Below are 105,033 nucleotides of genomic sequence, written 5' to 3'. Positions count from 1 at the left end.
AGAACCTGGCTTTCCTGGTCCATATGAAGTTATATTGGTAAAGTGAAGAGTTTAGGAGGTATTTTATTTAACAGTTTAATTTATAACATTTATTTAATTTATAAAATTTATTTAATTTAAGCTGTTAATTTATAACAGTTAATTTATAACATTAAAATATTTGAGTATGTTTCCCATTTGTAGTCTTGCCCCAGCCCCCACAAAATAAAAGGGGCAGATTGGAGGATTTAACTTTGTTCCCTTCAGGTCTCCTCCCCTGCCCACTGATCCCTCATTCTCATCCCCTAGTTTCAGTTTTTACAACACTTGTCTACACCTGCTACTCAGAGTTGAGCCATGTAGAAAGTTTTGATGACTCTTTCTCTCCTGTACAACTTTTGATTTTTCCTGAAATTAATACTTACCTTGCTTTTTCATTTGTTTACTTTTCTATCTATTTATTACAAAATCTACCTCAAAATCTTCCTCTAGTTGCCTGAATCTCAACTCAGAATATCTAGACAAAGCAGATACTCTATCAACTTCATCTTCTTCAAGAGATCTCTGCTGGAGCCTTCTGACCTGCTCCAATCTGAGTGTTTATCCCTGACCCTTGCTGCACACCTGGCAACCTGGCCCTTCCTCTCTCATCTTCCTGGCAGTCTTTGACCTCTCCTTCGTTGGATCTTTTATTTGCCATGTTCCATGTCTTTTTTTGTCGTTTAATTTATTCCCTCTTTTTGGAGACCATCTTCCAGAAGCTTCTTGAGAAAAGGAGAGGTAAATTGTTTTGAAACTTGCATGTTTGAAATTGCCATTATCCTACTCCAACACTTGATTGATTGCTTGGTTGGGTATTGAATTTCTTCAGAATTATGAAGGCATTATGACATTACCTTCTAGCTTTCATTGTTGTGAGAAGTCTGAAGCCTTTTAAGTCCTTATCCTTTGTAAGTGACTTTTTCCCCATCTCCAAACCTCTCCCTGTCTCCAGTGTTCTAAGATGGTGGTGATATGTCTTGGTGAGAGGCTCTTTGTTGTGCTGGTTACTCAGTGCCCCCTCACTTCCGGGAAATAATCTTGAATCATCCCATTGGTGAATTTTTCCCTTTCATTTTCCCCGTTCTTTCTTTTTGGGGACTCCTGAAATCCAGATGATGGATCTGATGGACTGCTCCTACCAATTTCTTGTTTTTCTCTCCTGCTTTCCACTGTTATTATTTTGTTTCCTGGGAGAGTTCCTCAGTCTTATCTTCCCATTCTTCTACTGAGTTTTTCAATATTGTAAAGATTTTTATTACTCTCACGTTACTGTTATTCTCTGAGTATTCCTTTCTAATAGCATCTTTTTTTGTTTCAGTGTCTCAATGGTTTATCTTATCTCTGAAGCTACTAATGGTAGTTTTGTTTCAATTTTCTTCTTTCTGTGTAATCTCTGTGTGCTCCAAATTTCTTTTTCTGTCGTTTTGGTCTCTCTCGTGTTAGAATCTTTTCTTGGAGGTCTTATAATCCTTGGTTGTTTGCTCACATTAAAGGATGGGTTACCAAAAAGCCCATTGTAAGTATCTGTGCTCTGTGAGCTCAGGTATATGGGTGGAGCTTGGCGGCCAAGAGCTTCACCTCAGGGAGCCTCTGATGCTAACATCTTTAGGTTTTCCTTTTGGGGTGGTCAGCCATCTGGCGCAACTGATTCTGTTTGCCATCCGCTGGCCCACTGCTGCCTTAGGATTCATCCTTCTCTAGTCTCAGTCAGTAACCACTCATCCATATGCTTTCCAACTTCCTAAAGTATTTTGCTCCTGTCTCCTCTCCTGTTTCCCTGTCTTTGTGGATTTATGGCTTAAAATATCCCTTTGCTATAGTTTGAGTGTATTTTTAGTAGAGCAAAATTAGATACATGTGTTCAGTCTACCATTTTTACCCAGAAACTTTAAATATATTTTATCTGTTTCTAAAACAGTGGTTTAAAAATATATGTACTCAAGGGGCGCCTGGCTGTGGCTTAGTCAGTGGAGTGTGTGACTCTTGATCTCAGGGTCATGAGTTCGAGTGACACATTGGATGTAGAGGTTACTTTTAAAAATTAATTTAAAATATGTGCACTCAGGGGCGCCTGGGTAGCTCAGTGGGTTAAGCCTCTGCCTTCGGCTCAGGTCATGATCTTGGGGTCCTGGGATCGAGACCCGCATCAGCTCTCTGCTCAGCGGGGAGCCTGCTTCCCCCTCTCTCTCTTACTTGTGATCTCTCTCTCTCTCTGTCAAATAAATAAATAAAATCTTTAAAAAGAAATATGTGCACTCAGATGTCCTACATATCAAATTTTTCAGTTTGTTAAAATAGCCTTGTTGACAGTGAATAATCTTATAACACTGAGATATCATGAAACTGAACTTATATTAATGTATTCTAGTAAGATATTGCTTTCATCTGTCTTAGATAGTGAAGTTCTACAAAAGATTTTGCTTGGAAAAGGAGGTTGCCTGCTTTTTAAAAAAAGGTCTACAGACCTCTTTTCTGGGCTGGTAATCATCTAAGTGTGGCTCTTTTTTTTTTTGTTTCCCCCTTTTCTTTTCAGAGAAGGGGGAGGGGAGGAGGGAGAGGGAGAGAATCTTTTCTTTTTTTTTTTTTTTTTAAGATTATGTTTATTTGTCAGAGAGAGGGAGAGCAAGAGTGAGCACAAGTAGGGAGAGCTGTATGCAGAGGGAGAAGTAGGCTTCCCCACTGAGTGGGAGCCTGATGTGGGACTTGATCCCAGGACCCTGAGATCATGACCTGAGCAGAAGGCAGACACTTAACTGGCTAAGCCACCCTGGCACCCTGGATTATATCCCCTTTATTAAGTGACACCTTTATCATTATAGAACGTCCCTCCTTTTTTATCTTTTCTAATATTTCCTATTCTAAAATCTGGTATTAATATAGCCACTCCAGATTTCTTTTTGATTAGTATTAGCATGGTTTATCTCTTTCTGTCCTTTTACGTTTAACTTATGTGTGTCTTTTTATTTATTTAAAGTGTGTTTCTTATAGACAGCCCATAATTGAGGCTTGGGTTTTTCTTTTTTGAGCCTTACAATCTCTATCTTTTAAGTAGCTTTCTTAGGTCATAATCTAATTATCAGTATGATTGGGTTCAAAAGAAAGAAGGAAGGAAGGAAGGGGAGGAAGGAGAGGAAAAAAGGAAAAGACCCTGGATTGGGAATCAGAAAACCAGGGTGAAGACTTGAACCTGTACTTCCCAGCTCTGTAACTTTAGGTAAATCTCGTAACTTCTCTGAGTCTTCGCTGGCTCATTCATGTTTTTAAGGATGAATAAGTTATTTGTAAACTACAAGATGCTCTGAAATCTTAAGTGATTCAAGGATTATCCAGTACCAGATGTATGGATGGAGAAGTATCTGTAAATAGGATATGAGTGCCTTAAGGACAGAACTGGGTCTCACTTATTTCTGTATTTCTAGCACCTAGACCCAGGCTTGGCATGTAGAATGTTCCCAGTAAGTGTTCATTGAGTGAAAGAGTTAATAAAAGAGCTAACTTTGCGTATACGAATGAATGATAGTTTATGAAAGATGGGTGTCAGGTGATAAGTTATTAAGTGACCATGACACTGCTGAGAACTGAACTTTACAATATTTGATTATAATATTTGATTCCTTATCTGTTAAGTGGGAATACTTTTAAGTAGCATGGAAGAATAATTTGCAACTATACGTATTTGTTCTTACATATGCATTCATTCAGCAAGTGTTTATTAAGTGCCTAGTGTGTGCCAGGCTTGGTTCTAGGTCCCAGGCATACAACAGTGTCCATTTTAGGCATTTCTTTCTAAAAGCCATCTTTATAGTGATAATCTTCAGTAAGGAAAAGTGCTGATAGAGCCTTGATCCTAGGTGCAAATGCAAACATAATACCTTTAGTTATTGATTGGCTCTAGTTTTTAAAAGCTTTTCTTTGGGCAAAGAACTTTTTTGAGTTGCTTTTTCTTATTTTTAGCCAGTAACATTTAGTTTGGTAGCAGAACATTTAAGTACTTAAGGAAAAAAAGAATAGGCTGACACAGGATGCCAGGGTGGCTCAGTGGGTTAAGTGTCTACCTTCCACTCAGGTCATGATCCCAGGGTCCTGGGATTGAGCCCCATATCAGACTCCTTGCTCAGCGGGGTCCTGGTTCTCCCTCTGCCTGCTGCTCCCCCTGCTTGTGCTGTCTCTCTGACAAATAAATAAAATCTTAAAAAAAAAAAAAACCTACAATAGGTCGACTTAATATATATTAGGTAATGGATAAAAAGCTAGATAACCAAGCAGATAGTTGACAAGGAGCCTTTCTTCTAATCAAACTGATGATGTCACTGGAGAAAGGTCAGTTGGAACCTGATGTCTGGCAGTTATAGGGAGCTGTGTCTAGGCAGAGGGTACTCAGGAACCACCCTGGCACCCTTAACCCCAAAGCAGTTAGCATCCCATGTCCAGGCCTGGGTACCAGAGACACAGGACATCTTTGCAACTACCAGGGTGTGATCCGAAATGGAGAAAGACAGGCCCCCACAGTTGATGACCCCTGCTTCAGTGAAAGCCATCATCTCAAGGATTGAGGCTGCCCAGCTAACACGGGCTCAGGAGGTAATATTTGAAATGAAGGAATCACCCTTCTATTGGGATCTGATGTGGAGAGTGGGAACTGACCACAGATTGGGGCAAGAATCCAGCTCTGGGCCTTCAGGGGTCCTGGGATCCTCAGTAAGCTGGGTTTGCAGACAGATTAATCCAAAATATCCATCTCCTAGACTTGGCCTCTGTTGGGCAAACTGAAATCAAACAACCCCCATGAGGCAGGGCACAGGAAGGGAACAGCCTATAAGGAAGACCCAGGATGACGCTGAGACACATAGTGATAAGTCTTAGCAGGGCAAGAGGAGGGGCCCAGACTTTCTGATTCGGGCCTCTTGGCCACCTGTCAGCATCCTTCACAGTAAGCCCTAGAAGCTTACAGAGAAATGGCCAAAGGCTGAACTCACCCTGCATATGAGTCTCTAGTGCATTTTTTTTTTAAATGGGACCCTCTGATCCTAAGGGTTTCTTAGAGCCTCAATTTTTCAGTCTGTTGCTTCAGGATGCTTACGAGATGTCCAGAAGTCCCTAGAAAATTTTAAAATTCTGAAGAAATGCACACACTGCATTTGTAGTATTCTCTTCCTTCCTAACCTGGTCTTAATCATCACAGGGACATTAAGAAGAGCTAACACGGGGTCCCTGGGTGGCTCAATGGGTTAAAGCCTCTGCCTTTGGCTCAGGTCATGATCCCAGGGTCCTGGGATCAAGCCCCGCATCGGGCTCTCTGCTCGGCGGGGAGCCTGCTTCCTCCTCTCTCTGCCTGCCTCTCTGCCTACTTGTGATCTCTGTCTGTCAAATAAATAAATAAAATTTAAAAAAAAAGGAAGAGCTAACACTTATTTTATGTGGCAAGCACTGTCCTAAGTGCTTTACAAATATTAATTCATTTAATCTTTACAAAAACTTGGTGACATCAATACCCTAACAATCCCCATTTTACAAGTAAGGACACTGAGGCCCCAAGAGGTGAACTGACTTGTCTGAGATCACCCCTTCCAGGCCATGGTGTCTGGCACTGGAGTTCACACCCCTAAATCTGCTGCCTCCCATGTAGGATATTTCTTCCCAGCTCTCCGACATCTTGGACAATGTCAACTGTGTCATCAACCGCTTCCAGGAAGAACTAGGATATGATTTAAAAGAAAAGGCAAAATGTGACTGGACAGAGCGAAAGGGCAAGAACAGATTCATCTTGCTGGAGAAAATTGCCTCCTTCTCCGAAGACGCTAAGACCAAAGAGAAGCACTTGTACGAAATTCTCCGCTGGCTGGGTGACTGGGGTGAGTTTGCGGAACGGGTGTCCAGGGGCAGGCTGCTTCCCTGCTGGACACTGGTCCCACCCTCACTCCCATCTCCTCCTTACCCCACCCTAGGTGGGCTCTGGTTGGGCAGCAGGCACAGCGCCTCTCCACTGAGACCTTCCCCTGCTCCCATCACAGCGATCACATCTATGCCCCAGATGGACAAATGTGTGACTGTCCAGAACATAGTAGATTGTGACATTAGCTGCATGGGTGATGAAGCTATGTCACAGGTCTGTGGTGACATCTCTCTCTTTTTTTTAATTAACACATAATGTATTATTTGCTTCAGGGGTACAGGTCTGTGAATCATCAGTCTTTCACAATTCACAGCACTCACCATGGCACATACCCTTCCCAATTTCCATCACCAGCCACCCTATCCCTCCCCCCTGTCCCCTGCAACCCTCAGTTTGTTTCATGAGATTAAGAGTCTCTTATGGTTTGTCTCCCTCCCTGGTTCCATCTTGTTTCATTTTTTCCCTTCCTATCCCCCATGTCTCCCTGCCCTGCCTCTCAAATTCCTCATATCAGAGAGATCATATGATAACTGTCTTTCTCTGATTGACTTATTTCAGTCAGCGTAATACTTCTAGTTCCATCCACCTTGTTGCAAATGGCAAGATTTCAGTTTTTTGATGGCTACATGTATTCCATTGTGTGTGTGTGTGTGTGTGTGTGTATACACACACATATATATATGCCACATTTTCTTTATCCATTCATCTGTTGATGGACATCTAGGCTCTTTCCATAGTTTGGCTGTTGTGGACATTATTGCTATAAACATTCAGGTGCACATGCACCTTCGGATCAGTATGTTTGTATCTTTAGGGTAAATACCCAGTAGTGCGATTGCTGGGTCGTAGGGTAGCTCTATCTTCAACTCTTTGTGGAACCTCCATGCTGTTTTCCAGAGTGGCTGCACCAGCTTGCATTCTCCCCAACAGTGTAGGAGGGTTCCCCTTTCTCTGCATCCTTGCCAACATCTGTTGTTTCCTGACTGGTTAATTTTAGCCATCCTGACTGGTGTGAGGTGGTATCTCACTGTGGTTTTGATTTGCATTTCCCTGATGCCAAGTGATGGGGAGCACTTTTTCATGTGTCTGTTGGCCATGTGGATGTCTTCTTTGCAGAAATGTCTGTTCATGACATCTCATTTTTTTACCAAGTTTGAAACTAAATTCAAGCCCATGCTCTTTTATTTTTTTATTTGTATTTTTCCCAGATGTATTGAGACGTAATTGATAAATAACATTGTGTAATTTAGAGTGTACACTGCCGTGATTTGATAGATATATATCTAGATATATGTTGTGTGGTGCTTGTCACAATCAGGTTAGTTAACACATTCATCGTCTCACAAGATACCCTTTTTTTTCTGCTGAGAACATTTAAGATCTATTCTCTTAGTAAATTACAAGCATACAATATGACATTGTTAGCATAGTCACCACACTGTATATTAGACCCCCCAGAACTTTTTTATGACTGAAACTTTGTACCTTTGGCCAACACCTCCCCATTGCCCCCACCCCCACCCAGACCCTGGTAACCACCATCTACTATCAGTTTCTGTGAGTTCAGCTTTTTAGATTCCACATGGAAGTGAGATAACACAGTGTTTGTCTCTCTCTGTCCAACTTATTGGCCTAATACCCTCAAATTCCATCCACGTTGTGACAAATGGCAGGATTTCCCTTGTTATGATGGAATAATATTTCATTGCATGAAGGGGACACCTGGCTGGCTCAGTTGGAGGAGCATAGGACTCTTGACCTCAGGGTCATGAGTTCAAGCCCCACATTAGGGGTAGAGATTACTTAAATAAACTAAAAAAAAATAAATATTTCATTGTGTATACCACATTTTCTTTAACCATTCATCAATCAGCTGACACTTAGCTTAGTTTTATGTCTCGGCTTTTGTGGATAATGCTTCAGTGAACCTGGGCATACAGATATCTCTTGGAGGTAGTGCTTCCATTCCCTTTGGACATATACCCAGAAGTGGGATTGCAGGATCATATGATAATTGTATTTTTTTTAAGATTTTATTTATTTATTTGAGAGATAGAGAGAATGAGAGCCAGCAAGCATAAGAGGGGGAAGGCGAGAGGGAGAAGCAGACTCCCTGCTGAGCTGGGAGCCCAATGCAGGACTTGATCCTGGGACTGGCTGAAGCCAGTCACTCAACCAACTGAGCTATGAGGTCCCTGTTTTAATTTTTAGATTAAATACTGTTTTCTAAAATGGTGGTACCAACTTACATTCCCACCAGCAGTGCAAAAGCGTCCCCTTTTTCCACATCCTCACCAACACTTGTTATCTCCAGTCTTTTTCATGACAGCAGTCCTATCAGGTATGAGGTAATATCTCCTTGTGGTTTTAATTTGTGCTTCCCTGACAATGAGTAGTGTAGAGCCCCTTTTCATGTACCTGTTAGCCATTTGTGGGTCTTCAGAAAAATGTCTATTCAGATCTTTTGCCTTTTTTTCTTTCATATATGTATTTAATCATAGGGTTGCGAGGAATCATAAATACAATCTGGCTCTACATTGTTAATATGATAAGTAACAAAAGAAGTATGTCCAGATTGGTGTCATTTTAAAGTTGTCATCTCTAATGTTAGTGTGCCCTCAATATCTCTCAGGATACTTATTTTAATAATTGTCTGGTGCTGTTGGCCTCCTGCCCTCCCTCCCTTCAGGGCCACGGACCATTGTCACTTTCACTAAAACTCCTTTTCGACTTCAGGAGTCACCATACCCTTGTGTTTAAAATTACTGGCTGTGGGGAAGATGTGAGTCTGTCTCCACCATTTAGGAGATGTATGAACTTAGGCAAGCCATTTGATTTTTCTGCACGGCTGGTTCCTCATCTCTGGAGTAGTTGGTCCCGCCCCAGCCAGGTCCACACTGACACATGGCTTGGACACATTTATCAGCACAACGGGGGACACACATTTGCCTGCTTTCCTCAACACCAGGACAACTCCGAGAGTAACCACCAGTAGGTAGTTTTCTCCCCAAGTCAAGGGGCTATCTGGTAACGGATTCTGTGCCGTTTACACTTAAACCAGTTCAGAACGTGTTGGAGCTAGTGCAGAAAATTTGATCAAAGGGATGTGGGTATGACTCTTGTGTAGCCACAGAATGGCTACGGTTGGGCAGTTAAGTTGTTATCACTTTTCAAGGGGCCACTTTCTGGAAGCTGGGTGCTCGCATCATGAAAGGAAAGCTTTCTGAGAACAGGCCAGACTCCTTTGGTCTTTTTTTTTTTTTTTTTAAGATTTTATTTATTTATTTATTTATTTGTCAGAGAGAGAGAGACAGAGACAGAGAGCGAGCGCACAAGCAGGTAGAGTGGCAGACAAGAGTGGCAGGCAGAGGCAGAGAGAGAAGCAGGCTCCCTGCGGAGCAAGGAGTCTGAGCCGGGACTCGGTCCCAGGACACTGAAGATCATGACCTGAGCCGAAGGCAGTGGCCCAACTGACTGAGCCACCCCGGGGTCCCCCTCCTTTGGTCTTTATCATGGCTTTTGTGTGGCCTTTGCCCCAGTTTTTTGAATTGGATTATTTGTTTTGTTGGCTATTGAGTTGTATGAGCTCCTTCTTTTGGATATTGTCCCCTTATCAGATAAACCTGTTTGCAAATACTTCCTCCCATTCTGTAGATTGCCTTTATCATTTTTTTTCAAGATTTTACTTATTTATTTGACAGACAGAGATCACAAGTAGGCAGAAAGGCAGGCGGGGGAAGCAGGCGCCCTGCCGAGCAGAGAGCCTGACGAGGGGCTCAATCCTAGGACCCCGGGGTCATGACCTGAGCTGAAGGCAGAAGCTTTAACCCACTGAGCCACCCAGGCACCCCATCATTTTGTTTTGTTGATGGTTCCTTTTTACTGTGCAGAAACTTTTTAGTTTGATGTAGTCCTCCTTGTTAATGTTTGCTTCTGTTGCCTCTGCTTTTGGTGTCATAGCTACAAAATCATTGCCAGGACCAATGTCAAGAAGCTTTTTCCCTATGTTTTCTTCTAAGAGTTTTACGGTTTCCAGTCTTACATTTAAGTCTTTCATCCACTCCAAGTTAATTTTTGTGAATGGTGTAAGATAGGGGTCCAATTTACATGAATGTCCAGATTTACCAACATCACTCATTGAAGAGCCATCCTTTACCCACTGTGTATTCTTGGCTTGCTTGTCAAATATTAGTTGCCCATGAATGCAAGGGTTTATTTCTGGGTTCTTGATTCTATTCCACTTGTCCCTGTATTTCTTTTTATGCCAATATCATATTGTCTTGATTACTATAGCTTTGTAGCACAGTTTGAAATCAGATAGTACAACACCCCCAGCTTTGTTCTTTTTCTCAAGATCACTCTGGCTATTTGGGGCCTTCTGTGGTTCTCTGTGAATTTTAGGATTATTTTTTCTGTTTCTGTGAAAAATGCTGTTGGCATTTTGTTAGAGATTTCACTGAATCTGTAGACGGCTCTAAGATGGTTGTATGGATATTTTAAACCATATTGTCTTCCAGTCCATGAATATGGAGTACCTTTCCATTTGTATGTGTCTTCTTCAATTTCTTCATTCAACATCTTACAGTTTATAGTGTGGAGATCCTTTACCTCCCCCGTTAAATTTATTCCTAAGTATATTATTATTTTTGATGTTGTTGTAAAGGGGATTATTTTTTTTCTTTTTCAGATAGTTTATTGTTAGCATATAGAAATGCAGCTGATTTTTAAAGAGACCTTTACTGTTATTTATTTTGAGAGAGAGAGAATGCACACGTGTGTATGCAGTCGGGGAGAGGAGCAGAGGGAGGGGGAAGAGAGAATCCCCAGCAGGCTCCACGCCATGTGGAGCCTGATGGTGGCCTCTGTCCCACAACCCTGAGATCATGACCTGAGCCAAAATCAAGAGTCGGATGCTTAACTGACTAAGCCACCCAGGTGCCCCAAAATGCAACAGACTTTTTGTATGTTGATTTTGTATCCTGCAACTTTATTGAATTTGTTTATTAGTTCTAACCGTTTTTTTTTGTTTTTTTTTTGGTGGAACACACCAGGTAGTGTATAGAGGAACCCACAGGTGATATTCAAAGTACTTAATGACCCTTACTTCATGGGCGCTGGGCCAAACAGCACCGATGCCAGCTGTAAACAATTGGTATAGTCACTTGAATGTGGACCATCTAGACGCAGCCCTAGAGCTAGGTGCTACCTGCATTAAGATCAGAGTTATGCCTTCAGAAGACCTTCTTCTGCCATGAGGTTGGGCAGATGCTGCAATGTTGGCGTAAGATGGTATAGGGATGGGCCCCATGCCCTTCACACTGCCCTGCCCCCAAGGAGTTCTCAGTTCTGTGGTCCTTCAGCTCCCCCCAAGATCTAAGCAGAGTTGTTCACTCCAATTAATTCATTTAATTGTCCAGATACCAGACTAGGCAAAGGGGATATAGAGCAAAACAAAACAGACACATCCCCGGGCTTATAGTTAAACAACAACACGTTTAATGTTTATTGCATATTTTCTACACAGCAGGCTTCATGTTAATCACTTCACATGTATTATCTCATTTAATTTCATCCAGCCCTTTCACAGGCATGTATGCTGAGGCTCGGAGAAATCAGTAACTTACCCAACATCACACAGCTAGTAAGAGGTGAATCCAATCCAACCTCAAAGCCTGCTGGTGTAACCCCCATGCTGTGGGACTCCTTAGGGCTCCCTAGAGGACAGATTGCACTCAGCCTGTACTCCCCACTCCCTTTACAGGTGACAGTCTCACCTATGAGCTCAGGAACAGGAAGGGTAAGGAGGAAGAGAAAGCTCTGGATGAATGGATTGAGGTGATGGAGAAGGTGTTACCTCTGTCCCTCATTGCCACCAATGGAGGCATCGAGTCTCTCATTTCCCTCTGCTCTACTCTCATTGAAAGACAAAAGAAAGGGACACAAAGTAGGTTGCAGGCGTGGGGGGTGGGGAGGTTGGGTGGGGTGGATGCCATCTCAGAGGAAGAAGTCTCATACTGGGGTCTATGGGAGTCTTTCTGACTCTTCTCCATTAACAAAAGCCTTATCTGAGATGGAGGGGCAGTAGTGAGGGGTTGGGCTGTTGAACCCAAGTTGAGCACTGAGCAGATCTGAGCTGTGGAGGGAGGAGTAATGTGAAGACAGGTCCCTGTTGGTGCTTCCTGGGGCTGTAGCCTCATGCAGATCCTGGGAGATCAAGGCTAACAAGCCAGAAAGGCTGGATGGAGTATGTAGCTGGATCCCAAAGAACATCCCTTCCTTACTCCAAATCCAGCTGCAGAGCCAAGAAGTCTGGTGAGACTCAGCCAGAGGCCCTTCCAGAACCTTCTCAACTGTGGCTGCTCCAGAAATGGTCAATCAACAACACGGCTCAACCTTGAAATTCTACTTGTATCAGCCCTAGAAGGGACCTGAGATTATTTACTCCTCCTACATTTTGTTTTCCTTTTTAAAGATTATTTATTTATTTATTTGACAGAGACACAGCGAGGGAGGGAGCACGAGCAGGGAGAGTGGGAGAGGGAGAAGCAGGCTTCCCGCAGAGCAGGAAGCCTGATGTGGAGCTCAATCCCAAGACCCTGGAATCATGACCTGAGCCTAAGGCAGATCCTTAACAATTAAGCCACCTAGGTGCCCCTCCTCCTACATTTTGTAGATGACAATATTAAAGCTCAGAGAAGAGAAAGAACCATAAAACAAAACAAAACAAAACAAAACTGTGGCAAAACCAGACCCCACACTTGGGTTTTCTGGCTTCTTAATCTTACTCAAGACCATAGGCTTCACAGTCAGTTGGACTTGAGTTTGAATCCCATATGCCAATTTCGGGCTGTGTGACTTTGAACAGGTTGTTTCATCTTTGTGAACCTCATTCTTGTCATACACAAAGTGAGGAGTGCACCGCCCACATGCCAGGCTCCACTGGGTCTGAGGCATCTGGCACCATGCTCAGGGCTTAATAAGCAGTAGGTCATGTTAGGGTTTTGTCATTGATTCTCATGGCCAGGATCCTTATCAAGCAAGATTGATAGTTGGGGGAGGAAGGAAGCAGGGAAGGATGCGCAAGAAGGAGACAGTCTCTCCTACAATCCTTAGCACATTATGTCTTGAAATAGAGTTATTTTTATATGCATTTCTCTGCTGGATTATAAAGTCCTGGAGGGCAAAGGCTGTGTCCTACTCATTTCTTCTTAGGGATTACTTACTGAGCACTTACTAGGGACCCAGTTCTATGCTTGCCACTAAACATGCATGATTTAGTGAAGTCCTATGAGTAGATGCTGTGATGATCCCCATTTTTCAGAAACAGAGGCACTGAGAGGTTAGGAAACTTGCCTAAAGCAAATAGTAAGGATGGGATTCAAGCCCAAGTTATCTGATTCTAGAATTCAACCTCTGAACCATTAGGCCATATGGCCTCTCTGACAATATTAGCTAAGTGCTAGCTTGACTTCAGTGACACTTAATTTCCATGTACCTTTAGCCTGTCATCCAAAGTTAGCTAGTGTTTTTTCTGTCAGTGATGTTTGTCGAATGGACAAGTGAATGGATGCTCCAAGATAATCACTCTAGCAGCCCTACGTACATAGATCAAGGGAATACTGCTGGGACCATAACCCAGCCCTGAGGAGCTGAAGTCTATGAATGGGTTTGAAGAGTGCACAGCCTGTATTTATGTGCATTTTCCTGAGAAGGTCCCCTGCTTTCATCAAAGTATCAAAAGAGTTCATGACCCCCCAAATGGAAGAAGACATTAGTCGTTTAAAAACCCAATGTGTGAACAGTGGCGGAATCATGTGATAAATTCTCTACACAGTCTAATGGTAACTGGGAAAGGGAAACAAAGCTTCTCAGGTGATCTGGAATCTAAGTCCCAGGTAGGCTTCCAGAGTTTGGGTAGTTGACAGTAGGGAGCCAAACATGGATACTGAGGCTGGGAAGTAGCACGATTAGAAAAGTAACTTTACTCCAGGGAAATATGTGGGATCAGAAATACATTGAATTAGATAGTTTCGGGCCCCATGGGCCCTGCAGGTGCCTTGGAGCTGGCAGATCCCAGTGGGCAAGCTCTGGGCAAGCTTTGAGCCTGGCAGAGACCTCTCCTGACAATATCTCCCCTGGTCTCACATGTTGCTTCAGCACCTTATTCTTGCCAAAGGCCTAAGAGGGTTGGATGGGGAATTTGGCCAAGCAGGGTGTAGAGAATCCGTATAATCCGTGGCACCCACGGAAGTTTATTGCTTTTGTTCTCTCCACCTCTCCTAGTATCCAAACACACCTTCTGGCAGGGCTGGTGGGAACAAAGCCCCCCCAGATCTGCATCCTATCCTCAGCCGCTGAGCCCAGAGCAGATGCTCCAGGACAAGCATACTACGTGCACGAAGGTCTCTGAGGTGACGTCCATGCTGCAGGAGCTCCTGGACTCCACCATGTTCAACCAGGGGGAGATCAGAGCCATCAGGTACATGTCTGCTGTGGTGGAGAACCTCAACGAGGCCTTGACCCTCCAGCACAAAGAGAACAGTAACCTAGAGACCAAATACAGGAATCTGGAAATAGAGATGACCAAAGAACTCAGCAGCCAGAGGCTCTACTTCCAGAATTCCCTCCAAGTTCTACAGAGCAAGAGGGATGCCCTACTAAAGCAGGTGGAAATTCTAGGGGGAAAATACCATGACCTTCTCCTGATAAAGCATGCCTTAGAGTTCCAGCTGAAGAAGGCTCAGTCTGCTAGAGATCAAGCAGAAAAACCAGCCAAGATCTTGATCGACTCCCTGGGCCCCACTGAGAAAGAGACCCTCCCAAAGAAAGAAAGAGTCATGGAGAAAACCCAGCAGGAGAGATTGCTTTTGTCACTGCCCCCGGGTTTCATGACTGAAGGCTGGGACAGTGGTACTAGGCCTTCAACGTCTCAGGCACTTTCCACCATGACCACACATGCAAGGATTGCTGATGTGTACAGCAGCAAGGACACTGAGTGTCTCCAGCCCATGTTGCTATCCCCAGTAGACCACAAGTTTCCTAAGAAATGGGAAGGACCGGCAGCAGAGAGCCCAGGCCACCAAGTCAAAGACCGGAAGGATTTCCAGAAAGCAGCCCAAGAGAAGGAAGGACTCCAAATTAAGTCCCGTGTTAGAATGCAGTTGTCCCCAGAGAGCTCTAAGAAGGTGGCCTTGGAGAGCAAGGTGGAGCACTGGGAGGAAGAACTCAGCTGGGAGAGGCAGAGGCAGCAGTGGCTGGAGGAGGAGGCGATGTGGCTGCAGCGGCAGAAGAAATGGGCCCTGCTGGAGCAGGAGCATCAGGAGAAACTGCAGCAGTGGGAGATGGAGGAGGTGGCGAGGGAGCAGCAGCAGAGGTTGGGCCAGCAGGAGAAGGAGCAAGGGGGCCCACGGAGAGACCTGGAGCGGTCGGGGGAGGATGTGGACAGGGTGATCTTCACAACTACCAGGCGGTGGAAAGACCTGGAGAAGACATCCCTGGCACCTCCCCCAAGCCGGGCCCAGTCTGCTCACCAAGGCAGGAAGCCACGCCAGCCCAGGTCCCCTATTACCCAGCAGCCTGCCCCCAGACACCAGAGGAACCTGCGTTCCGCCAAGTCTACCCAGAAACCATGGGCCTCCCAGGTTCCCATGAAGCCCAAGAAATCGGCCTCCTGCCCTGTCACAGGGACATCCATCCAAAAGGTGTCCCAGCCTCCGTTGCATATCTCCCCAGCAGCTCTTAAGGGCAAAGTATACCACATGGATGCAGAGGCCCAGAGGAAGAACCTGCAGCTCCTGAGCAAGGAGGCTGAGCCAGGGCTGCCGCACTCACTGCGCAGCAAGGCGCTGGAGCTCACCACCACCACCATGGAGCTCGGCACACTCCGGCTGCAGTGCCTGTGCCACAGGTACATCCTCTACAGGCGCTTCCGGAGCCTCCGGTAGGTACCCCTGGTGCCCGAGCCCCCCGCCGCGTGTGGGCAGAGCCAACACCTAAATAGAGAGGAGGAGCACAGGGCGAATGGGGATGGAGAGGTCCCCCCAGACAAGGTCCCCTGAGGAAGGGGACTGGCAAAGGGTGTCTGGCCTTGGGACCTTGGTGGGTCAGGAACTTGCTTTTCCTCAAAGCCCTCTCCCTTATTTCTTCCTCTCTTCCCTTCACCCTGTCCCTAATGCACCTTCTATGCTCCCTGGCCTGCCTTACTCTCTCTCCCTGTTTCCAGCCAGGCCCCACGGTGCCTCACCTGCCACCACCTTGCACTTCTCTGCCTCCTGCTTTCCTTGGTTTTCAACAGTCTCTGTTGCTCTCCTTGCTGTCAGCATCTACAACACAGAGCCCTCTCTGCTTAACAGACTTGGGGGAGCAGGAAGCCCTTTCACCCACGAAGTCACTTCCCTCATCTTCCAGACAGGAAGTGACTGACCACATACAAGTCATGCGGGAAACTGGGACTGCCTACAAGGCCCAGAACCTCTACATCTTCCTGGATAACATCGACCACCTGCAGAACCTCTGGCTGCAGGCCTGGGAAGACAAGCAGAAGGACCTGGAGGAGAAGCGCCGAGAGTGTCTGAGCAGCATGGCGACAATGTTCCCCAAGGTGGGCCTCCCCTGCCAGAGGTCAGCGCCATCAGGATTGACAGGGCCAGGAAGTGAGCCAGTGGGGCTCTGGAGTAGAACTGGGGAGCGGGCAGCTGAAAGGAACTAAGAGGGCAGGTGAAAGCCTCTGAGGAAAGAGGAGGCGAAGGCTGGAAGCACCTGAGTGGGAGGAAGGGCAACTTTCCAGTTTCCATATATGGGGGAGGCTGGGAGAGAGAGAGGCCCTCAGAATGAGCTGTAGAAGAAGGACTCTTGGGGAGAGGGGAGGCAGCCGGACCCTGCAGTCCCAGCTTTGTGCCCAAGTTCTCCCTCCCTCATGGGTCCCTCTGCCTTGCTCCTATGGGTTCTAGTTGCTCTTCTGGCTTGGTCACAGCTGTCTTTGGCACCCACATGCCGGGGGCTCACTCTGCTGATCTCTGGGGACAGCTCCCTTGGCTTCCAGATGCCAGGTCTCTTCCCATCACTTCCTGCCCAAGGTTCCTGACACATAAAATCACTGAGACCCTGGTTGAAAATGTCTTTACTCAGTCCCTTCACTCTGAATGGACAGTTTGTCTGGAGACAGAAGTCTAGGTTAGAATTATTTTCCTTCTCAATTTTAACAGCTCTGCTCATAGCCTTCTGGGTTTTGGTGTTGCCGTTGACAGTACAAAGTCTTTTTGAGGCCTGACCTGTGGGTTTGACCCATTCGTACTCTCTGGGGGCCAGCTTCGGTTTCCCCCGCTAGTGGGCTCAGAGAAGCAGCAAGTGTTGACATGGTCCACAGGGGGCTAGCTGACAGTTTGTGGGGGGATTGGGAAATCACAGCATTGTCTCAGAACCCACAGGGAATCCTCCTTAGGGTTGAGCCAAGAGGGCGATTCGAGTTTGGGGGAAGCTGTGTGCTGAGGCACGCAGCGTAAGTGCCAACATTGGGCAGTTGGAGGAGCCTTGGCCTTGGGGCTGTCCTCTCAACTCAGTTTCCTACCACTTTCCCCTAGCCCTGATCATCTGCTGTAGGTAGCTTGACTTGCTACATTGGTTTTGAGGCTGAGAAGGAAGGGGACAGGGAGGGTTCCCTCACTCCTCACTCAATGCCAAGGCAGGGGCTGAAGAAAAAGATACCCAGAGCATTCTAGGCACAACTCAGCCTCACGACCTGAGCCCTCCGTGCTGTCTCGAGTGCCTGTTGCCCTGGCTTCCTTTAGTTTTTTCCTTGCTCTTTCACCCGCTGTCCACCTTCTCCACAACAAAGGAGAAAACAGGAGCTAACCTAGCAAATAAGAATTCAAGGAGTTTGGGGATGCCGGGGTGGCTCAGTTGTTAAGCATCTGCCTTTGGGTCCAGTCATGATCCCAGGGTCCTGGGATCGAGTCCCACATTGGGTTCCCTGCTCAATGGGGAGTCTGCCTCTGCCTCTCCCACTCCCACTGCTTGTGTTCCCTCTCTGGCTGTGTCTCCTCTCTCTGTCAAATAAATAAATAAAATCTTTTTTAAAAAAATTCAAGGAATTTGGGGCGCCTGGGTGGCTCAGTTGGTTAAGCAGCTGCCTTCGGCTCAGGTCATGATCCCAGCGTCCTGGGATCGAGTCCCACATCGGGCTCCTTGCTCGGTGGGGAGCCTGCTTCTCCCTCTGCCTCTGCCTGCCACTCTGTCTGCCTGTGCTCACTCTCTCTCTCTCTCTCTCTCTCTGACAAATAAATAAATAAAATCTTAAAAAAAAATTTCAAGGAATTTTTAGGAAATTTAATACTCGGGGGTCCCAGGGGTCTCTGATTGGAGGGATTCCCTGGGGCTTACCTTCTCTTCTCAGCCCTGAGTCAGGCTGTGCTCTCGAGAGGGGATGAATTCCTGTCTCTGTGACGCCTCTCCGCTGCTTCCTCTAGCTCCAGCTGGAGTGGAACATCCATCTGCACACTCCCGTGATCACCAACCCAAAGTCCAGGAAAAACAAGCCACCCTCATCCTTTCTCCGGCGCATCCACTCCTGCGGCCCCTTCAGCAGGCAGTCCCCAGAGCACTTCACACCCAAGCACTGGGAATGTGTGCCCCTGCGCCGGGCCTGGTAGGTGACGGGCAGCCCTAGGGATGGGTGGGGGTACTGGGAACAAGACTGGGGATGACCAGACTGGGGAGACTGGCAGCTTGGTGAGGACATAGGCCAAGCTCACCTCACGAGTTGCAAGATGCCTGTCTTCTCAGCCACCCTGCTCGACTCTGGCCATTGGCTCGCAAGTGCGTGCGTGTGGGGGGGGAGGGTTGGGGAGGTGATGACGACGACGTGGGCTTCAGAAGCCAGCCGGGCCAAGTAGGTTTCAAATTGCAACTGAGCATTTTTGGTCCAGCACCTGCTATTGATCTGTCCGTATAAACAAGCCTGATCCTTCCCACCATGTAACCTCCACGCTCAGAAAGAGATACCATGAGGGGCACCTGGGTGACTCAGTGGGTTATGCCTCTGCCTTCGGCTTAGGTCATGTCTCAGGGTCCTGGGATCGAGCCTGCATTGGGCTCTCTGCTCGACAGGGAGCCTGCTTCCCCCTCTCTCTCTGCCTGCCTCTCTGCCTACTTGTGATCTCTCTCTCTCTGTCAAATAAATAAATAAAATCTTTAAAAAAAAGAGAGAGAGATACCATGAGCTTCTGGGGGGTCAAGAACACACACATCCTCCCCTGTGTGGGGCATCCCTGGGACATGTACCTAGAAGAACAGAGGCCATCCTAGCGGCCCTCCAGCTGCCCCTCAGCCAGAGAAGCCCCAGGGAGATGAGGCTTAGGGTCAAGGGGAAGCGAGGTGACAGGACATTGGTGACAACTATTTGAGAGAGCAAGAAAACAAGACCCAATGTTTTGGGCCTTACGGATTTGGGGAGCTTATTGTTTCTTGATCTCCCTCTGTGTATCTAACTTTTTTGTCTCTTTTCTATGCTTTTGACCTCCATACCCCAGCCAGCAGGAGAACCAGATGGAGGCCATCTGGAGAACTGATGTGGCCTCCTCCAGTCGCCCAATAGAAAAGAGGACTCCCCCCAGCCTGCCCTGGGACCAGCTTGGAGGGTGCCCTGACATTCCCCGGCTGTTGACCTTGGATGTGCCTTCCTCCTATCGAAGAAGCTTACACTCCCTCAAGACCTGGTAAGGTGTAAGCCTAGACAGTTAATCTGGATTTGGGGAGACCTTCCCACCAAGGCCAGGGGCCAGAGTGCACACCGTCTCAGTCCAACAACCCAAGAGATCACTTTCCTGACTTTCATAACGACCTCATTTATCATACCAGATCAGACAGAGATGCTCAGCTGCCTCACCAGCCATCAGCTTGGGTCGCCACACCACCATTCTAGTTCTCTCACAGGACTTCACGTAGTGTCTCAGAAGATCACTATGCAAGTCTTAACTGCCCACTTGTTGCCTGAGCTGCCACTTGTTGCCTGAGTTGGCTTAGGAGGTGAATTCTGCCCTAGGCTGGGGGATTGTTCTCACTGAGAGAACCAGGTGCAGGAATGGAGAGATGAGGGAGACCAAGAATCCTGTGATGAACCTGACACTCGGGCCTGGGCCTGTCTTTGGCGTTCTCATTTCCTTACTGCCTTCGAGACTTGTTCCCAGGAAGAACTGCTGAGGGGAAGGGACAGGACTCAGTGGGCCGACAGGAGGCTTTTCCAGTTAGGAAGCTTCCACACTCCTTTGGCTCTCCAGGCTTGAAGATGTCACTGTTGAAGACTCAAGGCTCTTTCAAGGAGCCTTTTTAGACGTTTGGAGACAATCCCAGCTCCCCTTGTGGCCCTGGCCCTGCCCCAGTTATAGATCTTTGACAGGGAAAGGGCACTGAGGCCTGCTAGTCTAGATCTAACCAGAACCAAGGCTATAGGATGCTGCTACTGCCCTGCCCTCCAGACAGGGACTTAGGGAAGAGAGGATGACATGATAACATCAAACAAGGCTGGCCCTTGGCTCTGCAGCAGGCCCAAGGGTCCCAGATGGTACACAGACACCTGGCTTCCAGTTCCCGGAGAGTGGCTAAGAGATATGTGTGTGCCTGTATATGTGTATGTTGTCAACTGAGTTGGAAAGAGCAAATGGAATTAATTGAACATAACCAAAACAACACTGTGGCAGAACTCAGGAAACCGGAGGTCAGCTGGGGCCCCGCTCTGCTAAGATTTGGCTAAACTTCCCCAAGGCCCCCCATAGTAGAGTCTCTTCTCCCCGAGCTCCTCCTCTCTCTGCGTCCCTGCCAGGGCCTGGGCTTGGCTTGGCATCTGCTTGAATCTCAGGCCTTTGTTCTTCCCCCACACATAAATATGTGTGAATATCAAGAACACACACTCCAATTGACCCTTGAAAATTTGCAGCGGGGGGTAATGGGGAAAAGGGCTTCTCGGTGAATAGCACCAAACGGCAGCCTCCTTTCTTCCCCCCTCTCTGGTGTAACATGCAGAACTCACTCCTTCCTGTCTCCTGCAGAGCTGTTCCACCCACACCCAGGCCTCCACTGGGATCTCAGCTTCGGGCTTACGCACTTATCAAAATATTGTTCCCGGCAAAGACAGCTTCCCCTTTCCAGGGGAATTTAAGTGAATACAATTTTCTTCCCCCCCTTTCTTAACTCAATACAACTCTGTTCAGTGCATCATACTATCAGGTGTAGAGGCAAAGCCCCGCTTCTCCTGTCTTCTTGCTCCGCATCCCAGGTGGGTGTCCCCTCCCTGCATGTCAGGCTGGTCCGGAATGGTTCAGTGCGGGAGCTCCCCACGTTGTCTTGGGACCCCGTTATTGTGGCGTGGGAATCGGCCACTCTCCGATGAAAGTTCTCTGCCGCTTGCCCAGGCTACTGCTGCCTGGGGGCGTGGCGGGGGTTGGTTGTGCTGCTTTCTTTGCAAGGGCTCCTTGCGTGGAGACACACTCCGCTTTCACTCCTACTAGAGGGTACCTTCTCTCTGGCCGCCTGCCCCTGGCTCACCGAGGATCCTTAGATCCAGCTGCGGTGTGGTTCCAGGTCACTCACTTCTTAGTGTTCCTGTCACCCTCAGCAGCTCCCCAGGCCCAGGTCACAGCACCATCTAGTCTCCTAAGTAGGGACAGGCTGTACACTGCCCTCCTCATTCTCCTGTCTGCGGTGGACAGCCTGTCTCATCTACAGGCCCCCGGGGTGTCCCCTTAGAACACGGGGAAGGGCTCTTCATCGTCCCTCCATGGGTTAGGCTACTAGAAAGGCCCTGTCCCTCAAAAACCAGCAGACCCCCTCCACCAAGAGTTGGCTCTGCCTTGTCTTGTAAACCTCTCCCCTGGGCTTCCTGTCTGACAGGTGAGATCACTGAGTGCCCGCACACACCAAACACTGTCTGCTGTGGCAGAAGAATCTCAAGGCTGATTCTAAGTGCTCTGCCCTCCTCAGCTCGCGGACTATTCCTGCGCCGCCCAAGCTCAGTGGTTCACGTGCTTGGCCAAGGTGCAGTGAGCACAGACTCACACAGACCTCCACCCTACTGCAGACAGACGAGAGGGCTTGTAACTGTTTCTAGGGAAGGAGATGAGCAAGCAGGGAGTGGCGAGGAAGGAATGCTGATGGAGAGGAAGAAGCAGGGAAGGATGAAGGGAGGGAAGAGGAAGTACCCTGTGATGTGAGACAAGAGGTAGAGCCCATAGGATGTGGCACAAGTGTTACGGTGAGCAGTTCCACATCGGGATCCAGGCTGGGCGATGCCCTGGCCTGTCTCCCAGAGGCCACGAGGGAAGCTCTTGGGTGGGCTGGATGGGCTGGGTGGCCTCCTCTCAGCTGCTCTCCAACCCATAATTGAATTGACTTTTTCAGTGCCTTGGTGGCTGACAGAAAGGAACACCAGGAAGCCCCAGATGAGTCAGCTGAGCTCGCTTATAAGAAGTCCAATGAGTCCTTTCCTGGAACTCTAAAAAGCCAGAAGGATCGAGACGATCTCAGTCCCCACTCTGTCCCTTAGTCAGTGATTCTCAAACTTCAGGGTGACTAAACATCACATGGAAACTTGTTTCAAAGGCAGGTTCCCAGCTGGTGTTTTTACACAAACATCCTGGGTATCGCTAAGTAGTCCTAGAACTTCGAGAAACACTATTTTCCTCCTTCGGTCCCCAAACTGTACATTTTTAATAAAATAGCGGTGTGTTTATTTTTAAAGATTTCTGTGTTGTTGTTGAAAACCCACCCCTCTCCAACTCATTTCCCCAGCCAGCTCCATGATCACCCAGCTCCTGACCTGGAGATGCCCATCAGGGAGGGTGCTTTCCCCAAGAGGTGTCTCTACCCTTTGGGAGCCAACAGGCTGAGACAGCCGTGATTAGTGCCTGGCAGACACCTGTAACTTTTCACTGAATCACAGTCCTGGACAGATAAGTAACTGTTGTGCTGATAATTAGCAGGAAAGCTCAGAAGATAAGAACAAAAGGTGATATCAAGTACCAGTCAAGGCCAAGTGTCATTGGGTGGGAGGCAGAGGTGTGTAGGTCTCTGAGGAGTGAGGGCATGAGGGAAGACAGGGGGACACAAAAGTTCCAGATCTAGATGGTGTGGGCCAAGGTAGCCATCTCTTGTAATTGTCTTCGATGCAGTTACAACACTACCTTTGTGAGTTCATTCAGCCAACCAGCACCGATGCCCGCCCCGCTCTCCCTGGCACACAGCTGTCTGCCCTATTTTGAACTTGGTCTTCACCCTCGCCCTCTTCTCCACTGGCCCGGCTGCACCTTTCCTGACATTGGTCAGGAAATGACCTTGTCCTCAGAGGACCCGTAATCCAGTGATTCTGTTTATCAGGAACCGTGCTATCCAGGCTTCCACTCAAGGTCGAGACTCTGGAAGGAAGAAAAGGATATGGGATGTGAACAGCTGGCCTTTTGATGATGTCAGAGTAGAAAATGACTTCTGAGCAATGGCTTAGCACACAGCAAGGATGGAAAGGAAGGTGAGAGGCGTTCCTGATGCAGGTCTCACACAGGACAGCTCGGGTGACCCCTCCGCTCCTGGCCTTTCAGGTCCCAGGCTTATTCTTTCTTTGGACGCCTTGCCCCAGTGGTATCCCACACAATAAAATGCCCTCCCGCTAAATGTACTGCTTTATATAATTTGAAAGGATTTATATAACTTTTCTTTGGAAATAACTGGCTAGGAGTTTTTTTAACATGTCGTTGGCTGTGACTCCTCAACGATCTTCATGCATAGGGATGAAATCTAACAAGTTTTGTAAATGTAACAAGGATATTTTAATACTAAATTTGACAGTGTAATGAAACTGATGGTATTATGTTTTGTCAACAATTGCATATTAATATTTTTACAGACTTTTTGAAGCCAATGACATTTTAAGGGTTTCGTACATTTTTATAGGCTCTTGGCACTGGGCTTAAGGTGACTAGTGGCTACACCTGGTCTGGTGATGGTGAACTTGGACTTTCTGGACATCCTCTAGCAAGCACTCTGGCAAGCAAGCAGAGTGTCTGCCAGATTCTTCTGCTTTGTCGATGGTTCCATCTCCTTGAAGGCAAAGAAGCTGTGGATTGTCCAACCTGGGAAGCCAAGAAGTTTGGACACCAAGGAGAGATATCTCTCTGTCTCAGTCTCTCATGATATGTGAGGTATATGGTGTTTTTCTAGTTATGAGGTTTTTGATATGATACATGAGCTTCATTTTTTTTTTCAGAGCAAACTTGATGTACGTGGTCAAATAAGATATCACCTCCACCCCCCCAAAAAACTCCAGGAAGCCTGAGGCATGGAAAGGAATACTTCTTGGCGTATTTCTTCGAGCCAGATTTAGGGATTGGCCATAGATCTGTTTGTGTGGCCCGTTGCCTTCGGGGCCTCCAAGATGACAAGCCAATACTAATGTGGAGAAGGGGACATGAGGAAAGGGTCTGCTTTAAGCCCTAAGCACGACCTGCAAGGAGGCACTGGTAAAGTGGAGAGGAGAAAAACCTTTTGAAGACAACCCAGCCAAGAGCCAGGGAGCGGAAAGCCGTGCCGGGTCTTTTCTTCCAAGGACTGGGGAGACCATCTTGGAAAGTCAGAAAAAGGATGAACATGACTCCATGATTGGAAGAGTTAGCTTCTAAAAAAATAAAAATAAAAAATAAATACAAAAGAGCATGGCTAACATGTAACTATCAATTGGGGACTTTGAAATAGCTATATTTACTATAAACAGTCCAGTGTAAACGATGGACAACATGCATAACAGGTGGGGAATTTGAGCAAAGAGTAGGAAATTATAAACAAATGGAAAAATGGAAATGCTAGAAGCGAAAACCTTAATAGGAGAAATGAAGAATTCCTTCAACAGAGTTCTCCAATGGGACAAAAGCAGAGGGAAAAAAATCTGTGAACAGAGCTAGATCAACAGGAATGAACCAGACTGTCTCCTAAAAAGTAGAAGCAAACAAACAATTGAGCAAACCCAAAACTAAGTACCAAGACGTATGGTACAATGACAACTGGTCTAACCCGTATGTAATGGAAGTCCCAGAAGAAGAGGGGAGACAGAATGGGGCAGAAGAAATACTTGAAGAGATGATCACTCAGAATCCCAAATTAACGAAAGACAACAAACCACAGATCCAAGAAGCCCAGAGAACCCCAAACAGGATAAATGGAAAGAAAAACATAACAGCATATCACAGTCAAACCGTTGAAACCAAAGATTAGGGAACATCTTGAAAATAGCCAAAAAAAAAAAAAAAAGAAAAGAAAAAGTAGCCAGAAAGATGCGGCACCTGGAAGCTTCAGTCGGTTGAGTTTCTGACTCTTCATTTTGGTTCAGGTCGTGATCTCGGAGTCATGAGACATCCAATCCGTTGTCTGGCTCTGTGCTCAGTGGAAAGTCCGCTTATGATTCTCTCCCTCTGCCCCCCTACCCCACTTGGATATTCTCTAGGAAGGGAGGGGGGGGTAGGAAGGAAGGAAAAAGAAAGAAGCCAGAAAGTAAAACAAATTACATAGAAAAACAAGAAACAATCTTATTAGCAACTCAACCAGATGAGGCCCGGCTGTATCCCTGCTTATAGGTCCACAAGACACCCCAGGAGCATTGCAGGACGTTTCCTCATTTGGAGACTGATAGTAGCTTGGACAGGTTTCTGTTACCTGCAAAACACAGTGGGCTGCCAGCGGGTGGCCTCCTGAAGGCACCAGCCCTCTAGTCCCCAGCCTGTTGCCCGTCACTCGCCACCCCATGCCACACCCAGACCCTCCCTTCTTTCCATACACCCCGCCTTGAGCCGGCTGTGGCCATGTCACCCCTCAAAGACTGTTGATTGGCTGTGAACTGGAAAGAGGCAGAGCAGGTGGAGGCCAGACATACTAGTTACTGGCCTCACTGCCCTCAAGGGAGGCCCTGGGATCTGACTGTCGCTCCAAATCCTTTCCTCAAACATGGCCAGCTTGGAACAACCAAAGCCGAGTCCGCTGGGACCCCCGTCAGGGCTCTGCGGAAGGCATGGTCATCATCACTGGTGGCCGTGTCTGTGCCAGTAATTCAAGGTCGCCATGGGATCAGGGAGAATCAGGTTTCCTCCCCCACCCCGCAACCCCTGTTCCCAGCGTCCTTGTGTTGGCTTCTGGGGCCTCACTTCCAGAAGAGAGGTCCTTTCCTAGAGAAGCCACAAGGAGGCGCCAAAGAGCTTGCTTCAGGCCTCAGCTGGCCTGGAGTTAGAGGGGCTGGATTTACAATATGGCAACTGCCCAAAGACACAAGTCAGGCCGGTGGGCTTCCCCTGAGAAGGTGCTTGGCTGAGTGCAGAGAGCAAGCGTGGCAAAGGTAGGGGAAAGAGACAAAGGATTCCTGACTCACCTTGCACATCTCGATCCTGCAGACAATTCCTGGCAAAGCCGGAGTCCTCTCCCGCAGTGGGAAAGGAGCACCCCTGCAGGGTCCTGAGCTCCGTAGTTCCGAGAGCTTTCCTTGCAAATGATTCTTCAGGCAACTGTTTGTTAGGAACTCTGCCAAGAGGCCCTTCGCATACACTTCCTCAAGCCTGCGACGTGTCCGCTTTCATTCATTCAACAGATAACCTATTGGCCACTTACTACTAGGCACGGTTCTAGGCAAGAAAGATACAGCTCTGAAGAAAATAGATTTTTTTAAGTGCTTTCATGGAGTCTACATTCCTTTGGGGGGAAACAGACAAGAAATGAAAAATGAATACAATACACTGGATATTAGAGGGTAAAAGATACCATGGAGAAACATGCGTTTCAAGAGGGTACGGCACCAGAATAAAGGGGTTACCATTTAAAATAGGTCACATCAGGCCTCACTGAGGTGACAGTGGAGTAGTCTTGAGGAGGTGAGCTGCGAGCCATGTAAGGGTAAGGACAGCATGCTGGGCAAGGGAACAGCCAAGGTGGTAGCATGCCGCTGAACTCAGGCTCCGGCAAGTCTCCGGTGTGGCTGGTACCAGGTGAGGGAAGGGGATAGAAGGAGTGATGAGGGAGAGGTGATGGGGAGAGATCAGCGCCCTGCAGGCCATGGGAAGGACTTCTCTTTCACCCTGAAGGAATAGCAGCCATGTTTATTTTGAATGAAATGGGAACCACTGCAGAATTGGGAGCAAATGAGTGACATGATCTGAGCCACACTTCAAGGGCATCACTCTGGTACACCTGAAACTCATATAACATTGTGCATCCACTATACTTCAGTTCAAAAAAAAAAAAAAAGCAGACGGGGCGGGGGAGGGGGGACAAAAGCATCGCTCTGGTTACGGGGACAAGAACAGTGATGGAGGCTGGGAGGGGGAAGCAGGGAGACTAGTCGGAAGCTATTACAATTCCCATCCCATTCCGGAAAGCTTAGTAAGGGAGCTCAAGTGCCCTCCCCCCAGGAAGCTCCTCCTAATCCTCCCTAAGACCCCCTTTATTTGGGCAGTTGCCTTCACAGAGCTTGCTCTCCCAGCACAGAGGGCTGTGCACACAGAAACCACGTCCCACCCTCCCCGAGGAATAAGGGATCCCATTCCTCTATAGTTGCTCGGCCTTCTCCTACCTCAGAGGCTTCTTCTGGGCTGTGGTTCTGCCCAGAAAGCCACATCTTCGTGTTAAATGCTTTACCACTATAACGGCCCTAATCCGGTGTGTTGGCCACACTTCACAGTCCCTCAGTAGCGCCGTGTTTCCAAGACACATTTGTCACTGCCCTGCTAAGGCAGGCTCTCAGAACTGGCAGGAAACACATACAAAACATTGTTTGCTAAAGCCATTGGCCTCTCTGGAGCCTTCTGGGAGCAAATTAAATGAGTAATTATTTATTGAGTCCTTAAACACATATCGAGCAGCTACTGCGGGGCTGTGCTCTACACTAGGCAGTGAGAGTATCAAAGTGAATAAAATAAGCTTCCGAGGATCTTACTAAGAACACAGGGTGCAGACCATTTGCAAAGCACTGGCATGCTCAAATAAATAGGATTAAGTCCTTGTACTGCACCAAGGACTTGCCGTCCACTCATCCGTCTGTCACTCATTCAGCAATCACCAAGGGTACTGCCCTGAGTCCCGATGTGTGATGATGACCTGGAGACAAAATCCCTCTTCACACTCCAGAGTGGAGACAGAGGAGTAAATAGCGAGGAACTGGCATATACAACAAACACAATTCAGGTCAAGTGATCCAGTAGTACAGGTGCAGAGTAAAATGGACAACAGGGGAAGGAGATGTTCTTTGCAGTGAAGGTCTGGAAAGGCCTTCAGGGCTAAGAGGGATTTCAACAGAACGTTGAAGGATAGGCAGAACTACCACGGGGGGGCGGGAGTGGGGGAACCAGGGAGAACCCGAGGGAACAGAATACTGTAAGCTTCCTTAGACCGTGTTTATGGGCCCGAAAGTGGTCCCTGGGGCTGTGGTTCACTGGGTAAAAGCCAGGTGTTACAGGAGCTAAGCTAGCCTGGGATTGAGATTGGATGGGCTTGATGATTCTCAAGGCAAGGAGTGGTAGTTCCAGATCTGTGCTTCTGAGAGGCAGCCGCGGCAATGTGGAGACATTACACAGTGGCTGCAGGGAAACCCAATTAGGGGAGCAGCTACAAAGTTTTCAACCCAAGTGGTATAAAAACCAGCTTTGATTGGATTTACCCATTTGTACCCTTAATTATTCACAGACATATCTATTATGTGCAAGACCTTGTATTGATTGAAGATAGGGATGGAGCAGACAGAGAGGAAACAAAGAAAAATAAAACCCAGTTTATGTCAAGGATATTATAATGAAGTCAGAGACACCATGAAAATGCTTCCACATTCTTCCCTTGACTTCTGTCCTGTGATATTTGGTTTCTGTCCCATGTTCTCTATACTCCTGTGGCTCCTCTAGAAGCTCATTGTCTTCTGCTGCCATAGCTGTGGGTTGCTCCAATACCTGGACTCTCTCCTTTCCTCATGCCATAGGATGTCCCCAAATGACGTCATCTTCCCTATGGCTTTGAACATCAGCTATATGATCAGGATTCCCAAATTTATCCATAATTCCAGTCTCTCTCCTGAGTCCTAGAGCTGTGTATCCAAACACCCACCTGAATGTGTCAACTGGTTGCCCACTAGCACCTCTAGCTCAAATCATCCAAATAAAACTCATCTTTCCTTCCCACTCAGACCAACTTCTCCACTGGTACTCCCTATTTCAAAGTATAACCACTACTCTCCATCTACCACCAAAGCTGAAGACAGGCCTATCATCAGGGGCTCATCTCCTGCACCTCTACACCCAGTCCATCCCCAAGTTCTATCCAGTCTATGTTTTATATGTCTTGTCTTTGGTGACCACCCTAGTTTAGAACACTGGCTGACCTCCCTGTCTGTAGTTTTACTCTTACAATCTATGTTCCATACTAGGCCAGAGAGATCTTTCTCAAATCCAGAATCTAATACCCCTGCATAGAAATTCTTTAATGGCTTTTCATGAGTTTAATCATGGCCTACAAAGATGTTTGTGACAGCTCTTCAGCCTGGTTCTATGATACACCATTGTATGGATGGGCCATAACTTTGTTGTTGTTGTTGAAGATTTTATTTATTTGACAGCACAAGTGGGTAGGCAGAGGGAGAGTGGTAGGCAGAGGGAGAGGGAGAAGCAGGTCCCCCCCACACACACCAAGCAGAGAGCCCCACCTGGGGCTTGATCCCAGGACTCTGGGATCATGACCTGAGCCAAAGGCAGATGCTTAACCCGCTGAGCCACCCAGGTGCCTCAAGGCCATCCTTATTTAACTAGTCTTCTAGTGATAGATGTTTGAGTTGTTTGTAAACTTTCGCTACTCTAAACAATGCTATAGTTGATAACTTTGTACATACTTCATCTTGTATGTGTGCAAATATAGTGGATCAGAAATTATATGCATTTTTAATTTTGACAAGTATCAACAATTTACAGTTACACCTAAGAGGGCCTATTTCCCCACAACCATGCTAGAGATGTATAATCAGATGTTCGGATTCTTTGCCAGTCTGTAGCTTAAAAATGATATCTAAATGTAGTTTCAATTTTCTTGTGAGGTTGACTATTTTTTCATATGTCTTAGAGCCATTTATCTTTCCTTTTATGTTAACCATCTGATTTTCTTATTGGATTTTTGTTCTTTTCATGTCGATTTTCAGAAATTTTGTATATATTAAGCAAATTATTCCCTTTGTCTATGATAGGATTTGCAGATACTTCCCCTGCATACCATTTATCTTTGTTTATGGTGGTTTTTGCTCTGCAGAAATTATGGATTTTCATGTTGACAGAATTTGTCTTTTTTCTTATGCTTTGGGAAATTTTGTGCTATTCTGACAAATGCTTTCTCCACTATATTATACATCTATGGTTGTATTCTTTTCCATTTACTTAAACGCAATTGATTCATATGGATTTATTTTAGTGTAAAAACCAAGGCAGAGATACATTATTTTGGTTTAGACAGTTACATAATTGTTTCAATACCACTTATTGTATAATCCATTTTTCCCTGCCGATAGACAATGCCATCTTTATCAGATACTAACATTTTAAATGTCTTGAGTCTATTTCTGGATTCTCTGGTTCTCTGGATCAAATTGCCTACATATGTGCTGGTGTCCCGTGGATTTTACTATTTTATTTATTGTAGCTTTTAATGGTTTTATATCTGATAGAACTATTTCTCTCACTAACCTTCTTTTTCAGAATGTTCGTGGCTACTCATGATGCAGAAATTTCCTTGTGAACTTTATATTCAGATTATGTAGTCTGTTGGTATTTTTATTAGATTGTGTTAAATTTATAGATTAATTTATGGAGAGTTGACATCTTTATGGTAGTGAGTCTTTCCACCTCAAAATAGAATATGCTTTTCCATTTATTCAAGCCTTCTTTGGTGTTCTTTGTTAGCATTTTAATATTGGGGAAGGATCTAGCACCTTTATTAAGATTACTCTTGGTTAGTTTACTTTGTTGCTGCTATTGTAAAGGATATATTTTATTCCCCTATATTTTCTAATTGGCTGTTGTTCACTGGCTTTTTGTATATTAACTTGTACCTACTTTGCTAAAATGTCTTATTTGTATCAGTTTTGCAGTTGATGTCCTTAGATTTTCCAGGTAGGCTATCATTTCATAAATAAATAATGATATTTTTACCTCTTTTCCAGTTTTTTTTTTTTTACCTCATTCCTTTTTCTTCTGTAATTAAGTTGGCTAGTACTTCCAAAGCAATATTAAATAAAAATCATCACAGGGGCTATCCTTGTGGCATATCTAACTTTAATGGGAATAATTTAGGTTTTCTCATTAAGTGTGACTCTGGCTTTTGGACTGTGATGGGTAAACCCTGTCATGTTCGAGAAGTTGGGTGTTTCACAGTGTGTCTGTGGTTCTCTGCCCTGGGAACTGCTGTTTCAGGAGGCTCCAGTATGTGTGTAAGGCTTTTTATGGGCAGATGGTTTCTCTTCCCTTGGGGGAAAAAAAAGTGTACAGATATCAAGTATATGTTGACTTATTGTGAATCCAAAGGTAACTTTTTGCTGGTCAACAGCTTTATTAACCTTGACTTCCTAAGACTGTATAGTTGAGCCAACAGCAGATCCTCTGGTCCTCTGAGTGCTCAAGAGGTAGTGGATTCAGAGGAGAGGGAAACTGGACCTTCTCTTGTGGACAGAATGGGGACAGGCTATGCTATCACAATTTGGGTCCTATACTGATGACCTGGCAGGCGACACTAAGACCTAAGCGCTAAGAACAGTACCAACCACTAACATTTTCACACATTTGCTATATGCTGCTTGTTTAAATAGTAATTTACTCCTCAGAACCCTCCTATGAAGTGGGGACTATCATTGCCCCACAGATGATTAAACTGAGACAAAGAGATGTAACTTGCTCAAGGTCACAAGCCAGTAGATGATAAAACTACCAGGTTTTAATGAAATTTCAAATGAAGTTTAAATTAGACAGTTTGACTCCAGAGCCTATGTTCTTAGCCACCACATTCTAATCCCCAGGGGGAGCAAGCAGCCTGGGGCCCTGAGTGGCTGAACAAAGATCCAGGGGAAATTAGGAAATCTCCGCAGTGCATTCAATCAACTTTTATCTCTTCTGTTCTGCCTTGGGTGAATCCCTTCCTCCACCTGTGCCACCCTCTGGCTTCCACTTGATGGGTTGCCCCAAATTGTTGGGGGGTGGGGAGCCATCTGATTAGAGAGACAACACACTCCTTGTAAAGGTCAAAAAGTTAATGATTTCTTTGGAGTCTTCTAGCACAATAGATAACATCTAGGGAGTGACTGGGTGGGATGTCATGAACACTTTCCAAGACCACTGACTCATCAAGACCCCTAGTTCCAGGGCATAAGCAACTTATGGAAGACACCTGAACACTTGGCTTTGTTTCTGGATGCAGGAATACCAGACCACCATCCCTAATAAAAACCCCAAGCCCCAAGTAAGGAGAAGATTCACTCTTTGCTGACTCTCCTGGATGCTATATCCATATCTACACTATATATCTTTAATAAACCGCTCTCACTTCCTCTCAGCTGTGTTTGATTCCTATCCTGCGCAAAGCCAAGGATCCTCTTGGCTGGTCCTGCAAGAGGAGATCCTGTGGGTCTTCAGGCCCAGCCATTGGCTTCAAGGGGTCTTGGGTCAGGAGAGAGTGGGCCAATGAGATAGGGCCAGATTCTGGATTCTGAATGTTAAGACCTAGGTCTTATCCTTGGAAGGGAAGGGAGGGAGAATCCCCTTCCCTCATATCCCATATCCCCTCCATCAGCAAGTCCTTGTGGTTCTAGCTCCAAAAAAATAATCAAAGCCACTATTTCTGTCAATCTCCCCTGCCCCCACAACCCAGCTAACCACCTGGACCTACCTCTCACCTGGATTGCGACAAGGTAGTCTCTTATCTGATGTCTCTACTTCCTCTTTTACAATCCTTCCCCACAAACAGCAGAGGGATCATCTTAAAAATTAAATCATATTACAGCAAGGATGCCTTCACTTGTAATCCTTTAAGATCTTTCTAAAACATTAGGAAGAAAGGCCCAAATTCACAGCATGAACTACAAGGGCTAATATGATCTGGCCCTGATGACCTCCGTTCTCATCTCCTTCCCTCTTTTTCTTGATCATCCTTCTCCAGCCGTACTGGGCTCCTTCCTGTTCCTCAAACTCACCAAAGTCATTTCTGCTTTGCAGCTATTCTGTCCGCCCTTACTAGTTCATCATAATCAAGCTCTTTGCATGACTGACTGCCTATCAATTGTTAAATCTCAGCTCAACTGTCCTCTCCTTAGAAATTTCCATGGTAACTCTCATCTGGGATAGATACCATATGATATCTTGAAGTCTCCTATAGTTACACACCTCTTATCAGAAAACAGTCTTTCAGGGCAGACAAAATAGGTTATTACTCATTAAGCAAGATCACAGGCCAGTAAATGAGGTGGGTACTTTTGAAGCAGAGAGCTATCATACACTGTCAGAGCCAGAAGGGCTAGCCTCCCCTCTCACACTAGCATCCACTGGCAATGTCCCCGGGACATGTGGTTGACACCTACATTGAAAGCACCACTAACTCCTGGACAGCTTTGGAATTGGGATTTTCCCTATTCTGAGCTGAGATACGATTCCCTGGAGGTACTACACTTTTGTGCCCTTCCAAGGAAAGGTAAAACAAACAGGAACCCTCTTGAGAGGTCTGTTTGGTTTCTCATCCCCAAACTTTTCCTGTAGGCTTGTCCTCCCACCCCAAGCTTCCCTCCAGGGCAATCTCCTCTGCACTTCTTTCTTATCCACCAGCGTCCACAACTGCCTCCAGTAGTCCTGGTGGGATCTGGCTGACACCGGCCTTCCTCAGGGCCTCTACCCTCTAGGAACCAGGCCCACCACCCTCCATCCGTCCCTGAGACATCAACCTCCCCGACTTGGGTACGCCAAACCTCTTGGCTGGAGCGAGTTCCACATCGTCTCTCCCTTTGTGTTATGCCTAGCACAGAGCCCCACACAGAGTAGTTTCTCTAAAATCGCTAGGGGCAGCAAACAATGCACAATCGCTCCCAAACTAACAGATTCTCACATCCTGTGGGAATTCAGAAGCCGAAATGGAGTTCCCGGCCCAGCCCTACCCCAGACCCGCCCCTCGCCTATCCCGCCCCAAGTCTCGGCTTTCCCTTTAATCACTCTCTCCAAGCGAGTGATCTTTCTTGGACCCGGAATCCCTAACGCTTCCTCCTACGTTATCCCAACTGGGAAAACCTTTAATTTCCGTTATTAGCAACTGTGACCCAGTGCCCGCTGTGACCACGCCCCCTTCGTCACATTCCCGGAGAGAACCGGAAGGGATCGCGCAGCCCCTAGTTCGCAGACCCGGAAGTAGATGTGCCTCACGGAAGCCGGGTTTGGCCCTGCGGCTGCTGCCGTCGCCGCGGAGAAATTGTTGGAGCTGGCAGCCTAGGAATGGTGAGACCTCGCGGTTCGCTTCCGAGGGTTCTGAGCAGAGTTTGGGCGAAATGGAGTTTTCCAGAGTGCCCCGGGGGAAGACCCCCCCATAATGTTTGGGGCCCCGCCCCAGTAGCGCCCCGAAAATCTGCGCATGCGTGGGCCGGACCGGACTAGAATCTGGTCCGAGATGTTACGCATGCGCAAAGGTGGCAAGCTGAAGGTGGGGTGAGACTTGGCCTGGGAGTTACTCCCCCTCCCTCGCCACCAGCCCGTGGGGCTTAATCCAGGGCTGCGAAAGCATCGGGGTGCACTCGGTGCTTTGCTTTTGAGTTGCAGGGCTGACTTCACCTCTCTCATCCTGAGCTCCAAAAACAGACCTGCACTAATCCCCCACCTTGGGTGTGCACTTGGGGGAGAACGGGGGTTGGGAGAAAATAGGGGGTGGAGACCTAGCCTCAGTCAGCCCTTGGAATCAGTTCCTTCACCTGCTCGCCAGGTGTCAAGATTTCCAGCCGTATTCTATAGAGCGGAGCGACGCGACTAGCGCACCTGGGGGCAGGGCGGGAAAACTGTGTGGAGTGCCGCCCTGGTCTGAAGGGGCGGGGCCCGCAAGCGCCACGGCCTAGAGAGTCCCCAGTACGAGAGTTCTCCCGGGGTTAGGAGCAGGCGCCCCAGGGCGGTTGATAACTTGTTCAGTTCCCAAACCGCGTTTTTTAGCTTCCACGCGGTACCACCCAGTAAATCTTCAGCCAAAGCTGCGGGGGAGGGGACGAAAAGAGCGAGATGGACTAATCCAAGTTCTATCTCCGTTTCCCTGCTTTGGCTTGGGAGGGCAAGTGGTTCCTGCTGAACTGAGTGGGCAGCGACGATAAGAAGTGAACCAGTAATCCCTTGTTTCGTGTTGGTTTATAGTCGAGGCCCTTTACCTAGCAACTCAGTAGAATCATAGAGGTCCATGGACCCACTAACATGCTAGGTGTACATTTTTTTTGAAGGGCATAGCTTTTATATTCTCAGAGATGCTGGTGACCTTTAGAAAGCTGTTGGTTTATCAGCATCATACTGGTGAAATAGAGCCTTGTGTCTCTTCTTGTGTCTTCCCTAGCTTGTGGGATCCTGGGGGAGCCTTTCCAGTATAAGGAGGTGAGGCTGGCCCGTTGGAAACCTGTGCCTCAGGGAGCCTCATTTCTCCTTTGCAGAATCTCCTCTCAGCCTTAAGCTCACCTGGTCAGAATCCTTGGATGAGCCTGTGGGACCCTTCCTCCTAGCCCTGTGGTTTGGAACCAGTGGCTTTGGGACTGTAAGAGGATGGACAAAGGTAGTATGAGGCCAGGCCAGCTCCCCAAACGCTCAGGCGCCAAGCATCTGCTGATTCCACCCCGTGCCTGGCACGTATGTCTTTTCGTCCTGGCTGGGCATTGCCACCTCCCCCTGGGCCAGCACCACCCACGTACCTCTCGGCAGAGGCCGCAGTTGACTGACTTGCTGTTGAGCTGCCGCTCTTTGGCCTGGCTGCATTTTGATGGCAGAGGGAGCAGTTATGCCCAGAGCCCGGTGTGTCGGCATCACCAGTCTGACCTGAGCACCATGTGCTGCACGACATGACACGTGGCAGCGGGAGAACTGCCCAGCGAGGAAGGTCTGGGCCAGGTCTGAGCCCAGATGGGATCTGGATGGCCAAGGAACTCCCACCAGAAAACTTCAAATGTCAAGAAAGCAGGGGGAGGGGTCAGGAGGGCTGGTAGAGGGTCGGGGGAAGAGGGGCAGAGGAGGGGTCCCATGTTCGGAGGCTAAGGGCTCTGCTAGGCACTTAGGAGACCTGAGTTCACTGCTTCTTGTTTTCTAGATTCTCAGGGGCTGCTAGATTCATCTCTGATGGCATCAGGCACTGCCAGCCGCTCAGAGGATGAGGAGTCACTGGCAGGGCAGAAGCGGGCTTCCTCTCAGGCCTTGGGCACCATCCCGAAACGGAGAAGCTCCTCCAGGTAGTAAGGGTTCAGAGGGCCAGGGTCTGGGCAAGGGCATTAGGTGCTGTGCGCCTGCACCTCTGTTGGGAATGGTTGCTTGAGCCCCTCTGGGGCCTGGGTATTGGCAGAGCTTTGTGCTTTTCCTGCCAAGTCCCTCTCCGTGGGATGTGGGCAAGGGAGGGAGATCTTTAGGTCTTTGACGTGAAATCTGTGGTGTGATACCCTGTCATCTCAGCAGCGAGGAATAGAGCAGTTCCGTGCCCCGTCCAGGGCGCTAGAGCTGTTCGCACCCAGCCGGGACCCGCGCCGTTTCAGGGGCTGGGTGTGTGTGAGTGGGTACGAGGGGAAGGGACAAGGGGTGCTCAGAGGAGAACCCTCCACAGGTTCATCAAGAGGAAGAAGTTTGATGATGAGCTGGTGGAGAGCAGCTTGGCCAAGTCCTCTACCCGGGCAAAGGGGGCCAGTGGTGTGGAACCAGGCCGCTGTTCAGGGAGTGAGCCTTCCTCCAGCGAGAAGAAGAAGGTGAGAGATTGTGAGATGCGGGGGCAGGAGCGGGATTTTGTGTTTCCCTATCACCTTTGCCAGTGGGCAGGAGCCCTGCAGAGGAGACTTGGGAGAAAATCTGGTGGCCCCAGCCCCAACCTCAGCTGCCTCCCTTCTGGGAGCCCTCACTTCTCCCTACTCCCCATTTCTTCCCGCCCCCGCCCCCCCTCCACACACACACACACACACACACACACACACACAGAGTCAGTGCGTCCTGTATCACATTCTGTGTGGGAGGCATAGAGCATGCATCTATTCTGGGAGCAGACAGCCTGTTCCCAGCATCGCTGGGTGTAAAAATAACCCCCAGGTGGCATCGCTCTGGCCCTAGACACCGTACCAGGCAGAGTGGGTTCCTGGTATGCTCCCCGGCCACCCTCCACTCTGGGGTTGAGGGCGCCACCAGCAAAGAGAAGACCCCGTAAGGTCAAGGACCATGTGGAAGTACTTCCGGCATGGAGGGAGCTAGAAGGCTGAGCTCCTGCCTGTGGTGCTTATGGTCGGATGGGACTGAGGCTGCCAGGCACAGTACAGGAAGCTCAAGGCCTTAAGCCTGAGCTGCCCCGATGCTGGCTTTGAGCTCCTTCTCTTCCTGTTTCCTGCCCAGGTGTCCAAGGCCCCTAGCACTCCTGTGCCGCCCAGCCCAGCCCCAGCCCCCGGGCTCACCAAGCGTGTGAAGAAGAGCAAACAGCCACTTCAGGTGACCAAGGATTTGGGCCGCTGGAAGCCTGCGGACGATCTCCTGCTCATTAACGCCGTGCTGCAGGTAGTGCTTCCCACCGTGGGTTGCATGGTCCCCTTCTTCCCCCAGCCTACAGTCCCCAGGCCCCACACTAGCCCAGCAGCACCCTGGGGGTGGCAAGTGAAGGGTTCTTGCCAGCTCTCAGGCTGAGGCCAACCCATCTGGGGTATTGCAGACCAATGACCTGACATCGGTCCACCTGGGCGTGAAGTTCAGCTGCCGCTTCACCCTTCGGGAGGTCCAGGAGCGCTGGTACGCCCTGCTCTACGATCCTGTCATCTCCAAGTGAGTGGGGCTGGCTCCAGCAGCAGGGAGGTACAGAGAGCACCAGAATTTGGCTCTTGGAACAGACAGAATTGTACAAGGGCCCAAGGGAGGGGTCTGGGAGGCAGGGCTCATGGGACCTTGCATCCTCTGGGATGATACTGAAACCAGCCAGGCTTGGGAGGGAAGCTTCTTCCTGCTGCTGACCCTACTGGTCCTGGCTTGACGCTAGCAGCAAGGGGATCTGGAAGCTGAAGAAGCAGCATGGTAGAAAACACCAGAGTGAACGCGAGGAGCCCTGGTTCCCCCACTGTGTGCATTGTGGTTTGGGGCAGGTCACTTCCCAACCTTTCCACACTGACCTCCCATAATTTTTTCTTCCCTAAAAGGGAACTGGAACAAAAGAACACGAAGGCCCCTAAAAGTCTAAGTTCCAAGTAAACCCTGGTGCCCATGCAGTGCGCACTCTTCCTCCTCACCCACTTCGCTTATTGTCATCAGAGTTGGTCGGGTCCTTAGCACCCATCTTCTGCTCCACTGTCCTTGGCACCCCTTAAGCTGTAGCCTGGGCCCTGATAGGCCAGGAAGTGGACGGGGCTCAGTTTTGGGAAGAGGATGTGCTGGGCAGTGGGTGGCAGCTTTGGCCATGTAAAGAGGAAGGTCTTGGGGCAGGAGCAGCCGCTGGTCTCGGGGTGTCCCTCATCTGGCCTCTGGGGGCTGTGCCTTTGAGTCTCTTCAAGGGGTAAACACTGGAAACTCAGTTGACTGAGTAGCCTGTGTTATGCTCTCAGCAAACCCATGAAGCCACAGATGCTGTGCTAAGCCTTGGGCTCTTTCTGTTGAGGGCCTGGCCTCTAGTTCTGGATATCAAAGGTCTCCAGGAACCCCAGATTGCTTGACACCCTCCCTTCACCCTGCCCTCTTTCTCACCCCCGCACTCCCTAGGCTGGCCTGCCAAGCCATGAGACAGCTGCACCCAGAAGCCATTGCTGCCATCCAGAGCAAGGCCTTGTTTAGCAAGGCTGAGGAACAGCTGCTGAGCAAAGTGGGATCGGTGAGGCTGGAGGGGTAGGGTGGAGGCCTGACCACGGGGGAAACTACTGATATGGGAGGCCCCATTGCCTGGGAACATTCCCTGCTGGTGCTCGTGTACCTGCGGCGGCTTTTGTGGATGGGGTCTCAGGAAGAGAGTCAAGTCAAGTCAAGACTGGCTCCCTCTTCTGGCTCTGGGTGGGGACCGGGGGTGTGGTTGGCAGAGACAAGAATGAGAAAACCCAGGTGCTGAGAACAGGCTCTTACCCTCCAGACCAGTCAGCCCACCTTGGAGACGTTCCAGGACCTGCTGCACAGACACCCTGATGCCTTCTACCTGGCCCGTACGGCCAAGGCTCTGCAGGCCCACTGGCAGCTCATGAAGCAGTATTACCTGCTGGAGGACCAGACAGGTAACTGGCTCCGGGAGCTGACAGGGTGGGTGAGTGAGCCGGCCTGGACACGGCTGCCCCCAGGTGCCCAGGAACAGATCCCTTAGTGGCCGCTGGTGTCTTGCACCTCTCTCTGCAGCAAAACCATTGCCTTCCAGAAGGAAGGAAAGTGGTTAGAATGATATTCAGGAGCATGGTAAGGGTAGCCTTCCCTGGAATCCTGAATGGGATTCCAAGTGGCAGAGTTGTATCCCACTTCTTGTTTTGTCGTTTTTGACATAGTTTACATTACATAAATAATATATTTTTCATGAGTGACATTGAAACATGAGTAAAATGTGAAAGTTCCCTTCTTTGCTTACCCTGCCTCATTTTCCTCCCTAGAGATGCTATTGTCCTAGAGATGGTACTTTTTCTAAGTCTTTCTGCCTCTTCCCTCTGTGCACATTCCTTCTCGTTCCCTGTCGCTGCTTTGGAGCCATTCAGAAATCCCCACTGGGCCTTCATATCCAGGTCCTCTGCCTTCCTCCTCTCCCAGGGGCCGGAAGGCTCTCTGCTTCCCCTACCTCACCCGCGGGCTCTCACTCCCAATGACAGGTACTGGCAAGGTCAGCCGACTAAACTGCAGGCCATTCATCAGTTCTTCTTGGGCCCTGGGGTCAGCCTTTCATCGTACGTCATGGTACAGACACTCTCTACTCTCACTTCTGGACGGTATTGCCCATCAGCGTCTCCAGAGTTGTTCACACTGTTCTGGAAACGAGGCTGTGCCTGTGCCCTCCACCTACTCCCAGGGTCCTACTGCTTCTGGTTATTAAAAGATACTCCTGCAAGAGGATTTTAGGAAATCTTGTCAGGGAGAGCCATGTGTTCTCTTCCTGAGGATTTCTGCATTTAGTGGGCAGCTCTCTTTATTCCTGCAACTTCCGTATCTCTGCTTCTGCCTCAGACTCAGGTGTCACTGAATTCCCACAGAGACTGGACACTGGGTAAAGTCTATTTTTGCTGCTAGAGCTAACTTCTTTGAAAGTTATTTTGTGTAACTTCAGGATTTAATTTTTCTCTTCATGAGTCTTGGCTGTGGGGATTTGATTTCTCCTTGGCTGGCTAGTGCTGGGAGGCCCTGAGAACAGGGCTATGCGCTGCTTAGCTCTCAAGTCGGCTGACTTTAGGTTAGTGGGATTGTAGGCCGCTGTGGTGGGGTGAGGAGCCGGTGGGGGTGAACACCCCAGTCCCTCGTCTCACACATGGTTTGACCTTAGGGAGTTGGGGGGGCTGGAGAATTTGTGGCTCCTGTGTAGCCCCCCTCGCTTCCCTGGTGGGCAGTGATGACTCCCCCTCCGCCTGGGTTTGACAAACTCCTTAACCAGCAGTGTCCTGGCCGCTAGCTAGCGGTCGCTGCCACCGAACGACACGCGGTCATGGAAGCAGCTGGCAGAAGTTGTCAGAGTTTGAGGTCCCGGTCCCTTTATAGTTTGATCAGAGAAAAACCTGAAAAACTTTAATGAAACTATCCTCAGTATATCTGATGGACTCTTAATATTCTATTCTGTTTCACATTTTTGGAAAAAATGAGAACTCATCTTGTGACCCTTAAGACGTCCTGGCAGCAGTTTGAAAGCGGCCTGCAGGGGGCGTGGCGGCTCTTCCGGCATCTCTGTGGAGTTGGGGAGCAACCCGTACCCCTGCCTCCTGCCCAGTGTGGCAGAAACTGTCCCGGGGAGCGGGTGATGTGGTAGAGGAGCAGTTTGGATTTGGAATCAGGAGAGCAGAGCTTGAATCCTGGGTCTGTCGTAAACCCGAGTCCCGTCGTGAACCCTTGTTCCTGGAGGCCTCTTGTCACGTGAGCAGGGGAGCCAACACCAGTGCCTGCCCTCCTTTGTTCACGCCGATGGGAGAGCCTTTGCGCTCTGAAAAACCTACCCAGGAGGTCAACGTTAATTCCCTTTTCTTTCTAGAACCACCTCTGCCCTTAGTTCATGTCAGGAATCCTTTGTGCCAAACTAGCTGGCGGCCTAATCTGGCTTGTGCTCTGTTACCTGTTGCTCTCTGTGCAGAACTGTCTCCACAGGCCCCGCCCTCCCAGTTGGTCCCCTTAATTTAGTCATTGTCCACAGCATAGTGTGGAGTAGGAGCAGCGGCGCTGACCTTCTCTCCATCCTTTGTTCAGTGCAGCCGCTGCCCAAGGGGGACCAAGTGCTCAACTTTTCCGACGCAGAGGACCTGATTGATGACAGTAAGCTCAAGTGAGTGGCTGGGGCCCCAGGCAGGGTACAGAGTGGGGTGTCTCCCGGGGACAGAGCACTCTGGGCTGCCCGGCCCTGCCTCCTGCCTGCAGAGAACTGAGCCCAGCCCACACTCGGCTTGTTGCTTGGTCTCCTTGCTGAGCTGCCCTGCCCCTGCCCCACCCTGGGGGAAGGAGGTTAGTCCAAGGCCAGAGGAGCAGCCTCTTGGGTTCCTCAGCTGAGGGACTGGGGGCCCCCAAATGAGCTGAGTAGCCCCTGCTGGTAATGGCAGGTGAGCTGGAGGTGGATCCTGATTTGTCCTTCTCCCCCCACAGGGACATGCGAGATGAGGTCCTAGAACATGGTGAGTGTACCCCGGGGGGGAACAGTTAGGGGATAGAAGTTCGTGCCAGCATGGAAGACCAGTGCAGGGTGCTGGTGGCCGCAGAGTGTCCCTCCTTGCCGCCCCCCTCACCCCAGAGCTGACCGTGGCTGACCGGCGCCAGAAGCGAGAGATCCGCCAGCTGGAGCAGGAGCTGCATAAGTGGCAGGTGCTGGTTGACAGCATCACAGGTAAGGAGGCTGGGGCCGGCAGGGCTGTGCCTCTGCTCCCTCCGCTCCTGTGGCCCCATCTTGAGCCCTGTGCTTCTGGGATGGGGACCCCCCTCCTTTCCCCGGCCCCTGGATCCCTGCCCTCTGCCCCGTGTCCCCGAGGGGTGGGCTCTGCCTGATTCGGTGCCTTCCTCCGCCGTAGGCATGAGCTCTCCGGATTTCGACAGCCAGACGCTTGCGGTGCTGCGGGGCCGGATGGTGCGGTACCTGATGCGTTCTCGGGAGGTAAGGTGGCCCAGCCCATCAGCTCCCCTCCCGCAGGCAGCTCCCCTCCCGAAGGCAGCCCCCCTCCCGAAGGCAGCCCCCCTCCCGAAGGCAGCCCTCCACCGCCGGCCCTGCCCCCACTGACCTTTCCATCTCTGGTCCCTGATGTTTCGTCTTTCCCTTGGCCTGTGTAGACCCATTCCTCAGGTCCCAGCCCTCACCTGCCCCATTTCCGCAGATCACCCTGGGCAGAGCCACCAAAGATAACCAGATTGACGTGGACCTGTCTCTGGAGGGGCCGGCCTGGAAGATCTCCCGGAAGCAAGGTACTGGCAGGAAGCGGTGTGAGGGTGTCCCTCCCAGCCTCGAGTTGCCCTCTGGCCCTGTGGCTTGGTCTCCCTGGGAACCCTCCTGGAGCAGCTGGGGCGGAGCAGCTGGCATTTCAGCATCTCCAGCTTGGGAGTCAAGGGTGCCTGCAGGCCCTCTTCTGGCCTTCCCTGTCTCCTCATCTGCCTTCATGTCTCCATCCCCACAGGTGTCATCAAGCTGAAAAATAACGGTGACTTCTTCATTGCCAACGAGGGCCGGCGGCCCATCTACATCGATGGACGGCCTGTGCTGTGTGGCTCCAAATGGCGGCTTAGCAACAACTCCGTGGTGGAGGTGAGCTGGGAGGGAGGCGGAGGGAGGTGGAGGGGTCGGGATGAGAGCAGGGGCATGGGGAGCCACGATGGGGGCCTGGCCCCCAATCCTACCTGTCCTCAAGCCACTCTTCTCTCCTGCCCATAGATTGCCAGCCTGAGATTCGTCTTCCTCATCAACCAGGACCTCATTGCCCTTATTCGGGCCGAGGCTGCCAAGATCACACCACAGTGAGGAGTGGTGGCAGGACCCATGTGCTCTCTGTGGCCTCAGTTTCCCCTGCCATTCCAGCCCCTTGGAGCTGGGCACTCAGGCTCCTGGAAAAACCATAGTGGGCAGGAGGAGACCCAATTGCTGGCCCATTGATCTGAGCCTCTGTGGGAAAGTAGGGCTGGTCCTTGGGAAGCCCCTCGAGGCTGGGACCCTCTGGCTTCCTTGGAGCCAGAGCCCTTCCCCTTCTCTCTCTGCAGGCCACCGTTCTCTTCCCCTCAGATTCCCACCTTTGTCCCTTTGTCTCCAGCTGATTAGCTTCAGACTTTTCCTTTATTATTTTTCTTTTGTAAATAAAAAGCACCAAGTTCCAAAGTAGCTCCTTTATTTTTTTTTTTAATATAAAAAATGGGACTGGTGAGGCAGGGACACATGCAGGGGATGGATAGCTGAATCCTTCCCTGGCCTCAGGCCTCTGTCTCCCATCCTGTAGAGGGAAACAGGAGTAGGCTGAGGAGGGGCCCAGAGAGTCCCAGCCTGGGGTCTGCCCCTGAGGCTCCAGCCCACTGAAAGTCAGGGGCTGGGCCCTGAGCCAGTGGGCAGCACGGAGTCCAGGGGTGGCTGCCACCCTCCCTCCGCCCTGAGGCCAGGCAGGGCAGCAGATGGCAGCATGTCTGGCAACACTGAGTTCCTGGGCCGGCAGTCAGACCCCTGTGCCCTCTTCTTGGGTCCACTGGACTGTGCCAGAGCCATGACAGCCGATAAGCACCATCTCCAGGCTATGGGGTTCCCAAGGCAAGGCCAGGCTCCCGGACCCTGGCGGGGGCTCTCCAGTGCTAGCAGCCTCGGCCTGGTGCGTGGGCTCTGGGGGCCCAGTCCTAGCCCCTTCCTCAGCAGGTGGGGAGCCAAGGGTGCTAGGCTCAGGGCAGAGTTCTCCTGAGCCCGGGGGCTCTGAGTCAGAGGTGGAGGTCCAGAAAGCTGTGGCCCGAGGCCAAGGGGAGCTCTGAGATGCTGGGGGGCCCCAGGGCCAGGGGGCCACGAGGGGAGGGGGCCCTGGGCGAGGGTGAGGCCAGGTCCCACTCAAGACAGAGCCAGCTGGGGGCTGCAGGCAGTAGGAGGATGTCCCAGTGTCCACACACAGAGGCTGCAAGAGCCCAGAGGCGCTGGACAGGCATGGCCCCTCTCCCGATGCCCGAGGGCAAGGGCCCTCCCCATGGGGCGCCAGGACTTGCTGCACAGCCTGGCGAAGGGACTGCAGGCCTTCCCGCATCTGCAGCACCTGCTCGGACAGCTCTGTCACCTTTGGGGGTTGAGGGAAGAGGAAAGCACGCACAGTTAAAGGAGATTGGCCCTCGCACAGACTGCAGTGCCCACCCCTCTCCCCTCCCGCCTCCAGCTCGCCCCTCACCCACCGCCTGCCGCAGCTTATCCAGCGTGTCTGTGTTCCTTGCCTCACCGGGTCCGAGGGGGACAGCAAGCAGGCCATTCTCTGCAAACAGGAGGATGGGGTTACCAGCCAGCACTGGGAGGAGGAGATGGTATGGGGTCCAGGCCTTGGCCCCAGTTAGCACAGACCGCATTGGCCTGGCAGGACTGGCCTGGCCTTCCAGCCTTGCCCCAGTTGGGGAATTCCCCCAATAGGAAGCTGCTCTTGGTGCCTGTCCAGCCACGAGACCACTCCGGGGAGCTCATTCCCTGGTCCACTCTCAGGGCTGCAGGGCCTGGCTGGGGGCCACTTACACCCCTGCTTCCCCTGCAGCCCTCTGTCTGCCCCAGGGTCCCAGCAGCAGCACCTGATTCAACACACACAACCACCGTATTACAGGCCGGAAACTGGGTAAGAACCAAGATCCCGCTGCCAGAGAGCCGACCGCAGGGATCCAAATCCCGTCTCCGGCCGCCTTCCGACAGCAAGGTGCTGGTCTTCACCCCCAAACTGCCCCTGCCAACCATGTAGATTGAGAAGGGCAAGAGACAAGAAGTCTGGATCCTGCTGCCTTCTCAGAGGTTCACAGGGCCAAGAGGCAGCCCTGCCGACCTCCCCCTGCCCGCCCTGGGACCCGGGCTCCAGTACCTGGCCCCGGGGAGGGGCTGCTGCTGCACTCTGGACCCGACTGCCCCACACGGAAGGAGAACTTGGGCTGGTCAGAGCCACAGCCGTCCTCAATGCCATCTACTACCCTGCGGACACAGGGGCCAGGACAACAGATCAGTCCACAGGCAGCCACTGCAAGGCCTAGCGGCCACACACACATGCTGCAGGAGCCTGGCGCTCAGGGCCTGGGACAGGTAGCACAGGTAGGCCCTTTCCCTAGGGGCTTGCAGTTTCACTAGGGATTTAAACTTGAGCAACGTGACACAGCGGGAACTCTAGGCAGTGAATGACCAGGCACCAAATGGTGGGGTGAGGGGCCACAGGAAGGTGGGGGTAGCAAGGATGGGTTAGGATGGAAGGAAGGATGGGCACCTGTGGGAGGAATGTGTCCGGCCGGGGTTCCAGCCCCATCCCCACCATCTCTGCCAGAGTACATTGGCCCAGGGCCTGCTTACCTGGGGCTCAGATCCGGGGGCATGTTCCATGGCACAGAGGGCAGCTGCAGACCCTCTAAGCTTCGAGGGTGGACAGAGGGGCCAGCCTCAGCCTGCGAAGCCCCTGCCCTGCCCGGCCGTCCTCTGCCCCGCAGCCTGGGCCGGGGCGCCGTTCGACGCGGGGACAGCAGCTTAGCCGCTGAGGAGGAGGAAGTGCAGCCGGGGGACAGCAAGGGGCTGGAAGTCTCATCAGCTGGGGCTGGGGAGGCTGCGGGGCCCTGCTCCCCATCCGTCTCTTTCTCCTCCAGTGTGGACATAAGGGTGTTGTCGCCACTCAGGGAGCTGGTGTCCACCTGTGGATCGTGGGGGACAGCGAAGTGGCATGGATAGCCCCTCCTGTGCCTCCCTCACCTGCCCCACCCCAACCTCATCTCTCTATAAGGAAACATCTTTGTTAAGCTGGATGCCCGCTATCTCCAACCCTCAGAGGAAGAGGCTCAGGTGTGTATGTGGCGGGTGGGGGGGGATGGCTTTTCTGCCACCACGAAGCCACTAAGCCCTGAAGGAATTTGCTGCCCAGTCAAATGTGGATACACCACCCATCGACTCAGTCCCTCAGGCTCACCTGCCTATCCAGGAGAACACTGTGCTAAAAACAGGTTTGGAATTAGTGGATAGAGACCAGGGAAATTCAAAGCCCCTCAGAGCAGTTCTCCCTCATGGGGAAGCAGCAGGGGAGCCACAGGGCTCTTCAGAGGCAGCCTGGAGGACTAATGCATGGCCCTACCCAGGCATCCCATCCCTCATGTGTGGCCCTCAGTCTCCACCGCTGAAGCCTTCACTATAGACCAGGCCAGGCCGTCACAGACAGGCCAGGGAGAGCACAGCAGGGCTGGGAGCTAAAGGACAGTGTGGGTGTGAAGGGACAGATGGGAGAGTGTAGATCCCCCCCACACACAAAGTTGTTGGGTTGGTAACACCAGGCCAGATGTCACCTCCTCAGGCCCCTGGTGCCCCAGCCCCCTCGCACACATTCCCAGCACCCTCACCTCTGCAGGGCCTCCACCGGCCCCCAGGTTGTAGCTGAGCTCCCCTCGGAGGCCCCGGCTGAAGCGTGGGGCAAACTCGGGGTACAGTGCAAGGCTCTCATGCAGCCCAGCCAGCTGTAGACACTGTAGGACGCAGTAGGTCAGCCCCTTTACATCAGCATTGGCCTTGACCACCTGCTCCCGCCGAGGCAGCTCGCAGCCAATCAGATCACCCTTCCCTGGGAAGTGGAAGCACAGGTCAGTGAGCCCTGCCCCTCACCCTGCGGACAGGGAAGTCGAGCAGAGGCAGCTGAGCTTTCCCTGCGAGTTCAGTGGGGCCTTGAGAGCCAGCACAGGGAGGAGCACAGGGGCTTGGGCCCCAGCAGACCCATGCTGCCTGCCTCGGGCTTCTCAAACAGTGAAACGCACGGACACCCAGGGACTCAAGGCACATCTGGGATCAAAGCCACCATGCCGGACCCATTTGAATTTTAGGCCTGAGACAACTCGGCAGTCACCAGTTCTCGTGGTTCCCCGGTTGCCCATAGCTCCGAAACCCTTACGAATGTTACGCCAATCACTCCTAGGCCCCATTTCTACCTACGGAATCATAGTACCTATAGGAGACTCCACAGTCTGACACTTCGAGCCTCACGGGTGATTCAGGTGGGGCTTGTCCAGGAACCCAGAGGTTAGGGCCCTGTGGGGCACAGTGATGTCCAGCAGCCACATGACTTCATCTCCTGGAGCCCTGGTGCTTGCAGGATAGATTTTGTGTTGAACTGAGTCGTGGTGCTTTCTGGATCTTACCAGAAGGTGTCAATGGAGGGTTTTCCCACCAGCCCGCTGAGGCTGCCACCTGGCTGACAGCATTGTAAAATGGCATCAGAGTCTGCATCCCAATCTCAGAGATGTTAAATTGTAGGGAAAAAATGTGCATCTTAGAATCAATGAACTAGGGTGTCTCCAATAAGGGACACATGAGGGTTCAATGAGTTCATGTTGGTAAAGTGCCTGACCCAGAGACTAGCAATCAAAGCTCATTTCCTTCCTCACCCGCTGGACTAGAGTCCCCTGTAGATGACTCCCAGCTGGTGTGCTGTGGGTGCTGCAGCAGCATCACCACCCTCACGACACAGCTCAGTCCACAGTCAGAGTTCACAAAACTGGAAAGCCTTTCCTTACCGTCAAGGAAAAAGACGGATCACGGCCACCAACCCCCACCCACCCCACCCCCACCCCTAGCCTCGGGCCGCCTCCTGCCACCAACATAACTGAGCTTAGCTGCCTCTTGTAAATGTTCGTGGACTTTTGCTCAGACTTAAGTGTAGAAGGCACTGCTGTTAGATCATATTTTCTTGGTTTGGGGCCATCCTTCTGGTTCCTTCTGAGAGCTGTTTGGATCTTAGTGTGCTCCTCTGATGAATGAGCTCTCTCTCCTCGTGTGTGTCATCTGGAAATAGGAGAAGTGTGTATTTTTGGTCTTCATCCAAAAGGTGAGACAGAATCGAAAAACATGACAGGACCGATGACAGAGCTCCATGCCACTGGTCTCAGACCAGAGCCTGCTCTCCAGGCTGGCCTCCTGGCTGGGACCGCTAACTCAGCTCCCCAGCCCCCTCGGGTCTTCCTGGCGTGGGCCCCCAGTCTGCCTCTCTTCTCTTGCCTCCTGCTCCCACAGCCAACTGTGTGTGCTTAGCTGTCAGTCCATACACAGAGGTCAGGGCCAAAGTGGACAGTGCTTGAGGCACCATGAGCCTCCGCGGCCTGCAGCAGGTGAGAAGCTGTCCCCACCCCCCACCCCCCCCACCCCCGCCCAAACAAAGTTCAGATAAGGAGGCATGTGGGGGTGGCCTGAAGGCACAGCAGGAAACCAGCGGGTGGGGAACCAGGCATTCACCAGGGTGTCCAGACCCATCAAGTCCACAGCTGAGAGTTCATCTGGAACATATGGGCAGGGACAGGATGGATCCAAGGGGGCAAAATCCTGGTGCCGGGTACACAGGCAGTCAGGCAAAGGCCTGGGGCGCAGGCGGTGGACACTCTCGAGGCTCTGTCTTCATAGTGAACAGGATTCTTCTGCAACCTGGAGCCTGGCATCCATGAAGAGCTGCTCTTGCAGGACGAACGCCAGCTCCCAGTCTCACTGCTGCCTCAGCTCTGAGCTGAAAACCATCTGTTTAATAATCTGGTCGACAGTCTTGACCAGTCTGCGATTGTCAAAATCTGTTTGCCCTTCTGAATCTCTCCAGTTCTCCCTCACTTCTCAAGGCCTGCCAGCCCTGCGTGAGTGGCCGCAATTCCACCTGCTCAGAGTCCTGGCAATAAGAAGCATCTAGGTCCAGAAGCCAAAGTCACAAAAGACTCAAAGTGAAAGGTGGGATAGCCTCTGGCCTCTCTTACCTCCAAGACCCCCTTGAGGGTATTTTTCCTATTGGAAGATCACCCTCCTCCTCAAGACAGAGGGGAGGGACACCCAGTAGCTACTGGGTGTCTGGTCTTAATTCTCCAGGTGAGTGACGAACTTCAGGCCCTCTGGGGCTCAGCCATCTCCACAGTGAGTCTCCGAGCCCTTGGCTGAGGATTCACCTCCCTTTCATCCCCCAGGCGAGGCCCTCCAGGACCCAAGCAGATCAGAGAGTTCCCACCTGCTGGGGCCACTGCTGGGAGCCCATGCAGCTCTGTCTCCCAAGCATTGTGCGTTCCTTTCTAGAGCCTCGAGTGTGCATCCTGCCACCCTGAAATTGTGCCCTTTCTTTGGGACACGGCTCTCCATCGAGCAAAGCACCTGAGAGCACAGTGAATGAAGCCTGAGGTTGATGGCCTAGGTTCTAATCCCTCCTGCCCATTCATGAACCTCTCCAAGCCTCCTACTCCTTCCACGCAAAACAGGCGCAACACCAGTGCCTCTGTCACGGGCTTTGTGAGGTCTGTGTATGCAGAAGCACCCAAGGGCCAGCTCAGCTGTGAGACTCAGCATCAGCGCTGTTCAGATGTCCATTCCACAACTGTGACCTCTAATTCCTTGTCCAGGGATTTGACCTATCTCGGCCTCTTTTTGCCACGAAGGGAAGTACACAGGCAGAGCCTGAGCCCTGCTGTCATGCATCGGAGCCCTGGGCCTGCTCTGTGACAGGCCCTCTGGCCTGAGCTGGTGCACGGGCCACCAGGAGAGCGCTCATGGCCCCCTCGGTGTCTGGCACTCTCACCAGCGCTGCTGTCCCCCTTGACAGAAACGGAAATGCTGATCTCCCAACCCCTCCTCAGCTACGGTTTGCTCCTGCACTCAGGGAGCCTTGCACACCTGCAGGCTAGTTTCCTCCTCCTTGTGTTGCCACCTGGTGGTCACTGGGCCTGCTACTCGCTCTGCCCGGGGCTCCGGGGCTCCAAGGCTCCTCCCGACCCCACCCCCGCTGTCCCTCACGCCGTTCCTCGTTCCTCGGGTGGCCTTGCCTGCATCCTCTCTCCGTGTTTCTGCTGAGGGGACCCCAGTCCCACCCGCCTCCCACAGAGGCCTGCTTCCCCTCCTGCCCGCACACACCTAGGATTGCCAGCACAGTGCCGCCCTTGAGCACCTCCATGGAGCCGGAGCAGACGAAGTAGAGGGCCTGGAGAGCGTCCCCTTGGTGGATGAGGTACTCGCCGGGCGTGCAGAAGGCGGGCCGCAGGGCCAGGGACAGTGCTCGCAGGCAGCCTCGGCTCGCTGCCTCAAACAGGGGCAGCTGCAGAACCTCCTTGTGCAGGTGCATGGCGATGTCTGCTCGGAGCTCGTCGGGGAGGCTCTGCAGCAGCTGGGGGGTAGGGGACATGGGGAGGTCAGTGGTGGCAGAATGGAAGGCAGCCTCCAGCCAGCCCCTCTCCATCCCCGCAGGCTTTGGGAGCGACGCGGAGGCGTGGGAGGGACCTGAGGCTTCACAAAGGGGACAATCAGTGAGGGGGACCGTCTCTGCCTTCCTCCCAATCACTTCAACCCCGGGGCCAGCAGCTCTGCTTTCCTCCTGCAGGCCCCCAGCTGGAGGTCCATGAGCAGAGCCTGCGGGACTAACAAGGGTGCAGAAAGGCCTCCAAGTCTTTTTGAGTGCCCTCTGCCCCAGACTACGGTCCCCCCAGTGGAGCACGGAAGCCAGAATTCCGCGTTCCTTGCCCCGCAGCCAGCTGCTGGGGGTTTGAGGCCGAGCACGCACTCCTCAAGGGAGCGAAGTCTGGAAGGGCCCGCCCTGAGACCCGCGCATGCACCTCGGTGGTGTCGATGCCGTTGTTCACCGCCCAGGTGGCCTGGAAGTACTCCAGCATGCGCTGCTTGAGCGGCTTGGGGATGCGGTGGATGCGGATGTAGTCGCGCAGGTCACGGGTGCGGCTGTGGTACAGAAAGCGGCGGGCGTACATGCGCTGGATGATGGCCGTCACGTTCCCAAACACCACCGCGTGCATCAGGGCTGGGGAGGGCAGCGAGACGGGGTCACTCTAGGCCGGCCTGACGCCGCACTGGGCGCGTGGGTCCTCTGTCCCCGCCCCCACAGGCGCCTGGGCAGGGCACTGAGTCCTGCAGCCACGTGGGCTCCCCTGGCCCTAGTTCTGTGTTCCTCCGGCCACGCCCCCCCAAAGCACAAGAAACTCTAGGAAGAACTTCGGGCCCCTGGGGCAGGTGGGGAGCCAGGCCTGCCTGGGGCCAGGAGGGGAGTGGGCCTTACCGCCAATGAGCATGGTGCAGATGGAGAAGATCTTCTCCGTGTCCGTGTTGGCGGACACGTTGCCAAAGCCCACGCTGGTTAGGCTGCTGAGCGCGAAATAGAGGGAGGTGATGTAGGCGCTTCGCAGAGAGGGGCCGCCCAGGAGCTCCAGTCCGGTCCCATTGGCCTCCCCGCTGACGCTGCTACAGTTGTCGCTGCGGCCGGAGCTGTTCCCCGCAGCTGGGCTCTGGCCCACCAGGTAGTAGGGCGTCTCTAGGCGGCGGGCCAGCTCCTGCAGCCAGCCTGGGGGCAGGGATGGGCGCACCTAAGCCGGGGCGCAAGGCCTACCCTGCAGGCCCATGTGTGCCCCGGTGTTGCCCCCTCCCTCCCGACGCCATGGGGGACACGTGGATGCAGATCCACCCCCCAGGTTCCTCCCTCACTTGCCTCCCCTGCCGTTCAGCACAACCCAGTCTACACTGCCCCCCCCCTCCCCGCACCAAGACAAGCACGGGAGGGCGAGGCTATCCTCTTCCCGTGCTGGGGTCTGGTGGTGCCAAGCAAGGAGCACCAGCCCCTCTTTCCTGTGGCTGGCACGACTCTCAGGAAGCAGGCCCAGCTGGAGGCTGCCTCCTCTACCCTATACCCCCAGACTCCTCTTGCTCTCTCTCAGCTCACCTGCTCTGAAAGCCGCTTCACCCTTCACCTATCCTCACAACCACACAGACCACCCAGCCCCACGTACGCGTTCTTAGGCATGCTGACGTGGACGCGTGCATACGCACTATTAAGGCCACAGACAGGCTCCGCCCAGGCAAGAGGATGAGGACACACACGTGTGAGCACACTCACAGGTGCACAGCCACAGCCACTCACACAGAAAAAGCCTGCACGCACTTGGGAGAGAGACAAGGGCACACAGGGGCTGGCACTCGGACACCTGGGTAAGAGAGGCGACCACAAGCACACAGGTGAGCACACTCAAAGGCCACAGGGAGGCAGGCCCCTGGACATACACTGAGGCTCTTGAGCGCATGTGTGGACACGGGCCAGCCTGGGACAACGGCAGAAGCTGGACACTGCTCCAGTCTCCATCAACCCCACGTTCTCTGTCTGGCCTGGGCAGGAAGTGGGGCTGTGTACTGGGTCTCTCAGGAGCTTTGGCTACTCCAAGTGACTCGGGAGCCTAGCTGGAAGGTTGTGGGAGTTGTCGGGTATTGGACGGGGATTCCTGGGGCCCACGGGGGCCTCAGGGGTCCTGGCAGAGCTGGGAGTCAGAGGAGCAAGGGAGGGAGGGCAGATCTAGAGCAGAGACACGGGGGGCAAGTGCAGAGGCGGCTGGGGAGCTCGCCTCTGCCTCTCTGTGTGCACTCAGCCCCTCCCTCCTGGACACACCCAGCCTCCCTGAACCACACTCTCCCAAACCCCTTACACACGCTGCTCCCTGAGATTGCCACACCCCTCCCTCATGCTGGGAGCCGTTCATTCAGCAGTTGCACAGACATGGGCCTTCTGCACAACACCCGTGTGCCACGTGATGGGGCTCAAGCCCACACGCTGTGGGTTAGGGCCAGAGGCTTTCCTGAAAGAGGGGATATTGGTGCTTGGTCTCAGTGGATGGGTAGTGTTTTGAATCAAAGCAGCTGAGAGAAGGTTGTTCCTGATCTAGGGAAAGGTCATAGTGGGTCAACCCTAGAGATGGAGACAAGTGCAAGCAAATAGCTAGAAATTAGCTAGAATTAGCTAGAATGTAGGGTCTGCACAGGGGATGTCAAATCCTTGCCTAAGGAATTTGGGAAGGTATGTTAAAGCCTGAGCCAAGGTGAAGACTCACCCTCCTGCTCAAAAATCTTCAGCTGCTATTCAGTTGGGCCTCTGACCTGTTGTCAGGTAAAGTGGGTGGGGGGCAAGGGTGAGAAGCAGAAGGATGAGGGGAAGGCGGCTGGGGGGCTTGTCCTCTGTTCTGGCTATGGGGCCCCGGCAGCTCCCGGAGCTGGTGATATGGGCAGGCTACTCTGGAGGCTGGTGGAGGAACGCCCTGAGTGATCTCCCTCAGTATCTCGCACCATCTTTTGAAAATCGGGCCCATTGCTACTGGGCTGATGGGAATCGGGGGAAGGGACTCTGTGTCCACACCATGCCCACAGGAGCCCCAGAACCAAGGCAGGGAAGCCAGAGAAGGCACTTCCCACCAGAGCTGGACCAGGAGGGGGCGCCACTCCCCCCTCCAGACATCCCTTCTGAGGCTGGGCTCTTGGAGGTCCCGGTGTGGCTCTGACCCATCTTGGGAGTCCTTTCTCTGCAGAAAGGAGGAGCGGATGATGTGAAGGACTTGGAAACTCCCCTAATGTGAGCTAGAACCAGCCCACGATAGAATGAAATTACTTGAAAGCTTGGGGTCAAGGGTGCTAGATTTAACAGGCAAAACAGCCTGCCTCCCACTTGCCCGTATTCTCCATGGTGGGATCCAAAGCCCCTCCTGGAGCCAAAGATACTCTTCATGTCAGCTGAGCGCCCCCTGTCAGGGTGTCAGAACAAAGGAGCCATAAGATTTCTGACTCCCGTGTGGGAGTGAACTGACCCAGGGATCGGGTGTCTGAGCCCACTTCGGGATCAGGGTTATCTACCTTCCAGGTCACTGACTGTGTTTGCTGGGTGGCCATCTGACCCCCAGAGCCGCCTCCACCACAGCCTCCCTCTGGGAAGGGCAGGTGCCAAGGAGCCGACACTGCCTGGAGTGTCCCGGTTCCATGTGCTCGGCAACTAGAGCTTCGGGGAATACCCGCGTGGGCCTCTGGGCCACGCACCAGTCTCCACGGGTTTGGCAGGGGAGAGAGGGTTTGCAGGAGCCTCCTCGTCCCTGGGAACCGATCAGAGCACGTTTCTAAGGCCCACCTGCCCTCCTGCTGATCCCACCAAGGAACAGATGGACAGGCCAGGTGAGCCACTGGCCTGTTGCCCACTGACTAGAACAGGCACTACAGGCCAGTTCCTGGGAAGCCACCAGAAGGCTGGAGGGCATGGGAGGAAGAAGGTGTGTTCGGTTTGGGGGCCTCAGGGTATGAAGAGTTAGAACAGGTGGGCACGGAATGTTTTGGAGTTAGGGGAAGGAGTGAGGCTGAGATGGTGTCGTGGCACCCGTGGGATCACAGAGCACGAGGTGAGGGGAAGAGATAGGCCGGCACGAAGGAGGCTGGTGAGGACCGTGTTGCTCAGGGCAGAGAGGCAGAGTGGTTCAAAGGAGTGTGGTCAGCAGGGTTGAGTGCCACGGGACACCAAGGAGATTTGGCCCCAGAAGGTCCCCGTGACCTGCCAGCTGTCATTCTGGGTGGAGAGGTGGGGGTGGGAGCCTTGCTGGCAGAAGTGAAGATGTGAGTGGGAGGCGAAGAGGGGGAGGAGTGGAAGTGGAGGTGAAGTGAAGGAGAGTGAAGGCACCCACGGGGCGCAGAGAAAGGCTGCATTTTAGGCCCGGGGAGGGAGGAGCCGCAGCTGAGAGAGCCGGGCCTAGAGGTAACTGGAGTGGGGAAGGGCTCGGCAGTCCAGGTGCGTGGGGAGATTTCGAGAGGGCGGTGGGAGGGCACCAGGCCTTAGAGGTACCCAGGAGGGCAGCGGCTCCCTGCATGGCTTCTCCTGAGAGGGGTGCGGTTCTCGGCTGGGCAGGGGCCTGGAGAAGGTGACAAAAGCTAAGGCCACAAGGAGGTCGTGACGAGTGAAGAGGACTCCCCCGGGCAGCCCACGGAGCTCTCACAGCTGTGCCCGACTGCTAAAGAGCAGGCCTGCCTCAGAGTGGTGGCTCTGTCACACTCCTCCATGCACACACACATGCCAGCACCTGCATTCTCCTCACACACACACACCCACTTGCCTGAACCCCCCAAATAGCTCTGCTGAGGCCGACTTGCACACACATCCCTGACTCCTCGTATCAGCTCAGAAACACACACCGGGACTCCCGTTTCCCTGATACACACACACACACACACACACACACACACACACACACACACCTAGACATGCTACTCTGGCACACACGGGGACACTCGCCCCCGCCCTCCAGGAGCCTCTAGTACCAATCTCTGGCAGCTCTGAGGCACTGCTCTCAATCTCTCGCTGGCCGATGTAGAACCAGACGCAGGCCACCCAGTGGGCGAGCAGAGCGAACACGGCCATGAGCAGGGTGAGCACCACGGCGCTGTACTGGGAGTACCGGTCTAGTCGAGGGAGCAGCCGCAGCAGCCGCAGCAGCCGCACGGTCTTCAGCAGGTGGGCCCCAAAGTACTGGGGGATGGGGAGAGACAGGGAGGTCACCCTGGGCCCAGGCCCACCCACTCGGCCCCAAAGCCCACCCAGCCCGGCTGCACTGACCACATTGACCTTGAAGGCATGTAGCAGGTCGAAGGGCAGCGCAGCGATGACATCCAGCAGGAACCAGGTGGTGACATAGTGGAGGCAGATGGACTTTGGGGCAAACACCACCTGGCCCGACTTGGACACGAACGTGGTACGGAAGTTCAGCACGATGTCTGCAGGAAGTCCGGGTGGGACTCAGCGCCGGGTACAGGAGGACACCCTGCTTCCTGGGCTCCTGCTCAGTATCTGACAGTGGCCTGGGCCCCCGACCATCTTACTTCGCACAGAACTCTAAAGGGTGGACACTGTTGTGTATCTTTGATGGAGGGAAAAACTGAGGCGCGGAGAGGCAATGATTGGCTCAGGATCCCATAACCCATTAGCAGTAGAGACATTTTTGGAACCTAGGTTTGCTTTCAAAGCCCACAGGTCACAAACATGGGGGCGGCATGGGGGACATTTGTCAGCAGGCACGGAAGCCATGCAGACTCTCCCCATCAGACCCTGAGGGGTGCCCGGCACAGGGTAGGGTGGGAGGCACGGGGCACACGTACCAAGAATGAAGAGGACCTCCACGGCCAGATCACAGACGCTGGGGGCACTGCGGGCGGCGCTGGGCTCCCGAGCTGTGCTCACACACACACTGTAGGGCACGGTGACAGCCACGTAGAGGGTCGCAAGCAGGATGAAGCCGTCCCAAGTGGCCCTCAGTGCCCCACAGTGCAGCAGGATGAAAGGCGACTTTCGGATGGCGGCTACTTTGTACTCGGGCAAGTTTGGCTTCTCCCCGAATACCCCCTGAGTATGGCAGGGCAGGTCGGGCCAGAAGGACAGGAAATTGGCAGAGGCTAAGTTTGGATGGGGTGTGGGGCAGGCATCCACCTCCTTTCTCTCCCTGCATACTCAAAGCTACCCCGTCACAGGCATTAGAGTCCCCATGTTACAGATCAGAACACTGAGGATTGGAGAGACCACTGACTTAGCTGAGGTCACACCACTGCTTGGGGGAGGAGCCAACATTGATCTTGGCCCTGAGGAGCCAGGGCCAAGATTGTATCTTTGATGGATCAGATATCTGACATTCCTTCCCTCCCTCTGTCCCCACCCCCAAAGTGCTGTTGGGGCCTGGGTCGTCCCCTGGACATCCTCTCTCTGGTGGGCTTAGTTCCTCTCCTCCATCTCCTCAGCTTGCCCTACCCTGCCCCCCAAACACACACCCTTGTGCATAATCCACCTTATTGAGCTTGTGCTTGCCCTTGGGCTGTTTCTGCAGGTGCCCAGACAGGTGGTAGAGCACAGCGCGGCTCCGCCGCCGGTTGGCATTGAAGCCTTTGGCTCTTCCCCGGCCATATCGGCGCCGGCCACCACCTGCAAAAGAGGGACCCATGAGGCTGATGGGGGGAGTGCCCGCACACCCCAGCCAGGGTCTTGGGTGTACGACACCAGTTGCTGGCCCATGAGCTGGACTGACTCAGGGACCAGTTAGTCTGTTTAGAGCTGGGGGGCTCCAGCTTCCTCATCTCTAGGGGCACTCGCCAGTGCCAGCAATGGGCAGTCCTGTGGGTGCTTCTAGACACGCCTCCCCATGCCTGCTTCCAGCAGAAGGAGGTCTGGATCAAGGAACAGGCAGGAGAGGATCTCCATAGGGAAAAGCCTGAGAAAGGAGTATGGAGGTGCTTCCCGGGGTTGGGTGGGAGGAGTGGGGAATGGACAGTACCCCCGGCATCCCCAGGGGTAAAGCCAGCTTCTGATGACAGCTTTCTGAGCTGGTCAAAGGCCTCCACCAGCCCTTGGGCTCCCAGTCAGGTCAGTAGGAGGGAGAGGAACCAGGTGGGTCTGCACTCAGCCTCACTAATTGGTCAGGAAATAGTACTTCACCGGCACTAGGGGAGTCTGCTTGCTTTCAGTTTCTTAGTAAAGTGGACTTTAAAACTCCAACTTTGTCTCAAGGCGTCTGTTTGGAAACAAGCTTTCCATAACTGGGCATGTGGAAATGAGAGCAGCACAGGCCTCTCACCCAGCAAAGAAGGAGTTAATGAATGCAAGAGGGTGGGGGAACCCACGAGCGCAAGCTGGGTGCGAAGGCCCCTGCCCAGGCCTGAGGTACCCAATACACCAGCCAGCTGCGGCCACTAAATCAGCAGCCCCACAGGCACCCACCTCTCTCCTTCCAGTTGTCGGGGCCCCCTCGGTTCTTGGTGTCGCTGATATCCTTGTGAGAGACCAGGAAGAGGGCCACCTCCCCTTTCTCATTCTTTATGGGTATCACATCCAGGAGACACCAGAATGGGAGCCCTGGGCACAAAGACAGACTCAGCCTAGCTCCTATTCGCCACCTTGCCCGAGGTGACAGAGGTCCTACTGCCAGCCCTGGCCAAGACACAGGCAGGATCAGGGCTTTCCTGGGAGGGGAGGGGCAGCCTGGCTCCATTCAGGACTGGGCTTGACGGACAGGGTCAGGGAAGGCAAGGGAGAGCAGAGATGGCCATCAGACATGTGTGCTCATAGGTCTGTCCTGCTGAGACGGGGACATTTTTCTGCTCGGGTGAAAAACCGAAGATCGGAAATTGAGTAGAGGCTGAGGTGAGGGCGGAAGAGAGAAGCCAGGGGCTGTGGATGGGGTGGAGAAGGAAGTGGGTAAATGGGAAGATGGGGAGAGATGGGGAGATGGAGATGATGGGGATGGAACACTGGGACAGTAGATGGAGTGGGTGCCAGGCTGGGTGAGACCTCCAGAGTGAGGCGGGCTGGCCAGGTGGCCCCTCACCGCTCTTCCGGTACAGGATCAGCTCAGCCTTGAACTCCTTGTGCTCATCCAGGGCCTTGCGGATCTGTTGGCGGACAAGCTCACTGGTGTCTGGCCCATAGAGGAAGGAGCAGGCGCAGCCCCGCTGCATGACCTCGGCCCGGGAGAAACCCGTGAGGTCGCAGAAGCCATCAGAGCAGTAGACCACGGGGAAGAGCCCCGTCACCTGGGCGTTGCCCAGCACGAAGTTACTGTCTGCAAGAGAGCACCTCTCAGAGGAAGCATGGGGTGAAGGGGCCCAGGGTCTGCCAACCCCCTTTCCTAAATGCCTGCAACCAAAGGGTGGGTGTCACAAAGCCCAAGACCTGTGTGTGTGTGTGCGTGTGTCCAGGGGTTGGGGCAGGCGCTGTTTATAAACAGGAGTCAGTGTGTCACTTATGCACAGAGCCCACTCCTAGCAGTGGAATCAACACATGTGAACACGGTGTTGGTGAATGCAGCCCTGTATGGGAACTGTGTCCTCTGCACTGTGTCCTGAGCAGCTTGGGGTAAGGCTAGGCTTGGGGATGCCCAAGGGGGGACTGCACAACCAGCTCTAGGCAGCCTCAGCCCTACTCCTACCTCTGCCAGGTTCACTCACCAGCTAGATACCCAGGGTGGCTATGGGGCTCCTCTCATGGGGACTCACCTGGATGGGAGGCAGTCCAGGCCACCACCCATTCTGCTCTCCCTGTGTGAGCCCCAGCTGCTGGACCTGGCTCAGGAATTAGTGAGTGTGATCGAGAATGGGGGTGTAAGGATGGTAGCTGAACAGCACAGCCTGGAGCCAGGAACGTATTGGGGAGTGGGGGGCACTGAATCAGCAGGCTGCGGGAGCCAAGCGCAGGGCAAAGCAGATGGAGAAGCCAGTGTGTGTGTGTGTGTGTGTGTGTGTGCGTGCGCGTGCGCGCGTGTGTAGGGGGGTGCTCAGTGATGGGTTCCCACCCCCTATAAGGAACTGCAAGACCGTGGAGGACGATAAGCAGAGAGCTGGTAAACCCCAATGGGGGTGAGTGAAGGAGGAGAAGAAGGGAGGGGGTTTGCTTCACTTTCCCTGTGTTCAGAGCCCTGGGAACCCAGGATCCAGAAGCTCTGGTCACCTACTGCAAACTTCCGCAGTCTTGGTGGGAGTATCCAAACCTAGCTTTTTGGGTCTAGAGGGGCTCTGCAGGTTTAGGCTGGGGAGTTTAGGCGGTGAGGTGAGCTTGGACTAACAGTGCGATCCTAATCCCACTTACTCTATCTCCTTTTGCAAACCTCTTTTCTAAATCGTGCTTTTGAACCCTCTGGGTTCCCTGAGCACCCCTCCTCTGCCTCACCCCCCACCGGCCACTTCCATGGTAGTAGGTAGGACAGCGCCAGACACAGGGATGGGGTGAGTTAGACTGACTAGGTCGGGGTGCGCGCCCTCGCCAACAAATGGCATCCTGGGCCCTAAACCGGGAGACTTTTGGCCGTTTTGCCCAACCCTGAACCTTTGAGAAACGGCGACTGGAAGGAGATGGTGGTCCAGGCTGAAAGGCGGGCGTTGGGGAGGAAAGGTGAGAACAGAGAGGGCGCCAGGCCGAGATGTCGCGGTGCGGGACCTGCGGGAACCCTGGCAGGAAGCGGCTTCCCTGGGAGCCAGTGGGGCGGAGGTCAGACTCACGCGTGCCGTCGAAGCGCGTGGCGATGGTGTCCAGGAAGGTGTTCTGCGGCGCCAGGAGTCCCCGCATGGCCGGCATCTTAGGCGGCCGTAGCCGCCCGCCCCATCCCTCCGGGGCGCGGGGGCTCAGCACCGGGGGAGGGCGCCCAGCTCGGCCGCCCCCCGCCGGGCCCCGCGCCCCCTAGCGCAGCCGTCGGAGGCCGAAGCCCACCCCGGGTTGGCAGGCCCGGCCAGCAGCCGGTGCGCGAGGGGGCGTCCCCGCCGTCGGGGCCCGGAGCATGGCGCGCGGCCTCTCGCGTCCTGGCCGCCCACGAATCCCGGGCCCCCGGCTCGGCGCCCGCTCCGCTCTCCGCACCTTCCGCTCGCGGCGGCGGCTGCGGCGGCAGCAGCGGCTCCCGTTTCGGCCGCGGGTCGGCTCCCGCTTGTGCTCCGTTCGGCGCCGGGTTCCCGCAGCTCCCTCCGTCTGTCGGGGAGAGGCGGCAGCCTCCCTCCCTCCGGCGCCCGCCGCCTGCACCGGGGTAACCATGGAGACGGGCACACCCAGGCAGGGCCGCCTCCTTAAAGGGACAGGCCTCCCGCCTAGGGATCTCCTCCCCTCGGGACCTCGGTGGGGGCAGGGGGAGGCGGCGGCCCCTCTATCCCCCGCCGCGGCGGCCGCCCGAGCCGCCCCAAGCCGCCCCGCCCGCCCCTCGGAGGAGACCGGCGAGCGCCTGGTCCCGCTAGGGCTGAGTCAGCGCAGGGGCGAGGCGTCTTTCTCTGCAGCATGGGGGTTCGCACAGAGCCTCGCAGACTCTCCTCCCCCGGAGGGACCAGAGGAGAGCTCCGGCGGGGGGTGAGCGGCGGGGCGGGGGGGTGTTTTAGAAGACGCTTTCCCCGAGGAAAAATGTAGTGGGAAAGGGGACTGGGCATCTGGGCGGAGGTGGGGGAAGGCCGGGAGTTGGTGGAGGTCGCGGGCCCTAGAGGGACCCCGAATGTACAGGAAAGTCTAAAAGGAGATGGGGAGGGTGGTGTCTAAACACAGCCTCTGGGCATCGAGGCCTTTCTCTGCCTCAACTTGACCCTCATCCCTGGGAGGTGCAGCTGCAGGCGGGAGCTGTCAGGAAACTGGAGGGTGGGTAGCCCTGGAAGTAAGGTTGAAACGCTCTCGGCGAGTGCCAGTGTGTGCGTGCGTGTGCGCGTGTGTGTGTGCGTGTGCGTGTGCGCGTGTGTGTGTGCGTGTGCGTGTGCGTGTGTGTGTGTGTGTGTGTGTGTGTGTGTGTAAAGGGTGTCCGAGGGAGGGGAGTAGCCCTAGGTCCTTCGTCCCGCCCCTATATTTCTATTATTTGTTGCCTTGGGCCCCTCTGGCTGCTCCAGAGGGTCAGGTTGCAAATTCAGCGGACGGGTAGGACGTCAGACACTGGGAGAACTTCCTAACCCGGTGCGTGTAGGTCCTTGCGAGCGGGGAGGGAGTAGGACCCAGCCTCCGGGCGGCAGCACCATCTCCAGTCCCGGGGAACTGGTCTCCGCGCTGTCGGTGGCCGCAGGGACCCCCTCCCGTGAGGGGGCGGCGGGGGGGGGGGTAGGGCTGGGGCGGGGCGGAGTGAAGCGGGACCGGGGCGGCAGTCTCTAGCTTGTCTTCGCGCTGCCTCGGTCCCCCCAGGCTCGCTCTGCCAGCGCCGCTCCTCCTCCCTCCCACGATTTGCCAGCGAGCGCGGCTACCGCCCGCGCCCACAGGAGCCGCCAGGGCCAAAACAGCAATTTGTTCCCCGAGTGAAGCGGGAGGCCCAGCACCCCCACCACTCTAGGAGGCATATCCACAGCCGCGGGCATCGGAAAGAAAGGAGAGTCGCCTGCCCCACCCACCCCTCCATCAGCCACAAGGGCCAAAGCCCCAGCCACCTGTATTTAAATGAGCTGGTGCTTTGGTAGAAAAGGAAGGAAGGGCCCTTCTCTGCAAGTCTTCTGATTCCTGGAATCCCGCTCCCAGGAAGAATGACCCCAAGGAACCTGCAGATCATGCTCCCCACACCCACCTCCACAAGCAAAGTCAGCCCTCCCCCAAGCGCATGAACGTGCCCTCCACTCTACTCAAACATTCTGCTAGAAGAGGGTGCAGTTCAGCAGTCAGCTCCCTTGGAGACCAGACAAGACTGTGGTTGAAACCGTGCACTTGGTCTGACAATAGTCCAGCCACATGCTGTCTGTGCGATTTTCCTTCTGGGACCCCGTCTTCTCTTTCGTGAAATGGGAATGATAATACATGCTAACTACCCCAGAAGCTTGTCAGGAAGATTACATGAGCAGAGGAGTTAGAACAGTGTGTGGCATTTGCATCATGTAAATGTTTGCCATCTGACTTTGAAATTCATAGGGTTCCTGGGAAACAAGCAAGGTAGATACTATTTACACTTCATTCACAAATGAAGAAATAGAGGCAGACAGATAGAGAGAGAGAGAGAGAGAGAATGGGCAAGGGGGAGGGACTTGCTCAAGGTAATCACATTGGTAATTGGCAGAACCAGGGTTCCAAGCCTGACAGCCCTCCCCGTCCAGAGTCGCCCCTCCCCACCTCCCCACCCTCGATCCACCCCCTAGCTCAGCCACTCAGCCATCTCCCACCAGGGGCCCAGAAAGCAGCTCAGGCTAGCTGTGTGGACACTCACACGGACTGGTTACCCAGGACTGTGTAAGCAGATCCTGGTGACCCTCCTGTCACCATTTAAGCCCCAAGTGTTCGGATTTTCAGGCTTCCAGCTCATCAGCCTAGGGTGATTTGGGTTATTAAAGACACTGGTTTAGATATTAAGACAAACCCAAAGCAGGTATCTCGGGTCAGGGTGAGCAGGGGGTAGATGGAATGCAGGGTGATGCAAAGAATTATAGTTTACGTTTCCGGAGCATTAACTTTGTGCCAAGCGGGAGGAGTGGGGGTGGGGACACTGCCCAAGTCCTTCAGTCTGACCTGATTTATGGCAGCCTTTTGGCCCAGAAGCAAGTAAGTGTTCAGGCATAGGGTCTCCTGCTCTCCTCCCTCTTCCACCTCACCTAGTCTCTCAGGTCTTCCTGCCAGACTTGGCCTATAGGCCCCCTTCGCTAACAGTAAGAGATTCCTTGCCTCCTCCTTCCATGCCTCCCCTCCCCCACCATACATTTATGTGGGGGTGGGGACCCACATCTAGGAGACAGGACAGATGGGGTTGGGGAGGAGCTGAGAAGTGAACAAGGTTACTGGGAGGTCAGGGAGCACAGTAAGCCCTTTCCTCTTCCATCCCCCCAACTCTTAAGTCATAGGGTCATGGTGGGGAGTCAGAGGGAGGGGAAGGTCGAGGGAGCCCTGTTCAGAGACAGCTCAAAGCCATTATCAAGAAGAAGAAACTCAGGAGGCTGCATTTTGGAGCTGCCGTGGGAGGCCTGTGGGAGTATTATCTACAAAAGGAACTAGGAGAGAGAGAAGGGAAGAGCAAAGCAAGGGAAAAACCGCTCAAGACACAAAAGATGGAAGAAGCACCCCGCCCCCCAAAGCGCAGGCGGAGTCAGTCACTGTGTGCAGGGGGTGAGAGCAGGTGGCTGTCGAGGAACAGAGCCCAGGGGCCCTCCGGTCTCCTCCCCTCTTCCCACTCTCTCCCTCCTTCCTGGAGGTCCCCAGGTCTGTTTCCAGCCCCACGCTCTCAGCCTGTGGCCAGGCTCTGCTTCCAAGCCTGTGTTGAGCAGTGGGAAAATCTCAGGTTTCCAAGTCAGGCGAGTCTGGATTTGAATTGTAGCTCTGCCACTGATGACCTTGGTCGGGGGAAAGGAGTGAGGTGGGTGTGAATCTCCAAGAGCGTCAGTTCCTTCATTTGTGAATTGATCTCTCTTCAAAGGACTGTTGAGATGAGCTTAGTAGGTGGTTGGGATTGTTATCAAAGTCCCCCTAAGTGCTTGTCCTGGCCGTGGGGGCTCGGAACGCAGAAATGAACTCAGGAGGAAGCCTCCCGGAAGGTTCCCCAACTCCACCAAAACAAACATTTGGGGGAAATTTTTGAGGCCTCCAGTACTTGGCCACTCCTTGGCTATCTCATTCTAGGTGATTCCTTTTCTGTTTGTGGAGGATCCCAACTAGTGTGAGTAAACCATAATACATTTTCAAAGGAGGGAATCCTGGAAGATGGATGGTTTTATGTACAGATGTGGAAAATGCTGTGCATCATATGGCTAGTAAGTGGAGAAACCAGGCCTGAATCGAGATTTGACTAGGCTGACAGTTTGTTACGCGCCATCTTGCTGGAGTACTTTCTCCTATCCTTTGGTAAACACCCTATTCAAAGGGGACAGCACGGCACTTTTGATGAGTATGCAGATAGTGACCTGTCCTGAGTGCCCATTGTGCCCAGTAACCCAGCCCCCAAACTATGGGGAGCTACTGCGGGGGACTGCTGGCTCCCCAGCCCTGTGGGGAGGGGACTCTACCGGGGTCCGGCCTGTGGCAGGCAAGGGAGTGAGTCTGAGCAATCTCAATGTCAATCTGTGTGTTCTAGCAACACCAGAAAACGATTTGTTTGAAATTAAGGTATAGAGAAAGCCTAACTGGGTTAAGTTGAAGAGAGACATAAAAAGGAGACCCGACTTTTTCCTTGAGGAATCAGAGTGGGTGGTATTTGTTCCTGCTGTTTTGACGGCAGTGAAGGGGCGGGCGGGCTGGGGAACAGTTGTGCTGGTGGTAGTGATGGTGGGTGGGTTTCCTTACCCAGGAACATCGTCACATAGCGTCTCCCCCTGGGTGAGGAGCAGGGCAGGTAACAAAGCAGCCTCAGCACCTGGACCGAAGGAACGTTCCCCCGCTCTCCCCTGGGCACGTTGCTGTGCGGCTGTTCACCCAGGTCAGCCCCATCAGCCTCTGGCCTGCCCCCCGCCCCCCAGCCCGAGAGCTCAGAAATGGGGGGTAACAGTGGGCTTCTCTGACAATGTGGCAGACAGACAAGAGAGGTCCAGAGTGCACCGTGCTGGGGGGATAGGCACACAGGAGAAAAACTACAGAAGGGACAGGATAATGAAGTCATTCTTTTTTTAACCTTTTTTAACAGGTCTGTCTGGCTGGAGATAGGGGAAGTCTTTCAGACACTTTTGAACAGGGCAAGAGAGAGAGAAGCAAAGGAGTTCTGGTGGGTAAATGTTCAGTTTGTCACTGGTTAGCTGAGACACCAGGGTACTGACCTGCAGCTCCTGGTTAGCTATCTCCCCCCACCCCGTCAGGGAAATAGTTGCCATTGGGTCCACTTACAGATCAGGAAGAGGCTCACCAAGTAGGTGTCTCCAAAGTCCTGGGTCTTCCCACTCCGCTGCATAGCCACCAGACACAGCTTCCAAGAGTTTAAAGAAGAGCTAAGAGCTCTGTTTCCCTCCACCTGCAAAGTGGCTGAGGAAAGAGCTGGAACCATTTATCTTTGCCTCAGAACTCAACATGGTGCCCTGCACACAGTAGGTGCCTCAGTGTTTGAAGGAAAGAATGTGCTCCTGTGGCTACCAGAAGTTGAGTTTGACCGATGGAACGGTTCTAGCTACGAGGATTTGCTCTGGTACTCTGAACCGGCCGAAACAGTGACAAAACAGCTTCTTGGTGGGTGACCTCCGATTATGTAGTGATTTGAACTGTTTCTTCCACGAAGTGTGCTACCTTGTGGATCTAATCCCCACCAGGTGGGACAAGAAGGTGGGTTGAACCGTATGCATCAGGCAAGCCAGATCCTCATTTCGTTAGGTGAGGTGGCAGAATTTCCACGGGGCAACATAACATTACTTCACTGATCTCCAAAAGTACAGGTTCATTCTCGGAGTGGAGATGACTGCTGGCTGGCTTCTCCAGGTCACGCCCAACCCAAAAGAGCTTGTTTTGCTTTTCCTCATACATGCTTTGAACGCTCATGACTGTACCCTGGCTGGGGATTCTGAAATAGGAAGTCACCGTATCTGTAAGCCACTGAACAAAGGCCTGACCATTCCTTGGTGTAGTCCTACTGTAAGCGCAGGTTCCAGCCCTCAGCGTGGTCTGTCCTCCACTGTCCTCACATCAGACGGGGGGCTCTTTCATGCAACGCTACCACCTCCTAGCATTTTATTCATTGTCAGTTCCCCCAACTAGAGTATCAGCCCCTTCAAGGTCTGTAGTTCACTTACCTTCACCTCTCCTTAGTTTCCAGCTTAGCAACTGTACAAAGCACCCCCAAAGGTTGTTGATGAGAGTGTAAATCCATGTATCTTTAAGAGGGCTTTTTCTTTTTTCTTGCTTTTTCTTTTTAAAAGTTTTAAAATTTGTTTGACAGAGACACAGAGGAGAGGGAACACAAGCAGGGGGAGTGGGAGAGGGAGAAGGAGGCTTCCCGTGGAGCAGGGAGTCCGATGCGGGGCTCGATTTCAGGACCCTGAGATGATGACCTGAGCGGAAGGCAGATGCTTAACCGAATGAACCACTTAGGCGCCCCAAGAGGGCTTGTTTAATCACTATATGGCCCAGCAATCCCATCCTAGAATCTGCCCTGATGATACACACTCACAAGTAAAGATTATATATGTATTACAAGATATTCATTTCAGCAATACTTATAACAAAAAACTGAAAACCATCATTAGCATTAGGGACTGGTTAATTACGTTAAGTTTATATAGTGTGATACTATGCAGCCATAGAAAGAACAAGGTATACTTAGGCATACTGACATGGAAAGAGATCTAAGTTGTATACTTTTTTTTTTTTTTAAGATTTACTTACTTATTTGAGGGAGAGAGTGGGAGAGAGTGGGGGGAGGCACCGAGGGAGAGAATCTCCAAGCAGACTCCCCGCTGAGGAGCCCAAAGCGGGCCTGATCCCACGACCCATGAGATCATGACCTGACCTGCGCTGAAATCGAGTCAGAGGAGGCCCAACCAACTTAGCCATGCAGGCCCCACAACCCTGAGATTGAGTCTCACACGCTCTACTGACTGAGCCAGCCTGGCACCCCTCTTCAAAGTGGTTTTGACAAACATGTGGCCTCCCATTTGCCCAGGAGGTTAAATACAGTCTCGCCTGGATACAGGGATACCTCATAATCCTTCAAGGTCACTTCAGTCTCTGGATTTTCTATCAAGTATAGGGGAGCAGTTATCAGAAAAGGAGGGCTTCTCGCTGACCCCCAGCAAGGCTGGTGGTGGTGTTGGACAAATGCCCCGAAATGAGGTGATCAGCCCTTTAGAAAATGGCTTCCCAGTATTCCTTGACTACTGTTTTCTTTACTGAAAGACACACACACACACACACACACACACACACACACATATGCTCACTCTTTCTCCCTCTCTCAATCTGTTCATCCAACCTGAACCCCGGCAGCCGAGCTGCAGCCGAAGAGCCAAGGGAAGCCCCAAGGCGGCTAAGTTCTGCACCACTGCCGCTCACGGTCCAGACTGCAGACTCCGGAGGAGAAAGCTCTGCTGTCATTCGATCACAGATGCTGGGGGCGGTGTAGGGTGGAGGGGTCTGGCCCCTGAGCCACCTGCTACACGCAGGTGCTCAATTACACTGTCACATTCACCATGCCTGTCAAGGGACAGGCAGCGGAGGGGAGGGCTTGCCCGGGAGAGCTGCTGGCAGCTGTGGTTTTTCTCAACTGGTGAGCTCCCTTTGGAAAGTCACCGCTCCCTGTACTACGAATCCGTTCCCATGAGGAACAGCTGCATTTGCTCATGCTGGCCTTCCTGTTTTCACTGGGTGCCGCTTGGTGGACAGATGACTTAGGAATCAGCTACCCTCATTTAAGCCCTCAACAAGCTGCCTAACTCCCACCCCATGAGGCCCAAAGAAAACCGGAAAATGAAATGAAGGCCATTTGCTGCCATGAAACAAAGGTGGGAACATTCACGCAGTTGTTTTTATTTATTCATCTATAAAGACCGCGGCAATTTTTTGATGGGTAACACCTCAGATCAACATTAATTATATTGCTATAAATGTGGTTGAGGATCAGAAGAGGATTCGGGGAAAAAAGGGAGAACAATAACAACAAAAGTCTTCAAACATTGAAACAAGGAAATAGTTTTTTTTTCCTTTAATTAAACACTACTCTCCTGTAGGCTTCCCTAGACTGGTCTGCAGTCTAAAGAGATAGGAAAACAAGGCTCTGGGCATTCTGAAGCGACCGCAGGTTAAGCTACGATGCCAAGTGGGAGACTGAAACCCTGATCTGGGGGCCTATCTCAGGCATGCTCTGGGAGCACAGGCAGATTCTCAAACGTTTTCTAGTGTTCCTTCCTTTTCACCAATTCAGTATCCCCTTCTCTGGCTAATTCAGTGCTGGACACAATTCCCTCCCTGCCTTTCCTGGTTATACTGTCGTGTAGGGGGCACCTGATAGCAATGTGCAGCTTCTGCTGAGCCTGGAGAAGCAGCCGGACTAGTTCTGACCCACCTCCTCCTCCTGAGAGCCTGAACAGGAGGGAGGTACAGAGGAAAGCCTCTTGGGCGACTGAAAGGTCTGGTGCACCAGGAAGGGCACTGCTGACCCTGGGGAAACCTGGGCATCAGTGGCCTGTGAGTCCGGGTGGAAATGACCAATCAGAATCAATCCATATCATTGGGAAAGGTCAAGGGAAAAAAACAGCTTCCCCTTCAAAAATAGTAAAGGGAAAACGAGGAGAGAAAAAACCAAAAATATTTAGAATGGCATAAAAAGTGATATGCGTAAACTTCTTTTTGTTATTACATCTAACTATAAGTTTCCTAACAAGTCCAGTTACCAAGTTGAATTGTGTGGGATAGAGGAGAGAGGCCAACCGGAACTGCCCTCAAGAGTTCACAGCCCCAAGCTGAGAGGTCCTAGGTTTGCGCTGGGGGAGCCCCTTCTTGAATGAGGGCTTCGGTAGGCTGGGCTCCATGCTGGCTCCAGTTCCATTGGTCCCTGCAGAGGGGGCCTGGCCCCGTTCACTAACGTTTCCTGATGCCTGGGATGTAGCGCTCTGGTACCTGGAACCAGATGAATACCAGGAACTATTTCTGTAACGACCCACACTGTCATGTCGCCCTTGGTTCATGGCATCATTGGACTTTTGGCCTTGTGGCCTGTGGCCTTGTCCTCCTCGTCTGTTTCCCGGCAATACCTGAGGATAAAAGAATACAATGTTCAAAGCACTGTGGCATTATGGCACCCTGTTCCAGTTCAGCTTACAGGAATATTCTGAAAGCCTAAATTGTGGTATCCCACGCTCGGGACTCCGTTATCTCTCAAGACTCCCAGAATTGTGTCAGCCGATCCGACCTAGTGCCTACCCCAGAATTAAGAAGTCCTTCACTACTTCTGCCCCACCTTCCACCCCTAGGCTCTCCACTGGAGAGGAGTTCACTTTTCTTTAGCTAGGCACAAGAAGAAAGCTAAGAAGGAAGAAAGAACATTCTCTGGGCTGTTCCAACCCTCAACTGGGCAAGCATCTTATCACATGGCTAAACTCTGTGGATCACAAGCCATTTGTAAAGATAACGAACATCTGGAAAAATAAAATAAACATCATTGTAATCTGCTTTGCTATGTATCATCAGCCATAGATTAAATCCCGCCGCTGTGACATTCAGGCCATCTTTCACGTTACAACCCAGAAGGCTTGCAGCACGGGGTTTTATTTTCGTCCTCCGCTTCCAACATAATCCCAGTTCTGCACAGCACTGTCTTGGATGGCTCTGGTATACATTCTTCAAACCAGGAAAAGAAACTACAGATCATGCTTCAACTTCCTGGTGCTGGCCCCCCATGCCACTAGGTTCATGCCGTCTCCCGGAGCTACTCCACACGGGGGCTTCTAGAAAGCTGCTGCAGGCGCCCTCTGCTGAGCCTGCCACTACGCTGTGCCTCCACCTCGAGATGGGGGCACGGCTCCCAGGTGACTAATTACCAGGCAATCCTACCTACAAAAGCTAGGACGGATGCCAACTTCAGAAAGTCAGCCGTCTTGGCAACAGGAGATCTAAGCTAGCTGGTGGTTTGGAACAGACGTACCAAATGCTTTCTCTGGAACTAAATGGGGCTGGAGGGATTCAAAATAGGTGTGGAATGGGCATCAAAAGAGGAAGGTAATGGACTGAGCTGTCAGCATTCGAACAGCGGCAATCCGGTAAGTTTTCTCCGTCACTGGCTCCGCGGGGCTGCTGGGTTACCTCTCGATGAGGCTGGTAGGGCCGGCCGCCGGAGCTGACTGGGGCTGCGGGAGTCTCTCCTGGTGCCGAGTTTTTCTTGTTAGCGCTTGTAAGGCTGGAAGCAGAGGCACAGGTGGAAGAGGAAGCAGCAGAGGCATCACATGGGCCACTCAAGGATACAGATGTCACTGAGCTACACCGGGATCTGGTTGAATAGCTGTTCTTTGGGTGGGACACTGAACGAAAACATGAGAAGTATGTCATCATATGACGGAAGAGCATGATGGGTAAGGCTTTCCCTATTTCACTGTTTCACAATAAGCAACTTAAGATAAAGAACTGTCTACCTGAGCGGTTGTAAAGGTAAGCTTATAAAATCTGTAACAGGAAGCAAAATGTCCCTTCTGCTCTCTTCTTCCACTCCTTCCAAATCCCCATTGCTTTGGGTTGTTTTTTTTCTTTTTTCCAAGTTTTTATTTAAATTCCAGTTAGTGAATCCCCACTGCTTTGTAAAGGAACTCGCAGAGACAGGAGAACAGTGTAAGAGCGGAGTAATCGTTCCCCCACCAACTAATGACTTCTCAGCGTTTCCTACTAAACTCCTGGCTACGGCTCCAGCAGCTGACTAAGCCTAGGAACAATAGTATGGGCCATATGTTCAGTTTCCTATGCAGGAACATTCTCAAGTACTGACTTCACAAAGAAAGAAAAAAGGTAAATAGAAAGCTAAATCCTTTTTTAAAAAAATTTGTATGACGCAAGATATAATCAAGATTAAACATGAACAGAACTAGTCTTTATAACAAAAATGTATCTTCCCAAGGTTCTTTCTACAAAAATAACCCCAAATTCAAAATACCAATGTATCTGAGATATATGAACATTTTCACTTCAAATTTTGTCAGAATTCAATGACTTAAAACTACCTCTTACATTTTTTTGTCTTGGTTTTAAGCCCGGATTGATGCTGAGTTCACAATCACAGCTCTAGGTTCAACCTTTCACTTTATACTGACACAGAAAGAACAAAGGAGCTGAGTTCAGTGTTTGACTGATGTGTCCCTATAAGTTCTCAAGTTAGGGGAGGGCTCCCTGTCCCCTTACAGCCATTATTTAAGCACTATTATCTCCATTTGTGAGAGGAGTGAAATGATGCCTTAGAGGTTAATGTAAAGGCAATGATTCAAATTTGGTCTGACTCCAGAGCCCCAAAACACTGCAAATTTAGGGAGCTGGAAAACCCATCTTCTGAGTCAAAGACTCTGCATCTGGTGATTTCAGAATTACTTTTCCCAAAAACAAGCAAACAAAAACATAAGAGGCACTAAAGACAAATCAGTGGAGAAGCCACAACTTTAGTCTCTATGAGTAGGGTCTCCCCATCAGCATAGCCAGCGCCCAGAATCCCGTACCATCTTACCTTGTCCAAATGACTCAATGTCCTTCTTTAGGGTCTCTACATCACAGGTGAACCGGGCTACTCGTCCCAAATCCTCATCGTATTTGCGCTCACTGACAAAGTGCTGGAGAAAGGACAAAGGAAAGCTTCCAGGTGAGACAAGCGGAAACCGCAGCTTGCCATACAGAGATGAAACAGAATTATTTCCTGCTGCCTTCTTTTTACTGCTTCAAATTTTTGCAAAATGGCCATCATGTTACCTATGCTGGGTGACTGATGAAATCCAGTCACTTTCTTAAGGCCCAAAGAGAAATCTGTTCTTTATGAAATGCTCTGGGATGGCCAAAACCCATTAGGTATAATCAAGAGAGATAAATTGTAGAGCTAGAAGAAAAAGTTCATAGTGGAGAGGGCCATCTTTCCACTGCTGGCTACTCTCCACACTGTTCCATTTTATACAGAGGTGGAGACAGCAGAAATGCTCCTAAGTTACAACAGGGATCCCGTGTAAATAGATGGCTTGGTGTTCTGTAATAGGAACTTCCTTAGGAAACCCACTTCAGCCCTTTATGAAGTAGGATTTGTTATAGTCCTCAAAATAGGGACCACTTCCTGAGACGGAAAATCACTCAGGTAAAAAGACAACCCTGCAAATGAGAAGGGTTTGTGCTGCAAGTAATTTAATCCTTTAAAGCAGTCGAAGCTGAGAAGTAACCAAGCCCTTGGACCAAAACTAACCAGAGACTGTGCGACTAGAAACACGTCAGGAGTAAAGCGCTTCTGGGGTTACCCTTCAGTAAATAATCTCCAAAGTAGCCTGGGATCCTCCCCCCCACCCCCAGATGAAAAGGAAGACAAAAAGACAAGTTAAGGGCCTAGATATAATTTACAAGAACTGAATTCCTCAGAGCAGCCCTCTAGCAGGTGGTCTAATTCAATTTTGGATAGTCAAGAGCTATAACCAAATGCATCAGAATCCTTGGGATGGATCTAGAAGCAATAGATGGGAAAGAAGACATCAAAATTCCCTCTGAGCCTTGAAGTCCTCAGGCTTCAGAGTACACTGTGGCTTAGAAAACACCATGAACCTCTGACATAAAGCCTTCAGACATGGAATATCAGTTGGAGAGTAATTTCTGAAACAAATTCTAGGGTTTGTTGAGCCAGAGACATAACAGGAATGACGGAAATAAAATGATCTGGAAATAAGGCATTTAAATTGCACAGCACCCACTTCGGTACACTGAAAACGTGGAGAGAAACAGATCCTTAGTCAGCCTGCAGAAATATTTCTAGCATCTTTTTAACCACGTGGGAAGGAGAACAGATGAAGCCTGTGAGAGCCAGAACTCTCATCTAATTCCAAAGGGGTTTCCGGCTTCTCCCAGATAGTTGAATGAGACTGACTGGCATCAATGTGAAGATGACTTTTTATAATTTTTAGTAATATAGTTCTAGTTAATCAGAAACGGTAATTTCATCTGGGTGTCGTTTTGCTATTTTACCCCAACAGAGTCTAAGGGGGAAGGAGTGAAAGACTGGGTCAGGATGGTGACAAGGATACCTGGAAGGACTTAGAGGATCTTCCACCTGTTTTTACTTTACAAAGACTGTGAAACAGCCTCTGCAGCAAGTCCTCCTTGTAAAGATGGCGGGAAATCTCATGGGTTCTGAGCAGAGGTGACGGGCTCAGGAGGGATAGCCGATTCCCCTTGTTCCCACAGCTCACAGGTTATGAGCAATCATTTAGAATGCCAGTGTCTACGACTCCCCACGAACACCTCAACCTCTTGCAGGTTTCTACCCTTAGTCTCAGAAACACTGTTCTTTGTTTAAGAATTTAAAATGTATGATTGCTGAACCTAGGTCATTGTTCTAAACAGATTACAATAAAAGCAACATCTCAAACTGCTCACTTTGCTCTTATAAAATCAGAATTAACCAACCATTTAAATATTTACTAAATACCTACTATGTGCCAAGGCACTATGCTAGGCACTAGAGACGCGCCAGTTCCTGCCATTGTAAAGTTTGCCATTTGGGTGGGGAGACAGATCAGTCAAATGAACGCTAAATGGTAACTACGCTAGGATGACACAAAAGAGGGAAATGACAGGGAAGTCAGGAAGCATGAGTGGGTCATGAGTTATCTGTGTGCTGGGAGTGGGTAGGGGGTGTGTTTTGTACAGGTCGAAAAGCACATACAGTAGTCCTCTAGCAGAAGGAAACAGAGTATGTTTGTGGGAAGGAGAAGCTAAGATGGCCAGAGTATAGAGAACAAGGCAGGGTGTGGTGTGAATGAGATGGTGGCAGAGCCAGACCCTGCAGAGCCCACTGGCCATGTTAAGGATTACAGTCTCTATCCTAAAAGCAATGGAAGGTTTGAAGCAGGTTACTATGGTGCAGGAGGGCTGGGAAGGTGGGGGGCAGTGGCAAAGTGGAGGGGTGGAATCAGTTAAGAGGCCATGACAGAAGTCCAAATGAGAGATAACAGTGGCTTGACCATGACGGTGGTGGTGGAGATGAGGAGAAAAGGTCAGAGCTGAGATTTAGTAGGAGGGCAAATGGACAGCGTCTGTTGATAGATTTAATGTGGGAAAGGAGAAATGTCCTAAGGTTTTCAGCTTGGACATCTAGATAGATGACAGAACCGCTTGCAGAGAAAGGGAACATGGAAGAGGGCCAGGTTTGAGAAGGGAAGATCTTGAGTTCAATAGATTAGATATGGCCATGAATTATGGAGATCTGCTGCTTCAGTCCCTGAGGGTAAGAAGAAAGGCAGAAAAGAGAAGGAAGTTTTACCTTGATATCAGCTCTGAGCTCAACCAATTGCTCCTCTGACATTCGAACAGCCACATCAGTCATCTTCTTTAGAAGTTCAGCTTTCTTTTGTCGGCTGAGCAAAATTTCCACTGTGGAGAAAAAGAGAGTAGGACTCTTATGTTCTGCTAAATAGGATAAAGAAGAATTGGAAATATGGGCCTTGCAGTATGTATTTGGACAGCCAAAGGCTTAGCTGCCCACCCATCCAGAAAATGAAAATACCAAAGGTCCAGTTCCCACCTTCTTGAGGGACTCTGAAGGCAGTTAAATGGTAAACACTTTTTATGAATCATAAAGACTCATAAATCATTTGTCATTTCTCTTTCTCTTCTTCCCAGTTGAAAAAATACTCTTTTTATCAAGAAACATATGAATTAAAACAGAAATATGTACCCAGGGTAAAAAACTTCACTAGAATAAATGGGTGTAAGATGAAAAGAAAAAGGGTCCTTCCTACTTCTGACTTTGTAGTTCCCTTCCCAATAGAAAGCAGAGTTAACAATCTCTTGGCATCTTTCCAAAGGTATTCTGTGCACACACAGCAAATCTCTGTCCCTTTCTCCCCTCTTCACGAATGGGAGTACACATACACATGACCCTCTTCTCTACCTTAGCTATTTTTACTTAACGTATCTCAAAGTTCATTCGCTATTAATACACTGGATCTCCATCCCTGGTTACCAGCCACACTGCAGTCTCCTCTGTGGCTACACTATCATTATTTTTTTTTTTAAAGATTTTATTTATGTATTTGACAGACAGAGATCACAAGTAGGCAGAGAGAGGAGGAAGCAGGCTCCCTGCTGAGTAGAGAGCCCGATGCGGGGCTCAATCCCAGGACCCTGGGATCATGACCCGAGCCGAAGGCAGAGGCTTTAACCCACTGAGCCACCCAGGCGTCCCTACACTATCATTATTCACCAAGTCCCCTGATGGTGGATATTTAGATTGTCTACAGCCTCATAAGAAGTATATTCTTCGGCATGATCCCGGATACAGAACTCAGATATGGCCATGGAAGACGAGAGACAACATGGGGGAAAATCTCTCAGAGTAGAGAACCAGAGGCTACAGAGGACATGAGCCAAAGAAACCCTCCAAGGAAGCAGAACTAGGCGCTGCCATATGAACCAAGGAACTTTCCCTATGAGAAGGGCAGGGGCTCTACTATAATTATCCTCTTCTTTCTCTATCTGTATAACATTGGAGGAGGGGGCATTTAACTTCTAACTTATGGGACCCCAGACCACAACATGCCATATCCAGACCAGCTGAAAGATGTGAAATTACCCAGCAGTCCTGGACTTTCAGCTGAATATACGAACTAGATGAGTCTTTGGACGTGTTGCCATTGAGGATGAGGGGAGGGTGTCCCCATTTTTTAAAAAAGAAGGATGTCAGGTAGCTGAGGGGTGGACTGTAGCAAAGACTGTTAGCCACTGCATATCCATTCTCCTCTTCTTCCTACAGAAGTCTGGTGTTTTGGGTACCAATCTGCTTAAGTAAAAATCTACCTTTCTTGGCTTTGCTACAGGTAAGATAGTCATGTTATCCCATGACTCGGTTATGCTATCACATGGTTTGGTCACTGAGCTCTAAGCGGAAGTCACAGGGCGGGGTTTACAGGACAGCTCTTTGAAGGAGTCTTAGCCAGCAGGTAACATTTGGCCTCTCCTCAGCTGGAGCCTTAGGAGGTATCTCGAAAGATGGCTGGGTACAATGACAAAGAAGCCTCGGTCCCTCGTGTCATTTTGAAAATGTCCTGCCAGCCCTGATCCCTTACCTCCGGACCTTTCATTTCATGAGAGAAAAATAAATTCACATTTATTTAGGCCACTCTGTTGCGTGCCATCAAACTCAGTTCCTAACTGTTAAACATAGAATCCTGCAACCTACTTAGAAATTAGTCAGATTTATGTTAGAAAGTAAACAGAATTTTCCAAGAGCTACACCAGGTATTCCAGAGAGCTGAATGTCTTGAGCAATTTTACTGAGCCTAACTGCCGCTGTATGCCACCCATGGGGCGCCCCTACCCACCTACCTACAGGTGAACCTGTAAGAACACACTTTCCCAGGAAGTGAGGAATGTGTCTATAAAAGTTTCTTGACACCAAGGCCCAACAGTTACAAACGATCTACTTGATCTGGCTTCCAAGATAAAACCTGTCTTCCAGATTCACTTGCTTCTCAGCTCCCGGCATTCTAGGATTCTAGGACAAAAGCACAGATCTCAACATGAAGGAAATGTGTCAAGTCAAGATCTCCACACATATCAGAGGACGCAGTTACATAACTCAGGACCAGTCAGTTTTTCCAAAGGACTAGTTTCTTCATTTACCAAATGAAAACAAAAATAGGAAAACCGAATCACCTCATAAGGTTAATGTGAAGATCACAGATGAATGACAGAAAATCTCTAAACTGTGAAGTACTGTGAACATGCAAATTAATAAAACGATTATGTGTAAAAAAGAAAATGAAGCACCTTCTTGATAGTATCAGTAAATAATTACATTTAGTGACACTGAGAACCAGGATTTTCAGCATAAGAGAAAGGAGATACAGATGTACAACGATGAAGTAAAACTCTGTAGTTCTTAATTTGATAAGATTGGTCAAGAATTGATGATAATTGGGGCACCTGTGTGGCTCAATGGGTTGGGTGGCTGCCTTTGGCTCGGGTCATGATCCCGGGGTCCTGGAATCAAGCCCCGCATCGGGCTCCCCTCTTAGTGGGGAGCCTGCTTCTCCCTCTCCCTCTGCTGCTCCCCCTGCTTGTGTTCCCTTTCTTGCTGTGTCTCTTCAAATAAATAAATAAAATCTTAAAAAAAAAAGAGAGAGAGAATTGATGATAATTAGTTGAAACTGGATGATGGCAGTTAATTAGCCTCTCTATTTGAAATATGTTTGGAATTTTCTATAAAAGTTCTGTTTTTAAAAAGTACCTTCTCAAAAGTAAGGACTATGTCCTCTCACTAGTTTTACTCTGAAACTTCATCTTCAAAATAGAACACATAGGTACATGAATGGACCGAAATTGTCACATTTAGACATTTCAGGATATACCATTCAATTTAAATGAAATCTCACTTCCGAAAAACAGTGGAGAGTACCTGTTCAACATTTCAGGTCAAAATGGAACTCAGCTCCATGCCTCCCCTGGCCCATGATCATAAACACAAATGGTATAATTGTGAGTCATCATCTCAACCTATTTCCATTCTTACCAGTTTGAGAGCAGGTTAAAAGAAACAACCCTGCTAATTACAAATCTAGCATTCAACACATGAAGATAAAACCCGCTGCTGAAAAGCCTGGAATCAATGCCATCGTAGAAGCTGCAATTGACATTCCCTTCTCTCCATACAGCGTATACAGTGTATCTTTTACCTAACCTTTCAGAAATGACAAAAAAACCCCAGATCATCTGGTTCTTTGCTACAAAACCCCCCACAAATTACCCAAGATAGACTCTACTCTTCCAGAATCTTTCAGTAGGCTTTCAAGGAACCCTAGTCACGGTATCCTACAACGTCCTTTCATTGAATTCCCCGACCTAGTGACCACAGACGCTGAGTGAAGACTATTCAAAAACTGAGAAAACAAATTTCAGAGATTGGTAACCACAATAATGGTTACACTAATGTGTAGGGAACCTAGTGAGGTCACCTCTGATGAGGCCAAACATTTTTTGCCAAGTAGGAAAAAACCCCATAATCACTGGAAGCTAAAAACAAAATAAAACAAAGCCCAGGCACCTGCAAGGATACTTTTATTTTCCGAACTGAGGCTGTGGTGGCAGAAACCATGAAGCAGTCCCTCAGACACTGCGGTTTACATTCAAAATGCTGACATGCAAAAATATTAAAAAACAGTTTCTTGTAAAGTTGTTTCACCTGAAAGGATTCACATGACAGGGCAGTACAAGTGCTCGAGATAGTTTAAATACATACATAAACTCTTCTAGCGGCAATTAGATCAAGCTTTTGTTAAAAGAGGTGAAAGGCAGATGCCTACTAACTGGTAACAGCTTTAACTACAGATCAGTCTTACTTGCTTCGGCTTTCACTTTGTCCATTTCAGCAAGCAATGCCACTTCTCGATCCATTAAACTAGGAAAAGATGACAAAGGGAAAAAATGTTGGTTAGAAACTCAAACAGAAGTAGCACACTGTTAACAGTGGAGAGAGACTTAAGACTTTGTTCACTAAAAGCATACGACAAAGTAAACCCTGTGTGGACCGCATAAAAATTCTGTCTCGCCCTCAGCAAAAAATATTTTAAGGATTCCAATAAATAAACCTAATTTCCTTTTATTTCTATGGATTACAGTAAACGAGGAGGTGAAGGCCAAGAATGGAGAACCAGTAGGTGGCAGTAGCAAGCTACAGAACAATTCCCACTAAATTTGTGCTAAAGCAGAAGTCCTTATGGAAGGAAGTTCCTTATTTCCACATTCATGCTCAAATCTTTCTTATTTTGGTCTATAAAATTGGACAGCTTTGCTTCTAATACATTTTACAAGGCAATACCCCTTAGAGGGCATGGTAAATTTATTCACAATAAGGATCTGCATATTCCAACATTTTACCACAGTTACATCAAGTCACTGGCACTTTAGTCTATTTTTTTTAAAGTTTTTATTTAAATTGTGAGTTAACATACAGTGTAATATTTTTTTAAACTCAATTTCTTTTTTTTTAAAAGATTTTATTTATTTATTTGACAGAGAGAGTTCACAAGTAGGCAGAGAGGTAGGCAGAGAGGCAGGCAGACGGGGAGGGGGAAGCAGGCTCCCTGCTGAGCAGAGAGCCCAACGTGGGGCTCGATTCCAGGACCCTGAGATCATGACCTGAGCCGAAGGCAGAGGCTTTAACCCACTGAGCTACCCAGGCGCCCCCATACAGTGTAATATTAATTGCAGGTGTACAATATAGTGATTCAACACTTCCATACATCGGCCTGCGCTCATCCCAAGTATACTCCTTCATCCCCATCACCTACTGAGCTCCCCTCTCCCCCCGCCCTCTGGTAACCATCAGTTTGTCCTCTATAGTTAACAGTCTGTTTCTTGGTTTGCCTCTCTCTTGCTCTATTTTTTCCCTCTGCTCATTTGTTTTGTTTTTGGCGCTTTAGTCGTCAAAAGACAAAGTAATTAAAAGAACATATATACATTTTGCTGGCATCAGGTAAACATTTAAGAGTAATCCAGAAGAGAGGAAATTGAAGGTTTCTGGTAGGCTTTTTACAAAAAAAGAATATTAAATGGGTAATTTGTATCTTCTCCATTGCAAATATAAATGGTTTGCAGGCACATAAAGCTTCCTGTGTCCTTATAAAAGAGCCCACCACCTTCAACGTACAGAGAGGCAACAAGTCTGCCCTAGTCTTCAACCTCCTGATACCAAGTAATTTCCCTTACCATATCGGTTTATCAGTGGTGAAAAAAAAATCTAAAATTTTAATACCTTTGTAGACATGACATTTTCCAACTCTCTTTAAATTTGCTATTCATTCTTATTTCCCCTTTTGAATAGGACTACATCTATAGGGTTAATAAAAGTTGTACTCTTCTGATTGTGAAACTAATCACATACATACATAAACACACACACACATATAAACATATACATATATATATATGAATACTGATTCAATTTAATTCAGTATGTAGTAATGTTAGCACAAAGTAGTTAATACGGAGACTACAGTGTGAGGAATCCAAAAAAGGACAAGGTGCCATCATCCCCTCAAGGAGCAAAATCCTTTATAGTGAAGTGCCAGAGAACGTAGGTCTGATCACCATTACGCATGATGTTAATAAACAGACTTGTAATGAAACAAATTTGGTTGGCATATTAATCCAAAAGCCCCAGACTGGAGAGAAGAAGCAACCATTGTAGGGCAACAGTACTCTGCTAAGAAAGCATTTCCCACACCTCGGCAGTGTCTTGCTCCAAGAGCCCTAGCAGCATTGGGAATACCTAAAAGCGAAACAAAAGCACCACAGACAGGAGCTGCCAGGCCTCAATTTTGACACCACCTCTTTTCTGTTGCTGAATCACCTTAAGATGCAGACACTGTGTCCACCAGATGACAAATCTGTCTCTGGCAAAGCTTGTAAAATATTTATTAAAAGACTTCAGCAAACAAGTAAGCTTTTTGCAGCTTACAATCTTTATTATGAAAAAGCAGAATGTCATGTGATACGTTTAGCAGGAAAAAAGTTCTGCACCGTCACAGTCAGAATTTCTGTGGCAGTAGGAGCTAGGAAGTACATCGTGTGGGCTTTCTTTTTTTTCCCTTGCAGGAATGATGAGTATCCATTTAAATAAACTGTTTTCCAACTGACTCACTGGTGATTGTAAGAAATTCAGAGGCAGTTGCATGGATAGACATCCAACCTCACCATTAAAAAAAAGTTTAACTTTTTCATGCCAGAAGCCCCCCTCACTGAAAAGCAGTGGGCACTGCTATTCCGTGTTTGTCATTTGTAGTGTCTCGCCATCTACTGATCGCATGTACTGAGAGGTCCTGCGACAGCAGACAAGAATCAGACAGAGGAATCTACTCATTCATTGAGGCTGCTGGGACCCTGTCTCAGAAAAAAGCCTGATACAAATTCTAAGTTTCCTTAAATTTTTCACAAGTCTTTAAAATATAAAAATGAACAAATGTGAAAATATAAATACCCGACAGTTAGCTTTTCTGATTGTAACGTAAGTGTCTGAACTTAAGCTTTTGAGACTCCATTGCAAAGACATCTCAAATAAACAAGACTGCCGGCTACATACCACGGCCAGGCTGCCCCACACAGGAAGTCTCTCTTTTAGAAAGCCCTGAGTGACCCACAGAACTTGAGGGGCCCTACTTTTCCCTTCCCACCCTTTAATTCTTTTTTTTTTTTTTAAGATTTTTATTTATTTACTTGACAGACAGATCACAAGTAGGCAGAGAGGCAGGGAGAGAGAGAAGGGAGGAAGCAGGCTCCCCGCTGAGCAGAGAGCCGGATGTGATGCGGGGCTCCATCCCAGGACGCTGGGATCATGACCTGAGCAGAAGGCAGCAGCTTTAACCCACTGAGCCACCCAGGCACCCCCCCACCCTTTAATTCTTGCTCTGATGTTTTCAGTTCACCAAGAAAGAGTGAACCCACAAAACCTTAGGCAGCCCACTGTCAACGCCAATCTGTGCCCTGTTGAAGCACCCCTTATTCTGTGGCCTGGGGTGTGTTGTAAGTGATAAACCTTGGTTTTTTTCAAACTTCCCTGATGGCTGTTGCTGAGGTGTGTCTTGCGATCATAACCACCAGGGCTGATCCAGTCACAATATGAGCTCAAACACAGGCTCATCACAAGTAATGTGGGACCCAGGTGAGTGCTCCCCCTGCCCAGGCGCTCCCAGCTGATAGCATCACCACAGACTGAGACGGACACAAGACAACATAATAACACCTTTCTTGTTAAAATACATCACATGATGTACTGCAGTTGTGTAAAATGACCATGTGTTTAGGTCACCTATGCTAAAGCATTTAGAGGTGACATGTCATGATGCGTGCAACTTCCAAGAGTTTTCACCAAAACACAACACACACACACACACACACACACGCAGTACTATCCTTTCATCTTTTTTGTATCTTTAAAAGTTTTCATAATAAAAAGTTGGGAAGGGGGTGCCTGGGTGGCTCAGTCGGGTAGGTGGCTGCCTTCGACTCAGGTCATGATCCCAGGGTCCTGGGATTGAGCCCCTGTAGACTCCCTGCTCTGTGGGAAGCCTGCTTCTCTCTCTGCCTCTGTGGCTCCCCCATGCTTGTGCTTTCTCAATTGTGCTCTTTCAAATAAATAAATAAAATCTTTTTTTTTTTTTTAGATTTTTATTTATTTATTTGACAGAGAGAGAGATCACAAGTAGGCAGAGATGCAGGCAGAGAGAGAGAGAGAGAGAGGAGGAAGCAGGCTCCCTGCTGAACAGAGAGCCCGATTCGGGACTCGATCCCAGGACCCTAGGATTATGACCTGAGCTGAAGGCAGAGGCGTAACCCACTGAGCCACCCAGGTGCCCCAAATAAAATCTTTAAAAAAGAAAAATGTTGGGGAAATATGTGTATCACCAAACAGAGAAGGTGGGAAGAGCTCAAAAGTGGAAAGTATGTTAAGCATAAAGATAAATGGCAGAGGCTTTTTTTTTTTTAAACAATTAACAACTATAATTAATTGTAATACAGCTTCCTAACAATGTGAAAACTTAACCTCAAGTTTTTCATCTGTTCCTAAGCTACACGGTAGTTCCTGGATAGCTCTGTGGCCAAGAGATTCAAAAGTCCCTGTGGTTTGAGGGAACAGTTTAGAGGCCTTACTGCAAGCGATGAGTCCTCTCAGAGAGTGCTGAAAGGCTCATCCAGAAGGCCAGACTTTCTGCTACCTTGCTCCTGCCAATACAGGAGGGCACTGAGTTTGCAACTGTTCTCTCAAGGTTCTTTTGAACGAACGTTAACACCCCAAAATAAGCACCGGATACACTGGATTCTGAAACTGCTAATGAAACTCAGCTGAATACGGCTGGAACTTTGTTTAGAAAGACAGTAGGTCTTATTAAGCCCGAGCCTCCTAACAGTGTAGAGAACGTCCATGTCTTTTCTTCAATCATGAAAAATGGTTTTAGATGACTTGTCACTGTCACTAAGGGAAAAGACTGGTCAATGTCTGAAGTTCTGTATCTCCTTCCCTCCTTAGCAAGACTTTCACTATCTTCCCATTTGCTTAATTTATTCTAAAGCTTTTATGTAATTTCTTTAGTTACTCAGAATAGTTTTTCCTGTAGTATTGCCATTCATACCTCTCACATATATTGTATGTCCATCATCTGAAGCAAGCCCTTTGGTTAATATATTTAACATGTGATTACTGATTCTAGCTACTGCCTTTGATATTCCTTGGTACCAAAAAAATTGTTAAATATCATTTGCTTATGGTTGTTATGTTAGGAAACAATGTTATAACGAAACACATCTCTGCCAATTCCACAGCTAATCATTTTAAGGGACAATACTCTAAACCACTCCGTAATGTTAGAAAATATTTGTACTTGATTACATTTGCTGAAAACCTAGAACTTGTTTATTCTCACTCCACCAGCCAATCAAAGCAGAAACCTAAGCAAAGTCAAAGCAAACACCTTTATTTCTCCAAAGACACTTCCTTCTCATAAAAACAGTCAACAGAGAGAACTGTCAGTAGTTTTTATTAGCAGAAAATTAATTATGTTTCATAGGTTTTGGAGAGCCCCATATTCCCAAGCACCACATGTGAGCTTACACATGTGAGCTCAGAATGAAACAAAAAGCCCCAGTTAGGTAGCCAGGTCATCCCACTGGGTTAAATGAAAGACGTTAAAATTAATTGAAAGAACTAGCTTACTAAATCAAATTTGGTGGGTTCCTCTTTGCCAGGAGTCCTTTACAAAGCATGTAGACATGAGATTTCATATTTCAACAGTCTGAAGTGGCTTTTAAGAAGTCAGGATGTGGGGCGCCTGGGTGGCTCAGTGGGTTAAAGCCTCTGCCTTCGGCTCAGGTCAAGATCTCAGGGTCCTGGGATCGAGCCCCACATCGGCTCTCTGCTCAGCGGGGAGCCTGCTTCCCCCTACTCTCTCTGCCTGCCTCTCTGCCTACTTGTGATCTCCCTCTCTCTGTCAAATAAATAAATAAAATCTTAAAAAAAAAAAAAAAGAAGTCAGGATGTGAATATAAGCTGTTTGTCTGGAACAGGCCCTCAATGGGTAACTTTTCTTCCTGCTCCTTTCCAGCGGTAAAAAGTATCTCAATTCTAAAGTAATAAGTACAGACCATATAACTCGATGATACTTTACAATATATTTAGGAAAAAAGAACCAGTAGCAAACTAGATTACTGACTACTAGTTTATTGTTCACGTTTCTGGTTGGTAAGGAAGAATGGTTAGGGTGTTAAGCCATCTAGCCAGTAGTTGACTAAATCCTCATGTGAAACAGTATGGTTGTTTTTCGTTTTTTTTTTTTTTAAATCCTCTCTCTCAAATTATGATAGCAATGTCTAAAGGGAGACAGGTATAGCCTAGGATGGCAAAGGCTGAAAAATAAAAGCAAACAGAGAAACCTGGTAAGACACAGAATAAGGAAGCAGGGTATAGTAGAAAAGTGTCACTTAATACCAAGTATGACTTCAGGCAGATTATTTTTTTCTGTGCCCATCCTTTCTCATCTATAAAATGCACATAATACTACAAGTGATATTATTATACAGATTAGAGATATGTGCATAAAAGCTTCTGACATACAATAATGGCTCAATAAATGGCAGCAGCAATTATTATTCTAATTCCTGTACTCACCTTGATTCCTCGGTTTCAGCAGAATATCTCCCTTAGCAAAATGCTTTCATATTAACTTTGGTAGATCCCTATTCTTTCCAGATTCATTGTTCGAAATTCTTAAATGAACACGCATATACACTAGCATAGCATAGGCAGTTATAGAGATGTGAATCAAAGATAACTTTAAGTGAAAAGAATATGTTACAAAATTATGCTCACGATGATTACAATTATTAAGATTATGTATGCGTGTAGATGGGCAACACAAGGGAACACAGTTGGTAGAGTTACAGGACTTTTACTTCTATTTTTTTTTTTTTTTAAAGATTTTATTTATTTATTTGACAGAGAAAGAGACAGAGAGCACAAGCAGGCAGAGAGGCAGGCAGAGGCAGAGAGAGAATCAGGCTCCCCGCTGAGCAAGGAGCCTGATGCGGGGCTCTATCCCAGGAGCCTGAGACCATGACCTGAGCCGAAGGCAGCGGCTTAACCCACTGAGCCACCCAGGCGCCCCTTTACTTCTATTTTTAAAAAATAATGATGGGATATACAGTAAACGTTAAGAAAGAATCATGGAAGGGGCGCCTGGGTGGCTCAGTGGGTTAAGCCTCTGCTCCGGCTCAGGTCATGATCTCAGGGACCTGGGATCAAGCCCCGCATTGGGCTCTTTGCTCAGCAGGGAGCCTGCTTCCCCCTCTCCCTCTGCCTGCCTCTCTGCCTACTTCTGATCTCTATCCGTCAAAAAAATAAATAAAATCTTAAAAAAAAAAAAGGAATCATGGAAGCTTAAAGAAAAAAAGAAACACAAAATTCAGATTCCTTCATCAAATGCTCTCATTTTACCTTGGTCTCTGACTTCATCCCTTATTACTTTCAACTACTGCCCCCTGAGCTGTAGCTACACGATAGAGAGTCCCTACATGTCCCTTCTGTGCCTCTGCTTAGATCAGCCTTCCTAAATGCAGTGTTCTAGTCCCATCCTTTCTGACAATGTAAACCCTATCTGGGGGTGCCTGGGTGGCTCAGTCAATTAAGCGTCTGCCTTCAGCTCAGGTCATGATCCCAGGGTCCTAGGATTGAGCCCCACCCCACATCAGGCTGCCTGCTCAATGGTGAGTCTGCTTCTCCCTCTCCCTCTGCTTCCCCCAACACATGCTCTCTCTCAAATAAGTAAAATCTTAAAAAAAAAAATCCTATCTGTCATTCAAAGCTTGATAATGATTCATTTCCTTTTAGAAATCTTTTCTAATTAACCCCACTCCATAGTTACCTTTCCCTTAATCTTCATACTTTCCCCACAACTAGGATCCGAACTGAAAGATATGTGAATCACAAGTCATTCCAAGTTGTGACTTAAGAAGAGTGATTTAGGACTTCTGAATTGCAAAGTAATATGTGGATGGAATATTCTCATAGATTTATTTTATTGAACTGAAAAAATACTTAAAAAGGCTTTAATAGGCTCAGTCAAAATCTTGGTCTTCCTCATTCTAACCCTATTCCATAATGACAAAATTTCTTAGTCCCTAAGTTTCCTATGTCACATAGTCTTTATAAAAGCTGAGAAGGAAATAATATATGTGACAAGTATCAAGTCTCTAGCATTCTTCCCAAGCTTTAGTGAGAAGTGGGCTATCAGTGGTAGATAGGATGATAATCAAAGGTTACTGGGAGTCAGAATACAGAGATCCGAACACTGAGTCTGCAACTTATGATGTCAAGTTAGACAAACTGCTTAACCTAAGATTCAAATCCCTTATAAACAGCAAGCTGAATTTAAAATTCCTACTTTGCAGGATAGAAATCCAGATAAATAAATCATGTATGACTGAATATGTTTGGTAAACTATAATTTTCATATGTGACTATTTTCACAGATGGTTAAAGAGTTAAAATTTTAAATTAAAGAACATCAAAAACCATGCAGGCCAAGTATTTGTAGAAATAAGGTACCATGTACTAAACATGCAAACACTGAAGAATAATTTAAACCTATGGAGTGGTATGGACATTTTTTTGGTAACACATTATTACATTAGCCCATTCCTTTATTTCTATGCTTTTTAGACATTTTTGAAAATGCTTTGGTTCATAAAATGATACCTAAGTTTCCACCATCTTAAATGGACTTTAGATTTAAGCATCTAAAAGCCTTAGGTAAGACTACTAGAAGGTTAATATGAGAGGAGAAAGGAAGTTCAAATAAAAGGAAGTAATTTTTCTAAGATGAATGAGGAATCATCTAGGAAAAATCTCCATCTTAAGTATAAACTTACACTGACTTGATGAGTTCTAAAATTTTAAATTTCTTATGCATTTTCTCCTTTTAGATGAGTATGTTTTGATTTTTAATAAAATAGAAGTTTTCATTTAAAAGACAAGTTGAGTGTGTCTCCTGTTGGCATTTTCACCTACACATTATATGACAACTGTCCAAAATAATTTATCTACTTTAGCTTCATGTTCCATTCCATATCCTGTTCCTAAATAGCCTTAAACTTAAGTCAACTATCAGCTCCAACAATGTAAGTCAGACATATTTTATGAATGAACAAGAAAAGTAAACTTGGGTCTAGAGATGATTTTAAGTTTTACATACTGGAAAGCCTCTGACTTTACCCTCCTACAGGTATGTGTCAGTTTTCATTTGGCCCCGAAATGAAAGCAGTTATCCATATAATTCCCCCAGTGCCCCTTCAGGGGTAATGTAATCTTACTGTTGCAAATTTGTTAAAATACTTTGCTTTTCTTTTATACCATAACCAACACAAAAAAATGACTCTTCCTAAGTGACATTAACTCCAAGTTCTGGTTTGGTGCCAAATGGAGTTAGCTCACCTGCCAATTATGTCTTGAAGTCGTAACTACAAGGGGCACTGAAATAAGGTAGTACTATAAAACCCAATCAGCCAGAGAGAAGGGCACCAGCAGGAAAGGGCAGATAAATCTCTTTCCTCAAGTTAAACTGACCTGGTTGCCACGTCTGCTAATCAATCCTAAATACACAGTTCCCAGGCAGGAAACCATTTCATTTGTCATTTATTGAAGGAGGCTCCCCCTGGCTGGGTTCCAAGTCAACAGGAACTCACAAATCTCTCTCCCGGAACTGTGTTTCCTGGTTCAGGCTGTTTCTGAATAGAATCAGATCCTGTGGCTAAGCAATCAGTAAGCTAAATAATCATGGAGACCAGAGACTTATCAAAGCAAAGTTGTGATGACCTACTCTTAGCTCTTTATTCTTTTCAAAATGAGTCAATAAAATGCGATATGATAACAATCCAGGGCAAAGGTCATGATGCTTCCTCCCAGAAGGATCAGGAGGAGTAGAAATCAATTACCTAGAAATATTTCCAGAAGTTAGAGCTAAATTTAAGTTTGAGAGGACTGGTTAGATTTAGAGAAGTATGAAGATACAGAAGAACATATTAGGATAGAAAAGTGGCATTAACAATTATACCGAAGAGGAAATCTGAATGTTAAGTCTTGAGACAAGTAATTTGGCTGAAATAAACATGTATGTAAAAAGAAAAACAGAAGATATGACATTAAGTTTCTAGCTATAAAACCTGAAAGGGAAAACTCAGGATTTGGGACAAAGGATGGGTAGACTAGCAGATGAAATATCTATCTTGAAGGACTTTTTGGTTATGATGATTTAGTGGACCATTCTACATTTTTCATATGGTAAAAGTAGGTGTCAGCAACTTTATGGAGGCTTTATTCTAAATCTTCGTTAATTCACCCCCTCCTTCAATCCCACAGGAGGACTAAGGCTAGCTACACTCCGCCTATCTCTTGTTTCCTGTGGCACGAAGTGACCAAACTAAGTTTATGAACAGACACATGGCTGACTGCAACCACAGAAAAAGAAAAAAGATGGAGGGTTGGGAGGAAGAGGAGGGTAGGTTCTCTGTACTCATGAACCCTTCCTCTCACATTTCAGATCCAGGCAGGTTTTACAAAGCAGCAGAGCAGTCTTAAAACCCCAAACATCAACCTAGCTGCTTGTCTTTCCACCGCTTTACTGAATTTGGTCCTCCGGGCTTTTCTATTTTCTATTTCTTTCTTTCTCTCTCTTTTTTTTTTAAAGATTTCACTTACTTATTTGAAAGAGAGAGAAATCACAAGTAGGCAGAGAGAGGAGGAAGCAGGCTCCCCGCTGAGCAGAGAGCGCGACGTGGGACTCGATCCCAGGACCCTGAGATCACGACCTGAGCAGAAGCCAGAGGTTCAACCCACTGAGCCACGCAGGCGCCCCAGGGCTTTTCTACTTTCAAAAAAGTTCCTTATAAAATACAAATACTGGGAAGGAGTTAGGGTTTCAGTATTAGTTAACACCTTAATATATGATAGTTAAAACAGCTTCAGTGTTCAAAAACATTAGAATACACTTCTCCCCCGCAAAGATTCTATAATCAAATACACTTGGGAAACGGCATGATATATGGCTTCCTCTTGTAGATTTGCAGTGCACATCAGCATTGGAAAAGCACTGAAGAAGTCCAGTAGTCAGGGGCACCTGGGTGGCTCAGTGGGTTAAGCCTCTGCCTTCAGCTCAGGTCATGATCTCAGGGTCCTGGGATCGAGCCCCGCATCGGGCTCTCTGCTCAGCAGGGAGCCTGCTTCCCTTCCTCTCTCTCTCTGCCTGCCTCTCTGCCTACTTGTGATCTCTGTCTGTCAAATAAATAAATAAAATCTTAAAAAAAAAAAAAAAGAAAGAAAGAAAGGGGCGTCTGGGTGGCTCAGTGGGTTAAAGCCTCTGCCTTCGGCTCAGGTCATGATCCCAGAGTTCTGGGATCGAGCCCCACATTGGGCTCTCTGCTCAGCAGGGGGCCTGCTTCCCTCCCTCTCTCTCTGCTTACCTCTCTGCCTGTCAAATGAATTAAAAAAAAAAAAAGTCCATAGTCAAATGTTTTAAAAAAGTACTTTAAAATCTCTTTAACTACCAAACCCTATTTCCCCTACAAAACATATTAATATATTTTAAGATATGACTATTTTTTAGAATACAGCTTGAAAAGCACAAAATTAAAACAAGTCAATGGCTAGTAATAAGACACAGAAAAGACAATTTGGACAGGCTGCATTAGGAAGGATGACAGGAGGAAGGAAAGCAAAAACAGATCTTTTCTACTTCGTAACTTTCCAAAAACATCATGTCATTTGTTGCAGGTTCCTGCAAGAAGAGACAGACCCTAAAGTAAGGACACATGATCTACTCTATAATTATCTGTCCCTTTCTGAAGACTATCAGCCTCAGGCCCGTTCCTAGAACATGAGTTCTCTGTACTACCCATTCCCACACTGTGACCCAAAGGAGCTGAATGAAGCAGAAAGCTAAATATACCACAGGACTTCTAAGTTTCTCCCAACTATCTAAAACAGTTAAGAGTCAGGAATTAAAGTACCTGGCGAGTGGCTGAGCATCTTCGTAAGTGACCCTTTTTGTGCCGTTGTGATCAAAGGCAACTTAACTTACCAGCTCTGCAACTCAGCAAAAGCTTGTTTCATTTTCTTAATGGAAGCATCCATCTCTTCTTTAACTACAACTCGATACCGTGCAAGAGACACTGTGCAGCGCTGGAGGTCTTTCACAGATTTTTCAATATTGGAACCTTGGGGAAAAAAACCCCAAGAATTAATACAAAAAAGGAGCACAGGTAACTTGAAAGATGGATATGGACACCCACACATGTAACATAGCAAATGCTGGTGGACTAAGAATATTCCCTAAGGGGCCACACTCCTCGACAAAAAATTGATGTTTTCATAGATTAAAAACAAAAAACAAAAGAACAAAAAACAAAACAGTATCCTGGCCAAGATGGAATAATAGGAGTTGGGTTCATCCTCCCGTCTAAACATATACACACAGAAAAAAACATATGAAACTTGGTTCTCATAAAACAGACATTAGGAAGTACTTTTTTCCTGAGAAAACAGAAGCCTGAGGACTCTGATTGCCCCAGCTTACTGCCACAAGAGTTTCCAGGCTGCAGCGCAAGGAGGAGAAATCCTAATCCTGAATTGAGGGGGGAGAGTCGAGAACTGGGGAGGCCAAGGTGGGGAGAATTCTAAGGGCAGAATACTGGGGAGGAGAGAGGTACACAAAGATGAGAAAACTGTAGAGATCTACAGAGGATTCTGAATGCATCGGTGTGAGGAAACTACTGAGACAGGAAAAAGAACCAATGGAAAGGAACAGGTAGAACAACCCCCAGACCTCACCCAGACCACAAATAGTTTGTGTTTACACCCGCCAGAAAGGGGGACCAGTCGAGCACTTGGAAGGCTACTGCCTTTGTAATGAGGCAAAATTATCTCTAAAGGCTACTCTAGTTCCATCTAACAAAGCTTAAAAGCAAGCCTCAGACTATCATCAAATAATAGTCTCAAAACAAATCATAAGAATAATTAAATAGGGCTCCTGGCTGGCTCTGCCTGCTAAACGTCTGGCTTCGGTTCAGGTCATGATCCCAGGGTCCTGGGATGGAGCCTGAAGTCTGGCTCCTGCTCAGCCGGGAACCTGCTTCTCCTCTCTTTGCCCCTCCCCCTGCTTATGCTCTCTCTCTTAAATAAATAAATAAAATCTTAAAAAAAAAAAAAAAGAATACTTAGATAAAACACAAAAATATCTAGCAATCAAAAAGAAAAATTCACATGTCTGGCATCCAAGAAAAAATTACTAGGCATACAAAGAGGGGGACAAATATGACCCAGAGCGAAGAGAAAAATCAAAGAACAGAAGCAGATGCAAAGATGTCACAGATGTAGAATCAAGTAAATACGGACATCAAAACAGCTAATGTAATCAGATACCATATGGTGAAGAAGACAGAGGAAAACATAAACATGTTAAGGAGAGACATGGATGATACTTTAAAAAACCCCAACTGAACCTCTAGAGATGAAGAAAAGACAATGTCCGAGATTAAAAATACACTGGATGGAACTAACAGCAGATTAGACACTGTTAAAAAAAAAAGATTAATGGATTTGAAGATAGCAACTTCAAAAACTATCCAAAATGAAATCAAAGTAAGAAAAAACGCTACAAAAATAAGTATTTGAATATGTACCAAAGTTTCAAAACTAAGTGACAGAACTCAGTAGAATATAATTCACCATGTAGACACTGTAAAATTAATAAAATTCTCTCTGTGTAGTACAATTTGAAACATTATATGTGGATAAGCCGACTTTGTAGATAAAGATGAAATATATTTACCTACCCAACACATTCCAACCAGTCTAAGAGTTCTACTGACCTTTCTATATTCACTAATGTCAAAGTTATATGTACAATTGATAGGTGGAATCATGGATCTAAGTTTTTAATGTGCCAAGATACAGATTTTCCATTTTGTATTTAAATTCCACTTGATTTCTTTCCAAATCTACTTAAAAGCTTTCAAGACTCATCCTTTTCTTTTTGTTTGACCGAATATTTTTTGATGTGCTTTTCTGCACCAAGCTGAGGGTTATGCTAGATTTAAAAGGAAAGCTTCACTAATTAAATTTAGCTCATGTGGAATAAATAATTCAGTGAAGAGCTACAGGTTACAAGTGTCTTTTACATTTCTGTTTCTTTGTGGAGTAGACCACCTTCCTTGCTTAGATGTGTGACACTCAGAAAGGCTGTCATCTCTACCTGTTTAATTACTGCCTGATTATTTAAATGATTATTACAGTTAAAAAAAAAAGCACAGAGCTACCACCAGTCAATGCTGAGTACTTACTTAAGAGAAAATGATCTTGTTTAAAGCTCGAGTCTGACAGATATTACCAAGAGCGCGAAGTTGTGAAGAGAAATGAAAAATATTTTTAAAATGTCATGTCAGAGATGGCAGAGCTTTTTACTGTTAAGTCAACCAGGAGATAAAAAAGAAGGAAACAGTACAAAAATGTTGCAGTAAAGCAAATAAACAAGTTAATGTTACCAGAAAAGTCATTCCTGACCAGTAGAGTTTGACTTTCATTCACTAAATGGATCCCCGTCATTGTAACAAGACTGCACAACATCTAAAACACTATCAAGCTCCAACTGTGCACACGGAGTTAGATAGGGGTAGTTACTGCCTAAAAAACAGAAAACGTATTACCTGCTACCATTTTGAGACCTTATCTGTGGGAAGAAGGAGATAATCTGCCCTCACTAGCCAAAACCAGATTTTTTTGTTTTGTTTTCTCTCAAAGGTAGGCTTCTGATTTACCTAGCTTTTTGTTGGTGGAGGAGGGCGGAACATCTTCCATCCCCAGATTTGCGAACTGAGGTGCTGTGGTTGGTCGTGAAAGAGTTCTGGCAGCATTCCTATTTTGTTGAGAATTCTGAGTAGACTGCATAGTCAAAGACTTGGGCTCAAAATCAGAGATGCCATTCTCCAGCATGGACCCTGTCGAAGAAAGAGGCCAGTATTTTAGAGTAAAATTTAGGGGTATAACAATCAAGCAGTCTTAAGTATAAACAAACAAGAAAGGTAAAAATGTTCCAGGCAGAACTATGCCTCTTAAAGGCCGTGAACGAAAACGACTGACAAAATAGAACAAAGAGCAGAAGCAGTTGGAGCGTCTGGCTCAGCCCTAAGCTGTGTCCTGAATGAAGACAAGTCTGTGTTAACCCACTGCGAGATAAGCTAGCTTGTTCCCTGTATCTTGGTAGCTCTGGGCACAAGGAGTGCAGAAAGTCAATAGCACTAATTTCTGATAGCTTCTGTAAATTATGTTAAGGAAAAGAGTTTTACATTGTTCCAGGGAACAAAGAATCTTAGAAGTTTTAGGAAAAGGGCAAAGAGGAAATAAGAGAAGAGCCAGCTCAGGAAAAAAAAGGAAGCCGCTGACTGTTTTTGCTTTGTTTGACATCAGCATAGGTGCTGTATCTTTCTCTAAGTCTTTGCGTGTGAGCAAACTCCTCAATAAAAGAACATGAAAGAAGTACAGGATAATTCTTAAATTGTCATTACATTAATAAGGTTAGCAGCAACAAAGCAAGGGGAAATGGATTAACAAACAAGTAATTAAAAAAACAATTTTAAAAGAGATATTCCCCGGGCATTTGGGTGGCACAGTTGGTTAAGCATCTGGCTCTAGGTTTCGGCTCAGAGCCTTATATCAGGGTGAGGAGCTTGAGCCCCATGTTGGGCTCCACGCGCAGCACAGAGTCTGCTTAGCTGTCTCTTTCCCGCTCCTTCTGCCCCTCTTCTAAGTGTGCATTCCCTCTCTCAATCTCAAATAAATAAATCTTCAAAAAAAAAAGATACTCCCAATATCTTCCCAATAGTCATCAAAATGGTTAATAAAACAAAATATGTGCAAGATATGTGAACTTACAACTAACACTAATCTTAAATCTTTACTAGAAAACAAATGTGGGACTATAAAAGCCGACAGTCTACTGCTCATGAAAGCCATTGGATTACAGTTATTATTATATATTCCTCACTGTGTTGAGTCTTAGAGTAACACCATTGATATCAACTCATCATTTTCTTAGTAACTACACAATTAAAAAAAACTTAAGGTCACCTTTTGTAATCTCTAACTACTAAGGGATTATTAAATTGGAAGATTTCCACAAGACTGACTTAAACTGGGCACCTGGGTGGTGGCTCAGTTGGTTAAGCGACTGCCTTTGGCTCAGGTCATGATCCTGGAATCCTGGGATCCAGTCCAGCATCAGGTTCCCTGCTTGGCAGGAAGTCTGCTTCTCCCTGTGACCCTTCCCCCTCTTGTGCTTTCTCTCTCTTCCAGATGGATGAATAAAATCTTTTTTAAAAAGGCGGAGGGGCACATGGGTGGCTTAGTAGGTTGGCGCCTCTGCCTTCGGCTCAGGTCACGGTCCCAGGGTCCTGGGATCGAGCCCAGCATCGAGCTCTCTGCTCAGCAGGGAGCCTGCTTCCCTTCCTCTCTCTCTGCCTGCCTCTCTGCCTACTTGTAATCTCTGTCTGTCAAATAAATAAATAGAAGTCTTAAAAAAAAAAAAAGACTGACTTAAACTAAAATTAAAATATGAGACAATGGAATAAAAATTATATTTTTCTTTGGTAATTACAGTTGATCCTTAAACAATGTGGGCATTGGGGCACTAACCCCCCCACTGTCCCCTGCAGTTGAAAATCTTTATATAACTTTGACTCTCCCAAAACTTAATAGCCTACTGTTGTTAACCAGAAGCCTTACCAATAACATAAACAGTTGATAAACACATATTTTATACTTTGTATGTATTATATCCTGTATTCTTACAATAAAGTAAGCTGGAGAAAAGAAGATGTTATTAAGAAAATCATTAGGGCACATACTGCATGGAGCACTGGGTATGGTGCATAAACAATGAATTCCGGTACACCGAAAAGAAATTTAAAAAATTAAAAATTTTTTAAAAAAGGAAAATCATTAGGAAGAGAAAATATATTTACAGTACTGTATTTTTGAAAAAAAAAAATCCGCATATAAGTGAACCCAAACACCCATGTTGTTCAAGAATCAGCTGTACAAAATGTGACTCTTTCATATAAAAGGCAACAAAAACTAAAAAGTAAAAAGCTAAAATTGAATGTAATTTGATTGCTTTCTCAACCAGGAAGCCCTTGTATTTTTCAACAGAATGCAACTTTTCAAAGACCTGTTAATAAACTCACCTGTTCTATCCAGCATATCTGGTGTGGCAGACTCAGGATCTTCCAATTCTCTGGCATCTATTGAAAGTATCTCCATACCCTCACTGAGAGAGTCCACAGACTCAGTATCATTGATGGCACCGTTGACATGGTAACCATTAATACCACCTTTTTCTGAAGAAGCCACAGACTGTTCCTCTTGAATGGAAACCGATTTACTGGAATCTGGGATACTGTTACTTGGTTCTGCTGAAGGCTTGGGTTTGCTTTTCTTCTTTTTGTTCTAATGATTATTAAAGATTTGGAAAAAAGAAAAGAAAGACACCCCCCCCAAACAATCCAGAGTGGTAACTCTAGTTACCAAAGATAGTCAATGTTACCAATTTCTCATATGCTCTTCCAGAAACTGAACATATTTTTGTCTATCTTGAGCTACTGACTAAAATAACTATGTAAAATGCCTTGGATGAACTCAAACACATAAATATAAAAAATTTATGTATGGTAAAACCTGCCATAAGCAAAATCAAAACATAAATTTTAAAATGTGAAATACATGTCCAACGTATATACAAAACATTAAATGTATACAGAGGTGTAACAAAAACCAAAGAAAACAATAACCCAATAGAAAAAACTGGTATAGGACAGAAACTTATGTAATGAAGTGGAACCTCAGTCTAATAAGAGACAGAAATTAAAACTGTACTGGAGAGGACTCTGGGAAGATGACAGAGTGGAAGCACCAGTAATCTGTCTCACTAGACAACAATTACACGGTAGAATTTGTCTGATATAACTATTTTGGAACTCTGGAGTCTATTGAAGGCTTGCAATTTGCAGGTGAAGACCTGGACAGTAAATTGTGGTTAATTTCAGTTAGTGTCGGCTCCTACTATAGAAGCAGTTCCCCTAGGGGACAGGCAGCCGTGCACCTGTTCTTGGAGCAGCTTGCACAAATTATGGGAGCCAGGATAGACAAAGAGAACCCTGTCCTCCAAATATTGGGGATCTGGGCTCTAATCACTGATTGCTGCTTTTGATCATAGAAGTGCAGACAAAGAGGCAGGCATCAGTGCTGTTGCACCTCCTCCCATTGTTCCAAGCCCCACCCTCTTTGGCTTGAGTGACTTCCTGGGGAATAGAAAGAGCAGTGCCCCAGGAAACTGACAATAACAAAAAATAAGCAAACCCTGAGGAAGGGGGAGAATCTGATTTCCAAAGTTACCATACTGTTAGATTCAAAGGTCCAGTTTTCCAAAAAAAATCCCAAGGCACAAAAACCACACAAAAAACAAGTATGGTCTATTTAAAGGAAAAAACAAAACCAAAAAACAATCAACAGAAACTGCCCCTGAAAAAGATCTCTTGGCAGGTACATTAAAGACTAAAATAACTGTCTTCCTCTTAACTATAGAGAACAAACTGCTGGTCACCAGAGGGGAGGGGGGGAGGGGGAAGGGTGAAATGGGTAATGTGGATGAAGAGGACCCTTGTGATGAGCACAAATGTTGTATGAAGTGTTGCATCACTATATTGTACACCTGAAACTAATATTACACTGCATGTTATCTAACTGGAATTTAAATAAAAACTTAAAAGAAAATGAAATAATTCTCTTAAAGTTGCTCAAAAAAACTACAAGATGTAGAGAAAAATCAAGAAAACAAAGTATGAACAAAATGAAGAATCAATAAAGAGATAGGAAACCTAAAAGAAATTAATAAAGAAATACTGGAGCTGAAAAGTAGAGTAACTGAAATTTTAAAATTCACTAAAGAGAGTCAAAGGCAGATTTCAGCAGACAAAAGAAAAATAAATCAGTGAACCTGAAGATGGGAGAATGGAAATTGTCGAGTCTGAGGAACAGAAAGAAAAAATACTGAAGAAAAGTGAACAGAGGGACGCCTGGCTGATTCAGTCTGTAGAGCATGTGACTCTACCTCAGGGTCATGAGTTCAAGCCTTAAATCATGTGAAAGAGACTGTGTGGTACTCTACATACACAACTGTGTTTCGGTGTCACTGGACTTTTTTAAACCAGAGGAAGTGAAGTCGCATATGTAAATCTTTTCTTTCAAATATTTTTGCAGGGCCTAAATTTTTTTAATAATACAAGTGCCAATATTATGGTCTTAAATTTAATTCATTTTTACCTTTTTCTTGCCTGTTACTGTCCATTCTTTGAGTACTTCACTGGCACTACCTGTAAAAGAAACCAATTAACAGATTTTTCTCTTCTACCACATGCCTGGTCAACCAGGAATTAGTGTCCCTGCATTTTGTAATTGCTGAACAATTTCCAAAGTTCCTAATAGGGAAAGGTTAAGGTTCAAGTCTCTTCCTAATAGGGAAAGGTTAAGGTTCAAGTCTCTGAGCTAATGTAGTAAGACAATCACATTATACTTATGGAATATCTCTCCATTTAGATCCCCCTTCTCCATGTAATTTCCTTAGTAAGTTCTTCTAAGAAGAGAGTAATGCAGCCTGAACATTTTGAAGATACTTTTATTTATAAAGTGTAGACCAAACACAAAGATAACTGGTTTTAGCCCAAATATGCTATGCCATCCCCTCTAGAAGATCACGTATCACCTTGGCTATGTTGTTTTATTTTAGTTTTATTATTGTCTTTTATTTATTAAGATTTTATTTATTTATTTGACAGAAAGAGACACAGCGAGAGAGGGAACACAAACCGGGGGAGTGGGAGAGGGAGAAGCAGGCTTCCCGCTGAGCAGAAAGCCTGATGGGGCTCCATCCCAGGACCCTGGGACCACGACCTAAGCTGAAGGCAGACGCCTAACGACTGAGCCACCCAGGTGCCCCAAGGCTATGTTGTTTTAGACAGAGCTATACACCACCCTAGACCCAAATACCAACATTATAATGAAAACAGATGATGATAAAGAAAAACCTTACTGTCTTTGGGTCTGTTTCTTATACACTGAAAAATCCAGAAGAATAGAAACAGGAAGACCTAACTTGGCGCTGCTGTTCAAGGAAGCAATAGCTTCAGGCCAAGTTTTTCTCAAACAAGTCATGTAGAAAGAAGTTTATAAAACACTCGTCAACTCTATAAACTGAAAGCTGAGCTAAACACACCATTCTTCTGTATGTTCAATAAGGAAACTGGGGCTCCTGGGTGGCTCAGTCGGTAAGCATCTGCCTTCGGCTTAGGTCGAGAGCCCAGGGTGCTGGGACTGAGCCCCGCATCAGGCTCTCTGCTGGCCAGGAGCCTGCTTCTCCCTCTCCCTGCCCCTCCCCTTCTACTTGTACTCTCTCTCTCTTTCTGTCAAATAAATAAATAAATAAAATCTTAAACACACACACACACACACACACACACACACACACACACACCCTCTTTAGATAAGGAAACTGAAACCCTTACATTTGAATCACTTGCAGGAACCAGACTAAACAGTCTAGAAGTAGAAGCCTGGAAGAGAATGTCAAATCCCTGAATTTTTCATCTGTCGCTGGACTGCTGGGTCACTGGTTTGTCACTAGGTGTTTCTTAAATTCGTATTCAACCCAGTTCCAGTCAAGTCTCTTATACCACTAGCCACACAATTTGTTCTTAAAATTAACAGAAAACATTTTGAGTAAAATGAGCTTTCTTAGCTTGTGTCCTATTCTAAGATATCATACAGCTTATGAATGAATTACTTCTAGGGCTGAAAGAGGTATCTTCAAGAGGTATCTTAAAAAAAAAAAAAAGCCATGTTATCATGGGGTCTGCTGTATCACCTATGAAACACCAGACTGCCGAATGAATGTTATAGAAGTCTGAAGCAACTTCTATTTGAACAAATATACTTATTTAAAAACTGAACAAGGATTACCTTCCATGAACGCTTGTACTGTTTTGTCCACACAATTATCAAAGTGCTGCAAAACTAGGATGATTTCATTATTGCTCTTATTGGGAACTATTGCACGTACCGCATTTATCTGGAAAAGAGAACAGGATCATTTAATTCTAGCATTAGTTCGTCAGTTGGCAACTGTTGCCTATTACAGAGAGTAATGGAAAAAATGGTATGTATCGCTCTTTAATGTCAGTGAGAGTACGTACAACCATCTCACTGGAAATGACTAATAGATGAGTGATAACAGCCATAAGAAGTTAATTTCAAAACTCAGAAAAGCAGAACATTTCTAGAAATAGAAGATATGTGCTAGATTTTATTTCAAGAAAGGGTGGTTTAATTGGATACCAGGTATTAACTTACCATCAATATTTCCTCATCTTAGCCTACCATGGAGAAATGTAGAAAGCTGAATGTAAGTAACAACTTACATTTTTCAGTAGTATTTTTCAAAACATTTTTGATTCAAAAAAGAATTTTTTTTACTTCGTAACACTGCATTGTATAATAACACTATAATTTAAGTTATTATAAACTGTTTCAGGCATACAAAACATAATGAACGCTCACTACATGACAGTCGGTTTAATACAACAAAGCAGACGGGCACTGAAGTCCCCATTAAGTCCCACACAAAACTCATCCCCTTCCTCTTCACAGAGATTTCTGCCTTGAATTTGGTATTATCTTGATACAGGTTTTTGCACTTTTATGATGTATATATCCATAGGTAATATATACTATTGTTTTGCCTGACATAAATATATCATACATATCTATCTTCAATTTGCTTTTTTCACAAAACATCTTTTTTGAGATTGTTTTGTTCGTAGATAAATGCATCTCTTATTTATTTTAACTGCTACATAACATTTCTGTTGTATGAATATAGCCAGTTTATTCATTCTCCTGTTGGTGGTCACTTATGTTGTTTCCAATGTTTGGCTATTATGAAAAATGCTGGAATGAACATTCCTTTGCTTATTTGCTGCTGAATCTTCAGTGCTTTTAACAATGTTTATCACATTGTAAGCAATTAAAGAAGAAAAAAAATCACATCGGTGAAGAGTGAGAGAATATCTCTATTGTGTATAATCACTAGAATTCTTGAATATTAGGGCATCTACAGATTCGTTATATAATACCAAGTTGTTCTCTAAAATAGATATACCAAGGAGCGCCTGGATGGCTCAGTTGGTTGAGTTGGAGGACTCCTGATTTCAACTGGGGCTATGGTCTCAGGTCATGGGATCTAGCCCCTCCCAGCAGGCTTCACGCTCAGTGGGGAGACTGCTGGAGGTTCTCTCTCTCCCTCTCACTATACCCTTTCCCCTATTTGTGCATGCTCTAAAATAAAATAAATATTTAAAAAAATTTTTTTAAATAAAATAAAACAGAAATGCCAATTTTGCTGGATTTATTCCTAAGGTTTTCTTTTTAATTCAAGTATAATTAACATACAGTGTTGTATTAGTTACAATATAATGATTCAATAATTCTATACATTTTTTTTAAAGATTTTATTTATTTATTTGACAGACAGAGATCACAAGTAAGCAGAGGCAGGCAGAGAGGAGGGGAGGGAAGCAGGCTCCCTGCTGAGCAGAGAGCCGGATGTGGGGCTTGATCCCAGGACCCTGGGATCATGACCTGAGCTGAAGGCAGAGGCTTTAACCCACTGAGCCACCCAGGGGCCCCTCTATACATTTCTTAGTGCTCATCAAGATAAGTGTACTCTTAATACCTTTTATCTATTTCACCCATTCTTCCCCCTCCCACCTCTGTTCTGGGAGCTTTGAGAATAACTGCATATTTTTTCATTTTTGTGTATCAATTTATTTATTTTTAAAAAGATTTTTATTTATTTATTTAAGAGAGACACAGCAAGAGAGGGAACATGAGCAGGGGGAGTGGGAGAGGGAGAAGCAGGTTTCCTGCTGAGCAGGGAGCCCGATGTGGGGCTCAATCCCAGGACCCTGGGATCATGACCTGAGCTGAAGGCAGGCGCTTAAAGACTGAGCCACCCAGGCGCCCTTGTGTATCAATTTAATATCCAGCAACTTTGATGAATTCTTGTAATGGCTCTTTTTGGTTGGGAGTAGTACTTAGAAACAAGCTCTACGAGCTGGGTGTGTTCATTGTTATTGGGGAGTCATTATTTCTAGGTTTTTTCCAGAGGACAGAGCTAGGAGATTTTGTTTTTTACAACATGAGTTCATAATAACATCTTCAATTCAAATATGAGTTCATAAAAACATCTTCAATTCAAATATAACATTAAAAGGCTTTTTCTTACATAATTTTTCTTATATAATTTCATATATGTATCTCTTTTCTGTCCACTAAAAGTTTTTACTCATTTGCTTTATTCTATAATATTCAAAAAATATTACTAATAAACTACAACATAATATTACTAATGCTAAAACACTGAATACAATTAAAGATCTGCAATTCTTTTTGTCTTTTAAAATATCCCTCTAAATACATACAGATGAATACTGTGTTTAGAAGTCAGTTGGAAGATTTGTTCTAGTTCACCCTTTCCCTGAAGGTGAAATATTTTTAGGATCTCAACTTTATATAAGACCTTAGCCTCAAATCCTAACCCAGGACAACCCTTGGGCTTCAGGGCCCTGGGTGGTAAAACCCAATTTTTATTGAGATTGGCAACAGTGGCCTAATGGACAAGGCACTGGCCTCCTACTGAGACTGGCAAAACACATCAGAGTTATCTAGCTCAGGCTTACCACTCTGGTTTTTAGTGTCCTTTGTATCTTTGGTCCCTAGGGATATCCTTTACGTTTTGTGTTATGGTATGCATTTTAAATGATGCACGTTATTTTTCATTCTGCATTTCTAGGTATTTTATAACAGGAATGTTTCCAGGTTCTTTAGTCAGCCATACTGCTTAAAAAGGAAGTACTTTTATATATGAAGAGAAATAAAAGTATCTTGTCTAAATAATAATCAGAGTCTGCATTAGAACCTAAGTCTTCTTTAGTATAATTGCTTTTATATCATTCTACCCTTTTTTTGTTTCAGGCTTACCTGAACAATGATAAGGTTTAAAACCACACAAACTGGGAAGGTATATAATGTATAATCCAAAGAGGGCTAATCCGTAATATATATTTTTGAGATGAGCAAAAAACTTAGTACTGATCACTATAAAATGGACTATAGGCAAAACTTACAGATTCAGTGATAAAAGATGCTAATAACTTAAAATGTGAAAGTGTTTATATTAGTCAACCAATATAGTATATCTGTGACTCCATAATCAACAATATACTTTTCTTTTTTTTTTTTAAGATTTTATTTATTCATTTGACAGACAGAGATCACAAGTAGGCAGAGAGGCAGGCAGAGAGAGAGGAAGAAGCAGGCTCCCCGTTGAGCAGAGAGCCCGACGCGGGGCTCGATCCCAGGACCCTGAGATCATGACCTGAGCCAAAGGCAGAGGCTCAGCCCACTGAGCCACCCAGGCGCCCCAACAATATACTTTTCTTTCTCTTTTTTAAAGATTTTATTTATTTATTTGACAGACAGAGATCACAAGTAGGCAGAGAGGCAGAGAGAGAGAGAGAGAGAGAGGAGGAAGCAGGCTCCCTGCTGAGCAGAGAGCCCGATGCAGGGCTCGATCCCAGGACCCTGGGACCATGACCTGAGCTGAAGGCTGAGGCTTTAACCCACTGAGCCACCCAGGCGCCCCTACTTTTCTTAATAAAATAGAGAAATCACATAAAGCGTTTATGTTTTTCTCAATAAAACTCATTAAGGGTTATACTACTAAAAACACCTGTTTTTCTTCCAGAGGATTACTACTTGGAAGGTCTATTTCTCTTCTTGCTCTGAACTCTCCAAATGTATGGAAAGATCCTACTCAGGTTATTCCTTAAAGAACACTGCCAAATGAGATACACACTTAGCCATCTACTATATATTATTCGTTATAACATTAACTAATATTTATGATATTAATTATACAAACAAAATCATACTTTACTTTCTTAATGAGTTTGTGTAGGCACTGATTGTATTAGCATCTAAATTTTAGTGACATTCAAGCTTACTATCCAGAGTAACTAGTCATACCTTCTCTTTCATGTTCTCAAAAGCTCCTCCCTGGGCCAATACAGTATTGGACTGCAAATCAAAAATGAATCCTGATGTATCTGCAAGAATAAGAATGAAAAAATATATTCAACAAGATCCAAAACTAACATGTGATCCATCCCCCAAATGGAAGGGCCATTCCAGCTGCTTTCCTCTCATCAACAGTTAACAATTTAGCTGCTATTTTGTAAATTCTATTCTATATATAACTGATAACTACACTTGAGTTAAAATTATAAGATTTGACTTTAATAGAAACTGTCAAGAACTACAGAAAGACACTAAATACATTAACTATATAAGACTGTCCAGCAATCCTTGACATCTTTGTTAACTTCCTAATTTAAAAGGCCCTTTAGAAAAAAAAAAATAAATAAATAAAAGGCCCTTTAGAAATGTTGCAAGTGAATAGTTCCCCAAGGTGAAATTTAACACTAATGAATCTGAAAATGTGAATATGAGAGCTTCTATACCATTATTAACAACACATGAAACTAATTTCCATCTTCTGGACCGTACCACACACGTTCTTTGGCTATAAAATCCCTCAATACATTCATGTTTGTATCTCCAACATATTGCTTAACAAAGCAATGTACCTGAGCTTACACTACGAGCACAAAATGGGAAAGCAGTGCAATGTGACTGATTACGATAAGTTTGGCTTCCTTGCGTTTATAAAGAAAAGGCTATCTGCAAATTTAATTAATTTCTTTACCTTGGCTATGTAATCCATAAATTACCTCAGCTTTAATACTTGACAACCTTGTTTTAATCTAATGAGATGCAATGGCGGGACATGGTTAGAGTACTTCTCAAGTTCTGATGTGGATACTTATCATCTGGGGAATCTCAGGTTAAAATGCGGGTTCTGATTCGGTAGTTTGGCTTGTGGCCTGAGATTTGTACTCTCCAGAGTTATCAACACTGCCGATCCATGCGCCATACTTGGGAATAGCTTGGGAGTTAGAATTTCAACAAAGCAAGCAAAAGGAGAAATTTTAAGAAAAGAGGTTGCTATGGTTTAAGTGTTTGTGTGCCCACCCCTTACCCCTGCCTGCCACCACCCAGCACTAAATTTGTCTGTTGAAATCCTTAAGTGTTAGTGTTGTATAATGGTATTAGCAGTGGGACCTTTGAGAGATGAATAGGTCCTGAGAATGGAGTCGTCATGATGGGATTAGTGGTTTTATGAAAGAGACCCCACAGAGCTCTCCAGCCCGGGGCCATATGGTGGGAGATCGCAATGAGAAACAGTCTGTAGCCCAGAAGAGGACCCTCACCGGACTGTGACCTTAGACTTCCAGCCTTGCAAACTGTAAGAAATAAATTTCTGTTTTTTCTAAGCTACCTAGTCTGTTATGGCAGCTAGAACAAAATAAGACAGGGGTATAAAAAATATAGTAATATTCTAGTACACCTCCCAAATTCTTTTGCTATCATTATAAATGTGTTTTAATTAAAGCCTCTTTTCAGAGATGAAAGGCACAG

The 105,033-nt window shown here is 48.1% G+C and overlaps 4 protein-coding genes across 18 annotated transcripts in view; 2 read left to right on the top strand and 2 right to left on the bottom strand.

The window, feature by feature from the left end:
* Positions 1-4,506: 4,506 nt before the first annotated feature.
* Positions 4,507-22,448, top strand: FAM186B (family with sequence similarity 186 member B; the record flags this gene model as incomplete). Its single annotated transcript, XM_080811059.1, has 8 exons — positions 4,507-4,602; positions 5,648-5,873; positions 11,676-11,858; positions 14,198-15,854; positions 16,322-16,514; positions 18,379-18,557; positions 19,441-19,626; positions 22,304-22,448. The coding sequence occupies 8 exons, from the start codon at positions 4,507-4,509 to the stop codon at positions 22,446-22,448; spliced, it is 2,865 nt and encodes a 954-aa protein (XP_080667185.1).
* Positions 22,449-34,322: 11,874 nt separating this feature from the next.
* On the top strand, positions 34,323-43,614 carry MCRS1 (microspherule protein 1). Of its 15 annotated transcripts, none has more exons than XM_080811076.1 (15): positions 34,323-34,419; positions 35,601-35,719; positions 36,248-36,386; positions 36,752-36,890; positions 37,522-37,680; positions 37,832-37,908; positions 38,866-38,974; positions 39,227-39,365; positions 41,515-41,590; positions 41,905-41,933; positions 42,050-42,142; positions 42,324-42,406; positions 42,624-42,711; positions 42,921-43,048; positions 43,175-43,614. In XM_080811076.1, exons 2-15 carry the CDS (start codon positions 35,710-35,712, stop codon positions 43,259-43,261), a joined length of 1,356 nt encoding a protein of 451 aa, XP_080667202.1. In that variant the 5' UTR covers positions 34,323-34,419; positions 35,601-35,709; the 3' UTR covers positions 43,262-43,614. The 15 variants fall into 15 exon arrangements, with proteins under 15 accessions (XP_080667202.1, XP_080667198.1, XP_080667190.1 ...); XM_080811072.1 differs by having other exon boundaries at positions 37,832-37,941; XM_080811064.1 differs by having other exon boundaries at positions 35,601-35,793; positions 37,832-37,941.
* A 326-nt stretch (positions 43,615-43,940) lies between these two features.
* KCNH3 (potassium voltage-gated channel subfamily H member 3) lies at positions 43,941-60,323 on the bottom strand (the record flags this gene model as incomplete). Its single annotated transcript, XM_080811056.1, has 15 exons — positions 43,941-44,537; positions 44,650-44,726; positions 45,312-45,418; positions 45,788-46,119; positions 46,816-47,033; positions 50,336-50,585; positions 51,031-51,230; positions 51,486-51,767; positions 55,535-55,742; positions 55,830-55,987; positions 56,369-56,612; positions 57,049-57,182; positions 57,975-58,109; positions 58,582-58,815; positions 60,248-60,323. 15 exons carry the CDS (start codon positions 60,321-60,323, stop codon positions 43,941-43,943), a joined length of 3,252 nt encoding a protein of 1,083 aa, XP_080667182.1.
* Positions 60,324-68,066: 7,743 nt separating this feature from the next.
* SPATS2 (spermatogenesis associated serine rich 2) overlaps positions 68,067-105,033 on the bottom strand; it is a 143,958-nt gene continuing 106,991 nt past the window's right edge. The window contains exons 3-13 of the mRNA XM_080811051.1: positions 103,522-103,601; positions 99,397-99,505; positions 97,705-97,754; positions 95,571-95,832; positions 93,147-93,326; positions 90,413-90,548; positions 78,632-78,690; positions 74,557-74,666; positions 71,776-71,878; positions 70,377-70,591; positions 68,067-69,328 (exon numbers count right to left, since the gene is read on the bottom strand). Of these exons, the coding sequence (XP_080667177.1) occupies positions 69,017-69,328; positions 70,377-70,591; positions 71,776-71,878; positions 74,557-74,666; positions 78,632-78,690; positions 90,413-90,548; positions 93,147-93,326; positions 95,571-95,832; positions 97,705-97,754; positions 99,397-99,505; positions 103,522-103,601 (1,616 nt within the window). The 3' untranslated portion in view covers positions 68,067-69,016. The remainder of the gene's footprint in view (positions 69,329-70,376; positions 70,592-71,775; positions 71,879-74,556; positions 74,667-78,631; positions 78,691-90,412; positions 90,549-93,146; positions 93,327-95,570; positions 95,833-97,704; positions 97,755-99,396; positions 99,506-103,521; positions 103,602-105,033) is intronic.

Source organism: Martes martes (genome assembly GCF_963455335.1).
Source record: "Martes martes genome assembly, chromosome: 8".
Taxonomy (NCBI): domain Eukaryota; kingdom Metazoa; phylum Chordata; class Mammalia; order Carnivora; family Mustelidae; genus Martes; species Martes martes.
Note: the sequence above shows the minus strand (reverse complement) of the source record. Positions and strands in the feature narration are given on the sequence as shown.

Coding starts and splice junctions, on each gene's coding strand:
- MCRS1 (XM_080811062.1), top strand. CDS start 36,003: ATGACACGTGGCAGCGGGAGAACTGCCCAGCGAGGAAGGTCTGGGCCA. Junction 36,387..36,751: donor AAACGGAGAAGCTCCTCCAG/GTAGTAAGGGTT, acceptor AACCCTCCACAG/GTTCATCAAGAGGAAGAAGT. Junction 38,975..39,226: donor TGCTGAGCAAAGTGGGATCG/GTGAGGCTGGAG, acceptor CTTACCCTCCAG/ACCAGTCAGCCCACCTTGGA.